Below are 109,483 nucleotides of genomic sequence, written 5' to 3' on the forward strand. Positions count from 1 at the left end.
CACCACCAGGGGTCACTGTCTGCCTAGGTTTGCCAGGCAGGAGCTGAGCAGTGACCCAGTTTGTCCGCTCCTGCCGGGGACAGTGTGTGGCTCAAACTGGGGGTGCTCACCTGGGACTGGTGTAACCCAAGACTCACATCTCAATGTCCTGGTTTGTTTGCTCCTGGGCCTGGCCAAGCTATCTATACGTGGGTCCTGGCGGCGGTCAGCCACAGGTCTGCCCAAAAGCACAAGAAATTGCAGAGTTGTGGATGTAAGCCAGTCCATCTAACAAACCAGCTTCCCACCATAGACTCCATCTACTTTTCATGCTGCCTCAGGAAAGTAGACAATATAATCAAGGATACAAAATGCTGGAGTAATTCAGCAGGTCAGGCAGTATCTCTGGAGGACATGGATAGGTAATGTTTCGGGTCAATACCCTTTTTCAGACTGGAAGTTTTCTCTGTAACTGTTACGCTACAATTCTGTATAACTATTTTCTGTACTCTGGTATTTTTCTCTTTGCACTGTCTGTTGGACCTGAGTATGGCTTGATTGTACTCACCTATATGGTGAAGTGATTTTACTGGATAGCATGCAAACAGAAGCTTTTCACTGTTGGTACATGATAAACTAAAGCAAACCAAATAGTGCCAGAAGAACTCAGCAAGTCAGGCAGTATCTGTGGAGAGATTTGACAGATGATGTTTATCTGGGAGACATGGTTGCTCAACGGGAGTTGCTGCCTTACCGCGCCAGAGACCTGGGTTCGATCCCGACTATGGGTGCTGTCTGTACATAGTTTGTACATTCGCCCCGTGACCTGCTTGGGTTTACTCCGGGTGCTACAGTTTCCTCCTATAGTCCAAAGACGTGCCGATTTGTAGGCTAATTGGCTTGGTAAAGTTGTGAATTGTCCCTAATGTGTGTAGGATTGTGCTAGTATATGGGGATCGCTGGTTAGCAGACATGTTGGACTGAAGGGCCTATTTCTGCGCTATATCTCTAAACTAAACTAAACTAATCTTCTTGACTCAAGATAAGTCCCAACCCAAAACAACGCCTGCCCATTTTTCCTCCAATATATGCTGCTTGACATTGTGTTCCATGAGCAGTTTAATTTTTTCTTTCATTAAAAGTGCTCCAATGTCTTGAAGATAAAGTGTTAGTTCAGTAAGATGCAAGACCAAATCAATATGTTTGTGATGGCGGTAAACCTTCAGTGTTTATATGCCCAAGATTCAAACCAAGGCCTAAGCTGACGGTAAAGGTTGAAGGTTTGGAAGATGTTGGAATTCCTTGGACATATAACGGCAGGGCATGTTGTAAATGTGTCACAAGGCATTCACTGTCAGAGGAGAGAATGAATGTTTAGGATGATGGATGTCTTTGTCCTGGAGAATATTCCAACAAGCTCTGTTGATGGTGGAAAGACTTTGGGGTTTCAGGATATTCTCCCAACCTCATCTGCCATTGCTTTACTCCGACTGATTTGTTTATTCTGAGCAATGGGATTGAAAAAGTAAAAGCCTCGCAAGGAAGCCCTACAATGAATGTGTTACAAAAATCAAATGCCAGATTGAGATCTCGAGTATTTTACAGTTTTAAAAAAACCTTTGAAAAGGTTGAACGTACAACTTCTGTCTGGAAGGAGATTAAAAAAGGATTTAAAACAAACGCAAGCATTGTAGTCTTAAGTCATACACAATCTGTTTAAAGCAAATCTCCAGTGCTCGGCAGTAGGTTTGAATCTTCTAATGCCAATCCTCTTCGGGCAGATTAGTTTAACACCTCAATTGTTTACATTCTGCTGCATTCATTAGTATCTAGTTTTTGCACCTTTGTCCGATTCCTCTTTTAATTATTCAAATCCAAATGACCCAATTCGTAGCTCGGGCAACTTTAATATCTGCACGTCCAATCAGACAAATGTTTCTTACTTCCACATGCAGTTTTGGTTACTGCAAAGAAACATCCACCCTGCAAATTATAGTGGAAATCTATATTTCAGCCTCAAACTCAAGGCGAATTTGTTTCTCTTTTCACAGATGCTGTGTGACCTGCTGAGTATTTAAGTTCAATTTATATTTACGAAAATTAAAAAATCTCCCCCCACAGTTGCTCCACCAGTTGGCTGTTCCAACCCCTAGCATCTCCAATGTCTTGTGTCCCCACCCACCTGACATCACGTAAATAAATGAAGCTTGAAAGAAACAGCATTCATTTACACGGTGCATCTGGCACCGTCTGCATTGCAACCTCGACGTTGACCAGCCACTTGCACCCCACCCGCCCACAAATTGCTCGTTGGACAGAATTCTGCTCAGAGAAGACAAAGACTTTGGACCAACATGTCAGTATTTATATTTCACTGAGTAGTGATTACCATAGATGCAAATCAATTTGAAAAACAGACTACATAAACAATTACTTCTGACTGTATACATAATTGTACCACTAATTCTATACAAATGTTAGGGAGTACATATTAAACACCACATTCGCTCCTCTTTATACTTATTTTTAAGTTTTCAGAAATGTCGATTCAAATTTTAATTTTTTTTTACACAGATGCATCATTAAAGAAAATTATTTTTGGCAGGAAAAAACACGATCAAATTAATTTTCAGTTTACATTGTCAATGCATTAAAAAGCGTGGCTGGTTGAATAAGCCATGGGCCAGTTAACTGCATCCCGTTGGCTCAGTGGCGGGACCTTGGGACTCAGAGGTTAAACTGCAAAGTTAAAGTTGTTCTGGTCCTCCCGAAGGGGAGGGGAATGCGAAGATCAAACATTTCACTGTGTACTTGCAATATCCCCATACCCAACATCACACACCTGCAGGGATGGTAATCAGTCTCCAATGCAACTTAAGCTATGTACAAAATGTTGGTGAGGCTGCACTTGAAGTATTGTGGTCAGTTTTACTCACCTTACTATAGGAAACATGCCATTGAGCTGGGAAAGGGTGCAGAGAAGATTTACGAGGATGTTCCCAGGATTCTTGGGCCTGAGCTATAGGGAGAGGTTGGGCAAGCTGGGAGATCATTCCTTGGAGCTTACAAGGCTGACGGGTGATCTTATAGAGGTGTATAAAATCATGAGAAGCATAGACAGGGCGTATGCACAGTCTTTTCCCCAGGACAGGGAAATTAAGAACAAGAGGGCAGAAAGGAGAAAGATTTTGATAAAGTTACAGAACTCGGGTTTCTGGCGCTATGAGTCAGCGGCTTGACAAGCTGCGCCAGTGTCGTCCTAGTTTTACAGGAACTTGGGGGACATCTTTTTTACACAGAGGGTGGGGATGTGTACGGAATAAGCTTCCAGAAGTAGTAGTTGAGGCAGGAACATAACAACATTTAAAAGATGAGTAGGGAGGAACTGCAGATGCTGGTTTATACTCCATAGATGCTGAGTTTTGCTGTCAATCTTCAATATTTAAAAGACACTTGGACGGGTACGGGACTAATTTAGATGGAACATCTTGGTTGGCATGGGCGAGTTGGGCCTCTTTCCGTGCTGTATGACTCTATGAGCTGGAGAAAATCTAATTACACAGGGCCGTAGGCTGCTTTGTGACGCATATTCCACTGTCAGAGATTAGAAAAGAAATGGAACACACCAGGAATGGGAAATTTCGCCTCACCTGCAGCTTCAGTAAAAGGTTCCTGCACTGTGACAGAAACTAAAGTCGAGGGGGTTTAAAACCTGTTGCACGAATGCATGGCTTCTGTTCCTGGAATACATTTGGAAAAACAGGAAAAACAATTTGCTCTGAACTGATGTTCACCCCATGCAGGGGCATCAGGCAGAGGGAGGGGTGGGGGCAGGTCACACACCATAGAGAAGTTTAGATGGCATTCCAGAATTTGCATAAATTCTCACAGTGGAAACTTCAGGCTGCACTTTGGTAGGTAGGTAATATGTCAAAATCGCAGGCACCAGAAACAGTAACAGAGGTAACCAGTGTGGAAGGCAGAACTCTACTCCCTCAACACAGCCACTCACCCATTTAAAATAATTGCATGAATTTCTTGAGTTGGTGCAGTATGGATATTTCATACCAGCTGGCTAATTCTATCTGATTTGCAGTTTGTATTTAAGACTTTGATACATTGAAGAAGGGAGTGGGAGTGTGGCTGCTTGCTGTGTTCAGAGAACAACTTCACCCATTTCGGACTCTTACCAATAGTTGCTGAGGTCAAAACATGGACAACCCAGAGACCTTTTCCCCACAGCCAGTGAGCACGGGACTGAAGAGTGTCAGAGCCTCTGATCTAGCTGCCATTTGATTTCAGATGGAGGGTGAGGTGCGTCACTGGAAGACTCCGCTGATGCACCGGTAGATTCACCAGTGTAAACATGCAGCTGTGGAACCCCAGCCAGACTCAACCCAGTGTCCTGGCTGCTCTCTGGTGTCTGTGGCCTAAGGCACCATCCTTCTACCAGAGAAGGGTACGGGGTATTTTGTTTGCTAGTTCTAGTTGGAGTGAAATGGATTCACGGCTCTCTGCTACTTCAGGTGGTGCATCTGTGTGTCACAGGTAACAGCCAGTATCTCATCACCTGACCAGACCAGAGATTCACAGGGATGCATTCTCGTTGCTGTATGGAGGACATTTCTTTGGCCCCACTGGAGAAAACAGCGAGGTGAGCACGTGATTTAGATGTGTACATAATATCCAGCATAATCAACAGCTGAGACCAAAAAGTGGTTGATACATATAAACTTTATTCTTGCAGGTTGTGAATCCTGCAGTGACTTTCAAATTTAATGTACACAATCTCACATCGTGACCAGTATTCAGTCGAGCAGAACATCCAAAAATGTCCTCCACACATCAACCACCTATTCTCTCCTATCCTGAGACACTCATGAGGAGACCATCCAGGATTGGCCGTGTCTCTTGGTATCACCATTCCATGATCAGGTTTAACCAGTGACACAGGGGAGTCAAAAAAAACAAAACAACAACCTGGTCTGTTAGAACTACCAACTCTCTTGGTACTTGCCACCCTTTGCTTGTTCTCTGTCCATGTTGTAGGTTGGTCAGGGAGATCTTGGAATGTCCAAGCTTAAGTCCAACAACAAAGGCACTTCAAGAGTTCATTGTCCTCTGAAGTTCAGTGGAAACGAGTCTAGGTATTCAGTGTGAAAGTAAGAATCCAAGTACAGGAATGATTAGCTGAGTGGCCTTCTGCTGGGTTGATGGTTCCTTTCCAAATATCAACGCCACCAGGTTGTTAGGATTGACAGTGGCGCTGAAATAAAAAGGTAAGGAAGCCGCAGAAAGTTTCAACCAGCCAACATTCCACAAGGCTGGTGTGGTTTTCCGATGAATAACTAACCTCCACACAACCTGCAACATGGACTGGAATCTCATGTACTCTGAAAGCAAAGTGTGAACATCAGCAAATGAAAAGCAATGATTGAAAGTTTGGATCACTTTAAAAACAAAACTGCTTGATATTCTGAACCAGATTAAATTAAGGCACCAGAGGTTTAAAACTAAACCCCAAAAAAATCTAAAAAAAGAAAATCGCATAAATTTTCGTAGAAAAGGAGATCCTTATACAAGTATTCTGAGGTGCAGAGCTGTGGAGTAGTACTTTCTGTGGGGAAACATCCTAGGTTGGTTGACTGATGATCAAGCTTTGGTTAAACTCTGCATCAAAGGAATCTAGGAAAGAAAGACAATGTAATGTTAAGAGATGAGTCCAACTTTGCCAGAACCAGATGCCTCTACCTGTGCACCATTCCCTGCAGTATTCAGATACTCACCTGAACACACAGCAGACATTTGACAGAGAGCCTCTACATGGATAAGTTGGCTTGAATAACAAAATGTGAAATAAAAATGGAAACACTAAGGTGGGCAGGCGGCATCGTCAAGCTGAAATATACCTAATAGTTCTCTCTCCACCAATGCTGCCAGACCGGCTGAGTATTTCCAATTTCTTCCATTTGTTTTAAACAGTTGATCATTCAGACACTCGAGGTTAAGCTGCAGCTGTCTAGATCAACTGCTCCCGAAGTGGAGTGCAGTTTTAAATCACCCAAAGAGGCAAAAGTATGACAAACCCAATTTTAATTCAGAAAGGTTCTTTGGTTTGATCTCACTTGGGGTAATCCCTCCATAAAGCCACAGCTATGCAACCACAATCACAACTTTATTATAGGCAAATCAAATCCATGTAAATTGGAATTTTTGATTGTTTTAAAAGGTACAGCATGAAAACAGGCCCTTAAGGCCATTAAGCATGATAGGTCGGTGGGGGGGCGCTACAAGACGGCTGCCGTGCCAGCAGCGTGTTCGATATTTCGACTTTTTTTGTTTATTTTGGTGTGTTCAAATGTTAGTTTAGGTGACTCTCGGTATGTCTTGTGTAGGGGGTGGTGGGGGGAAAGGGGGAAACCACTTTTGGTCGCCTCCTCGACGGAGAGGCAACTTTTACCATGTCACCTCCCGCACGGGCCTCACAGCTTGGACTGGAGCCGCCTTTGCCGGAGTCGGGCCCGGAGCTTCAGCAGCGGGCGCAGTGTGGACTTTCCCATCGCGGAGCGGGGGGGAACCCTTGCCGGGGGTCGCCAGAGAGGAGTGCTCCGATCGCTGGCCTGGTGACTTTGGCATCATGGGGGCTGTGGTCTGCGGAGCTTCTAGCCGCGGGCGTGGCATGGACTTACCATCCGGAGTCTGGGATCCCTAGCCGGGGATCGCCGGGGAAGAGCTCCGACCGCCGGCCTGCGGCCTATAACATCCAGAAGCCGTGGTCTCCGGTAGGAAAGTGCCGATTCGGGCGCTCAAAGCCGCGGGGTGCGTTCGACCGTCCCGACATCGGAGTTTAGATCATCCCGACGAGAGGGCCTGTACATACGGCCGTCCGTAGCGGCAACTACGGAGGGTTTATAGCCCTGACCACGGATGAACCACGGAGGACTGACTGAACTTTGTTGCCTTCCACCACAGTGAGGAATGCTGTGGTGGATGTTAGTGTTGAATTCGATTGTGTATTGTTTGTTCTTTTTTTAAGTGTATCCCTGCATGGCAAATTCATTTCACTGCACCTTTGTTGGTGCATGTGACGAATAGATTTGACATTGACCATCAATTACCCATTCACACTAGTTCTATGCTATCCCACTTTCACATACACTCCCTACACACTAGGGGCAATTTACAGAGGCCTACAAACCTACACACTGCACGTCTTTGGGACGTGGGAGGAAGCCGGAGCACCCGGATGAAACCCACGCGATGACAGGGAGAACGTACAAACTCCACACAGTACCCAAGAGTCAGGATCAAACCCTGGTCTCTGGCACGATGAGGCAGCAGCTCCACCCACTGCACCACTGTGCCACCATTTTTCTGATGAAGTACCCCAGGTGTCAATGAGGGAATGCAATTAATGTAGTGCATTTGGATTTTAAAAGGGCAATTGATAACGTCCTACAAAGCATTCTTGCAACACGATTGAAAGCCAAGGAATAAAACAAATGGGTAGATTACAGCTTTGTAGAAGTAACAGCGGTGATAGGTTAGCGTCCGCAGTGGAAGGAACGCCAGCGGAAATTTCCTGGGATCAGTTAGCGGATCACTGGGTTTCTTTGCAATCAATGACATGGGCAATGATGAAATAGAGTGTATAGTAAAAGACTTCCAAGAGATGCACTAGACTTGTGGTGGGTAGGCAGAATGCAGAAGAAATTTAATGCTGAGTAATGTTAAATGTCACATTTTGATTAAAAGAATGTGAAGAGGGAATGTCAATTAAGAGCTCAATTCCAGAAGTTGTGTGCGAACCGAGTGAACTAGAGGCATACATATGTTGTTGATTTAAAGTGGTCAGGCAGGTCCAGACATAAAAATACATGGGGAATGAAGACCTTTGATGGTTACAACTAGAGATGTCCAGTTCTGGTGCAACATTTTTGGAAAAATACTTGGGTCTTTGGAGAAACAGAAGAATTTTATTAAATTGATTCCTGGATTGAGGTCTTCAGTCACATAGACAGGGGTTGCTCTCCTTAGGGCGAGGTTGTAGTAATGCACTGTCAGGGGCAGGAGTGGAGGCAGATTCAACTGCAGCATTCTGGAGGGCAGTGTGACCACCTCCATTGTGATTCCGTCAAACGCTCGCATGAAATAGTCTAACATGCAAAGTGTTAAACAGGTACATTTACAGGATACTAAAACATTTCAGGAAAGACGCGTGACACTGACCTTCGAGAGATCCATCCCTGTGAGAGCATGGACGGAGGCAGGGACCTCAGCCAGTAAGCGCGTGACCTCTGATGTAATGCGGTGACTGTCTCCACCAAGGATCACGATTTCATCCGTCTTAGCAAGTGGAGCTGCTACCTGTGCGGCGATCTGTGGATAGAGGTTTACCGTGAGTAAAAAGTAGCAAAAAAACATGGCACAAATGTCTCACCATCCTCACTGCCTGATCAGTACACTGAGCAACTGTCTTGACAGGATTTTTAGTTCAGAGGTACAGTGACTGAAGAATTTAGGAGATTCTGACAGAGTGATTGCAGTTCTTCTTGCTAATTCGGTCCGGTCTTTTCACATTTGCCCTTTTCAAACGCAGATCCAGTTCCTTACTGAATCAACATTTCCACGTCTACTGGAGCAGCAGGGCACAATAGAACCATTCCTCCGTGCTTCCTTCAGCTGCTCCACGGACAACTCTGAAACCTTACCCTGACAGGCTTTCTGACAGTCCACAAGGTGCGATTCTTGCAACATTGTTAAAACAGCCAGGTTACCTTGGGAAGAGCATCCAGCACCATCGCTATCTTGGCTGCTTCTCCATACTGCCGATATCCTGCTGCCTTCAAACGCATCCTCTCAGCATCGGCTTTTCCAATGGCTACAATAGAGGAAGCCTCAGCCTCACCGATCTTGCGGATCTTTTCAGCTTGAGCCTGGGCTAACAGCACTTGCTTCACCCTGCAGAGATGCATAAGAATTAGCCTACTATCCACCACTATAACATGTCTGGGAATCACACCGTGCTTGCAGTGCAGTCACTGATGGAATGTGGGAAACATGGGCAGCATTTCACACATAGCAAGATCTCACAAAACATGGGGGTAAACGGTGGGCAGGTCACTGTGGAAGCGCTCCTGCTACTGTGCATTAATGGTGAGGGTGCAGATATCGAGTGATTGGGCAAAACCTTGGCAAATGGAGTTCAATGTGAGGAATGTGGTTTCCCGCTGCTATCAGACTAATGAACGGGCTTCTCATTAAATATGGGCATAGACTTAATCTCTTAATCTACCTCATTGCGACCATTGCACATTTTTAAATCTCTCTCTATAGCTGAACACTATTTTTTGCACTCTGGTTATTTTTCTCTTTGCACTACCTGTGGTATTTGTGTACGGCTTGATTGTACTCGTGTCCTAGTGTGATTTGACTGGATAGCTCACAAAACAAGGCTTCTCACTGCATCTTGATACACGTGACAATACTAAACTAATACCAAGAAAAATCAAAAGGTTGTGGAATTCTGCTGGAGTAACTCAGCAGGTCAGGCAACATCTGGGGAGGAAAATGGGCAGATGGGTTGGGAAACTTCTTCAGACTAAAATCCAAAGGAAAACTTTTATCAAAGTGGAGAGCCTGCAAATGGTTGAAGTTCAGAGGAGTCTAGGTATCATAGTGCATGAATTACAAAACTTTGCAGGAGATTAGAAATAGAGAGATTTTGTTACAGTTGGTGCAGAATTTTGATGAGGCCACAGCAGGAAATCTACACACTCTTTTGGTCTCCTTACCACAACTAGAAATATTGGAGGCAGCCCAAAGGATATTCACTGAGCTGATTTTTGGAATGAGACAACTGCCATATAGGCAAAGTCTAAACAGATTGGGTCTTTATTCTTTGGAGAAGAATGAGAAGCGATCTTATTGAGATATACAAAATGCTGAAGGGACATGACTGGGGAAATTTTGCCATGTTCTCATTCATGGATGAGTCTCGAATGAGACACAGTTGCAAGATAAAGGACTGCTCATGTAAAACAGTTTTGTTTGCAGAAGGTGGTGATTGTCTGGGTTGCGGAGGCAAGATTATCATAAGGGTTAAAATTGCATGTACACTCATTTTTGAAACATTAGGGAATTGTGATTTATAGGGAATTGGTGCAGAAGTGGCCAGTGCATACCAGCCATGGTTATATTAAACAGTTGGCCAGGCTTGAGGGGCCGAGTGGCCCACTCTTTCTCCTGTAAACACAAAATGCTGGAGTAACTCAGCGGGTGAGGCAGCATCTCTGGAGAGAAGGAATGGGTGATGTTTCGGGTCGAGACCCTTCTTCAGACTGATGTCAAGATAGAATATAGGCGGAGACAGTAAGACAAGTGGGAGAACTGGGAAGGGAATGGAGAGAGAAAGCAAGGGCTATCTGAAGTTGGAGAAGTCAATGGATTAAATTCCTCTAATTTGCGCTGGGCCTCACTCTGACAATGGAGGAGGCCCAGGACAGAAAGGTCAGATTGGGAATGGGAGGGGGAGTTGAAGTGCTGAGCCACCGGGAGATCAGGTAGGTTAAGATGGACTGAGTGGAGGTGTTCAGCAAAACGATCGCCGAGCCTGCGCTTGGTCTATGTAGAGAAATTGCCACCTGGAACAGCGGATACAGTAGATGAGGTTGGAGGAGGTGCAAGTAAACCTCTGCCACACCTGGAAAGACTGCTTGGGTCCTTGGATGGAGTCGAGGGGGGAGGTAAAAGGACAGGGGTTGCATCTCCTGCGGTTGCAGGGGAATGTACCCTGGAGATGGTGGTTTGGGCGGGAAGGGATGAGTTGACCAGGGAGTTTTGGAGGGAACGGTCTCTGCGGAAAACAGAAAGGGGTGGAGATGGGAAGATGTTGCCAGTAATGGGATCCCGTTGGAGGTGGCGAAAATGTTGGAAGATTATATGCGGTATGTGATGGCTAATGGGGTGGAAGATGAGGTCAAGGGGGACTCTGTCGTTACGAATGGAGGGAGGGGGAGTAAGAGCGGAGCTGCGGGATATCGAGGAGACCCTAGTGAGAGCCTCATCTATAATGGAAGAGGGGAATCCCCGTTTCTTAAAGAATGAGGACATCTCCGATGCCCTGGTGTGGAACATCTCATCCTGGGCGCAGATGCGGCATAGACAAAGGAATTGGGAGCAGGGGATAGAGTTTTTACAGGAAGCAGGCTGGGAAGATTCTCTATCTCCTACACCCAATTCCTCTGCCCAGGATTGTAGAACATGCATTCTGTTCAACAGACCACCCCTGTGATGAGGTGCATCACAACAGAGCTTCATTAACAGAGTGAAAGCAGTCAGGGGGAATGGCGGAGGAAGTCAAACACGCACTTCTGGCCTTCTGCAAGCTGCTGCATCTTGAAGGCCTCTGCTTCTGCCGGCCTCTTCACCGTCCCGATCAGCTCCTTGTCCATGCGAACAACCTCTTTCTCCTCAATGTCAATCTGCTTCCTGCGCTGCACCACTTCGATCTCAATCTCTTCCAGTCTGATCTTCTGCTGCTCTTTGGCCGCCTGGAGTTCATAAGCCAGCTGAGCCTCGGCTTTCTAAATGGGGTTGAAAAAAGAATATTTCAGTGTTCTACTCAGAGTGATTCCACTTTGGTCCTCACAGATACTGCACAAGGTTCAGATTTCTCCCTCACACGTTTTAATTAGGTTAAATATTTCTCTTCCTCCCTTCTTTTATGTCACACCACATTTTTCCTCCACTGAGTTGCAATCTAATACTAATTCTCAACACCAACATTTATTTCAATGAGTAAAACAGAGATGCTTGATAGAAAATCTCCAAGAAGACAGTATTTTAAAATCGTATTTGTAGGACCCATTTGTAGGCTTGCCCTGTTTTCCTGTTAGAGCTCTTACATTAATTGATTGTATTGAAAGATACAGCATTGAAACAAGCCCTTTGGCCCACGGAGTCCATGCCGACCCTTTCACACGAGTTCTATGTTATCCCACTTTCCCTATGCACTTGGGGGAATGTGCACAGGCCAAATACCCTACCAACCTGCACATCTTTGGGATGTGGGAGGAATCCAGAACACCCAGAGGAAACCTACACCACCATAGGAAGAACATGCCAATTCCATGTGGACAGCACCCGAGTTTAAAATTGAACCCAGGTTACTGGCATTGTGAGACACCAGCTTTAAAAGCTGCTCCACTACTCCAACTTCTTTTATATTGTGCCATGTTATTCCTCCACTGGGATACAATCTAATTTATTGCAAGGAATAAAACAGAGAAATCTGGTGGAAAATACATCTCCTGCAAGGAGACTGGCTGAGACAATCCCAACGTTTAAGAAACAGTTAAGACAGGTACATGGATAGGACAGATTTTGAGGGATATGGACCAAGTGCAGGCTGGTGGGACTAGCTGGGGCATATTGGTTGGTGTGGGCAAGTTGGGCCGAAGGGCCTGTTTCCACACTATATCACTCTATGACTATGAGACAGCAACGTTCAATCTATTTGTAAGACCCATTTGCAGTCCTGGCTTGCTTTCCTATGTTAGAACTGTTACATTAATATGTTGGGGTCAAGGAAAGAGCGTTCACGTCGCGGCCCTGTTTCAACCAATCTTTCCACCACCACGCACAAGAAGCGCAAGACAGACACCATTGTGCAGATGCCGAGAAGTGTGTTCAGCTCTGGCTGAACAACTTCTAATCTTGTGTGTGGACTCGATAAGAAGAAGATTAATATGTTGTTGTTGTCGACAGTCTGCAGCATCCTGACTGGGACACATTTGTCATTCCCATGTCGCTGGGAGGAAGTTCCCAGAGTCGCCACTTAATCACTGCATAGATTCCAGAATACATCCTTCAACATAACAGATTTCACCCTCACCACTGATCCTGTAGCCCGAGAATGAAAGAGGAGGGAAAATGGAACTAAAATAAAGAATGTAAAAATCCAGGGTTGATTTACTGATAGGTTGTAGGTCTGCAGGGCATAAAGTGTAGCCTGTGGGTTGCAGGCTGGATTACAGGGTCACTTCGCTGCTCAAATAGCCTGCAAGCCATACACTCGAGGGGTTCGGAGATATGAGTAGGTGGTAGCTGCTCTGCACAGGAGGGGAAGGACACAAGGCTTAAGGGTCGGGGAAGGGGGTGGAAAGCAAGGACTGTACCAGCAGATCATGGCCATCAGTATCTGCAAAAGAGAGAGACTGGCTGATTGTTCAGGGAACATTAAAGAATCTGGCTCGTCCCAGGCCGACACACTTGCCCAGTCTTCCCAGTGTTCTGTGGTGGTCATGACCTCTGGGAACTGAACTTCTTCAGAGTGAATCCATCAGCCTCTTCCCATAAACCAATCCTACGTGACTCCCCACAACCTACCCCCACGTTTTAATTAGGTTCAATATTTCTCTTCCTCCCTTCTTTCATGTTGCAACACATCTTTCCTCCACTGAGTTGCAATCTAATACTAATTCTCAACAGCAACATTTATTTCAATGAGTAAAACAGAGATGCTGCTGTTTCATGTCTTTCTCTGCCAAGAGTTTCAAACAGTGCGCGTCACACAATCCGATTCCAAGAAATGCTCTTCAAGCCCAGAAAAGGCTCGAAACTCTCCGAAGATCGGATAGAGTAAAAAAATTAAAAATTGAGACACAAGAAACAGCAGGTGGTGGAACTATGAGCAAAGGCAAGCTGCTAAAAGAATTCAGCATGTCAGGCAGCATCTGGGGAAGGAATGGACAGCGTTTCGGGTCAGGTCACTGCTTTATATAATTGAAGCATAACCTCCCTGCTTTGCATTAATTTCCCTTACAAATAAATAACACTGTGTAGGAAGGAACTGCAGATGCTGGTTTAAACCGAAGATAAGACACAATCTGCTGGAGTAACTCAGCGGGACAGGCAGCAACTCTGGAGAGAAGGAATGGGTACCGTTTCGGTCTGAGACCCTTCTTCGGACATAAATAAATTTCATTCTGTAGAAAAAAATATCACTGTCAGCTTTCCTAGTTACTTCCTGTAACTGTGAACAAGCCTTTTGTGAATCACGCATTAGGAGATCCAGATCTCTATCTCTGCAATCTCTCAGTGTTTAGATAATGTTCTTTAAAATATTCATGTCAAAATGAATACTACAATTTCCCCCCAAAAATACTTCATTTGCCAGATCTCTATCCCTCACTGTTTGTGAATAAGCTCACTCATATATCGGAAGCTTGTGTAGTCTCTTTACAACTTATCTTCCGACCGCTCATAATGTTTTCAGCAAATGGAGTGGCCCCAAATTATTTATACAGTGCCAACAGACCCCAGCACGGAACCCCTCATTACATGTTGCCATTCTGTTAGCCTTCCAATCACTAACCCAGGCCAATTAGTTACATCAACACCATCAGGTTTTATTTACCGCAATAAAATGCCTTTGGGAAATGCAAGGAGAAGCTTGTTAAATACACAAGGGAGAAAGTGATGGGAGTGAAATACGGAGATTTCTGTGGAGCATAAATACTGACACAGAACAAAGGAACTGCAGATGCTAGTTTTTTTTTGAAGACACAAAGTGCTGGAGTAACTCAATGAGTCATGTTGAGTTACTCCAGCACTGTCTTTTAAAAAAAAATACAAGTACTGATGAAGCAGCAATAAAGGACAGCACAGTGACACAGCTGGTAGAGCTATGACACCAGAGACCTGGGATCAATGTTGACCTTGGGTGCTATCTGTGTGGAGTTTGCACGCTCCCGGTGACCGCTTGGGTTTACTCCACATGCTCTGGTTTCTCCCTACATTACAAAGATGTGCATGTCTATAGATTAATAGAACTTTGTAAATTGCCCCGTGTGTAGGGAATGGATGCGAAAGTGGGATAACAGAACCAGTGATCAAAAATGGTTGGGGTGAACTTGATGGGCTGAAGGGCCTGTTTCCATTCTCTCTCTCTCTAAACTAAAAAAGATCGATCAAGTTGTCTGCTCCCGAGCTGCAGACACGTGACCGAGACAATCCCTGGCCCAATAATCAGTCCCATTAAAATTATATGTATTGTACAGTCTGTGGCCTCATCAAAATCCCACTGGAACTTTCAGATACAGTATTTATACTCACTCCTTGTTGCACAAAACAAACATACCTTTATATTTATCTCCTGATTAAAAGATGCCTTCTGCAATTCAAATGCTCGTTTGGAGTCTGCCATCTTGGTGTCCGCACTGTACTTGACATCCATGGTTTCCTTCTTGCATTCAGCTTCCTGTGGATTTTAAGGATAGTGTGAGCACAAGAATAATGAGGCTCGACTGGAATTTCACTGTAGTTGAAGTGTCCCTCACTCTTTGTTGGCAAGTTTATCCATGTAGCATTGGCACTGGGCAGCACCAGGCGAGAAATCGGAGATTTTATATTTATTCTTCAGAAGCTTTGTTCGCAGAAAAGCTAGCAATGCGGTGGTGCGGGGAGAGGGGAGGGGAAATATCGTGTTTCAGTTACAGCACAATGGACATAAATCATCTGTCACCATGTGGCCAGGCAGTTTAGTTGAAGGTTGGACCACTGCCGTAAGTGCTGGACCTTGAGGAAAGCTACAGGAGTATCCCTGACCACATGCGGCAACGGATAAACCAGAGACTGGCTGCACCTGATCAGCGCCAGGTTGTTCAGGGCGCTGAGAGCAGCCACTGCCGAGCTCGCCACTAAAGAGGAATCTCTGGCATGAGGAAGTTTGTACAAAGAGAAGGGGATGCCACAACTTCCACCACACCCTGTGAGAGTGATGGCAGTGAGCAGGTACTGTCTTTATCATCAAGGGCCACACTCACTTCCCCATCCAGGGTGCAGTCCTGAGTCCGTGTCTGTGTGGAACGGCCGTGCTGCTCTCCTGACACAGCCTCTGTGGTCCGCTCCACACTAAGACATGCGCTCACGTTTCATCGCTACAGGCAACATGCATCCGGCACAGTTAGGTGTAACCCAGTGCAGGGGATACCCAGTGCAGGGGATATGTGTTCAGTGTGTAACCCAGTGCAGGGGATGTGTTCAGGGTGTAACTCCGTGCAGGGGATATGTACTGGTGTTAAGACTCCAGCACCAAGAGTGGTGAAACAAATCTTTGGTAGGGTGTTATCAGCAGGGTGCCAGTGTAATCACCAATTCTTTGCTTTTAACACAAAGTGACCACAGACTGTATGCCAGTAAGTTTTCATGCTCAGCTACGCTCCCTCTACATGAAAAATCAGGCCCCTACTCTCCCAGAATCCCTGGACTTCAGTGATTAGTGAACGTTACCCGGATCCCGGCATCCCTCTCGGCTTCCACCACTCCGATCTCCGCATCTCTCTGCACCACTGCTGTCTGGGCCTTCCCCAATGAACTGAGGTACTCCACTTTGTCGTAAACATCCTGTGGGACAAAGAAAAGAGTTTTTGAGGCCAACTAAACTCCACACAACCATTCCAGGAATGTAATCATTGGCCACACTGTGGATCTTGGCTGTGGAAATCAACTCCCACCCAAAATCACAACACATGCCAATGCACACCGAATTACAGCCTGTTACAAAAGAAACCCCTCTCTTTGTTTGACTTACCAGAACCAAAGCTTTTCTATTTACTTCACGCAGTCTTGGACATATTAATGATTTGAACAAGTGAATTTCTATGTTCTATCAGAGGTTGAGGGGAGACCTCACAGAAGCATATAAAATTATACGGGGCATAGATAGGGTAGACAATCAGAAAAAGACACAAACTGATTGAAGTAGTGGGGATTGTAGTAACATTGGGTCCCTACCCAAAACTTCGCACATCCATGCTCTCCAGAGATGCTGCCTGACCCGCTGAGTTACTCCAGCACTTTGAATTTTTATTTGTAAATTAGTATCTGCAGTTCCTTCTGTCTAGACTGTCAGAACCTTTGTCCGAGGGTGGAAATGTCAAAAGACTAATGGGTATAGCTTTAAGCTGAGAGGTACAAACGTTGAAAGGAGATGTGCAGGCCAAGTATTTTTAAACAGAGTGGTGAATGCCCAGAACTCATTGCGAGGAGTGGTGGTGGAGGTAGATATGGTTGTGGCGTTTAAGAAGGTTTTAGATGTGTACGTCGATATGCAGGGAATGGAGGGATATGGATCACTTGCAGGCAAAGGAAATTAGTTTATCTTGGCCTCATGTTCTGCTGAAACGCTGTGGGCCGAACTGCCGTTCCTGGGCTGTACTAAAAGTGGAATCTCTAAGTCAGTGAGTGACACAGAGCTGGGAGAGTGAATGAGCTCTGGAGGATGAAGGTTGAAATGGAGAGTTGACGGAGTGAACAGATATATCGTGTGCAAAAATGCAAGGTTCCCCTTTTTTGATGGAAATAATGGGAATGCAGATTATCTGAATGGCCAAGAATTAGAAATAGGGGAGACACATTGAGACATGGGGGTACTTGTTCACCAATTACTGAAGGCAAGCGTGCAGGTGCAGTAGGCAATTAAGTTGGCTTTCGTAGTGAGAGGATCTGAATGTAGGAGCAGGGATGTCTTGCTGCAATAGTGCATGTTCTTCGGGGGACCACAGCAGCATATAAACCAGAGATTGACTGCACCCAATCAACGGCGCATCATTCATGGCACAGATAAAAGCCACTGCTGAGCTTGCGACTAAAGAGGAATCCCTGGCACGGGGACATGTGTGCAACCAAAAGGCGAGGACACCGCAGTTTCCATCACACCCCACGGGAGATGGTAGGGAGCAGGTAAGGACTACACTCACGGTCCCAGCCAGGGTGCTGGAATAAGATCTAGTTGAGAAGAAGGATGTTCCTGATGACAGCGGCCTCTGTGAGTTGGGCTCACAGTCCAAAGGATAAAAGGCATCATGTTGGACTGGTTGGGGAGAAATTTCTTCAGCACAGAAGCTAGATGAAGTCAGGGTTGGAGGGATCAAGCAATGTGTGCAGAAAGCTGGAAATGGCTACCCAATTCTTGATGATCAGCAATAATTTTATTGAATTGTGGATCAGGCTGGAAGGGCCAAATGTCCTCATCCTCTTCTATTTATCCGTGAGAAGGATGGTTCTCATATTAGATCACCAGTTCTACGGGACGTTCAACCACCTAGAATGTTAATGCAGTTTCTCTCTCCACGGATGTTGCAGGATCTGAAGGTTTCCAGCTTCTCTGATGTAGTTGAGTGAACCGCCATGCAGAGCGCTGCCTTGATGTTGACAGGACAAAAGGCCTCCTCCTGTGTGCGATGATGAGATGAATTTGTGCTGGAACACAATGAGTGGTGTGGACACTGCAGAATGCAGACAATGCTTGCCTTTCATTAAATCAAGTCCAGCAGAGAATTCATCTAAAGCACTATGTAATCTCAGTATTTGCTCCCTATGTTCTTCAGCATTCTTCTTAATGGAACTGTGTAATTCCCATTGAAAATAATTTTATTCTTTGGATGCCAGCTTCAGATAATTCTCCAGCCACAGAACATAGAACACTACAGCACAAGAATAGGTCTTTATGGCCCACAATGTCAGTGCTGGACATGATGCCAAGTTAAACTAATCTCCTCGTCTCTGCCTGCATGGAGTTCATATCCCTCCATATCTATGTGCCTATCTAAAGGATTCTTGAATGCCATTTTCATGTCTGCCTCCATCCCCACTCCAACCACCCACTCACACACCTTGCCCATTTCTTTCAAACTTTTCCCACTTGTCTTTGACATATTCACTCTGGGGAAAACAGTTCAGACCAACTACACAGTCTATGCCTCTCATAACTTTATATATTTCAATCAGGTCTCCCCGTAGCTTCCGATACGCCAGATATCTTTCATATTGCAGGTTCTGTCAATGAAGATCATATTTTAAAGGAAACAATCTCCACAAAAGTTTGGACCTAATTTACCCCACTCCATTTACCTTGCCTCCACATTCCAACTTTTGCTCAAATAAAATAATTAGTGTGTTTTAAACTGTGCTTTCCACAGATGCCTGACAAGTTAGCTGAGCCTCTGTTGACCCTGTGGCAGATGGTGTTGGGTTGGGTTTAAGTCCCAATCCCACAAACACAAAGCTCCAGACTGACCACTCTCATACAGCACTGGGAGATGAAGAGCCTTTCTTACGAGATGTTAAGCAGAGGTTCTGCCTAATCTTGCAGATAGACATCAAAAACACCTTCTGACAGCCTGGAGTGTCCAAGCCAGTACCCTGGAGTTAAAGTTTACTCCTCAATTTACATCACCAGGCCAGATTATACGGCCATTGTGCGTGTGGCATGTTTCCTACATTACACCAATGACCATGTTATTAAAAATGTGCTCCAGTGGCTGAAACTGTTTAGCAGCACTTTGTCATTAAAGGCATGGTGCAGGCGCACGCTTGCTACATGACAGAAAGTAGGAGCAAAAGTCAGTCAATGTGGGAAAACATAGAACTAGAGTGAATGCGTGATCGATGGTCAGCATGGACTTGGCGGGGTGAAGGGCCTGTGTTAATACTGTTCTATCAATCAATATGTGTAGACCTGGTGAATGTCGGTCCAAGTAACAGGATAACTCCTGTCCAGGGAAGCGTCTCTTCACAATACGAGTTACAATGTACAGCTGTGGTGGAGAGGCTGCACAGTTCAGAAGGCTTTGGGAGGGATGGAAGTGTCAAGGGAAGCACCCAGCAGGGACTGAGAGCCAATCTCCAGAGCAAGAGAATCAACAACAAAACACCCCCACTCATTTAAATGGTCTTCCACAAATCAACAAATTCAACTCTGACACCGACAAAATATTTTCCTTTTGAAAAATGTGCCAGAATTTTAAGAATGCCACTATTGACAAATCAACCAGGGAGTGTCCTACATCATGACTTCCTACAGAATATTCTATGGTGTTCATTTTAGTGATGAAACAAGTCAAGAAGTCACTTTAGCTCGAATTAGTGTTGCTTCACAAGGCACTTTCCACGCATGAGATGTTTTCTGACAACCACTGTACACGACAGGAGGCAGCCAGCCAGGCAACGACTGCTGGATCCAGTTCCCTGCATTACTGCCCCAAGTGGAAAGTCAGGTCGTCAGCCAGCACCTTTCTTGTTTCCATCCCCAGAGCTTCGTTAATGCATTAGCCGCTGTGTCCGCAGTCAACAATGCTTAATCTTTTCAGAATTACAGCGATGTTTCTGCACCAGAATCAGTGAACCATTGGACATCAGAAAATTGCATCGGTTCACTGACCCATGGATTTAACTCTACCTGCTCAGTGATAACATTAAATCACACATTCATCTTTGACTACATAAGCACATTAATAACGGTCACACAGTGCCGTAGCAAGGGAGGGCTGCATCATGTTCTGTCTTTTCATATCAATGTTGGAAATCCATGACATCAACATTCCTTCTGCATCCTCAGTCAAGTAACATTCCTAAATAAAGACTTTGAAATGCTCATTCCACTGAGCATAGTAACACTGGGAGAGATTGAAATGATTGTCAAGTTTGCAGTTTAAGATGCGAGAACCATTACGAATATCCACTTTTTAAGAGACTCAATTTGAATGGCAAACGATTTTTCAAAGCAACTAAATATCTCAGTGTGCTTATTTTCTGGTATTAATAAACTGAGAACATTTGGCAGAAAGGCGTCAGGAATGAGGATGCGTACAGGAGATTTTAAGTTGCATCTTTGAGGAAGAATGTTTAAGCTGGATGTTGGCGTGTCTGAAAGCACGCTTGTAATTAGTGGAGCAAGTAAGAATAGGGGCAAGCAAAGGGCCTGAATTAAAGGAGTGCAGAAATCACCAAGACTCACTGGCCTGCAGGAGGTGCAGAGACGCATCAGGGACATCGAGGGGCAAAGGCAGGGATGAGGAGTTTTAAAACCAAGGCACAGATGAAGCAGAAGGCACTGCGAGTCAGCAAAAAAAAAACCAGGCAAGAGATAAATGAAAAATAAATGGAAGTGATAGGTATCAGGCAGTTACAGAGTTCATGGTATCAGATATTGAAAGTGTTTATCAGGCGGTAGGAAATGCAGGCATGGCATATATACAATTCTGGAAATAGACACAAAAAGCTGGAGTAACTCAGCGGGACAGGCAGCATCTCTGGAGAGAAGGAATGGGAGACGTTTCAGGTCGAGACCTTTCTTCAGGCTGGTTAGGGATAAGGGAAACGAGAGATATAGATGGTGATGTGGAGAGATAATGAACGATGTATCAAAGATATGCAAACAAATAATGATGACAAAGGAAACAGGCCATTGTAAGCTGTTTGTAGGGTGAAAATGAGATGCTAGTGTGACTTGGGTGGGGGGGGGATAGAGAGAGAGGGAATGCTGGGGCTACCTGAAGTGAGAGAAATCAATATTCATACCACTGGGCTGTAAGCTGCCCAAGTGAAATATGAGATGCTGTTCCTCCAATTTGCGTTTATCCTCACTCTGACAATGGAGGAGACCGAGGACAGAAAGGTCTGTGTAGGAATGGACAATTCTGGTCTTGTAACAGGAACCAAAAACTTCTCACCACATTCTTATCAAAATTTCAAGCTAAAAATAACAGAACTATGTGAATCGTCTAGTTTTTCAGGAAACGCAACTTAAAATGTCATAGGTTACAGAGAGAGGGGAGCTGGCATTTCGCTGTATGGAAAGGAATGGCTTTCACTTTTGCAATGTTTTAGCTCATTCAGTAGCAAAAGACATTACAAATTCTCCTGATGAGATCTCTCTGAAAGTTCCCGCCCCAGATTCCAGACTCCTTTTATATGAGAATGCCATGTCGCTGCGATGTGTATGACAAATGTGGCTGGATATTCCCACAATACTATTTTAAATAACTTTTCTTTGGATGCATTAAAGGAGAAGATAACATGACAGAAGGAAGAATATAAAGATTTGATCATGAGACAAGAAAAAGTGGTTAGGAGAAACAAATACAGAGCTCATGCACCGGAACAGATCAGTTGTGCCGAATTGTCCGCTGTGCTCCATGTCAAGTTGCCGGCAGTCGCCAGAAAAAAACGGCGTCTGGAACGGCGACTATCAGAATGGAACACATGCACACACACAGGCAGGCGGGGGACAGGGCAAACGCTGTCTGAGTGAAATTCACACGGTGCAAAACCAATGTGATACAGACACACACCGCAATGAACAGGAAGGTTGGCGCTGTAATTAAGACGGGAAGGGTCACGTTAGTACTTTAAAAGAGGGGGGGAGAGGGAGGGAGGGGAGAAGGAGGGAGAAGGAATGGAGACAATTTTTAAGAAGCCAGAGATACACGGCTGTGAAGCAAGGTGAACATTAACACTACAGGTCGGTTATCCTTGGTTCTGAAAACTACTGCTTACGTTTTTTTTTCCCCCCCAATGAGCCAATGAAATTCACCGGTCAGCACCGGCTACAACCTACGAGAACTACGACAACCTTCGACCTCCTGGCAACCCACTACCACTGCACCCGCGGCACGAGAATTCTTGCTACTCTCCATGGCGGCTTCATTCTGGTCGGCGCTAATTTTTCAACATGTTGAAAAATTCGCGGCGACCATAATGAGGCCGCAACTAGTTCCCAGAATGCGGGAACTCCTCACGACCATGAAGGCGACTATTCAGCAACCATCCGCGAACATGTGGCGACCGCATAGTCTCCTGCAGTCGCCTAAGTGGGACAGGCCCATAATCCAGAGCAAATCCTAACCTTATCCTTGAGTGAACTCAATGACAAGCATCATGTTATTCAACTTAAGGACCCGTCTGGGTTTAATGCCTCCCGTGATACACTGACTTGTCAACACGTTGAATGTTCTAGTCACGATTGGAAACCCTTGGGGTCAGAACTGAGGGAGTGTCCCCTGAGACTTTAAACTGAGTCATAGAGTGATAGTGTGGAAACAGGCCCTTCGGCCCAACTCGCCTATAAGGGCCAACTATGTCCCAGCTACACTCGTCCCACTTGCCTGCGCTTGGTCCATATCCCTCCAAACCCGTCCTATCCATGTACCTGTCTGTTTCTTAAAACGATGGGATGGTCCCAGCCTCAACTACCTCCTCTGGCAGCTTGTTCCATAAACCCAACACCCTATGTGTGAAAACGTTACCCTTTGGATTCCTATTAAATCTTTTCCCCTTCACATTGATCCTATGTTCTCTGGTCCTTGATTCCCCTACTCTGGGCAAAAGACTCTGTGAGGTGGTCGAATGTTTAATTTACTTTAGATACAGCGCAGAAACAGGCCCTTTGGCCTACCAAGTCTGCGCCGACTAGTGATCCCCGTACACTCGCACTATCCTACACACTATGGACAATTTACAATTTTACCAAGCCAATTAGCCTACGAGCTTCTGAGATCCCACAGAACTGACAATGGAGAACAGGAGAGTCTCTCAGAGCCCTGGCCAATATTAATCGCTCAACAAATATCACTGATAATCAGTTTGTTACTTTACATAAATCGCCTGGATTGTTTCTTATATTATAATGAAGCCTGTCGACCTGTTATAAAACAGGAGACCTATCCGCCTATCGAATCTATAACAGTTCACCATAGATTAGCCCATTTGGTTCCATCCCCCCTGTTCTACCCTTGTAGTCCTGCAGGTTCACTCCCCTCCAGTGCCAATCTAATTTCCTTCTGACCATCTTTGCCTCCACTCCATGCCAGGGCATAGAGTTCCAGGGTATTGCTCCTCGCAGTGCAAGGAAGTTCTTCCCCAATCCCCTGTATCTCCATCCCTTAAACTGTGCCCAGTCCTTGTATCTTTATCTTTACTTCATCTGAAATCTCAATCTATACTCGTCTACAAATCTCCCATCCACGTTTGCTCCAAGGAGAACGACGTATCTTCTCCAACCTTGACCTTTTAGCGAAAACCTGATCCCCAGACGAACCCTGGAACAGCTCCTCCGCCCTCTCTCAAGGTCCGTCACGCATTTGAGGTGTGGTGACCACAACGGTGGACGCAACCCTCTCAGCAGTTGCCTGACCATGGCCCACAAAATCCTTCCTACTTCTGTACTTCAGCAGGCACATGAGGCTGTGAAAGGTGCAGTTTAAAATTTTCTTTACTTTTTGTTATACTGTTGCAAAAAAAAAAAAGTAATAGTTTTTGTTTAAAAAAAAATTATATTTATGCCTCAACACTGCCCTCAATGTTTAAAATAAGATGAAAGAATATTGCTGAGGGAAGTTGTTGAAGGGCTAATTGGCTACTCCTGCACCCAATTCATATGCTTCTGCAGATTTTCATCCTCAATGTCACCACGTTGTTGCCATCCTCTTCTATGCCTGGATCTTACACCAGTGGCTTATCTCTCATTATTCCTTCTCAATTACCCTTGCTCTTCTCTGTGCATCGTTCCACTTTCACTCTTCCCCAATTCTACAATCTCTTCTGCCATTTACCCAGTTTTTATTTCACTACACATTGTTCTCATTGTGTCCCAACTGTGGCAGAAACATCCATCAGACAGGCATAATGGTAGAACAAATCCCCCCCCCCCACCCACCATCAAATACATTTAAGAGGGACTGCCTCAAGCTGGTGGCATCTATTATTAAGGACCCCACCGTCTGGGCCATGCCCTCCTATCACTGATACTATTGGGCAGGAGGTACTGAAGCCTGAAGTCCCTCACCACCCATTTTCTTATGATAACATGTTCACATGATAACATTAAGGATACAGACAAATGTTCCTTCAAAAGTTGCAACTTTGAAGTCTTAAGCATATCCTTGTCAAATCTGAGACCTTTTCAGCTTGTCTGCCTTTTGATAACTGAGCCATCAGGAACTTTCAGAAAAACTTTCTGACATTTGCCATGGGCTTGCCGAGTTGTAAAACTTGCCTTGAACTCCATTTACATAGATTTGCATAAAATTGCCCAGAGGAACATGCAAATCCAGGTAGGAGCATCAAGTTCATAACTATCTAAGCCTGCAATGAGACTCAAGCAGCAGTCACCAAACCAACCATGGGGCAGGTAGCTAGCAGCCGTCACAGAACATTGACCACCGACTCCAGGGAAAAACATTGTACACATGGTGCTATTTATCCATCCTCCCCGCTGCTGTTCACAACCGCCAGCAGGTCATCAGGCCACCTCGTGTCAGAGCTTCATTCCGATACGTGGAAGTAGACGGATCACAGCCTGGGTTAATTAACGAAGTCTGCATGGAATCAGCCAGCTTTCATTTCCTGGCATTCACTCGGATCAAAGGCAAGCTGTCTGGGAAACATTAATATTAGCTTCCTGCCCTAATCAGGACAACTCAGAGTTGCAAGTACAGAAGACATAAGCAGCCAATCCACAGCCACCAAATCATTAATTACAAACATTGCAAACTCTTCAGCACAACTTGTCTGCAAGATAATCTTTCTTTCAGGTAACAAATGGAATTGGTTGCTAATCTCCAGTTAAATCATAAGCGTCAGTGTCATACAGCACCAAAACAGGTTATTCAGGCCAACTAGCCTATGCTTATCATGATATCTCATCTAAGCCAGTCCCATTTGCCTGGGTTGGGCCCATTTCCTTCTAAACCCTTCCTAAGCATGTACATGGCCAAATGTTGTTATTGTACCTGCCTCAACTACATTCTCTGGCAACTCGTTCCATCACTTTTGATCCAAGATCAAGGAAAATATCTCATCGTCTAATTCAACACACTTTAGCTCACTGAAGTCAACAATTTCAGATTTGATCTTTCCAGTCTGATTGAGAACATGACCCGAAACGTCACCCATCCCTTTGGATGTTACTTACCCGCTGAGTTCCTCCAGCAATGTGTGCCTATTTTCTGTCTTAAAACTTGCCACATTTGATGTGCCACATACTCTGCTTTACTTCACATATCCAGCATTTTCATATTTTGCATTTAACATTTTTTGACTGTATTTCTCCCCCACCCCCTCCCCCGACCTCCATTCCAGCTATTCCCTCCTCCTATCAGTATGAAGGAGGAAGGTACACAAAATTGCTGGAGGAACTTAGCGGGTGCAGCAGCATCTATGGAGCGGAGGAAATAGGCGACGTTTCGGGCCGAAACCCTTCTTCAGATGCTGCTGCACCCGCTAAGTTCCTCCAGCAATTTTGTGTACCTTCGATATTCCAGCATCTGCAGTTCCCTTTTGAACAGTATGAAGGAGGATCCAGACGTGAAATGTCGTCTGTCCATTCCCTCCCCAGATGCTGCCTGAGCTGCTGAATTCCTCCAGAAAATAGTAGGCATTTACTACAAAACAGATAAATGGACACATTTATCTGTTTTGTAGTAAATGCCTACTATTTTCTGTGTGCTTAAGCAAAGCAAGAATTTCATTGTCCTATACAGGGACACATGACAATAAACTAACTTGAACTTGAACTACTTGTGATTTGCTCAGGATTCTAGCATCTGCAGTCTCGTAATTCCAGCACTCATTTCTTCCGAATGTTCACATTCATTTCCTTCTATTCACATCTCCACCAGACTTCCAGAGCCAGTGCCACCACTTCTTGTGCCATTCTACAGTTTATTTGTTCTATTCGCACCTCTTCCTTCTCTGCAACTTAAAACATATCTGACTTCCAACTTTTCCCAATTCCAACAAATCATAGACCTGAAACTTCTAATTTTGTTTCTCTCTGCAATATATCCAGCATGTGCAGTTTGTTGCAAATACAATGGATAGATGAGAGGGAGCAAGAACTACTTACAGGCTTAGAAAGAGGAAAGCAAAGTTCCTCCTCTTCGCCATGTCGACTGATGTAACAAGTGCTGCTGTTTAATTATATTACAGCAAGTATTAAGGGTCACTAGAAGGTAGTGTAAAATAACTTCTGGATGAAAACAGCAGCTCAGGGTGAAGAATGGCCTTCTCCTGTTCCAAGGACCAATCCAAAGCATGTTGGGATTTTTTTAAATTATTCACAAGACACTTAAACTAGGTTGGCATTTACTGTTCATTTCTTTATAATTATACTTGGAGATATAACCCACTTGGTCACCAGCAGTCAACACCAACTCACCAACGTTTGCCTAATGGGACTGCCCAAGATTGCAGGGAGGCACCTTCATGAATTTTAGTGTGAAGGTGCTCTTATGTTAACACTGAGAATTGAGTTTCAGGATTTAGACAGAACAGATGAAAGAACAAATATATATTTCCATGACAGTCTGGAGAGTGACTAGAGGGAGGCCTCCAGGGGTTCCCATGCACCTGCTGTTCTTGTATTTTTTGGCAGTAGACGTTGAAGACCTGAGATGTGCGATCGAAGATATTTTCAATCGTGCATTTAGCAGATGGTATTCACTGCAGCCTTGACATCTGGGTGGTGCAAGGAAGGAATATTTATAGTAGTAACTGGATGCCAGTCCAATAAGTTGCTTTACTCTGGATAGTATCAAGCTTCTTGAATGTTGTTGGGCCTGCATCTATCTAGGCAAGCAGCAAGTATTCCACCATACTTAGGCCTGCCTTGTATATGGCAGAAAGCATTTGTGGATTCAGGAGGCAAGTCACTCACTTTAAATATCCCACCCACCGATCTGAAATACGTGATACCCTTCCCTGGGGCTAAATAAGTACAGTGATTTCACTCGACTTCCTTTGCCTGGTCCAGCAGCTGATGGAAACATTTATAATCCATTTAAATCTGAGATGTAAGTATTTGGTTTACCTTGATAGTGAAGCTGAGGATCTCGATTCCCATGCGGCCTACATCAGGAGCAGCCACCTCACGCACCAGCTGAGCAAACTGATCGCGGTCTTGGTAAATGGCTTCGACAGTCAATGTTCCTGTGAGGAAGAGCAAATCCTGGGGGTGAGTGGGATTCAGTGTGGGGCCCTGCCTCTTGTAGTCAGTGTCAAGCACATCAAGCAGTCGTCAACATGGGCAAGTACCAAGGCACTACACCTCGCATTGCCCTCTCTGGCATCAATTGTTCCTCCCCGTGTTCACAGAACTATAAACCTCTCACGTGATTGACAGCAATCTGAATTGTTGGTCAGCTGTGGATTAAAACTTATGCTTTGTCGGCTGAATGATAATGCGCTTGCATCTGAGTCAGATGGGTGTGGGGTTGAATCCAACTCGGGGACGATCAGCCTATGATCTAGGCTGAGACTACATTTCACCAGGAATAAGTAGGTTAACATATCATGGGCTTTTGATGGCACTGGGCCTGTACTCGCTGGATTTTAGAAGAGTGAGGGGGGACCTTATTGAAACGTACAAAATAGTGAAAGGCTTGGATAGAGTGGATGTGGAGAGGATGCTTCCACTAGATGGAGAGTTTAGGACTGGAGGTCATAGATCAGAATTAAAGGACATTCTTTTAGCAAGGTGATGAGGAGGAATTTCTTTAGTTAGAGGGTGGTGAATCGGTGGAATTCTTTGCCACAGAAGGCTGTGGAGACTGTCAGTGGATACATTTAAGGCAGAGATAGATAAATTCTTGATTAGTATGGGTGTTAGAGGTTATGGGGAGAAGGCAGGAGAATGGGGTTAGGAGGGAGAGATAGATTTGCCATGATTGAATGGAGTAGACTTGATGGGCTGAATGGTCCAATTCTACTCCTATCACTCATGATCTTATGAAAACTACACCAAAGAACAGTCGTGCTGTGATGGGAGAACGGCTTTGGTTTTTCTTGTGATCGTTATGCTTTGTAAATCTGTGGCAACAAGTCCCACAAAGGAGTTATTAGACAATACCGTTTCAGCAGTGTTGACACCACGGTGGTAGGACTGATCAGGGACAATAACGAATCAGCCTACAGGGAGGAGGTCCAGCACCTGGCAGCTTGGTGTACCAATAATAAACTCGTCCTCAACTCAAAGAAGACGAAGGAAATCATCGCAGACTTCAGGAAGACCAGAGGTGGCAGACATACCCCCATCCACATAAACGGGACTGAGGTGGAGCGCGTCTCCAACTACAAATTCCTCGGGGTACATATCTCAGAGGATCTGGCCTGGTCCCTCAATACCACCAAACTGATTAAAAAGGCTCAGCAGCGCCTCTACTTTCTGAGGAGGCTTAAGAAAGTTCACCTGTCCCCCCAGATCCTGTCCAACTTCTACTGCTGTACCATTGAAAGCATCCTGACCACCTGCTTCACGGTATGGTACAGCAGCTGCACCACAGCTGACAGGAAGGCACTGCAACGGGTGGTGAAAACCACTCATCACATCATCGGTGCCCTGCTCCCTGCCATGGATGCCCTCCACCGCACACGGTGTCTGAGACGGGCCGGGAATATCATTAAGGACCCCTCACACCCCAACCATGGACTATTTGCCCTCCTCTCATCAGGGAGGCGGTACAGGAGCCTTAGGTCTTGCACAAGCAGGCTGAGGAACAGCTTCTTTCAAAATACCATTACCCTGCTGAACTCACAGGCCCGACGCTAGCTATCCTTTATACCCTTTTATCTGTATATATTTATTTGCCTATGTACTAGTTCAATTCATCCACATTGTACATAATGTTTTAACCAGTATTTATACTACTTTGCACTCTGATTAGATGCTAAACTGCATTTTGTTGTACCTGTACTCGTATTTGTGCAATGACAAGAAAGTTGAATCTAATCTAATCTAATCTAATGTAAACTGTGTTGAGTATTTGTTATTTATTCTATGTTATGACTGCAGGCTAAACCATATTGTTTGTTTTGTTTTTGTTTTTGTCTTCTGTTTTTTTACCTTGTTTGGGATGTGTTTATTTTTGTGTGGGACTAAAGATGGAAATTAACCACTGGCTACAATCTTGCATATTACATGCAAATGTTTTATTAATATGCACTGACCCTAATAAAATCAAAATTCAAAATCAAAGGACACATGGCATTGGAATTTAAAGTAAGAATGTGAAGGTTGAATGAATTGAAATTAGTGACTTATGGAAAAAAAAGAAACAGCAGAGCAATTGAATACTTGGCACGAATGGTCAAAGGTCAATGGAACATACCAACAAGGTAAAGACTTATAAACGTGGCTTAGACTCATCAATGAATCAGAAGATGCAAATTCAAGTCCTAGTCTGATTTTGGAAAATAAAATTGAATCTGACAATCCATGTGTAGAAGGGTTTCGGCCCGAAGCGTTGCCTATCTTCTTCGCTCCATAGATGCTGCTGCACCCGCTGAGTTTCTCCAGCACTTTTGTTTACAATCCATGTGTCGAATTGGGAAGGTGCTGCACTGCCAAAAATGTACAATAAACCATGGCCCAGTGTGTACTCTCTTAGGTAAACAGAAAATTGCAGAGTTCAGCAGTTCTGGACAATCTCTCAACAACATTAAAAGAAAATAACCGATTTTTATTGGATCCATTTTAGGTCAACTCAATTAGCTTCACAGTCAAGGAAGTACTTTTATATGTTAATGCTTGCCTTTATTTGTGTGGCATTGAGTATAAGAGTCAGAACATCAGATTTTGAGGAGAGACCTGATAGAGTATATAAAATTATGAGAGACACAGAAAGGTAGACAGTTAGAAATTTTCCCCAGGGTAGAAATGACAAAGACTAGAGGGCATAACTTTAAGGTTAGAGGGACAAAGCTTACAGGAGATGTGCATGGCAAGTTTTTCATTTTTTTGCACAGAGGGTGGTGGGTGGAGGCAAGACCTTTAGATAGGCGTATGGATGGATATGCAGGGAATGGAGGGATATGGATCATGTGCAGGCAAAATAGATTAGTTTAAATTGGCATGTTTTGCATAGACATTGTGGGCCAAAGGGCCTGTTCCTGTGCTGTACTGTTCTATGTCATATAATAATGTTTAGCTTAGTTTAGAGATACAGTGTGGAAACAGGGCCTTCAGCTCACCAATTCCATTCGACCCAACAAGTTATCCCAGTAACGCACCCTACACACTAGGGTCAATTTACAGAACCCATTTAACCTACAAACCTGTACGTCTTTGGGATGTGGAAGGAAACTGGAGCACCCAGAAAAAACCCACGCAGTCACAGGGAGAAAGTACAAACTCCATACAGACAGCAGCTGTAGTCAGGATCAAACTGGGGTCTCAGTCGCCATAAGAGAGCAACTCTACTGCTGCGCCTCTGTGCTCTGCTTTTATATCAATGCAGTAATATAGAATACACACATGGCAAAGCACCAGATATTAGTATTACTTGAGTGATAAAAACTAGCCAGGATATGAGATGGAGCTCCTTCCGATGGTATTTTTAATCTATTGTATCTCAACGAGGGAAGACGAAAAGCAATGACTGCTCAAAATAATAATAATAATAATAATATCTTTTATTGTCATTGCACGTCAGTGCAACGAGATTTAGTATGCAGCTTCCAACCGATGTAAAAGAAAAGTAAAATAAATAAATAAGCTGTGTACTAAAGGCAGTACTATTAACAATGTGGCACCTGTGCTCAAGTCTTTGCAGATAAATTTGTATTTTCTTGAAAGAAGCACTAATTTATCTGCAAGAAAGAGTTAAAGATGCTTTGGGAGAATGTGTTTTCATTTTGGATCCTAGCAGGCAAAGTTACAGCTAACAAAGGTGAGGAATTTGAGTTGGGAATGATCCAAGGTCTGAATCTGGAGGAGCATCAATTTACAAGGATCAGCAAAGATACCAGTGACACAGAGACATAAACATAAACAATGGTAGGAATATGATACTGAAATTTGACTCGGCTCATCGACAAGAGGCTGCAAGCAGCCTGGCTCAGCTTCAAATAGATGCCACACTGATTCCGTAGCTAGTGATCGGTCACTTAGAAAACATCGGTGGGAATAGACAAAATGAACAAGGAAAAGCATATTCATGTGATGAACTCACCGGAATTTCATTAAAGGATGTAACTGGTAGAATAGATAAGGAGGAACCAGTAGATACGGTGTCTTTGTATTTTTGGACAGCTTTTAATATTGCCCCACATGAGAGATATGGAGACAGTTTATAAGAATGATCCCAGGAATGTGGTTAGCGTATGATGTGCGTTTGTCGGCACTGGGCCTGTACTCGTTGGAGTTTAAAAGATGAGGAGGGACTTCACTGAAACATACAGAATAATGAAAGGCTTGGATAGAGTAGATGTGCAGAGGATGTTTCCACAAGTGGGAGAGTCTAGGGCTACACGTCATAGCCTTAGAATTAAAGGACGTTCTTATAGGAAGAAGATGAGGAGAACTTTCATTATTCAGAGGGTAGGAAATCTGTGGAATTCTTTGCCACAGAAGGCTGTGGAGGCCAAGTCAGTGGATATTTTTAAGGCAGAGACAGATAGATTTTTGATTAGTACAGGTGTCAGAGGTTATGGGGAGAAGGCAGGAGATTGGGGTTAAGAGGGAGAGATAGATCAGCCATGATTGAATAGCGGTGTAGACATGATGGGCCACATGGCCTAATTCTACTCCTGTCACATTTGACCTTATGAGATAGGGTAGACAGTCAGAATCTTCCTCGCGGGGTGGAAATGTCAAAGGCTAAAAAGCATAGCTATAAGGTGAGAGGGGTAAAGCTTAAAAGAGATGCAAGGGTCAACGTTTTCTTTTACTCAGAGGGTGAGGGTGGAAAACTGATGCATAAAGGAATGTGGATGCTCTCGTATATCATTCACTGAAAATGAACATGCAGGTGCTTCAAGCAGTTGAGGCAGCAAACGGTTTGGTCTTCATTGGAGGAGGTTTTGAATTGAGGAGATAGGACGTGTTACTAAAATAATTCAAGGCTCATGTCAGACCATACATGGAGCACTGTGTACAGTTTTTAACTCACGACTTAATAAAGGAGATACTTGATGTCGAAAGAATGTAAAGAAGATTCCAGAGATTTTGGGTTGAATAGGCCTGCATTCACGACAATTTAGAAGGTATCTCACTGAAATGTATAAAGTTCTCACTGCGCTTAGATAGCCAGGGATGTTGCCCCTGGCTGAGGATTCTTCAATGAGCAGGGTCACAGTTTCAGGATCAGGAGTAAAATGTTTAGGCTAAGATAAGGGAAATATTCATCACTAAGAGTGCGATGAATCGGTGGAATTCATTGCCACAAAAGACCATGGAGACCAAATCGCTCTATACATTTACAAAGTAGATAGGTTTCTAGACACAGAACACATCAAGAGGTGCGGGGAGAGAGCGAGGAAATACTGCCTTGGGATGGAGAATTAGCCATGATCTCAATGAAAAGCAGGGATAGTGTGAAGGATCAAATGATTCACTCCTGCTCTCAATTTTCTCGGCTTCTTAAGTGCAATTATTGGCTTTAAAACAGACCAAACAAAGCTTTCATTGGCAATGTTATGAAATTTGTTCTATATAATTCATTTCTAGTTTATGAGATGATTATGAAAATCAAGTGGTATTGGATTAGAAGTTTTAAATGCGATGGGCAATTTTAGAATTTATAGATGCCCTTTTATTATTGAATCTTTGGGATATATGCATGAGAAATGGACAAATTTTAAATTGGTTCTCTCACTAGTTAAGATAGAAAAAGCTTTTATTTGATTATCAGAGAACCTCTATTTCATTTCAAAGATCAGATCAAACACAGTATATGGTGCCTGTTCTTTGTAGATCACTGTAAATTTGCTGTGGAACAAAGCCAGCTCTAGCCTCATCACATGATCGGTAACATTTCACCTACATACCACTGACTGACAGGGGGCTGATGTAGCTTGAGACAGCTGGACATTCGAAGGGAACCCAGTGCAGATTCCCTTCTGGGCTGGGTGGGCTCCACTGGATTATCTGATCAACAGGAGAGGAGACGAGTGTGGCAACAGAGCAAATGCAGCCTCGGCACCTATAGTGTACTTTTACTCAACAACGTTTCCGCTGTTACTTGCACTGAAGACATCAATCTTTTGATTGTGGTTAGGGTCCACACATCATTTGTGTGCAAATATTGCATGGGCTCTCAGCTTGATTGAGTTGCTATTTACTGCCCTCCCTCCCTCCCTCTTCACCTTCCTTCTCCCACACTTCAGAGGAGTTAGGAGCCTTCCCATTGGAATATAAGAACATGGACAGGAAAGGAACAGGAAGGAACCTGAGCCACTACTTAATAAATTACATTTGTATACAGCCCTCAGCAAAATAAAATATCCCAAAGCATAGTAGTTTTATTTAACAAACCTGAATACGAAGGCATACAATGAGGAGCAGTGGCTAAAAGCTAACGGTAGCAGGGACACCGAAGCTTGTACTCAGTCCATTCTCAGCATTGCTGTGTGCGGCAGGAGTTTCTGAAGAGTATTTGTTGTTCATCACTTGTTCTCGAATAAGGCCATGCATATTAAGTGTATAGTGTTGTGATGTGCATGGAGGTGGTTCATTAGATCAATCTGGACTCGAAAGTTCCTATATTCAGGTGACAGAACTGCAGCAGTGGTTTTTACTTTCAAAGTACTCTTTTTCTCTTTGCTCCCTCTATTCTAGCTTCCTCTTTTGAGTGTGCACTAAATTTTACAGGAATATGCTACACTGCAACTTTATGAGACTGGATAGGCTGCATATGTCTGGCCGCCACTGTACAAGAAAGATGTGGAGGGTTTGGAGAGGCTGCAGAATAGGTTGACCAGAATGTTGTCTGGCTTAGAGGGTATTAGCTGCAAGGAGAAGCTGGACAAACTTGGATTGTTTTCTCTGTAGTGCCAGAGGCTGAGGGGATACCTGATGGAAGTATATAAAATGATGAGGCTTAGCAAGAGTACAGTCAGAACCATTTTCCTAGGGTGGAAATGTCAAAGACTAGAGGGTATAGAATGACACATATCACTCCTGACTTTAAATTTCTCCTCCTCTTGCCTTATTTGACACCCATCTCACCTCTGCCATATATTTTTTAAGAGATACAGTGCAAAACAGGCCCTTCGGCCACCGAGTCCATGCCAACCAGCAATCACCCCGTACACTAACATTATCCTACGTTCTAGCACCTCAATTTACCATTTTTACCGAAGCCAATTAACCTACAGCCTGAAGATAGACACAAAATGTTGGAGAAACTCAGCGGGACAGGCTCCTTGCCTCCTGCAAAGACTCTATCCACCCTCTACCAACACTCTCCTCCGAGTGAAGCTGGTCCTTACTCTCAACAATTTCTCCTTCGACTCCACTCTCTTCCTCCAAATCCAAGGCGTAGCCATGGGAACTCATCTGGCCCCTAGCTATGCCTGCCCTCTTTGTATGGTACGTTGATCAATCCCTGTTCCAGGCATACATTGGCCCCGTCCCCAAACTCTATCTCCGCTAGATTGACAACTGCATTGATGCTATCTCCTGCACCCACGCAGGACTCAAGGACTTCATAACTTCACTACCAATTTCCATCTTGCACTCAAATTCACTTGGACCATATCTGACACCTCCTTCCCCTTTCTTGTTCACCGTCTCTATCACAGGAGATAAACTATCGATTGAAGCCTGTTATAAAACTACTGACTCCCACAACTATCTAGACTACACTTCTTCCCACCTGCCTGCTGCAAATACTCTATCCAGCCTGTCCCGCTGAGTTACTCCAACATTTTGAGTCTATCTTCGCTGTAAACCAACATTTGTGGTCCCTTCCTAAAAAAACTTACAACCCTGTATGTGGTTGGGAGTGTAGGAGGAAACTGGAGCATACAGAGAAAACCCATGCGGTCAGAGGAGAACGTCCAAACTCCGTACAGGCAGCAGCCATAGTCAGGAGCGAACTTGGGTTTCTGCCACTGTAAGGCAGTAGACTATCACAATGCTACTGTGCTGCCCTGTCATTTGTCATTTATTCCTTCCATCCATCTGTCATTCAAACTCCCATCACCTGTAACCTATCACTTGCTCACCTTTGCCTTACCTCACCTCTCTTTTCCAGCTTTCACCCATACTCTTCATGTAACGTTTTAAAAAGTTCTGGAACTTTTTGCAGAACTTGCTTAAAAAGGTACAACTTTGGAATTACTACAGTTCCTAATTTTAATGCTTAATGCAATTAAGCAGCAATTAATCACAATTTGGCTTTGAATCACTTGCCCTTTACTGTTTTATTTAAAAACATTTACTGTATATTCATAATGGGATATTTCAATTCCCACAAAAGGCATCTTCGATTTGATAAATCAGTTGCAAACCGTCAGAAGTTTTGAACAGTCTAATAAAGTAAATCAAGGTCTCTGTAAATTGCCCCTAGTTTGTCGGGAGTTGCTGTGAAAGTGGGATAAAATAGAACTGATCGATGGTTGGCATTGCGCTGAAGTGATTTTTCCATTCTGTATCTTTTAATCAACCTTCAATCAATCAAACTCTTCAACCTATTAATCTTGGATGAGACTGCAGCAGTTAAGTTACTCGACCGGCGATCCAGAGACATGGGTTCAAATCCCACCCTAGCAGGTGAAGAAGAGTGATCAGTTGTGAAGGCATGCTGTGAAAGAGCACCTGCATGTGCACCCCTATCCAATGGTCACAATCTTTGTTGAGGAAGGGTGCCTTATGCCTTGCATGAGAGGACCCACCAGCCAAGGATTACAATTTCCCATTTTCATTCACATAACCAGATAGGTTACAAGTGGTGCAGAATTATTAGCTTGTCTGGATAAATTCTTTGCTGGGGATGTGAATCAAACAAATTCAAGACAGACAAGTTACCCAGGATTGCTCGGAGGTGTCCTTCTAGGGTCTGCAGCACCACACTTTTGGTCTCCATGACACTTTTCCCCAGGAACTGCTCACATGCTACAGCTAGCAACTCCAGATCAGTCATTACTTTCACCTGCACACAGGGAACAGAACATGAGCCAACAGCACGTGACAAACAACTAAATATATATCGATAATACTTTAAGACTATTAACAGAAGTGTTGCAACACTTACTGGAATTAAACCAAGACGACACGTTTGTAACACTTTTTAAAGATTAATAGCTGTTAAAAATTGCAGAACTACACTATGAAAGCAGATTACACACCGCAAATAAAAAGCAAAGCACACTTTAAAAATAAGGCACACCAATGCATAAAGCAACAAAACAGTCTTGGAACCTGTAACTTTAACATGGCAACTGAAATCCATAGGGAACTAAGGAATTTAGTACGTTTTCATTCCGATTCTCTGGACTGTTAGATTTGGATACTTAAATCAACCCAATTAATTTTCAGAATTAGATGTTGCCAAATTAAGTTGTTACAAGATAATTCATATTATTATTTGGGGCTTTGGTGACAAATGTGAACCTGATTGGTCTGGATGGAGCCATTGCAAGTGCATGCATTCACACGAATCACACCAATTACAATCACCACATGGCAGCAATTCAATATGACTGTGGCATGCAGCTGTGACAGTCATGGTCGAACGAGCAAAATTATAAGGAAAATAAATACACAAAACTGTGGAGCTGACAAAAGGCAATGGGGAGGAGGTGGGAAAGAGGGAGAGTCGCATGTGGAAGAGGTAGGGAGGTCCAAGGAGTTGGCCGTTGACTGTAGAATTGTGAACAAGGGAGCGTGTGAAAGCACCCTGTTGGTGGAGCACTACTGTCGTGACAGAATGGCAAGACACTTAATGTTGAAGTGCAAATGGTTCAGGAAATATAACACATCTAACTTCTCAATCAACCTCCCTTAAATAGCCACTAAATGCACGTTTACCTCAGTTGAAAGGAGGCAGGGCAATGGGCTATCTCCACCCTGCAGCTTCAGATTATTGTAACCCCGATTTCTCAAGTTTCTGCTTGGTTGGGAACTTCTCCAGTTTGGAAGGTGGTAGAATGAGAGAAGAGAAAAAATATCCCAGCATCAAGCCAGAAATAAAAGGAGGCTTGACTGTCGACAGCCACCAGTTGCCCTAAGCTTCCCTCAATCATCATTCCTATATCTGACTATGAGTGCCACTACAATTTATTTTGCCTTTGAAAAACAGCTCATATTTCAGGGATTACACGAGGCTTGAAATTGGCGACATGTGTCCACCGCCCTACACTTCACGCTGCCTCTGAAAAGCTTCTTCCCCTCCGGCATCAGGCTTTAGAACAGTCCTTCCATAAGCTAGAGTACTGCCCGATTCACCTCTACCCCTTTGTGGACATTGGACTTTGTGTATGGAACTGATGCGTGACAATGCTGAGAAATATATATATTCTGCACTCTGTATTTTCCCCTTTGCTCGATCTATTGTACTTGAGTTTGACTTGATTGTATTTCTATATGGTATATCTGATCTGTTTGGACAGCATGCAAAACAAAGCTTTTCACTGTACACGCGACAATAAAAACCTAAACCTAATGCTGAGATTTCTCATCTTCTCACCATGCCTCACCAGTTTGAGGATGAGAAGATGAAAGATATCATCCAGCCTTGTGCCACAGTCTATCCTCATTCCTTGCTCCCTCTTCTTCCTTGTTCTTTCTGGCCAACAAATTGATTTATTCCTGCTTTTCCCTTCTCTCTTTTACCGACTCAATTTCATACCCTCCATTCCTTCAAAAATTACCTCTGTGCAGCAACCAGTTACAGACATTCTGGCGGCAGCGTCCAACAGGAACCGAGATTAACTGAACATCCAAAGGGACCCTGGTAGATGGTTGTTTCAGCAGATCAACCCATGGCCATTATCACAACCAGAGCTCAAAGGGGGCTTCAAGCAAACATTTTCAACTGATTTTTAGTGTGGAAGTGAAATGCAGTCCAGTGTCAATTATATTTCACTTGTTCTTTTAGCTCTGCCCCCCTCCCCCTTTCCTGCTGATTCCACTGCTACTGTCAGGATACTCCAAGCAATTCCCAAAACATTTACAACATCAGAGACTAGCATCAAAGCAAAGCTCTCTACTAGGCTAACAAGGGAAAGAGTTATAACAGTGTCTTCAACTCTAAATGTCAAGTTGGTTTCTCTCCACGGATGCAGCCCTATCTGCATCTTGTATTTTTATATTCAGGAAGAACACAGCCTTTGCTTCATGCATTTATTCTTGTTCTAAAATGCAAAGACCAGAATTGACACCTGCCTTTTAATAAGTACATTTGGTAACAGTGCAGTTAATTCTTTCTTACATTGCCCATCTCAAATCCTTATGGTAGAATACTTCAGTTCTTCTCCATGTAACGTTTTAAAAAGTTCAGGAACTGTTTGCAGAACTTCCTTAAAAGTTACAACTTTGGAATCACTACAGTTCCCCATTTTAATGCTTAATACAACGATGCAGCAATTAACCATAATTAATCACTTGCACTTTACTGTTTTATTTAAAAACATTTAGTGTCCATACAAACAGGGATATTTCAATTTCCACAAACGCCATCTTAGATTTGTTAAACCAATTGCAAACAATCAGAAGGTTTGAACAATCTAATGAAGCAAATCAGGTTCTCAATCTTGCTGTTTGAACTTCATCAAGTCTGGCTTGCAATGTGGACTTCTAATTGCCCTTGTCGCTGTAATCCAGAATGCTCGAGAAACATGACAAAACAGAGAAGTGGGGAAGGAGAACTAGTAAATTATACAGCACAGAACTCATTATGTGCTTGCACCAGGGAAGCTCTCAACACCCAACTCAGTCTAAAACAAGTCATAGGTTCCAGATCAGGATCAACTGAAATTGCAGAGAAAATAAAAATCATCGCAGGTTAGCTACTGAACAAAACAAGACATGCACTTATACAACAATTTTCCTTGGAACATCTCAATGGTTTACAGCCTTCGAGGGACTTTTGAAGTGTGTTACTGCCATAATGTGGAAATGGGCTGGGCATGAAGAGCAAGGTCCCACAGATACCAATCTGATGATGACTTCTTCGCCTGTTTGGGGCGGTATTGGGGGTTCAGTATTGATGTGGATAGAGAACTGGCTGGCAGACAGGAAGCACAGAGTAGGAGTAAACGGGTCCTTTTCACAATGGCAGGCAGTGACTAGTGGGGTACCGCAAGGCTCAGTGCTGGGACCCCAGCTATTTACGATATATATTAATGATTTGGACGAAGGAATTGAATGCAACATCTCCAAGTTTGCGGATGACACGAAGCTGGGGGGCAGTGTTAGCTGTGAGGAGGATGCTCGGAGGCTGCAAGGTGACTTGGATAGGCTGGGTGAGTGGGCAAATGCATGGCAAATGCAGTATAATGTGGATAAATGTGAGGTTATCCACTTTGGTGGCAAAAACAGGAAAGTAGACTATTATCTGAATGGTGGCCGATTAGGAAAAGGGGAGATGCAACGTGACCTGGGTGTCATGGTACACCAGTCATTAAAAGTAGGCATGCAGGTGCAGCAGGCAGTGAAGAAGGCGAATGGTATGTTAGCATTCATAGCAAAAGGATTTGAGTATAGGAGCAGGGAGGTTCTACTGCAGTTGTACAGGATCTTGGTGAGACCACACCTGGAGTATAGCGTAGTTTTGGTCTCCTAATCTGAGGAAAGACATTCTTGCCATAGAGGGAGTACAGAGAAGGTTCACCAGACTGATTCCTGGGATGTCAGGACTTTCATATGAAGAAAGACTGGATAGACTCGGTTTGTATTCGCTAGAATTTAGAAGATTGAGGGGGGATCTTATAGAAACTTACAAAATTCTTAAGGGGTTGGACAGGCTAGATGCAGGAAGATTGTTCCCGATGTTGGGGAAGTCCAGAACAAGGGGTCACAGTTTAAGGATAAGGGGGAAATCTTTTAGGACCGAGATGAGGAAAACATTTTTCACACAGAGTGGTGAATCTCTGGAATTCTCTGCCACAGAAGGTAGTTGAGGCCAGTTCATTGGCTATATTTAAGAGGGAGTTAGATGTGGCCCTTGTGGCTAAAGGGATCAGGGGGTATGGAGAGAAGGCAGGTACAGGATACTGAGTTGGATGATCAGCCATGATCATATTGAATGGCGGAGCAGGCTCGAAGGGCCGAATGGCCTACTCCTGCACCTATTTTCTATGTTTCTATGTTTGATTAAGAGTGAAATGTTCACCAGGATATCCTAGTGACTGCGTGTCCTTCTCAAATCGCCCCTCTCTAGATTAAGTGAGGTAAAATCTCAAATCTAACAGTCCAAAACTCTCAACATAGGTTTGTGTTTTTCCTCAAGTATTTAGAGTGGGACCTAAACCCGCAGAAAAGTGGTCACAATCAGCCAAAGTAGAACACAAGAAAATTAAAGCTAGCTTGCTATTTGAACGTCATGAGATCTGGTTGCAACATGGACTAATTGCCCACTGGAAAGTGCAGGAATTGAGTGAGTGGAGAATTACAAAATTGGACCAACTCGAGAACATCTAGGCAAATCTAATTGGTAGATTGGTTGCATCACTGGACTAGTATCCAGACAGCTGGACCATTGGCAACATACGCTGATCATCATGATAACTAGACAACTTAAATTCACTTCATTAAACAGCCATGGAAATAAAGATCTGATATCACTGGCGGTCACAATGAAACTACCTGCACAGAAAAAAAATCAAGTTCAATGATGCCCAATAGTGACTGAACCCTGTTCTTAACCCAGTGGGACTTGTATGCAATTCCTTGGTTGACTCCTAACTGCCTCCTCAGTTGACAGTTAAACAAATGGACAAAGAATGTTGTTGCCAGAGGTGTCCAGATCTCGAACAAATAAGGGAAAAATTTGAAGATGCACTGTGCCATTTATGGGAGACATATGCAAGACTTATAAGACAGATGCAGATAATGAAAATTAAAAGGGTTAATTGATTCTGTAAAGTTCAACATGAAGTCTAAAAGGAACATTCATTCTAAGGGCACAAAGTGGGTTGACAGTTAACAGACTATGTAGTGGGTTACACAATTTCCCTCCTCTCATCTCCAAAGCACAAGGACTCCCTTACTCATGCTGATTTGGGTCACTGGCAGCCTTCCATTTCCAGGGGACAATCCTCTACCTGAGCCCAAACACGTTTGGGAAACCACCTGACAGAATCATATTGGAACTGACTCTGTCAACACAGGTCCAGAGGCCGTCACCAGCCAGACCGTGATAACTACAGTAGCAAAGCTGGTAGAGCTGCTCTCCCACAGTGCCCAGAGACCACAGTGCGATCCTGACCTCGGGTGTGGTATGTGTGGAGTTTGCGATCTGGTGGGTTTTTCTCCAGGTGCTCCAGTATCCTCCCACATTCCAAAGGCGTGTGATTTTGTAGATTAATTGGCCTCTGGAAATTGCGCCTAATGTATAAAGAGTGGATATGAAAGTGGGATAACGTGGAACCTAGTGTGAATGGGTGATCGATGGTTACCTTGGATTCGATAGGCCAAAGGACCTGTTCAATCAATTAGTAGGAGACTGGATTCTAATCAATTGCATCTAGCTAGTGAGCATCCGTAACGGGACTTGGATAACATCCCCATCTGCTACCTCATACAAAATCACCAGTAGATTGGGCTTCACTCAATGCAGTCAGGGAGGAGCTATAAGCAAAAATGTTTAATGTGCTCATAAACCTGATGACAGTTTGCGAGCAGTAATCCAGAGCAGAAGATGACACGATGATTTATCAACCCCACACTTTGGCACAGAATGCAGGTGAAAGCATTAATCTTGTGACCAAGAGATATTACTTTGGATGAACATTCACTCCCATTTCTAGCCAGGAACTTTGCCCTGAGGTCACGGAACTAACGCTGGGAAATAGGCTTCGTGTAGATGGTAGATGGTAGAATGGTCAGCAGGGACGAGGTGGGTCATATGGTCTATTTCTGTGGTGTATGACTCTATGACTATTCAAAATTGGCAGGCAGGTAGGTAGGTATAGCCAAGAAAATAAGGAGAAGTTAGAGGAAAAATAAAATCACAATGAACCAGAAGTGAAAGAGAAAAATATTTCGGAAATGTCAGAGCACTGATTTGTTTCTAGTATTGAATAAAACACTGTTGTCTTGAGTGGGTGTATGAGAATGCAAGTCTGATGTGTCAGGATGTACCTTGATTAATACTTCAGAGTATAGATGCTATGGTGATCAATTTATGTCTTCAAAGTGGAAGGATTTATGGGTTTCAATTATTTCTTACCTTCCAAACACTTCCTGCTCCTAAAACTCTGCTACAACTACAATTCAACTCCAAAATGGTATATAGAGGTTCCACTGAACACCTTCCCTTTCAGTGTCTACCAGCCTTTCACAGACAGGGTATGACTTGTCACACTCTGAGAGAAGGCACTGAGAGACTTTGCAAGTTTAGGAGTGGCAAGCTGGAAAGAGAGGGGTTTGAGATTTTGGATGTGGTTAATCGTGCACAACACAAGCTGTGAAATCTAAATCTGAATCAACCATCAGGTTCTCATTGGTTTGAAAATAAAATGCTAATCATGCTCAATTTTCTCATCTGAAATTTAATTACATGGCACATGGTCATCCGGGTTTAAAGCTTTAAACTATTTTCTTCCTTCTCACTCTGACCACACATTAATTTTCATGACAGGCTGTGATTCTGTAGGTTGAATCTTCCAAACTGTTTTATATACCTTCTGGAGGCAGAAATACAGTACCTTAGGAAATTAAGCAAATAACTTGGTTTGAAAAGATTTAATGCCAATTTTGCCCCTTCTCTCACCCCTTAGAAAAAGCAGTCAATCCTGCACCTCCAGGAAGGAGGAGGGATCTGGTAGTTCCACTGCCAAAACCAAGCTGACAGTAAGCACTGCCTGCTTTCACAGCCAAACATGATCAGCCCCTGAAATTCACACTGTACAGCATTGTCTACCAGCTAGATATTTGGAGCGAGGGTCCTTTTCCTTTCCTGTGGAATGATTTAACAGCTGAAGGGAACAATGGAGAACAGAACAGAACAACCACTCTGTCGGCACAGTGAGAGTAAAATTAGGACCAGATATTCTCTGTGTGCTCTCGCTATTTGCACGCTGCAGGGGAGCTAATGGGACAGCCTCTGCCACCTTGAATAAGCAGAATAATGTTTTCCTCTTCATTAAAATAATGCTATCTGCTCCTTTAACACTTGTTGACCATAAAGCAGGTCAATTGCATCCTCTACAACATTATCCCATGGTCGGCTGCTAGGAGGCACATAAACACAGCCTGGAGCATTAGTATGATACATTTGCACTCATACTTTTGCGGGTATGCACAACTAAAGATTATGATATCACAGCCTCGTATAGTATCAAAAAAAGTTCAATAATTCTGAGAGCTTCATTCTAAATAAAACTGTTGGTGGATTTAGGCAAGTTGATTGCACTTTACATCAACATTTACATATTTCCTTGCATTACACAGCAAGTGATTTGATGGGACTTTCATCAATGCTGGATGGAAATTCATAGGCTCCAGCATAAACACTGGAAAACTAACTTATGCAACTAACATAACCACAGGAGTTTCTTTCTCAGCTCTATGCTTCTGTAGCTCCATGGTCTAGTTCCTGCTTTATTAGCAGGATCTTTAGACACTCTGCAAGCATCCATTGGAGAGACAGGTCCAGTACATTTGAGGGATAGCACTTCAGTAAGTCAACTTCATCAGAAGTCCAGATTCTGCCAATCCTATCTCTTATTGAAGGTGGAATTGTATGCAGATGGTCTTTAGTCCATCTACCGCTGGTCTCCAGCAGTTCCTTACTATATGTTCTGTGTATGGTGTGGAACATGATATTAAATATAATGCTGGTAAGAGTGCTGTTATGATCTGTAGAAGTAAAGAGGATAAATGTCTAAAATTTCCTGACTTTAAATTGTCTGATAATAATCTTAGTGTCTGTAATAAGGTAAAATATCTTGGACATTTTATTACAGAACAAATGACAGATGAGGATATTTATAGGCAACACCATATGATGTATGCACAAGCAAACATTCTCTTACTCAAGTTTAGTGCTTGTACAGATGGAGTGAAGATGTCTCTGTTCAGAGCATATTGTACACCATTCTATACTGCACACCTATGGTCAAACTGCAGAAAGCAAGCTTACAGAGACTTAAAGTAGCTTATGCCATGAGAATATTACTTAAAAGAGACCTAGATGGTGCAGTGCAAGTAAATTTTTGTGGTTGCAGGAGTCAATACTTTACAAACTGTCTTAAGAAATCTTTTGTATAAATTTATTTGCCGGATTAATGACTGAAAATAAAATTATCTTGGCCTTATCAAACATAGGGTTTAGCACTACACGCTACCAATCCCAGTTGTGGAGACATTGGTATAGTTGTTTCGTTGTAGGACACTGTTTTTAAAAATTCTTGATCTTAAACCATGTATTGTGCTTTTGTATGCAATTTATTCTATGTAATATCTTGTCTTTTATCTGGACCTTGAGTCTGTAATAAAAAGTAACTAAGTAAATCCTAATCAGATTTATCTGATGAAAAGACCTCAAGAGTAGAAGTACTGCACCATTCGGCTGATTTTTATTTTATTTCATTTGAAAAACTGGGTGGGGGCCTGGAATAACTATCTGATTTACTCACTGTGTTATAGATGATACCGCCTAAATTATTAACACAGCATGAAGTGCTGAATATGGTCCTCGAACAGAGCTGAGGGCATGTTGTAAGATCAGGAATGGATGGCCCTCGAGTACAGAGTGGGATGTGATCAGCTGTGCTGTCAATAGAGAACGGCAGGATGAGAGTTCAAATATACAGTACATAATAACCCACTTAGAAAGCTTCTATGTAGATTCAATCTTAAAAGGGAACAAGGAAGAATTGAATGGTAGAAATGGAAATATTCATAGGATTATGAATAAACACTGGGGCCACATAATCATTTGATCATGCAATTATATGGAGCACTGATGAAACATGAACTTTGGTCTCCCTACCCAAAGTAGGATACTCTTGCAGTAGAGAGAGTGCAATGAAGGTTTAGCAGATTGATTCCTGGGATCAGGTGATTGCTCAGTGAGCAGGAATTAAATAGACTGGGCTTATACTCTCTGAACAAGAAAAAAAGAAAAAGCACTCACTGAAACAGGACTTGCAGGGTAGCTAAGGAAACAATTTCCCTGTGCAGTGCTGTCTGGGATCTGGGATTATAGTTTCAAAAATAAAAGGGCCACTGGGTGCTGAAATTAGAGTTTTTTAAAGGATGTTAAGGATGTGCGTCTTATGAATTCTCTAACAAAGAGCTCTGCAGAAATCAGATGATTTTTGGGCATTAATGGAAAAATGGGAAATTAGGCAGGTGCAGGGATATGGCCCTGAAGTAAATCAGTCACAATCTTAATTAAAGGTGCAGTAGGCACAATCTTAATTAAAGGTGCAGTAGGCATGAGGAATTGAATGGCCTAATCCTACTTGCATTTCTTGGGGCAAAATCTCAAAAGGGCCAATGGATTCCTGCTGCAAATCCTTTTTATTTCTGAAAGTTATCACTGTCACCATAAGGGACTACTCGGTGGTAGTCAACACTAACACAAAATCATGATGGACTCTCACAGATCGTTATCCAACTGCACTAGTAGCAAGGCGACATCAAGTAGCAGCTGCATTCCTACCGACTGAAATTTATGAGAATTATATCAGAGGTGTCTTTCACAATATCCAGGAACTAATAATAATAAGTGAAGAAAACAAGCTCAGGTGCTGGTGCATGAATCAGTGACCAATTATCTCGACAACTAACTAGGTCTGACAGTAGTGCTACATACCTCCATTTCCCCAGGGTTTCAGCACATCAGAAAACCCACAGGGGGCAGCTCACTGGGGGGCAAGGGAGGGAGGCCATCGTCTGTGGCCTGGACTCAGTGGGATAAATTACTCAGCCTAGCTACAAGTTTTAATTTTATTTATAGCCTTTTCAATAAAGTGATAAGTGAGCATTCCCTTTAAGTCTGAAGAAGGGTCTCGACCCAAAACATCACCTATTCCTTCACTCCATAGATGCTGCCTCACCCGCTACGTTTCTCCAGCATTTTTGTCTACATTCCCTTTAATAGGTTGGTTTTATACCAAAGCTTTGGCATATACATATATAGACACTTTGTATATTAGAAAAAGTTTCCCTAATAGAACGACAATTTGTCTTACTTAAATTATTAACTGTACACCATGAAAATAGACATTTTCACACCAGGTACAGGTCTCCTCTGGTTATCTGTACTTCCTAAGCCCACCAAAAGTGATATTTTACTTTGGTGTCCAACTTTAAAAAGAGGCAGGGGGAGGTGGAATTATTGGAAGTGAAATAGAGCTGTGATTTTCCCTGGATAGAAGGGCAACAAAAGACTGGGGACCCGAGAGGCCAATGAAAGGTTCCAAGGAACCTTTGATAAACTTCCTAAGTCCTGCACACAAAAGGCTTATTAACAAGGTAACACAAGCTAGTCTGAGGGCCCAGATGTCAAAGGGAGTCAGTCTAAATGGAACAATTCTTTTTCAGAACAAAAATGTACTCCTCTCTGAGCATGAATACATTATGGAAGCTTTGCTGCCTACCCCAATTAAAGTTGACACGAGAAGAACTAGAACTTTAATTAATATTTAATACTGCATCACAAACAAAAGAATTTGGTATGTGGGAGAATCTATCATTAGCACTGAAAGGCTGACACTCAAGCACTAACCAGTGATCTTGACCGTCAACAGTAATGTTGTGAAAGCATAGCTTCTCCTTTCCCTCATCTCCTACAACGGTCATTGACTTTTGGCATGAATATTCAAACATGTGTGAGCCTAGTGAACAGATCTCTGCAGGGGCATTCAACTCTGGTGTGCATCACAATCGCCTTCAATGGTGCCCTCATCTGGACATTCACACATACTCTTGCCAGCGCATCCCACTCTATTGCTCTGAAGTTGTACAAATTTCTTGCTGACTCCTCTCCCCACTCGTTAGCTCAGGAAGGCTAATGATCAAGTGCTTTTAATTTAAAATTAAGATGTTGTTTGAAAGAAAGGTTGAAAAGTATAAACAGTTTCAATTGAATGATTTAACTTAAAATTGAATTAAAACCTTCACTAGACAGGACAGTGATCCTGGTGCCCATTGGTCAGCATGTTTCAGCACAACTGGTTCAATACTGGTAGGCAAATTCTGAGGGCATTTAAATCAAAGAAGAATCTATGAATATCTAGGTCAGAGGCTGAAACTAAGAGCAGGAACATGGCCCGACATGGCCTTCAAAATCTGCTTTCATATACACGCTCCAGTTTTGCTTTTGAAAAATCTGGTGTGATTTGTCTCACTCAAGATGAAAGCTTCATCATAATTAATATTCAGAGGCAAATCTCTGACCCTTTTGCCTCCAATTTACAGATCTCATCTGTTAAAACACAAAAATAGCCATCCTTTCTCAGAAGATTTATATATATGAATGGATTTTACCAAAAAAAAGGGACGTAATCTGTCCCTGTTCCATAATCTGCCCACACAGTTGGTTAGCAGAACAATGAACCCAACAATGGGAATTCCTGTGACTGTAAATTCTTCAAAGACATTTCAGTTCATGCTGGAGCCCTTTCTTTTGCCACAAACACAAAAATAAAGTTGGCAACAGACAAGGTAAGCTTCTAAAATACTAACAATGCTGAGAACATCCCGTTTTCCAACATTACTTCACGTCCGCATCACAGGACAAAATAAGTTATTCACCCCTGCACTACTGGGCAACAATCGAGAATGGATATTCTCCATTTCTTGGCCACATCGAACTAGTTCCCTGCCTTCTATCTTGAACCATCCACTGTCTCTGAATCATAGGAGCAAAATTAGGCAATTCGGCCCATCTGGTCTACTCCACCATTCAATCATGGCTGATCTCTTTCCCTTTCAACCCAATTCGGCCTTGGATAAATTGCCATTTCCATTAGTTAAACAACGTGCAGAGCCAATATCGGGATACGAGGGGAATGGGGGACTTCCATATGTTTTTGGTGGAGTAGGTGGGCAGTTTGGAAAGCCAGCACCCCTGCTATTTATCTGATATTGTGCCTGATTCAGAAGAATAGTCTCTGGCAAATGAATTATGTAGCCTGCCCAACAGCATCACTGCCCATATGTCTCGCACCAAGACTCTTAAAATCAAGCACTCTATTCTGAGATTCACCATTCCAAAAGGTTTTGGACCACAGCGGAAAGCCAAGATTTCATTGAAATAATGTAGCATCCCCACCGACTCATGGGAATCCAAAAACTTTGCCCATCTAAAGTGGCTCTTTAGCATCAGGGAAAACTACGAGCAGTGAGTCTCTACAATGGGAGCACATAATGAACTACAAACCACAGTAGGCACAACATTCAAACCATCCTCCCAGAGCATCGTTGGGGGAGAATCTGCAGATCCAGCAATGGACATTTCAGCACTTCACAACCGAGAAAACTGCAGAGGAAGGAAGTAATCCCCGACTCATGAGACTGCCACCCTCTGTTCTGCAATCCCATCAAGATTATGGACTCGAGTCTCTCAAATGGGACCCAAATTTAGTATCCGAAGTTTCCCCAAACATAATTTGGAATTCAGAAAGTGAGATCGTAACAAGTGAGCCACAAATGAGGTTAGAAGGGAGAGATAGATCAGCTGTGATTGAATGGCGGAGTAGACTTGATGGGCCGAATGGCCTAATTCTGCTCCTATAACTTATGTTCTTCTGATCTTATGAAATATTACTCTGCATGTTGTCAAACTAGTCTTTTACAATTCTTTAGCAGAACTGCCATTCTAATGTAAACATACATCTCTGCTATTGAGATCAAGTTCTAGTTCAAGTTTGTGTTTATTATCACTTAACCAACTAAAGTACAGTGAAATTTGAGTTACCATACAGCCATACTAAGTGAAAAGAACACAATACACACATAAAATAAAATTTAACATAAACATCCACCACAGTGGAAAAGGATCCCACATTAATCTGTTTAAGATTGAATTATGCTCATAGGCTACACTATTTGATACATAAGATTCCAGAAATAATCGTGCACGTAGACTATGTTTTCAATATCTGCTGGGTTATCATCCACAGATCCGTATCTTCACAAAGGCCTGGGTCAGCGTCAGGGATGTTGGGAGAGGGGGTGTCAGGCATGTGGGCTGCGAGCAGCAAAGGGTCTGAAACGTGGGCAGATTTATAAACAACTGAAACTGAGGTGTAAGTAGAAGTTGCTACATCAATGGAAAAATTGGCCTTGTGTCCAATCGCAGCCTTGATGTCATTGCCTGTGGGTTTTTTTGTTATCCTAAAGGAGTCAGTTCCCTATCCCACATGAATAACGACTTAATGTGTAGGATCTTGGTCAGCATTGCCTCGTGCCTAAAAGCATTGAACTCTGGATCTAAACAAGTGTTGCTTGGTACTGGCTTGGGATGGGTGGTATGAGCATTTGTGAGGTGAAAACACTGCAATGAGAAATTATCTAACCAGGGAGCAAGTTATTTTGGTTGTGGTGTTGTGTGATAAGACAGGAATAATTAATGCTCTCATAGTAAACAATTTCATTGGAATGAATGATCTTACCTTGGAAGTGTTTTTTATTCAATTTTAGGATTTGAAACAGTCTGAAACAAGTATCCTAAACCTAAATAAAGGCAATTTCAGAGTAATGAGGAGGTGACTGGAATGGACTGGGGAAATAGTTAAAATGGAAGGTATTACATGAACATTGACAGACACTAAGGAGACACATTATAATTTTCAGCAAACGAAGTTACCAGCAAAAAAATCCTTTAAGAGAAAAAATGTACTGTGTGGCTATTTAAAGAAGAATGAGAGTAAATTGATAGAAGACCCAGACATAGTTGTGAAGAATAGGCCAAAGATAGTGAAATATTTATAAAGGATGCCAGAAAATGATAAAAGAGAGAAAATTAAGATATTAAATTAGCAAATAGCATTAAAAAAATTATTCAGTAGATATACTAAAAGAGAGCAGCTTAAGTACACAGTGCTTGGTGGCCAAGATTGTGGATGAATAATGAGGAAAAAGTAATAGAGATTCTAAATTCAAAATGCTGTAGCTATCAGGTGGTATCTATGGAGGGAACGGGCAGGCAATGTTTTGAGATGGAACCCTCCTTCAGAGTCTGAATGCTGCCTGATCTGCTGAGTTCCTCCAGCATTTTGCGCTTTGCGCATCGGGAATCGCGAGTCTTCGGATATTCTTAATAATTATTTTGGATCCATTTTCATGGTTAAAGAAACAAAATACATCCCAATGATAATAGATAATCAAGAGACAGCAGGGATGGAAGAACCCAAAAAATTTCCATCGATAGAGAAGATGCCAGGTAATTAAGAGGCCAAAAGACAGACAATTTAATTGGATCTGCTGGCCAGCATTGTCTCGGGAATAACCCCAGAGGAATGGAGATCGTGATTGTAACCTATTGAAATCCCCTCAATTTTGCAAAAGTCCAGACGATCAGAAACTTGCAAATAAACTATTCAAGAAAGAAGGGAGACAAGCTGGAAACTACAGAGCAGTTTGCCTAACAATGGGGAAAACGCCCAATCACTGCAGAAATGCTGGAATCTATTCAGAAGAGTAAATAGGATATTGGAAAATCAAATGCCAATCCAGCTTAGTGCAAACATAGAACATAGCATTGCACTCTAATAGATTCCAGAATTTTCCCAGTTGCCCAGTATGGCAACTACTGTTTGCCCAAGACCATGAGAAATTGAAGAGATTGTGAACAGTCCAGCTAGCTCACCAAGCAAACCAGCTTCTTCCACCTCACCACCCGCCTATCAACTCCATCTACACCATGCTGTCTCGGGAAAGCAGCTGGCAAACAAAGGTCCACTCAGACCTCGTTATCTCTCTGCTCCCCTCTCCCATCAGGCAGAAGATAAAGCTTAAAAGCACGAACCGCCAATTTTACGAACGGCTTCTTCTCCGCTGTTATCAGACATTTGAGCAGATGTCTCATATGTCACGGATGTATTTCCAATTTTCCAATCTACCAGGTTGCCGCCCTTGTATTGCTTTAACTTGCATTTTCCCTGTTATGTAACACTATATTCTGCACTGTTTTATTTATCTGTTGGCACTACCTTTTGTACTCATGTATGGTATGATGTGACATGAAAGCATGCAACATTTTCCCCATTGTATCTTGGTGCATGTGACAGTGATAAACCAAAATCAATCCTCTGTATTCAAAACAGAAATTGGCAGACATTCGAACTGCAAGAGTCGTTGATATGGGAAAGGGGTGTTGAGGCCACGCCTGGATCAACCACTACCTTAACAATCAGGGGAGGGGGGGAGGGGAAACTGAGCCTCTCCTGCTGTAGTTTCTCTTTCTTATCATATGTAAATAAATAAATAAAGCTCTACTTGGGACATTTCTCTGCAGCATAGATTGGAAATTGTCCTTCCATATACATTAGACATCAAAATAAATACAATCCTGTCATATTGAAATGACCACCTTACCTTCTCTATATTAACATTCATGTCCCATTATGCAGTCTTGATTTCCTTTTGAAAATGTTTCTCCCTCCCTCCCCCCAATAAACTACTCCATCTTTCATGTGGTCACTGTGCCAAAAGAGCTTGTTCACTCAAGATTTATTTTCCCAACGCATTTCTTCACGTAAATAATTTATCTCTCTGCAGCTTACCTTGTGTAGAAAGTTATTGCTCTATCTCTGCCTTTTCAATCTGTCTCAAACAGTTCCTGATCTGTTGGCTCTGTTGCAGGAAATTAAATTTAATTGTAGAAAGGGTTCCAAGGCACAACCAATAAACTACAATCACACTGAAAAACTAATTCAAATCCTCAAACTAAAAAAAATCATATTTTGCTGGGAGTATACTTGTTATTTACCCAAGCAACCACAATGACAGTTAATGCTACATCCTCTGCAGTCTCCACAACCTCATGTTTAATGGAAAAAATCATTTTAAATGCTTAGCTGTCAATTATCCAGATTTATGTGTTGTTATTATTCAGAGAGAGCCAATTAAAATACAAAATTTAGGTGTGAAATTTTGCAGTTGACTGCCATACAATGCTATTCCTGGGCACAATTGCTGGTTAAAGAATAGTAAATAAATTCTCACAATGCTGCTCTGTTGAACACAATACACCAGCTGCAGCATAACCAATGATTTATAATTTACCATAACTAGACCTTTGTACTCAATGACTCCATTTGTAAATCCAACAGACTTGTCTACACTTTAAAAAAAAATCAATGGTGCTTAATAGTTACATACTCCAACAATATTGCACATTTATTGACAAAAATGTGTGGCCAGTGAAACCACAGATAGCTATGGTGCATGCAGGCACGTGTTGTACCATGAAGCTGATGCCCCATTATGAGACACCAAGACAACTCAGGATGCTTGCGACTTCCCACAATGTATGGGCTCAAACCAGGGAGAATGCCATTCATCTTAAGGTCATGCAGTTCCATTTAACCAGGTGAGGCAGAATAGAAACACATGTCAACAACAACAAAAATAATCAGAACCTGCAAAGTTAACCGAACGTTAGAGAAAATGTTCCCATGGTTCCAAAGTGAACAATCAGCTCACCACCAACATTCAAAGGTGGAAAACCGTGTGAAAGATTTTTGCATCATACATCAGATTGTGTGTTCATCCACAAGCATATAATTTTGATGCTGAGCTTTTGGGATTCAGCAATACTTTTCATGGAAGCCACTCAGCTCAGCCAAGATAAATGACATTCCAATACTTTACACAATGGGCCCAGATTAAATGGCCATGAGCCTGAATGCTCTCACAGTCAGGCCCTTCTAAAACACATTTTCCACCCTTGAACTTTATTCATATACAAATTACAGATTGTGTGACCTCCTACTGTTTTGTTAAGTTAAGCAAAAGCATTAGTAAGCTTTAATTATGCCTATTGACAGGCTTAGGCTGCAAAGAGTTTCTTTTTAGAAATCATAATTTTGGGGGATTGTGGGGTTATTTACCTGAGCGACCCCTGTGACAGTTAGTGCTACCCCCTCTGCGGTCTCTACATCCTCACACTTGGGCTGAAGCGTCATAATCTCAAGGGAAATCCTGTGGAAAACGTAAAACACTCGCAAATACCAGGTCACATGACAGGCCTCAAGCCTCACTTCCTTTGTCTTCCAATCCTTTTACCTTTAAACCCAACCAGATGTGCTGTCTGGAGCTCAAAATAAACTTGATCTAAATAAAATAACTGCTTAAGTAAAACCATTAGATTATTCCCAAGAGACTGACCTCATGAGATATTCAGAGCATAGGTGACTTCGAGTAGTTATAACTCCTGATAAAGTTGCAAAAGCAACCATGTTATTCAGCGGACTATTGCACGTGACTTTTCACAAAGAACGAGTCATTATATTGAACAGCATAGCTTATTATTTAAGGTAAACAATAATTCTTAATACCAGACAATTCCCACAATTCAGCACAGGGGGATGCAACTTTTCTCCAGAAAGGATTTGTGTTTGTTGTTGCGGTGAGTGCATTTCATATGTGGCAGACCTTCTGAATTCTGAGCTGTCCATTAGAGAATTGTAATCTGTAATCAATAGTTGTTCATGAGGGGTGTTAGACACTCTTGGATTTCAGATGTGGAAGTGGCAATGCACTCAGCGCACACCCACTATTAAATATTTTTAGTCAATGTTTTAATCCACCTATCCATCCCACCTCTTTCTCGCCCATTGCCTCTTCGTTGGGTTCAATCCGCTTCCTTGGTGCGATACCTACAGTGCTACAGGCCATGCCACTTGGATAAAGCGGTGAAGGTGCTGCAGTAGAGCTCAACATTCAGCTGCTGCTTGGGGGAAGAGGAAAGGAAGGAGGCTGGGATGGGGAGAAGGAGGGGCAAGAAAACAAGGCAAGAAAATACAACACGGTTAAGAACAAGTTACCTGTGCCACCCCTGTAACATATACAGGGACCCCCTCAATGGTTTCTATATCCTCACACTGACAGACGACAGTCATGATCTCCAGAGGTAGTCTATGCAGCAGGAGGAGTTGGCAGGGGAGGGATGGAGGGAGGAAGGGGGTGGGACAGCACACATTCAGTCAGAGCAATCATCAGAACAAAGCATGAGAAATCCAACTCGCAGTGACAGTAAGAAAATCAATTCTTTCATTTTCATTGGGTGTTCAAGGTAATTCAATCCTTTAAGAACTGTAACAGCACTTTAGCAGCCATAATTTCATTTTGTGCTTACAGAAAGCATGATTTACTTTCAACTGCCTATACCTGCTGTTAAATCTTCTGAAGTTCCATGCACGAGTCAATATTCCAATAACACAATAAATTAAACACATTTGACTTCGGCATGCGTGATTTATACACTCTTGTGCAGCCAATTCCAAATGCTTACGTTTTACAATAATCAATGTTAAACCACTCGATACAAACATTTCACGACTGCAAAGTGCTTCAATTCTCAAAAGATTATCTGCTTTGAAATAAAGTGCAGTTCAAATGCTGTTCTTTTATCCTGGTAAAACACCATATTCAATCCAAGACTTGGAGGTGAGTCTGGTATCCTGGAAACACCCTGACTGAAGACAAAATGACCCTTGTACTCAGAACCGCTGTCCTGTCTTGACGACAGCGACGCTGGATAATGCCGAACTTGGTTTCTGGGTGTCCTGTAAACAGCAATGCATGGCCTGGAAAAAAAACCTGGAAAACATCTGTGAATTTTGTTCACTAACCACCTATTCTGCCAAGTTTTCCCAAGCAGCTCTTACCTTGGCTTTTTTTTGTCCAAGAACAACATTTGTTTATTCTTGGGATATGGACGTCAATGACAAAATTATGGCCATTTATTAACCATCATTAACGACTCCCAAATTGAGGCAGCTGATTGGAGTCATCCATAATCGATAACTCTGGCCAGACACGAGAGTAGCTGCTTTCTTACAAACCAGGTGAACTTTTGAATAGTAGTTTTACGGCTGCCATTACAAAGATTAATTGCTTTTTTTAAATTCTAGATTAAAACTCTTTGAATTCAATTTTCCCTATGTTCCCCAGTGAGATTCACTCATGTCTCTGGACCAATGATCCAGAACTCTGGATGTTAGTCCCTAAATACTACACTCTTAACAATCATAATGTGAGCAATTTTGGCAAATGCCAACGTTTAATGCCATTCCTCACTGCCGTGTAATGGTGACAAAAGAATGCAAGCTAGTTCAGCCAAAATTGGATAGAGTACTGACAAGAATTACAGTCTGTAACTCAATTGCATAGAACACGAGGATATTTTGAACTTGGGGGAACTGAGCAGGTCATTTATGGAACATTGAGACATTAGAACAAGTATTGAAGTTTATTTAAAAACCACTCCACAGACACAGAAGGCTTACAGTTTCCCATTTTTGGTATGTTCTCTCAATCTGAGACAAGCTTCTGATCACAAGGAGTCTGTGGAATATGGTAAATCTGCTTTTGCACACTATGAAATTGTAAAGTATTTTCTCAGCTCCCTTCATACATTTCTTTTGTCAATCTTTATTTTCAGATTCAGAGACATTCCATCAACACTTCCGCAAGTTTTGAGGTCAGGGAACTGAAGGAACATAACTAGGGCAGGCTTAAATTGAAAGCTATTCATGCTGATTGTACAGGAAACAGAAATGATTGTGTTGTATCCTCTTCTGCCTGAGATGGTCCCACTGTAAATTCATTTTGTACATGTTTTTTTTTTTAAATCTGCAAACAGTTCACTAGCCAGGAGATGAGTGGGAATGGAGATGTTATAAAATGAAGCTATTATTTTCTCAAAGGAAAATTAGCTTTCGACCAGCAACTGGAGGTGAGTCAGGGGGTTTCTGCATAAAATATTTCAGTGTGATAACCAATATAGGACAAAATTCAATTAATCTAAAACCACTGAACGGAAAATTTGCAGAAATATTTGGATGTAACACTGGACTAGAAAATATGGATTATAAAACAAAATTATATCAGGGGATAAATTTCCATGTTGATGTTCACATTTAGACTGTAAAGTTTAAGGAATCAAGTGTTGTTGCACCTCAGTGTGCTTTTGTAAGAGAGAATAATCCCTTCTCAACAGATCTTGTGGCAGAGTGTAACCCAGCTGGTGTCGCAAAGTCATGAAGGCTCCATGCCTGTAATTTGCCCCAGTAGTTTTCCTTTCTCACCATATCAATTGCAACCATCAGTGACACAGAGCATTTGGCTACATGGGACCATCACATCTTGAAGGGAAAATAAGGAATGAAAAAACCTCAGTAGTAATGTCAGAAAATGTAAAGTCTGTAAATTCCCACATACTATAGAAATATTTCACGTAAGATGATGAGGAACCGGCAACAGCCGGCACGATTTCAGGGTCCTTTTAAAGTGTATGGAAATTCCAAGTGATGGAAGCTCCACTAGAGTGATGGAAACTCCAAGTAGATATGTAATTGCAGCAAATGCAGAGTCGTTCAACTTGCTCCCTGGCTTTGTTCATTCTGGGTGCACTGAATGAGTTTCCACTACTCATGTGGTAGAGGAAATTTGGGTATTAAACTGAGTGCTTGGACTTCAATGGTGTGGGTAGAGACACTACCAATAGGGGCCAAGGACAATTCCAGACAGAGGCTAATCCAGTTATTCTTGTCCACACTATCTTTGATTTTCACACCACTTAGCATTTGCCAATACTAAATTAGTAGATTTGGTTTGGCAGAGTAATAATTGCATTCTACAAAAAAGAGATGCTACTCTTAATTAAATGTTAGAAGAGGACGACAATCACTTGGAAACTGATCACAACAAAAATCGATGCTTCCAAGCTTTCACAGCTGATTGGAGTGTTCGTGTATAGACTGTAGCCTTCAGAAATGAGATGCCGTTTTCACTGGGTTGCAACACGTTATCAGCTCAAGTAATTCACACATTATTATGGTTAGTATGGATGTGGTGAGCTGTATGGCTTGTTCCCATCCTATATTACACTATTAGTTTCTAGACTCTAGAGTTTTATAACATCACATACAAGAACAAGACAGTGATATTAGCCAGTTGACTGCAAATATGAAAATTAATAATGAACAATGACAGTTTCAAAACTGGGTTCCCTTGATGTCCAGCATAAATATTAGTCACATGACAAAAACATTTCCCTCATGACATCGTAAAGATCTACTGTAGGTTAATGCAAGCTTGCTCCAATCGCTGCTATATGATTTAATTAAATGACTTACAATAATTAATGATGGGAAACAGATTTTTTTTTAAATTTAACATGTTTGAAGTTCTCTTCAAAAAGCTTTGAGTTTGCAGTAGGTGCATTCGAACACCAGCATCAATAGCCTTGGTTCATTTGCAAGTCTGCATTTTCAATGCTGGCATCAGAAACGAATCCATTCTTCAGTCAATTCAGACATCATACATCAAGGTGCACTGCCTTAGGATTAGGAAGCCTGTGCAGCTTTTAACTCCTTAACCCAAGGGCATGTAGAGCAGGATGTGTAGGAAAGAACTGCAGATGCTGGTTTAAATCGAAGATAGACACAAAGTGCTGGAGTAAACATAGAAAATAGGAGCAGGAGTGGGCCATTCGGCCCTTCGAGCCTGCACCGCCATTCAATATGATCATGGCTGATCATCCAACTCAGTATCCTGTACCTGCCTTCTCTCCATACCCCCTGATCCCTTTAGCCACAAGGGCCACATCTAACTCCCTCTTAAATATAGCCAATAAACTGGCCTCAACTACCTTCTGTGGCAGAGAGTTCCAGCATCTCTGGAGAGAAGGAATGGATGCTGTTTCAGGTCAAGACCCTTCTTCAGACTGATCAGTCTGAAGATGGGTCTCAACCTGAAATGTCACACATTCCTTCTCTCCAGAGATGTTGCCTGTCCTGCTAAGTTACATTTAGTGTCTATCTTCGGCATATCGAGCAGATGATTCACCAGACCAGGGAACTGACAGACAGCAATTCTTATTCTATCCAGTCTGAAACTTTTAGGTGGACTGCTAAAAAAATGTTTAATTTCCTTCCCATCAAATGTGCACCAGCTATACCAGCCCAGCTGCTCAATTTTAAATCATTGTCAATCATTATGACACAGAAGTTTTCAAAACAAAATGCATTCTATTCTGAAAGTGCAATGACCAATTTTCCAACTACTTCTTTAATGGTTAAATGATTATATGCAACACAAATAGTAGATGCTCACAATGATGGCTACATATTATTTCCAATGAAACGTCTCAAAGATAATTCAACACACTTGAAGCGAGTGCAGTTCTTTGCATTTAAGGGTCGTTACGGCACTCCTGAAGTAACTCACTGTTTGGCACAGATATGATTTTGTATTTTCTAGGAGGGCGATGTATCCAAGCATTGTACCATCAAGGTAATGTATAATCTCAATGAGATTTGGTATTTTTGCAGAGCATGAGTGGATAGATGTAGAGTGAAATATCCTTCAAGCTACTACAGAGTCTTGAACTTCAGTCGAGCACCAACTGCAATGTCACGCTGGGATTTCCATACGATGCAAGCTCAGGACAAGTCAGACTGGAAATTTGGAACAAGGAAGTAGACCAAGGTCATTCAATCTCATTTCACTAAAGCACCCTTTGGCATTGGCATACAGTGGATGGCTAACACAAGCAAAAGCAGCCGCCAACTCTGTGTAACCAAGACTGGCTCTGAGTCAGAGCAGGAAGGGTGAAGTCAGACAGGGATGTAGTGATACGAGACTCGATAGTCCAGGAGACAAACGTATTTTTGAGAAAATACATTTCTGTCATTGCCAGCAATGTCCACGCCCTCTCAAAATCAAAGTCTCCAAACGCCAAAAACATTACTGATATCCTGAAGTCTAGTATTTGACAAAGCATCTAACAGATTGATGAGAAATAGATACCTCATTGGATTAAAGGCTGATGGTCCAGTTATTTGAGAATAATTCACAAACTGACTGCCTGATATAGAATTTTGTCATATAGTCTGTGTTCCAGCAGTTTTTTTTTATTATTAAGGTTCAGAAATGCCAAATATTTGAGGATGTAACTGTGGGATCATCTTCTCAATGTTAATTACTCTGATGCAACATCTTAAGAGCTGTCAAAGCATAGAACTGGTTGTTATCATATAGTTTTAATGTTCCCACCTCAGACAGAATTAGAAACTTACAACTTCAAAAAAAATGCCCATGATGTATTCCTAACAAGTAAATCGAGATTAAATTGATGATGGAAAGCACAGAAAGGATTTGAGGTGTGGAGGTCAAAAGCTGTGACTGTGCACAGCAAAAGATAATACACTCAAAATAAGGGAGAATCAGTTCAACAGGACTACGGTTTTTTATTTGGACATTGGCAAAGCATTCCCATGACATTATTTTGACAGATGTGACTCCAATCCCACTCTTGCTGGAGCAGCCTCAACAGTCATTCTAAACTCAGAATAAGTGTTTCTGAAGAATGCTGGATGACCTTTCCCCGACTTGGAACAAAGGCTTGTTCTGGCACCATCCTTTTCTCATTGGCAGCAGGTCATTACAAACGCTGGACCCAGCCCAGGAAGATCCGAGGGAAAGACAGAAGATTTATAAAGAAAGATTTGTATTTTGCCGTGTCTGTAGTGAGCATCTCCGCTCCAAACGCAGCCAGTCAGTCTCTGCTCCTCAATCTGGCCTGAAGGATTGAAGGAAAGCAGACTGTATCATCCATCTTTCCCTGCCTGCCTGATGCTGAGAACATTGCAATGGCTGTCGTATTCCAACCATGGGCATAATCCAAGCTACTGCCTTGCAAACAACTCGAGTTGCAACAAGATATAGTTTCTGAGAACTGAAGCAATTTGGTCAGTAGTTTGAAGACAAATGTGCACACAGTTCTGCTAGGGGCACCACAATTCTGACATGGGAAATGGGAGAAACCAATTTCTGCCTGCACAGTCTACTTGGCAAATTTAAGAACTTAGAAAACAGGAATAGGACTAAACTCCAGCACAATTTCCTATCTTCAGAAAAGCATTCCTTTATATTAATGTGAATTACACAGTATTAAACTGGTGACTTTCATTTTACAATGAAAATGCACCAGTTTTGCAGAATATCAATATAATTTTGCCTTAAGGCAAGTTTGAAATATATATCTAATTTATACTGTATAAAAATAAAAGACAACAATAGAAGAAAGCTAAATTCCACACAGTTTGAGACTGAGTTTGATAGCTGGTGTGAAAAAATCCAAGTCGCTCTTGTTACTGTTCATTCTCAACATATTCCAAATGCAGACGTTATCCTCCACACATAGGGATGTGGAATTCCTGGAATGTTTCTGCAGTCTCACCCAAAACAATCTCAAGTTCTCTAAACCTACATTGGTATCGAACAAGTCAGACTGTTCAAATATAGTTCATTAAAATAATTCAATTTTGATAATGATCTAAATTGAAAGAAAGGTGGGGACTTAAAAAAACAACTACTCCTCTGACTAGTGAATACCGATCTAGATGTTCCTATCATTTTTATCAGCAATTATTCTCAAATATGAAAGAATTCTGTTTGAGAATTATTCGGCATTTATATTCATGGAAATGAGATAGCTCTCCATTTCTGTTAACATTAAAATTGGATCGGAATTGCCTTCTCTGTAACCTTCATTTTGCTTTTAAATCAAGTTCAAGTTTAAGTTTATTGGTCACATACTCAATTATACAGGTATAACCAGTAGTGAAATGCTTAAGTGCCTGTCCAGTTGTGCATGGTTCCCCACTTGCACATAACCCACATAAAACAATACCCACATATACCACATAATAAATATGTGCCCCATAGATACCCACATATAACACATACCCCATAAATATACCACATAACAAGTAGTGCTGTTACAAGCAGTGACAAGTGCCGTGGAACACCTGTGATGACAGCATGTTTCATCCAGTTCAGTCCCGTGTGTGTGTGTGTGTGTGTGTGTGTGTGTGTGTGTGTGTGTGTGTGTGTGTGTTTGTGTGTGTGTGTGTGTGTGTGTGTGTGTGTGTGTGTGTGTGTGTGTGTGTGTGTGTGTGTGTGTGTGTGAGATGGTGGCGGGGCGGGGGGTTTGGGCAGGGGTGCAGGTGCTGGTGAGGTGCTGGTGTGGAGGGTGGGGATGGTTTGGGCGTTGGGGGGCTGGGGGAGGGAGGGGGGGGGGGCGGCGACACCGAACCTTGTATATTTGTATGGTAATGGGGCAATTCACTTTAGTTTTGCCATGTGAGCTACTGGTTGGCTAGTGGATTAAACACAAATGTAAAAGCAGAATATGAAAGGAGATCCAAATACTAAAATAGAGGTCAGAGAGCATCTGTGAAGGCACAGAAGAATTCGGAAAAAAATGGGGACTGCAGCATGTTAGAAACAAGCCTGGGTTAGAGAGAATGGAACAATCAAAATGCAGGTGTAAGGGGTTATGGGGAGAAGGCGGGAGAATAGCGTTAGGAGGAAGAGATAGATAGAGCCATGACATCATCGGGTGGCGCTATGCGCGGCAGCCTTGCCAATCTGTCCGTCCTTTTATCATTTTTGTTACTTTTAGTCGATCAAAAATGTATGTTCCTGGAGGTTATTTACTCTTTTTATGTGAGGGATGGGGAGGGGGAAGAGGGGAAACCGTTTCCCAGTCACTACCTGGTCGAGGATGCGCCTTTTCTCCGAGTCGCATCTTCGCCCCCCCACCCGCCTTGCGGCCTACCATCTGGATTGGCGCGGCCTTTCCTGCCGGAGACCGGCCAGAGCTTCAGCAGCGGCGCAGCACTGGATTGCATCGCAGAACGGGCGATGCCTTACCAGGGATCACCGTGTGGAGCTCCGGAGTGTTGGACCAGCTGCTTTAACATCGTGGTCTGCGGAGCTTCTAGCCACGGGCGGCGCTGACTTTAACATCGCCGAGTCCTGGGATCCTTTGCCGAGGGTCGCCAGTGTCGGAGCTCCGTACAGCTCGGCCTGTGGACTTCGTGAGCCACGGTCTCCGGTAGGAAGCGACCGATTCGGAAGCTCCACGGCGCTGAGAGTCTTCTCCCGTTCCAACGTCAGAGTTCCATAATCCCGGCGAGAGCGCCTGAAACATCGAGCTGCTGTAGCAGCGACTGCGGGGGGCTCAAAGGCCCCAACCACGGGTGAACAAAGAGGAAGCTGACTGAACTTTATTGCCTTCCCTCAAAGTGGGAAACTTTGATTCCGCTGTGTGGAATGTTCATGTTAAATTCTATCGTGTATTGTGCTCTTTTTTATTCGTATGGCTGTATGGTAACTCAAATCTCACTGAACCAATTGGTGAATGTGACAATAAATGCAACTTGAACTTGATTGAATGGTGGAGTAGACTTGATGGGAAAATGGCCTAATTCTGCTCCTATCACTTTTGACCTTTTAAAATGGATGAGCTATTTCATTATAGAAGATTGGACATATTAAATGTCAGAATGGGTGGCAGTGATACAAAAATGGCAATCTCCACATGACAATGGAGGTGTATAAACATTATCTCCACTGGTTAGAGGAAAACTGTTATACTTGTGGCATTGCACAGCAATGGCAAACACAAAAGTAAGGAAAGTTTAAACAGTCAGACTACTTTAACTATTAAGTCTTAATTGAAGTGGGATATTTGATCTATTGTGCCTCCTCTGCCTTACAATAGGTCAATGTTTGCCAGGAAAAATGCCAGAGAGCATTTGTTCAAATTTCTCTCCCCTCCTCCCTAAGAGTTTGAAAGAAAATAAGAGCCAACAATATCTACACACAAGTCCAACAGACAGCTGACCCAAACCCATGAATGGGATAACAGCTGCTCTCAAGATAAATCCATGAACAAACTGGCATTCATATTCAGATTTTTCTCATGTAATTTCAGTTCCATTTGGTCTGATAATCTTGTTTCAAGGCAAGAGGGTGCTGGTCAGGTCTACACCAGGATAGGCAACTGCAGACATCAGGCGTGTAAGAAGGAACTGCCGATGCTGGTTTAAATCGAAGATAGACATCAAAAGCTGGAGTAACTCAGCGGGACAGGCAACATCTCTGGAAAGAGGCAATGGGTGAAGTTTCGGGTAGACATCTTAGACATCAGGAGGATTGTTAAATTGACCACAATGCCCATTGATTTGGCTGGATGTGTAGAAAAGACAAAATGGGGAAACCAGAGATTCCGTATTTAACAAATTAAGGTCAGGCCAGAGCTGTAATCAGCCATCAGATGGGTTCCCAGCTCTCATCTTCGTTGTAATAATAGCAGGTTAAAACAGTGGAGTAACCAATCCATTTTTGAGAGACATCCTCTGGGAATGAAGCCGTGTCTTCAGCAAATAACATTTAAAAAAATGAAAGGACAAGGAGAACTGACGTTTCTCCAATACAATTCCTCATATTCCTTAATTGCTTGTTGATAGTTCTCAGCTTTAAGACATTGTGAACATTTGAAATTGATTTACAATGTATTGCACCATCCAACACAAGAAACCTAAAAAGCACAAGTGCACTTGGTAAACATGGAATTAATAAAACAAAAAACCTCTGCAGAGGTTCACAAAAGTAAATTAGACACAGATTCAATTTCCACGATGCAGAGGAATGGGAATTTGAAACGTTTTTCATACAGTGATTGCATGAACAGCACAATGCCATTCCCAAGACTCTTCCACAATGATTTGCCAGCAGGTGGCCAAAATGCAATTTGCTTTTAGCATCTGATAACTCTTGAGCCACTTAAGATGCATCATTTATATCTTTATCATCTCTACTACTGAAATCTCTTCAAATATTTTCTGCAATAATCTGGGCGGGAACCAAACAATCTTAAGCACTTTTGTAAGATCTTTATTTTCAAATTGCTGAATAACTTAAGTTTTGTAAATATCAGAACTAAGATCATTTCAGTTATCTGTGCCTCCAGATCAATACAAAATTAATGGAAGGCTGGTGGAATAAAATATCTCTTTCTCAGGCTGGAAGGAAGTTCCCCAGGAATTGGTACTTGACCCTCAATTATTTATTACCTATACAAATGACTTTGAGGCAGAGTTTTAGGTGATGACATAGAAATAGGTGGGAATGGCATGACGATATTTGGAATCCCCAGCAGTATATAGACAGGTTGATTAGAATGGGTGTAAACGTAGTAAATTGAACAATGTAGAAAAGTGCAAAGCCTATCTAATGGAAAGAGACTACAAATGGCACACGGGGATCCAAGTGGATCCAAAACACAGCGGGCAGGTGAAGCAAGTAGTTAAGAAAGCAAATGGCATATTGGCCTTTTAATTGCACGCCATTTGGGGTTCAGTAACAGAAATATTCTTACAGAGTAGAGTGTTAGGGAGGCTGCACCTAGAGTACGATCTACATCACCGGACCATATACTTTAGAAAGTATAGTTACATTGGAAATAATCCATTAGAGATTCACTGGGTTCTTTCATGGGATAAAATGAATGATGCACCATGAATGGATAAAAAAGTTGAAACTATTTTTTTGAGTTTGTGAAAGAAGTGATCTGAATGCAACCTGCAAGTTCCTATGGGGGCATGACAGGGTTAATTATCAAATTATTTCACTGGTGGTTGAATCTTGAATGAGGAGGCACAGTTACAAGATAAAGGCCAGTCATTTAAAAATAAGGTGCATAGAAATGTCTTCTCAGATTGGAGAATCTCTAGAATTCTCTATCTCCTGGAATGTAGAGGCTGGAACATAGGGGTAGTTACAGAAAACTTTTTGAAAGATCAAGGAATTGAGAGCAATGGGAAACTGATACAGTAGTGAAGTTGGGGCCTGAGGCAAATCAGCCATGATTATTGAATGGCAGGGCAGGCTTGATGGGCCACACCACCTGCTCCTACTTGGAGTCAGTCATACAGTATGTAAACAGACCCTTTGGCCCATCTCATTCACACGACCCACCAAGAACCCCTTCCATACTGGTCATAAACTAATCCCATTTTATTTATTCAGCATCCAGAGCTACCCAAAGCTTGTGCCACTGAGTTTAGAAGAATGAGGGGTTATTTTATTTAAACACACAAGATCCTAAAGATGCATGACAGGGGAGTTGCTGGGCTGCTTTCATTAGTTGGAGAGTCTTGTCCAAACAGACATGACGACAAGGGGCCAGTCGTTAAAGACTGAGGTATCTAGAAATTTCGTCATATAGACTGACAAATCTGCAAATGTTTTCGCATTGGAAGTGGAAACCACATTTTTGGATATATTTAACGAGGTGTTAAATAGAGGAGCATGGAGAAATGATACACAGCAGTGAGGCCATCATAGATCAAGCACAATCATATTAGATGGTGGGGCAGGAGTGAAGGGCCTGCTGCCAACTGCTCCTGTTCTTTTATGAACCTGATCTGGTCACAGGGAAAAATGTACACGAACAGGATCCGGTCAGCATTGAAAGGGTCTCTGGAGCTATGAGACAGCAGCTCTACAAGCTGTGCTGTTGTGCTGTCCCCTATATTTTTTATTCTTGTGAAAGGTATTTCATTAAAATAATTAAATGTGTTCTTCACTCCAGAGAAACTATCCCATCTGCAGAATATTTCCAACATCCACAATATTTTTCATCTTTGCTTGAGAGTGACCAGTACTGCAGCACTGCATTTCTGGCAGAGGGGGAAGTAATTAAGGTATTACAGGATGGCATTTTAAATTAGGCCATAAATAATCTTTGCATCAGGAGTAGTGTGCTGCCTCTCCATAAAAACAAGTCCAGCTAAATCAAAACCAGAACCAATAGGGTCCTGTTGAATTTAGTGTTCAGTACTAACAGGATATGATAAATGAAATGTACTGCCAGAACTGTATTTCACAAAAATCCCTGGAGACGGCTTTAAATTTCTATTTCTTTGACTGGCTACAGGAGGCCATTTCCGATAAAAATTTAAAAAGGATTATCAGGGAAAAATATTTAAGATAGACAAAAATGCTGGAGAAACTCAGCGGGTGAGGCAGCATCAAAATAGATTACTTTAAAACAAAAACACACATTTGTCAGTAAATGGTGTCGAAACAAAGACCACTAGGATACTTATCACCCTCCCCAGTTCCAGGGGCTGCACCCACCCACAAGGGCTGTAGCCTTGTGTTGACCCTCAACTTTCTCCTTGGAGACAACAATGTGGAACCTGGGATCTTGGCTCCAAGGTGGAAGGAAGTGAGAATGCACAGCAGCAGATGCTCCAAATTACTTCCAGTTGCATTTGAGATTTGATTCAAAAATTACTTTAGGGTTGCTTACACCAAGCTTGGATTCACATGCAAGCAGTCAAGCGTTTGTGATCTTCACCAGAAGTGAAAAGACAGTACAATGATTGTCACCTTCCAAACTTTCATAGATTATTGACAAGATCATAAAAAAATCGAATGATAGTAAGTGAATCCACCATTTAAGAGAGATGGGGAGACAAAATGGAGAACAGACTGGTTAGCCTGCCATCAGTAGTGGGGTAACAGCTAGAATTCATTATTAATGAATCAGTATCATGGCACTTAGAAATTATAACAGGACTAGATATAGTTAACATAGCCTTGTGCAAGATAAATCACTTTTACCAAATCTGTTAAGGGTTTTTTTCTGAGGCAATGACTAGAGAAACAGAATAAAGGGAACCAGTGGATATGATTCAGAAAACCTTTGACACACTAGAGGGTTGACATTCTGGTGTGGTTAACATGTAAAAAAAAATAGGACGGGTCATCTCTAGATTGGGAAGGTCTGATCAGCAGTGCATCACAAAGATTGGTGCGAGGAACTCAGCTATTCACAATCTATACCTACGATTTAGATATGGCATTAAGAATCCATGTTTGCTGACAAAGCAAAGGTACGTGCCAATTTTGAGATAGTGGAGAGTGAGAACAGAGGATTCAGTGGTAAATAGACTAGCTAAGTTAATGACCACGAGCAGTAGAAATATGGAAAAAATATTCAGTCATCCTCTTTGCCTGAAGAGCTTTTCTATTTATAAATGATGAGAGACTTGAAGGTGCTTGTGTTCAGGAGGAACCTGGGTGGCCATGAACAGGACTGAAGGTTAACGAGCAAGCAATTAGAAAAGCAAGCTATATAGTGATCTTTGAAAAATGATTTGAATGCAAGAGTAGAGACGTCGTGTTGCAATTATACAGGACCCTGATGAAACTGCACTCCTGGAATAGTGTGCCCAGCTCTGATCTCTCTACCCTAGAATAGATGGATACTAATGGTGGTGGCCCGTCAGTAACAACGATGGCAGGTTGTGCAGTCTCAATTCTGGTGAGTTCTGCCATGGCTCACGAGCCCAATTCGTGAACCGCACACTCGAGGGCAGTGAGGGCAGATGAAGGGCATCGCTAGTGGGTTCTGGGCGGCGGCCTTCCTCCGCTTCTTAGCTTTGGTAAGTCGCTCTATGCGGCGCTCCTCGAAGCAGCTGGCTGCTGTTCGCACTGCTTCGCGCCAGCGTGTTCTGTCGCTGGCGCAGGCTTCCAGTTGCTTGGGCGCAAGACCACAATAGTGGAGATGGTCCTTGACCCAATCTTTGTACCGCTTCCTGGGACGCCCACGGTTCCTTTGTCCCTGAGAGAGCACGCCGATGATCATTGGCTCAATGCTTGTGAAGCTGGATCTGTCCAATCCTTCTTGGTTGGGCACTTTGCCCTGCCAGCGAATGCCCATGTTGGACCCTAAAGAGTGCATATGGAACTTCTCAAGTTGACGGATGTGATTCCTATACAAGGTCCATGTTTCACAGCCATAGAGCAGGCTGGAAAGCACAACAGCTTTGTAGACTTTGAGTTTAGTTGACAGCTTGATGCTGTGGCGGTTCAACACTCATGTACGCATTCGTCCAAGTGCTTGACTGGCTTTGCCGATTCTCGTTGAGAATTCCTTGTCCAGGGAGCCATCAGATATTACCCTTCCCAAGTATTTGAAGGAGTCAACTGCTTTCAGCTGTGTGCTAAACATGCACACTTGGGGCGGTGCTGCAGAGTTTTGCTGAGGCTGATTATGGGACCACAAGCCTGTGCTGCTTCCGCAAATTTGGTCACAATGAGGTCAGACTCCTCGTGAGCCATGATGGTGCAGTCATCCGCAAAAAGGGCTTCGAGAATGAGCCAATCGTGCGTCTTGGTATTGCGTCGAAGGTGAAAGAGAGATCCGTCCAGACGGTACTTCAGGTACATGCCACGGTCGAGGTTCTGGAGTGTGTGACTCAGGACGCAGCCGAATAAGAGGTTGAAGAGTACAGGGGCCAGAATGCAACCTTGCCTCACTCCATTGGATATATCGAAAGGTGCAGAAGTTTCGCCCGTTGACCAGAACAGTTCCTGTCATGGCATGATGGAAGAGACGGATGATCTGGATGAACTTTCTTGGGCAGCTGAGCTTGTGAAGTATCAACCACAGAGCCTCCCAGTTGAGCATGTCAAAGGCCTTTGTCAAGTCGATGAAGACTGCGTAGAGGTCCATCTTCTGCTCGACGCATTTTTCCTGTATCTGTCTCACAGTGAAGATCATATCAGCAGCGCTGCGACCAGGTCTGAAACCACACTGAGCCTTGCTTCCACGACCTTATTGATTAAGCGGTTGAGGAGGACACGTCAGTATCTTTCCAGGGACAGACAACATGGAGATGCCTCGGTAGCTGCCACACTAAGCTTTGCTACCTTTGTTTTTGAACAAGGTGACAACAGTGAGGTCAATTAATCGGGCATACTTTGTCTCCCAGATGCTGGACAAGATGTTGTGGAAGGCATCTAGTGTCTCAGGACCTGCTGTGTTGTCGAGTTCAATAGGGATTCCGTCCATGCCTGATGCCTTGCCTGTGCTGGTTTGACGGATGGACTTCTTGATCTCTTCCAAAGATGGGCGGAGGTCAAGGTCAAGTGGTGGCTTTTGTGGGATCAGGTCGAGAGCGACTGGGTCAACAGCAGAGGGTCTATTGAGGAGGTTGGTGAAGTGTTCTCTCCATCTGTCCGAGATGCTGCTTTTATCCTTGAGCAGGGTTTTGCCGTCAGCTGAAAGGAGGGGGGAGGAGGTCAGCTTGGGTGGACTATACACAGCCTTGATCAAGCTGAAAATTTGTTTTGAGTTGTTCATGTCTGCATAACGTTGTACTTCGTCAGCTTTACTCGCCCACCAGCTGTCTTGCATCTCTCGTAGCTCCTTCTGTACCTTGCTCTGCAGGTGTTTGAAGCGGTTCTTTTTGATGAAGGGAGGATGCGTCGTTCTGCCACTCGATGAATGCCTTGTGTTTCTCCTCCAGGAGTTTGGTTGTTTCATCATTGTTTACATCAAACCATTCCCGGTGCCCTCGCTGCTTGCACGTCCAAGCACGTCCTTAGCTGACTGTCATCAGCTCTTTGAACTGGCTCCACTTTTCAGTTGGGTCGCCCGTCAGTGGTCCATGAGCAGTCAACTTGTTGTCCAGCTGGGACTGGTACTTCTCAGTGACGTCTGGTCATTTGAGCATCTCGGTGTTGAATGATGCATGGAGAAGCTTAGATGTCTTGTGCTGTGGCAGAGGGATGTGCAGAGTGTGCAGTAAGAGAGAGATTACTACCCAGGCTCACCGGATTGCTTTCTGGGAAAGAGTGTTTGTCACCTGACGAGAGAATTAAGCAAACTGGACCTACACTTGAATTCAGAAGAATGTGACAAGCTCATCAAATCATACAAAATTCACAACTGGTGAAAATTCATGAATTCAGTCAGAGGTCACAGGCACAAAATTAAGGGTTTGCCATAAATAAACAAGATTAAAAAATCTTAATCCAAAGATTGGGATTCTTTACCCAAAAGAGTTGTGACGGATCAGTTGCTGACCATATTCAAGACAGAGGTTGGAAGATTTTGGGATATTATAGGAATCAAAAGGTCTGGGGTTAGTTCAGAAAAGCAGAGCTGAAGTCAGATTAGCAATGGGCTCATTGAATATGAAGCACGAGCCAAGTGGCGTATGGCCTTTTACATTTCTTGTATTCTGTTTATTTTCTAAGTGCACTACTCAGATAATGGAAGGGATAATTGAACCACAATCTCAATATGGAGACAGACCCTATCCACTTAGCCAAGTTGACACAAGGGAATTACATAAAACTAATTCAGATATTGAGAACTCTATCCAGTCTCCTCATAGCCCATTAACCTTAATTCAGTTTCTCCCTGTATCTTTCCATTCACTTTATTTCGTTTTGAAAGGTTACTAATTATTTGCCCATGCTTGCATGTTACCCAATCTAACTATTCTAAATGAAGAAATACCCCATCATTTCCCACTATCTGAAATGAATGGCTCCTACAGTCTGCAGTCCAACAGTCTGGATTACAAAATAGCTGATGTAGCGTAGCAATAACTGTTCTGAATGTTGAGCAAGTGCATGAAACCGAGCACAATAAATTTTAACAGGAAACAGACTGCCCTATTGCCACAATATCTAAACGGTGCCTGAAATATTAAATGTTCAAAGAATGAACAACAGGCATGAGTACTTAAAAATAGCATCAACTGGAATACTGAGGACAGTTCTGATCACCATATTATTAAAAAGATATAGAGCCATTGAATAGAGTAGGGTGATTTCGAGATGATCCAAGAATGTGAAGGCGTACATAGCAGGTTGTCAATATCAGCAATCAATTGGAGTTGGTTTGTGGTGCCAGAGGCAATCACAGAAAGAGGCCTTGCTCTTTGGCAGCAGGCCTGACCAAACATCTATAACGATCTGCTCTGACTACCTGAAGGTGCTGGGGATCTGCTTCAGAGGAACATGAGTATAATGTAGTAATTGGCTGGAACGGAGAGGCAAGGTCCAACAGAATTTGGTTGTGGCACTCTGCCATCCATAAGGCAAAATTCTGATCATTAGATGCAAGGTGCTCTTGGCGCTGCTGTGTAGAGTGGAAGTGTGACCCAGACCCTGTCCTCCACCGTGGTAGTTTACTGTCGAGATACAACATGGAAACAGGCCATTTGACATCTTCGGTTTCATCTGAGGTTCCAAGTTGAAGAAAGTCCATCTTGATGCAACACGTGTCTCCAGTAAACGGAGATTTGGATGATTGGAACATCATAGCCAATGTTGCCTGTATCCTGATGGCCAACTTTGTGCATGGCTGTATCTAGTTGTGCATAGAACCATAGGAGGCAAACACCAAGTGTCATTACATAGTAATGTTCTACCTGTCCAGATTCTGTGTATGTGTAGAAAGTTGAGTACTGCCCTGACACAACGTGTCATGCCATTTATTTGGACTCTGCCACACTCACTTTCTTTCATAGAAAAATCCCTTCTGAAAACACCTTTGAGCACATGTCCAACAGGCAGTGGTAAGCATGTACCACTCATTCGGACTCTATCTCACTATCTGCCTTTCATAAAAAGGTTAATTCTGAAAAACATTTTTGACCACAAATCCATCAGGTAGTGGTCAGCATGCAATGTTCTGCAGACCCTACAGGAGAAGGACACCATAGATTTTGAGGGATGGCTTCCCAAGCACCGTCAAAACCACTAGGCACAATGTCTTACTGCCTTCACTTACCAACAAGCACCAAAACCACACTTGGCTGGCAATGAGAGAGGCTCTTCCCTGAGATGTTTATTTTAAAAATAAAAATGATGAACAGATTGTCAGTCACCCGAGCCATCTTCTATATCACTTGGATGCTGAGTGTTATGATGTGTTAGTCCCCAGAGAATGGAGAGAAATGTGGCTAGTGAAGCCCTCCAGCTGATGGACACCTTCGTATGTGGCTGAATCAAGCTGTATATAGTACACAAACGCAAAGTGTCACTACATGCCAAGGTTTCACCTATCCTTGGTGTTACAAAGGATAGGCCTAACTTCAATACTTCAGTGCCTCGTTCCATTCAGTTGGATCTTAGTGCACTTCTTGTCCCAAAGTCAGAGTTGTGCGAAATACAACTTTTGAACAAAATTTTCTGAGGAAGAACACCTTTGCCACAACTCCACCAGTGGTCAACTTGAGATGGCTGTGGTCCTGATGAGACCTCAACCTCCTGAACGGTACGATTGCCAAGATGTTCGGGAAACCTCCCACGCCAAGATTCATCCTGAGCAGCTCTATAACAGAGGACTCCATGATCTACATAAGGGCTGTTGAAGGCAACACCATACCGTTATAAACATCAACTGCTGCTGGAAGAGCATCATGATGCTTTTTAATCCATCCAAACAAGCAAATATTATCCATTGGCTCATGCCCCGGTGCAAGAGTACATACCGAGGGACACTGAAGCTCGGTACAGCCATTACAAAGGCTGTGGGGAAGGATCAGAATCTAGGACCTTGTTCCCGTTGGACACAGGTGCTACTCCTCTAAAGTACTTTACAGGCAGCACTGACAGTTTAAGATAATGCTTTGAACTGATGGTACAGTGAATTCAAGAAAATACAATGATTCCATTTACCGCATATATTGTTGAGGTTTAAAAAAAAAGAACTGGGTTCTCTTTTGAAAAAGCAACGTGAGATGTGGAGAGGGAGGACGAAGGAAGTGAAGAAACATGTCATCAAGATTGTGACGGACTAGATAGAGAGAGATTTCCCCAATGGGGAAGAGCAGAACTAAGCACCATCAATGCAAGATAAATCCAAAAGGAAATTCAAGGAAAACTTCTTCAACCAAAAGAGCAGCCAGAATGTTGAACCTAGTCCAACGGGGATGGGTTGAGGCTCAAGAATTTGAGGGAGATGGAAACAGATGTCCATGTTGATCGAAGCAATTGAGGAAAAATGAAAGGAGGGTCAAAGACAGCAATACACTGACATGGACCAATTCCCAAGTACACGGGTAATTTTTGAATACATTTATGGAAGAATTGGTAAACTACTTGTCATTTTTTTGGTGGGGCAACACTAAAGCTGCAGCAGTAATAAGACCCTCAAATGCAGAGAACATCAAAAAAGCTTTGCAACAAAGCATAGAAAGGCCATGAGACAAGTAGAGCAGTAAGTTCCTTTATGTTTCCTCAGAATTGGCAGTGAACCAAATGGCTCAAGAATATTTATGACTGGAGAATGGATTTCTGTAAATTGCCATCCAGTGCAGGGAATTAAAAACAAAACCAGTTTAAGCTATTTGGAAACTGTTCAGCACATGTGATTAGGACATTCAATACGGCAGTGAAAAGTGAAGGAGTTGCATCCTTGCAAAGAGCAAATTCACTTTCCACTATCATACCAAAAACATTACTTCAAGGTGTTTATAGGGAGTTTTTTAAAAATAAAAATAAAATTATTTCCATCAACACACAGCAGCTGATCAATAACAGTTTTGTTGAGTGTGTGCAACTTTGGATCCACTTATCCCTCCCAAATAAGTTTAAAAAACAATGAAAGGGTAAGTTTATTTTATCTCTTATTTGTGAAAGCAGGTTCCCAGACCCAAGCACTGCCAGAACATTTCCAAGAATGACATAAGCAAAATGTTAAGTGACCAAGTCAGCCTACACTTTTGATCAGTTATTTGTACACATACTGTCTTCACTCTCTCCATGATTTCTTCCGCTTTTAAATTTGTGCCCTATCATTTAATCCTGAAGTCAATCGAAAAACTGGAAATACAAACAATTTACTGTTGTTAATAACACCAGAGCTCATTATATTAAAATTAAAGATATTTTAGTTATTTAAATATACCTCCCAAACCATTCAAGGAAATGGACAGGATTAGTGTTAGCGATACAGCAGGGAAACAGGCCCTTCGTCCCACCAAGTCCACGCTGATCATCGATCACCCATTCACTCGGTCTATATTACTCCACTTTTGAAATTACTCCCTACACATGAAGGGCAATTTACAGAGGCCAATTAACTTACAAACTCTGATGTCTTTGATTTGGGAGAAAACCAGAGCACCTAGAGAAAAACTATGTGATCACAGGGAAAACAAGAAGTCCACAAAGAGATCACCGGGGATCAGGATCGAACCAGTGTCCATGGCGCTGTGAGGCAACAGCTCTACAGTTGCGCCACAGTATCGCCCTTTAAATACACTATTTGAATACATGTAAATTTAAGTTATTTAAATAAATTTGCCATACCACTCAAGAAAATGGACAGATTCTGGATATGCTGTGTCAATGCTCAAGTTTCTTGATTTTGGAATAGTTATTTTCCCCGTACACGTTACCTTATTGAGCTTCTCACCATATCCTTCTATGGACACGACATTTTTAGTTAAAAAGACAATATAGAAGAAAATTATTGAAAATAAAAATTATATTAGCAAAGATATTCACAGCAGGCAAAAACAATTTTTTGCAGAGAAAGACTAGTAACAACCTAGCCCTTGGTAACGTGTCATCATATACTGAATATAAACAAATAAAACTTACATTCACTGTAATTTAAAATTCACTCAAGTGATAGAAAATGTAAAATGCATTGAAACACAAATCATATTTTCTGAAAAATAGGGAGGCTGGCAGCTCCGCCCATTTACCACAGGCAATCAGCGACACTGGGTGCAAGGTGACACCTTGCATGTTATTCCCATCAAATATTAATTTACACAGCTTCTCATACCTTGGTGAGGAAGAAAAAGAGGAAAAGGGAGTAGAGAGAGAGAGAGAGTGCCCTTGCCTATCTCACCTCTGTGCCTGCGAGACGCACCACCAGGCCCAGGCCCATCCCCCAATGACATATTGCTTATGATCTGATCCACAGCAGCCACCTAGAAATGAAGAAATGACATAATTACAATGTTGAACCGTTTTCAAAAGAAACCTTGCACTACCGTCAACAACCCACTGTAAAACCTGGTGTGAACCAATATACTAATATAGCAAAGGAACAGTGCCATATGATCAAGGTTCATATGCCATCTATCTTTTAATTTCAAAAACAAAGTGTTCATAAATGCATACAAGAAATCACTGTATCAACTTGTGTCATCAAGTTAATATATTCTATGTAAAAAAAACACCAATGCCACCCATTTGGCCTCTTTGAACAAGTATTCTAAACTCCAAACTTGATAGAGAAGTTCTGTTCCATATACCCAACACAGGACTCGAAATTAGCAGTTGCCCGGGTGCCAATGGCCACCTAAAGTGCCGTCGGGCAACCTAAATGCAGAGACACGAAAAACTGGAGTAACTCAGCGGATCAGGCAGCATCTCTGGAGAAAAGGAATAAGTGACGTTTCGTGTCGGCGGCGGCGACGGCTGTAGTGCTGGGAAAGATACTAGGTGCGGGGTAACGGAGGGTCGGAGCGAATGACGGGTCCGCACAGCAGCAGTGGCTCCACCTCCTCCCGCACCCCACCCGCCCCCCACCCGCCCTGATAGCGACCGCTGCTTGCCACTCCGCCAACGGCGATAACCGCTTTCAAAACAAACTCTCCCGCACATCGAGGGCGGCAGGAGGGAGGAAGGGGGGAGGGGCGAGGCCCCCTTCTGCCGTCTGACGCACCTGCACCGCTCGGCCCCGCACCTTCCTGTTGGCTGGCGGAGGAGGGGAGGCAGTGGCGAGGAGAGTGTACGCTCCCCTCCACCCCCCTTATCCTGGGACCCCTCCTCTCCATCCCACACTGATCCCCATTCCCGCCTCTATTCTGTCCTCACTGACATCCCCTGTGCTTCCCTCCCCATCTATTCATCCTGCACTGATCTCCCTATCCACCTCACATTGATGCTCTTGCAACCCCCCATCCATCCTACACTGGTCCCCCAATTCATCCTGTATTGACCCCCCCTTCCCATCCATCCTGCACTGCACCCCTCCATTCATCCTGCACTGCTCCCCCCATTGTTTGTTTTAATCCATAAAGATGGATTAATTAAATTGTAAACACGTGAAACATTAAAACCGCAGTGTTCGATTGTCACTGCTACCATTGACACGTTATTACAGAATTCATTTTAACGCCAAATCAATGCTCTTAATATGGAGTATCAGTACTGTAGTTATTTAATAAGCAACATTCACAATGAAATGTTGGATTTATCCAGGTTTTACTTCTACAGTCGGTCATATACATCACAAATTTGCTCAGGAGATATTTCAGTTGAGATTTTAACGTTAATTCAGAATTGGGAATGATGGAAACACAATCTAATCTGAAGGTCCGGTAATGTGGCATTTTGACACCTTTAAACATATTGCCAAAAGAACATTTGCTGCAGTTATGTACTTTGGCCATCTCTTGTCAGTTAGTGTAATGTTTAACCTGTCGGATGGGTATAGTCGGTTTTAGCAGCTATTATCATAAAATGCCTTTAGAAATGTCCTTGCAACCTGTATATTTTGTTGAGGAATAATTATGTGGTAAGCGAGTGTTTCTGTACCAATAGCAAAACGGCCCATGCTATGGCCATGTCATGATAATTTTCGGTCCTTCACAGAAAACATGCTTGTATCAATCTGTAGTGTGCATGGTTAAGCATATATGTTACCATGGTCCAGGATTTATTGACACAGGTTGATCATACCCTGAATAATCCAACCATATTTTTGTTTGAAAGTGGAAAGAAATAATAGAAATTGCATTAATTGCCATGTGTAAAACGTTGAGATACTGTATTATAATTTTGCTGCATGTCATTATGGTACATATCATGTCTTGATTGGTGAATATGGTTTGTGACTTTATTTGAAGCAGAAATAATATATGAATGCTTCATTGAGCATAATTCCGACTGGTAACTCCACACTTCGTCCGAGCACATTATCGCATGCGTCATGCAAGCCGTCTTAAATGACCACCTGAACCATCATTTGGCAACCTAAAAAGCTGCCTAGGTTGCCCAGCTGCCCGGCTGCCAACAGGGGGACAAAAAAGTGAGAGCTCTGCAACACCCTCTGTGTGAAAAGGTTGCCCCTGAGGTCCGTATTTAATCTATCACCTTAAATTTATCCCCTCATGTCCTTGATGTCCCTATACTGGGGAAAAAGACTGCGTTCGCCCTATCTATTAATTTCCTTGTCTACATTTTAGAAAGGTTGATCTCATGTTTGTGTAATTAGTGTTATGAAGCCATTGCTGATGCATGCAACTCAGTAAATGCTTTTAGAGCATTTGCACAATTAAAAATTCAGAGGAATATTTCGTACCAATATTCCATCAAACTGCTGCTAGTGAATTCCTGTACAACACATCTGACACCGATCCGTGATTCCTTCACAATTACTCAGTGTATATTCTTATTATTGTCCATTATGGGCGACACAATTACCTTATTATGACAGAGCATCTCGACAGCGAGATGGATTCAGGACATCAGATGACGATTGCAATACAGAAAAGGAGAATTAGAATAGAGTGAATAAATGGTGAACCCGACTCAAAACTAACATACTGGTACCAAGAAACAAAACATTGAGCTTATAATTCCCAGTTTGACAAAAAAGAAATTGCAACCGCTCCTCCAGTTACATAATTGAACAAAAATATGTTTTTGGAACTGTGCCTCTTCCATCCTGAAATTTAAGCTACCCATCATTTACACATTGCAAAGGAGATTCCAGATGGGAAAGATTTGTATCTGTTTGCCAACCTAGTTAAGACATGTATACAATTCCCAGAATACATACACCTACAACAAACTTTCAGTTGCTCCTGGAAAACTCGTAACTTGACCAGATTTGAGCAGCTATCTTTGAACACTTTCAAGCTAACAGATGAGATCACAATATGAAAATTACTTTGTCGGACAACAGACAGACGTTTGTGGCTTCAAACCATTTACAATCAAAGCCATGGGTTTTATGGGCACGACTGCATTACTGAAGTAGATCAGCCCACTGAGATGGAAATCATTGCATTATCCAAATGAATCTCGACAAAGGGATATCAACCTATATAGTATGCTTATTATAAGAAAACATCACAAGGCACTTAATAGGAATGAACTCATTCAAAATAAACCAGAACAAATTCAAGCTTGATCAAGGGGCTGGGCTTGGATTTTAAGATGAAATTTGAAAGCCACAGGGAGGTAGAGGTGTGGAGATTAAGACAAAACTCATGGTCTCGGTAGATGAATAACATTTGCTAATAGTGAAGCAAGTGAAATGGAGAATGTACAAGAGGCTAGAGTTGGAAGAAAGAATTGTTCAAGCAATATTACAGATGCTCCTTGACTTACGATGCTTCGACTTACGATATTTCGACTTTACGATGGTGCAAAAGCGATACACATTCAGAAGAAACCGTACTTCGAATTTTGATCTTTTCCCAGGCTAGCGATATGCGATACGCTACTTTCTCGTGATGCTCGGCAACGGCAGCAGCGAGCCACAGCTCCCAGTCAGCCACGCGATCACAAGCGTAAACAACCGATAGCACGGCCAGCGAGATGCCGCGCCTCTGCTTGCTTGCTGGGTGCCGCCACCAACAAGACGCGCTCGGTGACAGTGGGCCTTCTTGGGCAGCTGCACTTGCTGGGGCTGCGGCTGAGCCGGTTGTTGTCGCTGCTGCCGCCTCTTCTTCACCATTGCTCCCTTATCCAGTGCTGGGCCAGCCTGAGGCGGGGTGGTGCCGCCTCCACCGCCTCCTCCTCTCTCCTCGCCTCCCTCTGCGCCCCCGACTCCCCATCATTGGAGACATTTTCACATCCAACAGTGGCGTTGGATAGTCAGACAAATCTACAATCCTGTGTATGAAGGAACTTCAGATGCTGGTTTAAAATGCTGGAGTAACAGCAGGACAGGCAGCATCTCAGAAGAGAAGGAATGTACTTCTTCAAGGTAGATATACCTTGAGTCAATTTCGCAATGGAGCAGACAAAATGTGTATGAAGGAACTGCAGATGCTGGTTTGAATCAAAGTTAGACACAAAACGCTGGAGATGCTGCCTGTCCTGCTGAGTTACTCTAGCATTTTGTGTCATGATGCATTGGACAAAGTTTAGTCTGTACTAACCAACCTGATCTCCCGGTTCCCCAACACTTCAACTCCCCCTCCCATTCTGAATCTGACCTTTCTGTCCAGGGCCTCCTCCATTGCCAGAGTGAGGCCCAGCGCAAATTGGAGGAACACCGCCTCATATTTCACTTGGGTAGTTTACACCCCAGCGGGATGAACATTGACTTCTCCAATTTCAGGTAGTTCTTGCTTTCTTCCTCCTTCCCCTCCCCCACATAGCCTATTGTCTCCGCCTCTTCCTTTCTTTTTCCCGCCCACCCCAACATCAGTCTGAAGAAGGGTCTCAACCCGAAACGTCGCCTACTCTTTTCTCCATAGATGCTGCCTCACCCGCTGAATTTCTCCAGCATTTTTGTCTACTTTCGATTTTTCCAGCATTCCTTCTTAAAGGTTTAGTGAAATGATCGCCTAGTCTACACTTGGTGTCGCTAACGTGAAGGTGGTCATATAAGGAGCACCGAATACAGTAGATGAGGTTAGAGGAGGTGCACATGAATCTCTCTCTTTCCTGAAAGGACTGTGGGGGCCCCTAGATGGATGAGGGAGAGGGGGTATATGTACACTTGTTACTTCTCCTGTGCTTGCAGGGGAAGGGATGTTGGGATGGGGTGGTTTGAGTGGGAAGGGATGACTGAACCAAGGAGTTGCAAAGGGAGTGGCCTCTGCAGAAATAGGTGGGGACGGGAAGGTGTGACTGGTGCCGAGATCACATTGAAGGTGGCGGAAATGTTGGAGAATGATGTGTCGGATGCAGACTGATGGGGTGAAAGGCATAGACCAGGGAAATTCTATCCTCGGGAGGGGGGAAACGAGAGTAGAAATACAGGACGCAGAGGACATGGGCGAGGGATCTATCTATGACAGTAGGGGGATAACCACATTTACTAAACAATGAGGAAATTTTGAGTGGAAAGCTTCATCTTGGGTGCAAAAGCAGCAGTGATGGAGAAATTGAAAGTCAGGCATGATAGTCCGTTTTTATAAGAGGCAGTATGGAAGAAGGTGTAGCCCAGATAATTGTGGGAGGAAGCGGGTTATAGAAGACATCAACTATTGGGTTTGGTGCTCCCAATTTGGCCTCCTTTATATTGGAGGTACCAAGTGTAGAAGAGGCGACTGTCACCAAACCTTATGTGTTTAAGAAGGAACTGCAGATGCGGGAAAATCGAAGGTACACAAAAAAGCTGGAGAAATTCAGCGGGTGCAGCAGCATCTATGCAGCAGCATCAATGGACCAGAGATGCTGCTGCACCCGCTGAGTTTCTACAGCTTTTTTATGTACCGTCACCAAACCTTATGCTTGGTCTGCAAAGGCCTGCTGGATCTCCAGGTTCCTAACTATTTTTAACTCTTTCCATTCCATACCTTTCCATTGCCATAGTGTGGCTACACGCAAATTGTAGGAACAGCACCTCATATTCCACTTCAGTAGCTTACAACTTTTTTTTTCTCCCCCCCCTCTCTTCTACATGCCCCCACCTATTTATTCCACTATCCAACCCCCTTTCCCCTTCCCTCCACCCCCTTCCTTTGGCTTTGTATTTCTCACTTCTCTCCTTATCTCATAACCTTTTGTCTTCTTTCCACTCATCTGCCAATTAAAACCCTCTCACCTGCATCCACATGTACTTGCCTGGCTTTGTACCATCCCCACCACATTTCCAGTTTGCTCCCCCTGAAGAAACATCCCCAACCGGAAACATCCATGTTCCCCAGCGATGCTGCCTGACCTACTCAATCATTTTGTCTTTTGTTTGGCTGGGATTATATGTTGTGAGGAGGATGAAGAGGCTTCAAGGTATTTAGACACATTTTGTAAGTACAAGCCATCCTTGTAGCTGTACAAACACCTGACTTGGGGTCACCCTTATATTTATATACAAACAAGTGCCTATAATATTATTAAATTCAGAAGTCCAATGCACTTCCATGTTTGTTCAAATGAACATCAGAACTAATCTCTCTCTCCACTTTCAATAAATGTTTTTCCTTATCAATCATTTGCGCTTTTGGTTCCAGTCATTGTCATACCGTGTAACTATTGTTATCATATCAAGTGGCAAAATGGATTTATGGATGTCTGTAAAAAGACAACCCATTTGTGACCTGGCGACGGCTTTTATATACGGCAGGTATAACGTGACAAAGTGTGGTTATTCAATTGGGTAGGAAGAGCAGAACGGTAGAATTTTATTTATATATTGATAAATGAGGAAACATACAAAGAGACTCGAAAGAACAGGTACATCAGTCATATAGGCAGGTACTACACACTGTTAGGAAGACAAATGGTATGTTAGCCTGTGCATGCACACAAGCTCAGGATGCAAAGCAAGAATCCAATGAGGTAAAGATAAATTTCTTAATTCAGAGGATGGCGAATCTCGGCAATTCAACGAATTACAGTCCTGAGGAAGGGTCTCTACAGAAACATCAATGTCCATATCCTTCCTGAGATGGTGTCTGACCAGCTGGCATCCTCCAGCACTGCTTTTTGTTGTGGAATTAACCACCATAGAGCCTGGAGACTAAGTTAATGAATATATTTCAGGAACAGATAGGTAGATTTCCAGGCGCAAAAGACGACCATAATGTAGCATTGAGATAGAAGATCAGTCATATTTAATGATGGAGCAGACGTAAAAGGATGAATACCCTATTTAAGCTTCTATTTTTTATGTTTCCGACGTTTAATATGTTAAATAGGTCAAGTAATGAAATAGAAAATAGGGACCAACAAAATGAAATTATCTCTAAATTTTAACCAAATATCTTAAGACTGCATTTAATGAGTGCTCCAAAGCAAAAGAAAAGATGTAGTTCATAAGTTAATGTAAAGGATTACTCATAGAAAAGCAAGAGATCTCCATAACTATTGTTCCACGACTGACTTCACCATTCTTGGGGGATGTACTTTCATATAGAGATATCCCTTAGCTCACATCCTGAATTGACTGTTTTGTATGTCAGAGTCCTGGGTTCACTCCTAACTTTGGGTGCTGATTGTGTGGAAATTGCACAGGGATTCCCTCCAGGTGTTCTGATTTCCTCCCAAATCGCGAAAAGACATGCGAGTAGGTTAATTGGCCTCAATGTGAATTTGAGGGGTAGAATCTGGAAGAGTTAATGAGAATATGGAGTGAATAAAAAAGGATTTGTGCATGTCTGTGGTCAATGAATGGTGTGTGCATTTGGTGGGCTGAAAGATGTGTTTCCATGTTGTGTGACTGTGACTCAAATGGCAATTGACAGAGGCAAAGAATTCTGGAATGCCCTAGTTTAACTCTTCTGCACATCCCCATCTTGCATTTCATCCAAAAGTTTACCAGGAACCTCATAATCCTGGGCATAGCTCTGTACTGCACATTTATTACTTGGCCCTGTTTAACAAAGGTTCCATTTTAGTTAGCTGATATCAATCCAAACTTACTGAGCTTTGAACTTTTCATCTGTGTGGTTGAGTGCCCCACTGAGAACATTTCAAAGGTTCCAATCAATGAGCCTACTTTGTTGCAACAGAATGAGCAGGGCGAGTTTTACAAACAAGCAAATTTAATGTATAAACAAGTAAAACTCAAATAAAAACTGTGCCTGAAATTTAAAAAAAAAATTTTTGACTGTATTTGAGAGTGTTCTCAGTTAACAATCATTTAACACATTTCTGTTTTTGTGCGTTAATTGAGTCCATGTACCTGTGATGCCGCTGCAAGCAAGATTTTAATTGTGCTTGCACTTCACTGTGCTTATGCATGTGACAATAAACCTGACTTGATTTATTTGGACAGCTTTGTCACCCATGCTGAGGTTTAAATACAGTGGATGGTGTGGAACATGAGTGACGTTTCGGGTCGTGACCCTTCTTCAGACTGAAGAAGGGTCATGACCCGAAACGTCACCCATTCTTTCTCTCCAGAGATTCTGCCTGACCTGCTGAATTACTCCAGCATTTTGTATCTACCTTCGATTTAAACCAGCATCTGCAGTACTTTCTTACACATTGGTTTGAAACATGTTATGTAGAAAATCCATTCCTGCCATTTAGTAACCCGCACTTGATAATCTACCTTGATTGTCCAGTCCGCCTCAAATTTTGAACTCTTTAAACAGCACTCAAAAACTCATGCTGCAAGGTACACAAAAATGCTGGAAAAACTCAGCGGGTGCAGCAGCATCAATGGAGCGAAGGAGATAGGCAATGTTTCGGGTCGAAACCAAGGGTTTCGGCCCGAAACGTTGCCTATCTCCTTCGCTCCATAGATGCTGCTGCACCCGCTGAGTTTCTCCAGCATTTTTGTGTACCTTCGATTTTCCAGCATCTGCAGTTCCTTCTTAAGCACTCATGCTGCAAGGGATTGTTTCAAAAATAAATTACCTCTTCTGTCATGGTTAGGCTGCACTTGGAGTATTATACACAGTTTTGGCCACCACGCTACAGGAAAGATGTGATTCAGGTCAATAGAGTGCAGAAAAGATTCACAGGGATTTTGCATGAATTGGAGGGCTTTGAGTTCAGTTATGAGGACTATGAGTTATGAGATAGACGCTGAGTGCAATTGTCTCGAGCGAATTAGGTGATATAAAATTATGATGGGCATAGATAAGGTTGATAGCTGGAGTCTGATTCCCAACGAGGCTATGCTTTTTGTTCTTAAAGAACATTTGACTCCCTTCATTTTTCGTTGTTCTCACACTACCAACAGTTTGGGAGCCGAGTACATAAAAGGTGTTTAGAGAATGACAGTGCAGCTTCCACTAATTGCAATGGAGCAATGCACGAAGCCCGAGTCCTCCATACCAAGACAGACAAGAACAGCAGATATGTGGCAACTATCCTCCCACACTTCATCTGTTCTGCTGCTTTCATATAATTACAAATGTGGCGGGGGATGAAAGAAATTGCCAGTTGGCCTGCAGATACAGCAGCCTTTTCTCCTCTCACATCAGAGGAGATAATGAATCTGCCAATTATCTCCTCCTCATAAAACCTCCCTTACCAGATGAATTCAACAATGTACAAGCTGGGGTATTCAGACAGCCGCCCACGGTAATTTAAATGCTCAAGCTTAACATCCCTTAATACTGCTGTGTGTTTCACCACCACAGTGCGATGCGCAAGTAGAGTTGCTCAAACTTAAATAAATTCAGTGCTTTGGGCTTTAACATATAACTGGGATCATGGGCTTCGATGATTGTGATCTGGTACAGATGTGTGGGAACAAAGGTACGCGACTGTGCTTAAGTGGTGTGTTGAGAGGAAATGATAAAGAGTAGGCAGTCAGAACCTTTCACCCGTAGTGGAAATAACAAAGACTAGAAGGCACAGCTTCAAGGTTAGGGTGGCAAAGTTTAAAGGAGATGTGCAAGGTGTTTTTATTTTTAAGTGGTGGGTGCATGAAGCTGGTGAGGGAGGCAGATGATAGTGGCATTTAAGAGACTTTTAGATAGGCTTATAAATATGCAGGATATGGAGGGATATGGATCAGGTGCAGGCAGATGAGTTTAGTTTATGTTGGCATCATGTTTGGCACTGTGGGCCGAAAAGCCTATCCCTGTGCTGTACTGTTCTATGTTTATGACCGTGAAAAATGAGAACTTGGGTTCCAGTCTTAAATGACACTCCACCCAACTGCTCCAACTAGCTTTTATCTGATAAAATTGCAGCAAATTTAGTCCTTTACTATAATTAATTAATTCCAAATTCTTGCAAGAACTGACCACTTTACCTACCAGCAGCCTGTTGAAAGTCTTTTCATCTATATGCAATACAGGCACAAGGATTAAGTTCTGTATACCCTTGCACATCCGATTTTATGCTAGTCAGAATCACCTTAAAACTAGATAAAAACAAAGTACTGCAGATGCTGGTTAATACACAAAATGATATGAAGTGCTGGAGCAACTCAGCGGGTCAGACAGCACCTCTGGAGAACATGGATCAGTGACATTTTTGGACGGGATCCTTCGAGTCTGTAGAAGGGCCCTGACCCGAAACATCACCAATCCATGTTCTCCAGAGATGTTCCCTGACTATCCTCCAGCATTTTCAGTAATTTCATCTTAAAACTCGGCACTGATGGCACATCCGGTTGACGCGGCTGTTGTTGTGGCTCATGTTGTAGCCCGGGCCAACAGCACTTTCTTCGAACCACCATCAGGGACATGATCCACTTTGTCATCGCAGGACTCCCTTCCCTCCCACTGGTTGCTGTTTCTTCTTGGCGGCTTTCACTTTGTCCACTCCCCCCTCTTCTATTGCCTACTTCTCCCCCAAAATCGTCAATACCTTTGCCACTCTCCCTTCCACCACTGTCAAAAGTGATTTTGGTGACTCCAGGTGAGGAGGTGGAGGCGGCAATGGAGGGGGGGGGGGGGTAAGTTCAATGGTGACTGAGAGCGTCCCGTCTGTGGCCTGAAGAAAGCGCCGTCAGCCAGGGGCTACAACGTGAGCCGCAACAACCGCCATGCCAGCTGGATGGTGCGGCAGCTGGTGAAGGAGCACTCGCTAATGCACCTTGTGGAAGATGTCAGTGACTCGGCCAGGAATTACTCTCCACTGCCTCCCTCGTTCTCACTCGCCTTTCCAGTGTTACACCAACAGTGGCCTAAACTTGAAGAGTAGTGAGCACAGGTAATGCTTTCGTATCAAGAAGAGGACGGGAACCCCTTGCCATCCTCCTTTTGCAATAACAGATAATTCAGGAAACGGGACCAGCCATTGTTCATACAAGTGCGAGTTTCCACATGTCAACCATTACACAAGCTGGGGAGTGCCTGTATTTCATAAGACTGATTCAAACATCTTGGTTTTGAAATTTGCACTTCCTAGCTAATAAAGTTGGCCTGAAATGAACATCAGTTTCTCTGAAGTCAACTACCAGACCAGCCTTAAAATATGTACACTGTGGTCTACAGAATGACATGCAGTTCAATGGGGTTGAAATAAAAGCATAATTCATCATAAAACCTTACTGTAGAGAACATATGATGTTAATTGCTTTTGAAGGGATTCATGCAGTTCCTTTTATTCTACAAATTGTTCATAGAAGGGAAAAAAATAGAATATCAGGCTGAGACCAAGTAAGATAAAAGCCTTTGACTCCTTTGTCGTGCCTCTTTCCAACAGTCACTGCCAATAAGGGAGAGAAAGCTATCTGTGCCAATATTCCAGCATGTGATACTTTTGTTTTGCAATATTCTTAAATCATTTCTAAACTACTTCCACTCCGAATGACAGGCCTGTAACTGATTCATTATCGTGCTGTTGTGCAAGATCTCAAAACATTCTGCATAGAGAATAAAATCTGTATTTGAACGCCTGAGGATTTTACTGACTACGCACCGTATGGATACGTTTCCACTCAGTTTTGTTATGACCAGCAAGCTCAATACATCACAAGCAACTGTGAAGCTTATTCACACAAGTAACCCCAGCTTTACAGCAGTTCAGGCAACGAAAGTTCTCCCTTAAGGAATTCACAAATCACTACTAGTATTTCAGTCATCGGGTGGTGCCGCGCGCGGCAGCCTCGCCAGCAGTGTTTGTCATTTCTCCTTTTTTTGTTATTGTTAGTCTGTTTATTTATTTATATTTATTTTATTTGTTTTTTATTTTTTTACAAAGAGAAAGCAAGAAAAGAGAGGAAAAAATGAAGGGATGAAACAGAAAAGAATGAGAAAAAGACCCCAAAGCTACCAAAGCAGTGCAGCAGAGAGAAATAAGAATAAGAAAAGATGGAGATATACCTTTCCCCTCCCTCCCCCCTCACCCAACGTAGCATCGGATTTAATTAGTCTGTTTATGTATGTTTTTAGAGGTTTCTTAGTTTTATTAATGTGAGGGAGGTGGGGAGGGGAAGGGGGAAACCGTTTCTCAGTCACTTCCTGGTCGAGGTTACATCTATTCTCCGAGTTGCATCTTCACCCCCCCCCCCCCCCCCCCCTCGCGGCCTACCATCTGGACTGGCGCGGCCTTTCCTGCCGGAGACAAGCCAGAACTTCAGCAGCGGCGCAGCACTGATTTACCATCACGGAGCGGGCGATGCCTTAACGGGGATCGCCGTGTTGAGGCTCCGGAGTGTTGGGCCTGCTGCTTTAACATCGTGGAGCTGTGGTTTGCGGAGCTTCTAGCCACGGCGCTGACTTTAACATCGCGGAGTCCTGGGATCATCTGCCAAGGGTGCCAGTGTTGAATCTCCGCCAAGCTCGGCCTGTGGACTTCGGGAGCCCCGGTCTCCAGTAAGAAGTGGCCGATACGGAAACTCCAGGCCGATGAGTGTTCTTCCATTCTTACGTCGGAGTTCCGATCATTCGGCGACTGCGGAGGGCTCAAAGGCGCCGACCACAGGTGAACAAAGAGGAAGATGACCGAACTTTATTGCCTTCCCTCACAGTGGGAAACCTTAATTCCACTGTGTGGGATGTTCATGTTAAATTCTATCGTGTGTTGTTCTTTTTATTCGTATGGCTGTATGGTAATTCAAATCTCACTGCACCAATTGGTGCATGCGATAATAAATGTAACTTGATCTTGAAATTCTACGACAGTGAATAAAAATTTGCTCTTTGGAAAAGTGTGGAAAAAAAGTAAAGATTTTTTTTTTAAAATTCACAAATCATAATGCATTCAGACGATGCTGCACTACGTCATGAAAAATCACAATATGGAGCGTATTCTAGGAACAATCACCCTATCCCTATAGAACAGGGGTCACCTGCACTAGTTTTGGCTGGAGATTGGGGGAGGGGTTACCGCATGTAAAATTTAAGAAGTTTGAAACTAGCAACAACATTCAGAGTCGCTTTTGGTATTAATCTTTCAAGACTTAAGAGAGTCAAGAGTGTTTTACTGTCATATGTCCCAGATAGAACTATGCATTCTTACTTGCTTACCCTTGAGGAAGTAAAGGTGTACTTTCAGAGATATCACATCAGTGTAGTGGTGGGACCAGGACAAATTGTTGGTGATTCCTAGGAAATGGAAGCCCTCTCGACAATCTCCATTTTTGCACTAATACAGACTGGGCCGTGTACTCCACCCACTTCCTCTGTTTTGCTGACATCGAGTTGGAGAGTACCAACAGCTGGCAGATTAAAGTTCCCTCTCTCTCTCTCCCCCTCAAAAACCCTGGTCCCATAACCAGATAAATATCTGCACAATCTCACACATTAAATGTGGTGTTATTTTTTTTTTTAAACACCAGTGCCCTCTTTCATTGACCACAGAAAGGATAAATTAGAATTAGTCCAACAATTATCACTGTTCATACAACAAGGCCTTTTACAGTGTGGGGTTAGCAAAGTACATCAAAATAAAACAAAAACTGCACAGGCTGGAAATCTAAAATGTAAAACATAAAATGGAAACACTGAACAGGTCAGGCATCATTTGTGGAGAGAGAAACAGTTAACAATTCAGGTCCAGGTGTCTTCGGGCCTGAAATATCAAGTTTATTTTTCCACAGATACTGTTTGATCTGCTGAATGTCTGAGTATTTTCTATTCTCTCTATGTAACCAGAAAATACTTCTGAAATGGAGGCATTGTTTAAATATCTATTAAATGGGATAAGAAATTTGCAATCTTCCACTAGTCGCTGAACAATAAATATTAGCCAGGAAAAATATCCTTGCGCATCGTTATCATTCGAAATGTTCATCTAAGAAGACAACTCATTCAACGTCTAATCTGAAAGAGAACATCACTGGGATTGCAGCACTCCTTCAGTACAGTGAAATGGAAATCTGGACTAAGGGCTTTGTGTAGAATTTTTTTTAGATCACAGAATGCTACCTACCTCTCCTAGGAGGAAAATCAGGACCACGGAAATGGGTACAAATACAAAATATTTACACAAATAAATGCAAAGAAAAGTTAATTTATGGTGAAACTGACTTGGAAACAAGGAAGCTACCCCTTAACCAAAGCTGGCATTAAGATCGCAGCCAATAAATTTCAGTCCAAAAGAAATCCTGCCTTTTCTCTTCATCAGACATTTCATCCGTCCAATTTAACAAGGCTCATTCAGTAAACACTCGATTCAAAGAAAATATTTTGTGATCTAAATAAGACACACCGCGGGAGCAATCGGAGGATACTGAGTGGCCAATGCCCACAGCCCGACAAACTGAAACAACATGTCTGATATTCCGAAGATAGACACAAAAAGCTGGAGTAACTCAGCGGGCGAGGCAGCATCTGTGGAGTTACTCCAGCTTTTTGGGTCTATCTCTGGTTTAAACCAGCATCTGCAGTTCCTTCTTACATGTCTGATATTCCACCTGCCAATTTTTCAGAAATATCTATGTTTAGCATTCAGCATATCTGGTGCTCAACTACCCCATTTCCACACTCTCTTGAAACTTGTATTGTTTTCTCTTTTCCCTTTAAGCTCTTCACAGCCCCATTTCCGTGACCCTTTCAAGCTTTTTGTCGCTAGAAAATTTATCACATTGTAACATTTTAAAAAGAGAAATAAAAGTTGAAGTATAAATTGGAATAACATCCAATAATCCAGAGTATTTATCAATAAATCGCTGAGTGTGCCAGATTGTAAAACCTCTAAAGACATTGAGTGAAATTAAAACCCGCGACTCTACAAGGACACCTCACCATTTATCCCCCTCCCCACCCCGTCGACAGATGACCACCAAAAGAGATTTAATATGAATGTACTCCACATTCATACATTTTGAATCTAACAGAATTTAACCACAATTGATAAAGCAGTTTTCATCTCATTACCTGGAGGTTTTAGTTTAGAGATACAGCGCCGAAACAGGCCATTCAGCCCACCGGGTCCACGCCGGCCAGCGAACCCCGCACATTAACACTATCCGATACCCATCAGGGACAATTTTTACATTTACCAAGCCAATTAACCTACAAACCTGTATGTCTTTGGTGTGTGGGAGGAAACCGAAGGTCTCAGAGAAAACCCACGCAGATCACGGGGAGAACGTAAAACTCCGTACAGACAACACCCATAGTCGGGATCGAACCTGGATCTCCGACGCTGCATTAGCTGTAAGGCAGTAACTCTATCGAGTAACTCTATCGCTGCGCCACCGTGACCGCCGTGACGGCTACGGCGTCAAGTTGGCTCATTAAATATTATTTTCTCTCATGAAACACCAAACTATTTCAATGAAGGTGATGAGAGTTTAACGTTTGAAGTTTAGCTCAAGGTCAAATTAGATACTTTCGTTTATGGAAAAAGTTCAGTTTCATCATGTCTCACCTTATCGGCCATCTATGAGCCCTGTAACACAAATGTATGTACTTAGGCAGGTTTGATTCGACTATTTTGACTGCAGATTACATAAGAACTACAGAACAGAAACAAACTATGCAGACCAGCTAGTCAATGCTGTCATTTAAGCTCCATTCAGGTCTTTCCTGATCTTTCAACTCAACCTATCAGTACAACTCTCTACTCCCTTCCTCATATGCTTACCTCACATCGCGTCTACTTTATTTACTTAATTCCCTTGGATGCATCCCATATTGTTCTTGGGGTATAGAAGTTTCTTCTTGAAAATGAGTCTAATTAATAATTTTTTATTTTTTTTAACTCTAATGGATCAAATTAGAATCATTGGCATTTCCACAGAATATCCTCAGGTGCAGCTTGAAAAGCTGACAACAAACTACTTTGAAATATTACGAAAGATGAAATATTACAAAAGCTTGGTCAAAAAGGCTGCTGTCAGAAAGAAAGTGCAAAGCTTTGGGTCAAGGCAGCTTAGAGTATGATCACAAACATGGAGCAGACTCGTAAGCACACCTGACAGCATCCATTTTAACAAATTTGAGAATCTCTTCACATTAAAATGGAGACAAGAATCTCTTCATATTAAAATGGAGACAAGAGGTTTCAGATAGTGGAAACTTGAGCACCTTACTAACTGTAGCCCTTTGCTTTCACCACTTATCACCTCTAGCCTTGATATTATTTCCATCCCACATGACACATTTGCCAACTAACCAATTCTTACTTGGATCCACCTCTTGCCCCACCACTTACTACTAGCTAGTTCCCTTCTACTCTACTCCTGAAGGCGACTGTGTCCTGAAACATTCTCTGTCCATTTCCCTCCACAGATGCTGCCCGATCCACTTAATTTCTTCTAGAGATTCGTTTTTTGCTCATTTACCACTTAAGTTCTGTGTGGTTCAGTCAATATCAAAGCGTCATTGTTCCTTTTGAAATACGTTTCCTGTTGGATTACCCTCCAGTGTGCCTACTACAACCAACATTTTTTGCATCCACACAAATGAGTGCAAATTTCACAATAAGGAATGACAATTTCCTGCTCCAGGCAAGTTGAGTTTATTGTCATAAGCACAAGTATGACGAGGTATAGGTACAGCAGCATTCCAGGCACATAAACACACAAAAACATAAATTATACAAAACAGTGAAAATAAAACAATTGTATAAGAAACAAAACATTAGTGCAAAACACATCTAAAAAACAAGTCATGGCCATGCAAGGGTGGGTTTGTAGTGTTCTTGTAAGTTGGTTCAAGAACCTGTAGGAATATAGCTGCTCCTGAACCTGATGTTACGGCACTTCACGCTTCTGTACCTCCTGCCTAACAATAGCAGCAAGAAGAGAGCATAGCCTGGATGATAGAGACCTCTGATGATAGATATGCTTTTTTGAGGCAGTGCCTCTTGTAGACATTTTCAATGGGTGAGAGGGCTCTGCTTGTGATGAATTGGGCTGAGTCCACCACTCTTTACAGCCTCTTGCATTGCTGTGCATTGGAATCTTACCCCATTTTTAAGGTCGCATTTAGTTTAGAAGACAGAAAAGTATAAAGAGACAAAAAAAATCTTTAAAGTGATTATGAATCTCGTTATCCAGGCCTCAATTGAAAGCCATTTTCAAGCCTCCAACTCTGTTCCTCTATACTTTTACTAAACACTAAATGACTTGCCCTACCTGCACATCCTCCTGCCTGAATGTTCATTATTTTTAAACTGACATTTAAAATGCAACAGCTGTGATTCAGTTCTATTCCTGCCAAGAAATACAATCCATCCTCTGATTCTTTCCACATTGTCAGCTCTCTAATCAAGCTCGGCTTCAGTGCTCCTACTGCTTCAAACCCCACATACCAAGTATCATAAACATTGCTTTCTTTCATTTCTATGGGATCCCACCACCATTACCTCTGCTCACCACTGCTACCTCCAGTCTTGCCTTTGACTGTTTTCCCCACAGTTTCCCCATATTCCAATGTAGTTGCATGCCCACAACACCACATCTTACTTGCCATTATTGTACTCACCTCCTTGGTTGTACATTTCCCAATTCATTCTGATTTTTCTAACTCTCCATTGTTTCTGGGCTTCCCATTCATGCCACTCTTTTACCCCTTAGATATTAGCTCTTAACTGTGGTTAGCTCTTAACTGCTTCCTCGGTTCAGAAGCAATTAGGGATGGACAATAAACACTGGCCTTACCAGCAATATCCAATCCATCAACAAATAAATGAAAACGATTAAAGAATGTCAAATTCCTACAACCCAGTCCTTCGGGATTACAGCAATTGTGTCTTCAGTAATGTGGCCCCAAACTTGGATTCCACCCCTCAGCTGTCACCCCAAAAATCTCTCACCATCCTTTAAACCAGTTACTCTTGTCTTATGACACACACACCAGCTTCCGAGCGACACCACCACCCTATTCCTGGCAAGGACACCATCTCTTTCTCTCATTTACTCTGCCTCGCTGCAAGTTCTTGAGACGAGGCTTTCCACTATTTCTTCAGGAAAATGGGCTTTCCTGCAATCCACCATGAGATGTGTGGAGGCATTTCATGCCTGAACATTCCATTAAAATGAAATCTATGTCGCAATTGATTTTTTCCCCCAGGATGCACCCTTTAATTCCGCATAATCAAAATGTACACAAATGTTGTGACTTTGCACCTTTGAAAGACTTGCAAAATAACATTTTCACTTTCTAATAAAAAGGTAAAAAATTAAAAACTTCAGTGCAGTACTCTAACTGCAGAGTTTGAGATTAAGAATGTTACAGGGGGCAGTTTAACTTCTTTGACAGCTTTTAAATCCTGCTACATGTATGAAGTGCTACATAGTTGCAACTACAAAGTAATGCTGCCTGTCCCGCTGAGTTACTCCAGCTTTTTGAAGCTATCTTCGGTTTAAACCAGCATCTGCAATTCCTTGTGTAGGAAAGAACTGGAGATGCTGGTTTAAATCGAAGGTAGACACAAAATGTTGGAGCCTTCCTACACACAAGTGATCTTCCATGACATGCCAGAGCTACTTCAAAAGGTGGGACACACTTCAAGAAGCATTCATACTGTTCCGAACATCATATCCGTACATGCATTTGAACCCAGAAGCTCCAGATCTTGGGAGCAAAAAATAAGGTGATTGATTTAGAATGTGACAAGACAAAAATAGACAAAGCCATTGATTAGAGTTTGTAACACACTTCCAGTAGTTGTTAAAAAAAAAAATCAATTGTAGCATTCAGAAGGTCACTGGCTAAGAAAATTGAATGAAAAGAATCTGCGGGGCTATTGGGAAAAGCTGAATTGCTTCAGCACAGAGGTGGTATGGACTCAATAAGCCTCCTTCATGATGTAATCATCCAGTAATTCTTGTGACTTTGAATCCTCATTATAATGCAACATTCATTGTGATATGAACCACATTACTCATACTGGAAATTCTGCCAATAACTTTTTTAACCATTGCATTTTGAACTCAAATGTGTGCACTCTTAGGAAGAAAGATTCCTCTTCTTGGCCATGTTGGTCAGTTTTGTGTGGACTATTGGAGAATATTATACAAAAGTTTTCAAAAACCATTGAATCAAAATAACTGAAACCTGGCGTTTATAGAGAGCAGACGCTATTACTCCAAGACAGATGCAGACTAAAACTACATTCACTTGCCAACTTCAGCCTTGCAGCAATTGCCACAGATAAATAATTTTGATCACAAATTATCCAAGCACAGGGAAGTAAAACCCAGAACTTGAGTGTTTTTACTTTAATTGAGTTTGGAGTTCACACAACTCAAATCCTTCTGGACCACACCAAGGCAAGGCAAGGCAAGGCAACTGTATTTATATAGCACATTTCATACACGAGGCAGACTCAAAGTGCTTCACATAAAAACATGTCATACAATAAATGAAATAATAAAATGAAATAAAATAGAAGAACTAAAAGAAAAGAAAAGCAAAATTAAAAATGCATTATAAAAAGTGCAAAAGTTAAAAGTGCAATGTAGTTATTTACACCAGATTTACACCAGGTAAATCTGTCTTTATTAGAGTGGCTATTTATAGTAAGAGTCACAAAGCACCCAAACAGGCCCTTCAGTCCAACTGTGCCCAACACATCCATGTCGTCCTAGATGCCCATCTAGGTTAGCACAAATTGCCAATTAAATCTTTCTTATCAATATCTTTTAAATACTGTTATTATACCTGGCCCCACTATTTCCGCTGGCAGCTTGATCCATAATAATAATAATAATACATTTTATTTTCGGGCGCCTTTCAAAGTCTCAAGGGCACCTTACAGAAATTAACAGAAGAGAAAAAACATAGTCGGAGTAAAATAAATAATAAGAACATCACCAGTACACAAATTAAAGACAGAAATCGCTCCAAAGACAAAAAATCAAAAAACACAATGTGATCCATATATATACCAATTCCCTAACAATGGGAAAAATACTGAGCATTCACCCTAACCATGCCCCTTTGAATTTTATACTCTCCCTCGTCTCCTAGGCTCCCATGAATAATGTTCTAGCCTGCCCAACCTCTCCTGATAACTCAGTCCCTTGAATTCTGGCAGCATCCTCAAATCATGTCTGCACTCTTTCTAGCTTAATGGCATGTTTCCCACAGCAGTGTGGCCAAAACAGAACAATACTCCAAATGCACCCTCATCAATGTCTAATATATCTATTTTTAAATGGAAAGAACAGTGCAGCACAGGTACAGGCTTTTTGATTCACAATGTCTGTACCAAATATGATGCCAAATTAAACTAATCCCTTCTGCCTAGGCATGATTGATACCCCTCCATTCCCTGGAAAATAACATGGATCTTCAACTCAATGCCCTAACCTAAAAGCCTCGTACACCACCATGCCTACCAGTGACTCCACACGAGGGGGACTATGTAAAGGCCTCCTGGTCTCCACTGTAAAGGCCCCATCTTGGTTTATCTTCCAAAAATGCAACACCTCGTACTTAACTGAGTGAAACTCCTTTTACCATTCCTTGGCCCACTCACCCAGCTGATCAAGATCCTGCTATAACTTCTTCACCATCCATGATACCACCTATTCTGGTGTCATCTGCAAACATACTAATCATACATTGTACATTCTCTTCCAAATCGTTGATATAGATGATAAACAGCAATGAGCCCAGCACAGATTCCTGAGGCACATCACTAGTCAGGGGTATCAATCCTAAAATCAACCTGCCTTCCCAAATGCATGTATCTTATCCCTCAGAATCCCCCTCAGTAATTTACCTACTGCTGTTGTTAACTAATTAGTCCAGTTCCCAGGGCATCCATCAAAGATATTGACCCAGTTTCTTCTCTCTCCGTTTAACATAGCCTGATCAGCTGGGTAGGTCCCATAGCCCTGCATTTTGAAACTTTTCATCCTCATTGATTTATATCTTTTCCCCCTCAACTGGCTCTATCGTTCAGATGACCTCGACAATTTCCTCACAGCAATGCTGACCTCGCCCTCCGAGGTATCCCATTTGTTTTATCCAATTCTCCCCCCACTTAAAACAAACTTATTTTCTTTCTTTCTCATCTGACAAAGCAGCTTCAACCGCAAACATTAACTCTGTGTCTCATTCCACACATGCAGGAAGAATGAATTGTTTATTTTTTAAAGGTACAATTAGTGCAAATGGGAGGGCTAAAGAGCTTGTTTCTGTGGCGTAACTCTACAATTATATATTATTTGCCCAGCTGAGTCTTTCCAGCATATTAATTATCGAAAAAAAATCCCTTCTGTTCTCTCCCCCTCCACCCTCCGCGTGTAGTGCAAATATAATATTGGTTTATCTGGGACTGAGCCTCTGGCATTAACGCAAGACACACAATAGTACGTCATCCAGCTGTGCATTATGCCCAATATGCTTGATGTTTGGAGAAATAATGGAGGTGTGCATATACAATAAACATATTTATTGAAGAACACAAAGCCATCACCATTTGAAAAATGTGCCAAGCATAAAACTATTATACATGTGCAAGAGTTGCATTAAAAGAAAATCATTACTTGCAGATAATTAATCATATAGTCAAAGCACTAGTTCTTGAAATACATCATCTGCCGTTTCTCAGATCATGGTAAAATCATAGGGTATAAACAAAATCGAGCGAGTGTGTTTTGTGAGTGACGAACGGGCGGACACGGTTACTGCACACCTTCACTAATAAACTCAGCATTGAAATCCTTGCAAGCCATCAGTGTAGCAAAGTTTGTGGATCAGCAGCAAATGGCAGTTGTTAGAATTTTTGCATTTAACGGCATATTTTTTACCCCAAGCAGACTCGTGAAGTTGTTTAATTTACCCTGTATTGATGGCCCTGCTGGAATTTTGGGCAAATATTTTAATTGAGAAATTTCATTGGCCTGACAAATCTGATGAAATATCTAAGCTAATAATGACACATTATACAGTGCAACAGTTACCATTTTATCAACTCTGTAATAAGGGAGTAGGGTTTCCAAGCAGAGACATGACAATTTAGGGCATAGTTTAACTTTGCATTGTATGGAAATTCCCTTCAAGTTCCCTGATCCACAGACCATGCAACCAGTAATGGAGAAAGAAATTAACAGGCATCTATGAAACAACATTTCAGTGTTTGCATTTTATGGCCCCCGTTTCTTGACATTCTTATATTCAGTTTGTTTCTAAATATTATAGTATCTCCCAACAGATTGATTGAAAAATACAGCATGAAAAAAGACCCTTTGACCCACCATCTATCACCCGTTCATATTCGTTCTAAGTTATCCCACTTTCGTGTCCATTCCCTACTCAGGAGCACCCGGAGAAAACCCATGCGGTCATAGGGAGTATGTGCAAACTCCACACAGACAGCTCCCGAGGATCAAACCCAAGTCTCCGGTGCAATGAAGCAGCAGCTCTACCACTGTGCTGTCCTTCATCAGTATTGTTGAAGAAACCAAACCTCAAACATTAATTCACTCTGTGACAATAGTTTTGAATCATTTTGCATTAGGAACAATGTAAGTTTTTTTATTGTAGCGGGTGAGGCAGCATCTATGGAGCGAAGGAAATAGGACACGTTTCGGGTCGAAACCCTTCTTCAAACACAAAAAAAGTTTTTTATTGTGTTTTTTTTAGGGAAGGGTGGGGAAGAAACAGAAAAGTAAAAACCCAAATATATTTTTTTTTTTTTTTTTTTTTTAAAGATGCATGGTTCCAAAATGTTTTTCTCATTTTTGTTAAGACCAATAAGGCACATAGAAAATTGTATACACTTTCAATGTACACATTTTCAATGTCAGAGGCACAGCAGTCAATCTGTACACAGCAAGCACCCACAAATAGCAAATGATACAGGATCTTCATAAGTATGCTCTTCTATTAAGTAACATTGAGCATAACATCGGCAACTCCTCTACCCTGCACTAATGTACTGGAAGTTTTTGTAATAAGGAAGCAGGGCCATAATTTAAAGTCTCATCCATCCAAGAGACGGTGCCCATTCCCATGCACAGCATTCCCATTATCCTGCACTGGAACATCAGCCTAGGTTTGAAACTTCAATTTACTGGGATGCAGCTTGAGCCCATGTGCTGTTGAGATTGAGAGCGTCATCCATTTAATCAAGGCCGATCAATTTCTTACGGTGAGGTGGAAGTGTGCGTGGGGGAAGGAGGAGATGTATCAAATGTCCAAAGAAATTCACTCACTATAAATTCGACTTCAGTATCTACTGATGGAAATTGAAGAGATGTGTGGCTTTGCTGGATGAATCTATAGTTGAATAATCTGCTGCTGCTCACTTTTGGGGGACAAGTATGATATATGTCGACTAGGTGATAGCACAGTTGACACCAGCAATTTTGTGGCCCAGCCTAACACAAACATCTTTGGATGGGGAGGGGATTAAAAGCTCCCAATAATGAATTATGCAGACCAATAAAAAACAGCAGCACAACTTAATGCAAGGGCCAGTTCTCTGGAACATATAAAACCTTTTAAATTAAATTATTGAGAGCCTCACTGGCACCAATGCATTAGTGGAATTTAATTTATTGAATTATTAGGTCAGCACAGTGTCCTCGTGGAACAGAGAGAATAGAAATTGAAAAATTGTATATGCTGAAAATATGAAATAACAGAATGGTTAAAAACATTCACCAGATCAGGGGGCATCTGTAAAGAAAGAAAGAGCTTGTTTCAAATTGAAGATGCTTCATCAGAAACGATTTCTGCATTTCCAGCATCTTGCATTTTCATCGTTCTGAGACTACATATACTCCTGTATTCAGTTAACACGATGGACGCATTTGAAAGAAGGGGTCGACATGGAGCTTGTCCATGCACTGCTGAGAACCTTTCCCCCCGGGTGGAAATATCATAGGCCAGAGGGCATAACTTTATGATCAAAGGGGCAAAGTTCAAAGAAGATGCGTGAGATAATTTTTATTTTAAAAATACAATATGGTGGGTGGCTGGAACATGCTGACAGGGGTAGTGGTGGTGTTTAAGAAGCTTTTAGCTAGGCACATGGATAATTTAAGGTGGAGATTAACAGATTTTTGATAAGCAAGGGTGTCAGGAGTTATGGGGAGAAGGCAGGAGAATGGGGTTGAGGAAAAGATAGATCAGCCATGATTGAATGGTGGAGTAGACTTGATGGGCCAAATGGCCTAATTCTGCTCCTAGAACTTATGAACTTATGCAGAGAATGGAGGGATGTGGATCATGTACAGGCAGAGGAGATTTGTTTATCTCGGTATCATGATGGGCACAGACATTGCAGGCCCAAGATCCTGTTCTTTGTTCAAGGTGCAGTTTTGCAGTGAAGATAACCAAGGAGAGGGTTGAAGCAAGGATACACTGTGCTACACGTTGGTGTAGAGTATTAGCCAAGTGAGTGGAACTGGAAATAGCTGTAGTCAACGAGATTTGAGAAGGAACATTTAAACTAAAGGCTTTTAAGATATTGAGAAGGACTTTGTACAGTGCTTGGTACTTCTCCACACATTTTCCTTTGATCTTTTACATGGTGATGATCAGATCCCTTTTATCTCCTACCCGTTCGCGAAGCTTGGTTGAGCCGCGGGACTGACTACCATGGCCCGGTGGGGTAACAACATATCGCCTCAGCGCAGAGGGAGAATGAGGAGGGAAGAGACAGTAACTTTAAGACTTTTGCCTCCATCACAGTGAGGAGGTGCCTGGTGAACTCACTGTGGTGGATGTTAATTTGTGTTTATTGTGTGTTTTGTTGTTTATTATTATATGTATGGCTGCAGGCAACGACATTTCGTTCAGACCGAAAGGTTTGAATGACAAATAAAGAATTTAATCTAATCTAAGTAGGTTCTGCACTATGACTGAAAGGTGATGATTGAGGGAAATTCAACAATAGGGTAGATAGCTGGGAGACCAGCATTTATCCCAATCAACATGATTCCTTTATTGGAGAGGAACACAATTTCATAATTTAAAGTTTCCTGAGATGCACTACTCTTTCCAAATAAGAGGGGTGAAGTCATGAATTTGCACCACTACTTCTCTGCCATATTTTTGTCCTATTTTCATCCAAAGAAAGTTTGGTGTTTTTCCAACCTTTTGCCAGGATGGCGGAAGCAGTAGATTATGGCTGCTGTGGAATGAAGTCATAGACGCTGATGAAGACACACACCACAAAACTGCTTGGAAGTGACTGGCTTTGGTGGTTAATGGTAGAAGTGAGATGACAGCATTGCAAGGGTGCTGTGGATCTTTGATATTAGCTGCTTTCTTAAGGCCATAGGAAGTGGGGAGGTCAGTCCCCATGATAGATTAGACATCAGAAAGTCATACAAATGTCTACCATTTACTAAAGTCTCCTTCATTCCAAGGCGTTCGGGTTACCTAATATAAGTAATATAGGTTTATAGGACATGATGAGGTGTTGATAAAATTTATCAAGGTGTGTGGTGGGGGAAGCTGAGTAGATGAGTAGATGAGAAGAGGTGCAGGGAGTGGAATGGAGAGGGTGGAATGTCGAGAAAGCTGGATTGATAAAGAGCAGAGCTTATCAGAAATTAGAGAATTCAATGTTCATGCCATTGGGTTGTTGGCTACCCAGAATAGGAGGTGCTGTTCTTCTAGTTTGCATGTGGCCTCACTCTGGCAATGGAGGAGACAGAGGACAGACAGGATGGTATGGCAATGTGAAGGAGAATTAAAATAGTTAGCAACTGGGAGCTTCAATATGCCCTTGCGGACAGAGCACAACTGTAAAGCAAAAACAGTCGTTACATTTATATTTGGTGTCACTAATAAAGAGGAAGTCACATTGAGAGTACTAAATGCAATTGACGAGGTTGGAGGAATTGCAGATGAATCTTTATCTCACATTGAAAGCCTGTTGGGGTTCCTGAATGGAGACGAGAAATTTGTAGGAATAGGTCTTACATTTCCTGCGGTTCCTAGGGAGAGGGCAGTTTGGGTGAGAAGGGATGAGTGAATCAAGGAGCTGCAGCGTGGTCTCTCTGAAAAGGAGAAAGTCGTGGGGATAGGAAGATGTGACTGGCGATGGGATCACATTGTTATTGGACATTTCTACCAGCTTCAAAGTGGCTGGTCGGATGAAAGGCAAGGATGAGAGGAATTCCTTGTTTTGTCTGGGGGCTTAGACAGAACTGCAGAAAATGGTGCAGACACAGGTAAAAGCTCCATCCAGAATTACAGGGGAGAACCACACTTCCTGAACAAAGAGGACATCTCAGATGTCCCAACAGTACTCAAATGTTTGTCATATGCACTGGGAATTCGTCCTTTCTACAGCTTTACAAGCCCATTAACGCAACACGACAAATACACCAATCAATAATACAATGAATTAATAATCCGTAATAGGGATTACCCAGACCATTGTAGTGCAAAAATATTAATTATTATACAATACAATGAAAAAAATAACACAAGAATAGAAAACCTCATCTTGAGACCATATGTGGCAAAGATGGAGAAACTTCATTCATGAGACCAAGCATAGACTATGCAATCGCTTTGCCGAACAGTTGTTCTGTCCACCACAGATTCCTGATTGCTAATCATTTTAATTCCCATTCCGACCTGTCTGTCCTGGACCTCCTCTACTGCCAGTATGAGGTCATTCTCAAACTGGAAGAGCATCTATTAACCCCCCCCCCCCCCCCTTCTTTACATTCCAATCACCTGTCACCCAGTTCACTTCCTTTCCTCGACCGGCACATCACCAACCCCTCTCTACTTCGGGACACCCATTTTTCTTCCACTTTCCCCTGTTCCTTTCTACCTGCCATCTCTCCCCCAGTTTCTATACTTCTCTCCTCCTTCCTTTATCAGATTTTACCATTTGCACCCTTTTGTCTTCTGCTTCCATCACTTGCAGTCCTCTTAACCTGGATTCATTCATCATTTCCCAGCTCTTACCCCACCCATTCCCACCAACTATCTCCCCTCCCTTATGAAGTCCCAACTCAAAACATTGTCTGTCCATTTCACTCCACAGATGCTGCCCGACCCACTGAGATCCTACAGCATTTTGTGTTCTGCTCCAGATTCCAGTATCTGGACTTTTGAGCCTTCAAGAGACAATGTAAAGATGGTAAAAATCACATGAACTGAAACCAAAGTTCAAGCTTTACACTTTAATGAACAGGGTGAATAATTACCACAGAACGTCATTTATTACTTGTTTAAGAAGGAACTGCAGATGCTGGAAAATCGAAGGTACACAAAAAAGCTGGAGAAACTCAGCGGGTGCAGCAGCATCTATGGAGCGAAGGAAGCTATTTCCTTCGCTCCATAGATGCTGCTGCACCCGCTGAGTTTCTCCAGCTTTTTTGTGTACCGTCATTTATTACTTCCTTTAAATAGAAATATACAACCTGTTATGTAATGCAATACACTATTGTTAACCATTCATCAGCTGTTATACATGCTGATTCACACACCCTAAACATAAACACAACGTAAAAAGCCTACAGCCCAGTGGTATGAATATTGATTTATTTAACTTCAGGTAGCCCGGCATTCCCTCTCCATCTATCTCTCCCCCACCCAAATTGCACTAGCTGCTCGTTTTCACCTAACAATGGCCTGTTTCCTTTATCATCGTTACTTTTTGGCATATCTTTCATTCATTGTTCTTTATCTCGCTACATCATCGCCTATATCTCTAGTTTCCCCTATCCCTAACCAGTCTGAAGAAGGGTCTCGACCCAAAACATCACCCATTCCTTTTCTCCAGAGATACTCCAGCTTTTTGTGTCTATCTTCGGTTTAAGCCAGCATCTGCAGTTCCTTGTGTCTCCATAAAAATCACTGCAATAATAACACAACATTTTGGGGTGTTGTGTTATCGGTTGGATACACAAAAATATAAATTCATGCTGGCTTTATCAATAAAATGACTTATCTAAAATTCAATATCAAAATGGTCAAAAATGCAGAAAATAAATAAAAGGGACCAATGCTTTTCACTGGCTTTTTAATTTCTTACCACAAACTGCAAAATCTTTTCACCACGGCAAACCATGAAAACTACAATGAATCAGCAAGGAACTTCAAAATATATGTTTTTTAAGATTATTAGAGAAAACTTTACATTATTTAACGAGAAAAATGTTTCATTAATAAAACTGAAATTGTAATAATTATTGATTTTGTCATAAAATTGCACACATCTGAAAGAGGGAGAAATCTTTCAGTTGTTTAACAAGGAAAATTAGTATTTTATTGATAAAATAACTTGAAATTGTGATAACAGTTGCTTTCAGTCCCTAATTCTCCACAGCTGAAGGAAAATAGGCGGGGACGGGTCTCTGAGCTGCGGCCTAGCGCCCCGAGTTGGACGCGCTCCCACTCCCACCTCACTCAGTCCTCGCTACTTTATCCCCCACTGGCCGTTCCCTTTCCCGCGACGCCCCCCACAGTACCCCCACCCTTCACCCGAGCCCCGGCAACGCGGGTTACCTGACACCACCAGCGCCTCGTTGGGTCCCACCGTGTAACAATTGCCCATTTTCGCCGCCCGACTCCCCCTCTACGCTCTACAACAACAAGGGCGCAGGAGCCGCCCAGCCTACTCGTCCCACCCCCTCGCTCGCTCGCTCGCTGCGGAGCGGAAGTCCACGCCAAAACCACTCCCCGAGCGCACAGTCTGCGGGGCGGGGATTTCTGCCCCCATCATCGTCCCACTAAAACCTTTCCCCCGACGAACAGACTGCGGGGCGGAAGTTTCTGCCCCCATCCTCGTCTCACTAAAACCTTTCCCCCGACGAACGGACTGCGGGGCGGAAGTTTCTGCCCTTGCCCCCACCAGTGTCACACAGAAACTGCACTGGAAAAATGTGCAATTCTACAATTTCAGTTGCTCAACGAAAACATTTCCACATTTTCTAATTACTTCATAACGAACGATCGCGGCTTATTATTTCTGCAATTTAAGTCAAGAATACTTACATAAAATTACTTAATAACGGCCGGTTGTTGCTTATTATTTCTGCAAAACGAGTCTTTCAACAAAACCAGCACTTTCATGCAGATTTCTATCTATGCATTTATTTAAATGTGAAATTATTACAAATCACAGATGGTGAAAATGTGAACTGAAAACAGTATATTCTGAAAACATTCAACACGTGGCATAAAGTCTCGGCTTAAAGCGTTAACTCTGTCTCTCTCTCCACGATACTGCCTGACTTGCTGTGTTTCCAGCGTTTTCTGTTTTTGTATCTATTTCAAGATGATGCTTGCTGCCTGCTTGCTTATTCATTGCCCCAGAACTGCATCCCTCCGGGTTCTACGAGAGACCCCATCCATTCTTCATATCTGGATCACAATGGAATCTATGGAGATCTTTGACAAGCTGGCTTAGTGGGTATTAGCTACATGGAGAGATTGGACACATTTAAGATTGTTTTCTGTATTGTTGTCTTATCCCCAAGGATGAGGGGAGAACTGATAGAAGTACACAATTAAGAGAGGCATAGTTAAGGTAGGCAGTCCATATTTTTTTCCCTTGGGTATAAATGTCGTAGACTGGAGCTTTAAGGTCTTCTTCTTGCACAGCCTAAACTTGTTCTATTTGATCGTGCACGCCAGGTTGATTGCATTTGTCGAAACATGTGAAGATTGGAATCTTCCACCCCAAGCTTTAAGGTGAGAAGTGCAAAGGTTAAAGAACTAGGGTTTTTTTTTCAGTTTCAGGGCATATGGCAATAAAACACTCTTGATTCTTGACTCTTGAGATGTGCAGGGCAAGTTAACACAGAGAGTGGCGAGTGTCTGGGACAAGCTGCTTTTAGATAGGCATATGGATATGCAGGGAATGGAGCGATACAGATTACGTGAAGGCAGATGAGATTAGTTTATCTTGCCATTATGCTCGACACAGACATCGTGTGCCCTGTTCTAGTGCTGTACTGTTCTATGCTCTCTCTTCTATGTTCTATTCACTATTCACAAATGCATCGCAACTGTGTCCACTCTTTCTGGACTGACACACACACATGTACAGGCATTTTTCAGCATCATCAATTGCTACATGAGAAGGAAACCACCCCTTTACAATGACCTCCTCCAGACACAATTGGCAGAAACTGTTCAAAGAAGCAGTTCACCATCACTTCTCAAAATAATTAATGGGTAATAAATGCTGGTTTAGCCAGTGATGTATCAAGGATGAACAAACTCGTGGACTGGCATCCCTGCTGCAGTACACCCAGTTATGCTGCTGTGGGTTCCAAGCTCACTGCAGATACTTGGACATATAAACAAGTAGCAAGTGACATATTAGCAAGCCAACAAACTAGAAGGGCTGATGCTTCATCGTGTCAGAGACCTGGGTTCAATCCTCACCTCAAGTGCTATCTGTGTAGAGATTGCATGCTCTCCCTGTGACAGCGTGCATTTCCTCTTGGTGTTTCACACATCCCAAAGACATGCTGGTTTATAGGCTATTTGACATCTGTAAATTGCCCCTAGTGTGCATATAGTAGATGCAAAAGTGGGATAACATAGAACTGATGTAAACGGGTGATAGACACAAAATGCTGGAGTAACTCAGCGGGACAGGCAGCATCTCTGGAGAGAAGGAATGGGTGATGTTTTGGATCGAGACACTTCACATCACCATTCCTTCTCTCCAGTGATGATGCCCGTCCCGCTGAGTTACTCCAGCATTTTGTGGCTATCTTCGGTTTAAACCAGCGTCTGCAGTTCCTTCGTACACATGATGTAAACAGGTAATCATTGGTAGATGTGGACCCAGTGGGCCGAAGGGCCTTTTTCCATGCTGTGTATTTTAATCCACTCTTAATATTAGCAGTGCTCCTTCTTTAAAACAAATGCAGTGAGGTTTCTCGCTCTCTCTCGCTCGTATGTTGAGTTAATATTCATCTTTCTTCATAAGTGCAGATTATCTTGACAAGATCACATCACCATTTGCAGGAGCTTGTTTTCTATGAATTGGTTTTGCATTTCCTATATCTTAGTCATCGTTACATTAAAAAATTGGCAGCAAAGCAATTGGTGCCAGAGAAATCTTTGTGCAGTTGTACTCATTGGACATCAATGTCCATATTTCGCAAACATCTTAAGAAAAGTACAGCACAGGAATAGGTCCTTCGGCCCACAATGACCACAGGAATCTTGGACAGCAGTTTTCTGAAGGTGAGTGGTGGTATCACAGTATAACTTAATGGACTTAATACTTCTATATTTTTTTTAGTGATCGGACAATTCGAGCATTTATCGCCCAACCTGTATGAACCTTGAGAAGGTGGGGATGAGTTGTGTTCTTAAACAGTCAGAGAACTTCAGATGAAGGAGTTCCAACAGTGCTGTTAGAGTTCCTGGATTTAGACCCAGTGACGATGAACAAACGGTGATATCTTCCCACACCGGGATGGTGGACCCTGGAGGTGGTGTGAAACAACACACCACACAGCAAGCAACAATCTGAATATCACTGGAACAGTGGGGCCATGAGTGGAGCATTTTGCATGCGAGTGTGTTGAACAAACGGATCCAAAAACAATGATGTTTTTATTCAGCAGAGGACCCGTTGAGGGAACCTCAGGAGAACGCTGTAGACAGGTTTACCACAGGGGTGCAGTGGTGGCAGCATCAACTGGCTTGGAATATGTTTACAAAATGACGGCCCTGGCAGCTCACGAAGCCCAGTCCCGTTTTTCACTGTCTGAAAACATCGTCCCCTCAGTCAGGCATGTTCCCATCCACCACCGGCACTGCCTCAGCCTTCCTGCTGCTACCTAAACACACCGGCTGGAACACAATATTAATAGACATAGAACTGTATTGGGCATAGGAACAGGCCCTTCAGCCCACAATGTCCATGCAGAACATGATGCCAAGTTAAACTAATCTTCTCCTCCTGCGCGTGATCCATGTAACTTATCCATAGGCACTTAAACACCATTATCGTATCTGTCCCCACCACCACACTGGCAGCACGTTCCAGGCACCCACCATTCTCTGTGTAAAATAATTAGTCCACATATCTCCTTTAAACTTTGTGGAATTTACCTTAAAGCTATTCTGTATTGTTTACTTTCTCTTTACTACACCTGTTGTGCTGATGAGTGGACGGTTTACCTGGATAGCATGCAAAGCAAAGCAAACTGTATCTCAGTTCAAGTGACTATAATAAATCTATCCCGATACCCTTTCCTACCATCACTCAAACACCTAGTGCTCTGCCTCTGGCACCACTGACAGAAACGCCATTAAATTGGTATTGGTTTAGTATTGTCACATGTTCTAAAATACAGTGAAAAACCTTGTGTGCTATCCAGTCAAATCATACTAAACATGAGTAAAATCAAGCTATACACAAGTACAACAGATAGTGTTAAGAGAAAAATACCAGCGTGAAGAATATTGTGTTATAGTGTTATAGCATTAGAGTGACAGAGAAAGTGCAGATAAGTTTAGTTTAGTTCAGTTTAGTTTATTGTCATGTGTACCAAAGTACAATTAAAAGTGCAAGGTCCATAACGTGATAGTTTGGTTGATTGGGATTAGACCACAAATTGATGAGAGAACCATTCAATAGTCTGGTAACAGTGAGGAAGAACCTGTTCTTGAATCTGGTGGTACGAGCTTTCAAGCTTTTTTATCTACTGCCTGCCTTAATGGGAGAAGAGGGAAGAGGGAATGGCCAGGATATGAGTGGTCCTTGATTATTTGACTGCTTTCCTGAGGAAGCAAGAAGGTTAGATGGAGTTGATGGTGGTGGGGGGGGGGGGGGGGGGGGAGGGGGGGGGGGGAGACTGGTTTGTGTGATGGACTGGGATGCTTTCACAACTTTGCAATTCCTTGCAGTCTTGGACAGAGCCAGTGTCAAATCAAGCTGGGATGTAACCTGATAGAATGCTATCCATAGATGGTGCATCATCATCATCATCGTTGAAAACATCAACGGGCACGGTGCCTTACAATGCTATGTACGACAATGATCGCAACTTCTACTGAAGTGTGGATAGCCGTTGGCTCGCTAGGAGCTCATCCGCACTTTGACAGGTCTTGTTTTTGGTCCTAGGTACACAAAATTGCTGGAGGAACTCAGCGGGTGCAGCAGCATCTATGGAGCGAAGGCAATAGGCGACGTTTCGGGCCGAAACCCTTCTTCAGACTGGGTTGTTTTTGGTCCTGCTGGGGGTCCACAGCCCCCTCCTCACCTGGCAAACCAGGTGGGGGACATGGTTTAGTCGGCGACAATCCGACCACGGAGTAGGTAGCACGGGATTACATGGTACCCGTGGCGGGGGGGAACTCCCCCCGACCTGACCTGAAGTCGGTAAAAGTAATTGGAAACATACTGAATTTCCTTATTTTTCTGAGCATGTCGAGGCAAGGTGTGCTTTCGCGGCTGTAACTTCAATGTGGTTGGTCCAGGACAAATTGTTGGTGATATTTACACCAGAGAACTTGAAGCTCTGGACATCTTAACTTCAGCACCATTGATGTTGACTGAGGTGTGTAGTTTAGTTTAGTTTAGAGATGCAGCATGGAAACATACTCTCAGACCCTTTGGCCCAGTGAGTCCATGCCAGACATTGAACACCAGTTCACACTAGTTCTATGTTATTCCACTTTGGCGTTCACTCAGTACACATCAGGAGCAATTTACAGAGGCCAATTAACTTACAAACTCGGATATCTTTGGGATGTGGGAGGAAACAAGAGCGCCTGGGCAAACCCCACAAGGTCACAGGGAGTACGGGCAAACTCCACACAGAGAGCATCTACGGTCAGGATCGAACCCGGGTCTCTGGCATTGTGAGGCAGCAGCTCTAACACCTGCGCCAATATGCCACCCATTAAGCAACTACTTCATCACGCTTCCTGAAGTCAATAACTAGATCCTTGTCTTGCTGACATTGTGGGGAAAATTGTTGTCTTGACACCATGCTATTAAGGTTTCTCTCTCCTTGCACTGTCTCATCATTGTACCAGCCCATTACAATCGTGTCATCTGCAAACA

The 109,483-nt window shown here is 42.7% G+C and overlaps 1 protein-coding gene across 3 annotated transcripts; it reads right to left on the reverse strand.

Moving 5' to 3' along the window:
• Positions 1 to 2,322: 2,322 nt before the first annotated feature.
• Positions 2,323 to 104,100, reverse strand: flot2 (flotillin 2). Of its 3 annotated transcripts, none has more exons than XM_033045818.1 (11): positions 103,948 to 104,100; positions 75,420 to 75,501; positions 53,773 to 53,863; positions 36,569 to 36,692; positions 27,632 to 27,750; positions 16,273 to 16,386; positions 15,122 to 15,241; positions 11,350 to 11,564; positions 8,757 to 8,940; positions 8,209 to 8,358; positions 2,323 to 5,664 (listed from the first exon to the last, which is right to left on the reverse strand). In XM_033045818.1, exons 1-11 carry the CDS (start codon positions 103,994 to 103,996, stop codon positions 5,632 to 5,634), a joined length of 1,281 nt encoding a protein of 426 aa, XP_032901709.1. In that variant the 5' UTR covers positions 103,997 to 104,100; the 3' UTR covers positions 2,323 to 5,631. The 3 variants fall into 3 exon arrangements, with proteins under 3 accessions (XP_032901709.1, XP_032901710.1, XP_032901711.1); XM_033045819.1 differs by lacking the exon at positions 53,773 to 53,863 and adding an exon at positions 54,709 to 54,799 and having other exon boundaries at positions 103,948 to 104,098; XM_033045820.1 differs by lacking the exon at positions 53,773 to 53,863 and having other exon boundaries at positions 103,948 to 104,097.
• Between the last annotated feature and the right edge of the window lie 5,383 nt (positions 104,101 to 109,483).

This window comes from Amblyraja radiata, chromosome 28 (genome assembly GCF_010909765.2).
Source record: "Amblyraja radiata isolate CabotCenter1 chromosome 28, sAmbRad1.1.pri, whole genome shotgun sequence".
Taxonomy (NCBI): domain Eukaryota; kingdom Metazoa; phylum Chordata; class Chondrichthyes; order Rajiformes; family Rajidae; genus Amblyraja; species Amblyraja radiata.

Bases quoted from the DNA above. Each gene is read 5' to 3' on its own strand.
- flot2 (XM_033045818.1), bottom strand. From the start codon at position 103,996: ATGGGCAATTGTTACACGGTGGGACCCAACGAGGCGCTGGTGGTGTCA. The intron at 16,387-27,631 runs GTAAACCAAATA...TTTGTCCCACAG, and splicing joins TCCTCAGCTTCACTATCAAG to GATGTTTACGACAAAGTGGA. The intron at 5,665-8,208 runs GTCAGTGTCACG...TTTCTTTCCTAG, and splicing joins CAGGGATGGATCTCTCGAAG to ATTCCTTTGATGCAGAGTTT.